Source organism: Castanea sativa, chromosome 9, assembly GCF_040712315.1.
Source record: "Castanea sativa cultivar Marrone di Chiusa Pesio chromosome 9, ASM4071231v1".
NCBI classification, from domain to species: domain Eukaryota; kingdom Viridiplantae; phylum Streptophyta; class Magnoliopsida; order Fagales; family Fagaceae; genus Castanea; species Castanea sativa.
This window is the reverse complement of record NC_134021.1, coordinates 2,742,229-2,886,407: the sequence shown is the minus strand read 5'-3', so window position 1 is coordinate 2,886,407 and position 144,179 is coordinate 2,742,229. Positions and strand designations below refer to the sequence as shown.

Here is a 144,179-nt window from a genome sequence, read left to right as displayed (position 1 = left end):
TACTAAGGAAAGTTTTGGGGCACGATGAAGAATCCCGCGTGGGGAAAATTGGGGCCCAACCGGGAAGGACCTTATCGTATTACTTCGGTAGCAGGGAATAGGGGCCTACAATCTGGAGGATTTGGACGAAAATGTTGTACAACGTCCACGGAATGTAAATAATCTACGAAGGTACTATTACTAAATAAAAGGCACTTCGGCCGTTCTTTGTTGTAAACTACATTATATTCGTTATCTTCATTCGTCGAAGTATCAAGCCGAAACTTGGTATGCTCCTCGGATCCTCGGACCACATACCTCGTCTAAATTGATATTCTTTACTAAGTGTTAAACAGAACCTAAGTTACGTCTGGTCCTCGGATCACCTACTTTGGGAAAATTAACACTTTAAATTTATTCGTCTAAGTATCAAGCTGAAACTTGGTATGCTTGGATCCTCGGACCACATACCTCGTCTAAATTGATATTCTTTACTAAGTGTTAAACAGAACATAAGTTACGTACGGTCCTCTCGGATCACCTACTTTGGGAAAATTAACACTTTAAATTTATTCGTCTAAGTATCAAGCTGAAACTTGGTATGCCTGGATCCTCGGACCACATATCTCGTCTAAATTGATATTCTTTACTAAGTGTTAAACAGAACCTAAGTTACGTCTGGTCCTCGGATCACCTACTTTGGGAAAATTAACACTTTAAATTTATTCGTCTAAGTATCAAGCTGAAACTTGGTATGCCTGGATCCTCGGACCACATACCTCGTCTAAATTGATACTCTTTACTAAGTGTTAAACAGAACCTAAGTTACGTCTGGTCCTCGGATCATCTACTTTGGGAAAATTAACATTTTATCAAGTTGAAACTTGGTATGCCTGGATCCTCGGACCACATACCTCGTCTAAATTGATACACTTTACTAAGTGTTAAACAGAACCTAAGTTACGACTGGTCATCGGATCATCTACTTTGGGAAAATTAACATTTCGAATTTATTTATCTAAGTACCAAGCTGAAGCTTGGTATGCCTCGATCCTCGGATCATTTACTTGGGAAAAATTAATACTTCTGTTCTTTTTTGACATAAACATCAGATATTTGCATAGACCATATGCCTTATCTTTACATAGTTCAAACTAGAGATCCAAAATGAAGAATCAAATACTCCAAATGCATCACTTAATGCAGTTCCCGGCATAATTAAAGCCCTCCTGGAGTATCAATTTCAATTCAAGTTGTTGTTAATAACTTTGGTAAAAGACAAAAAGATGATATTTATGGAATGATATGATCAACATAAAACAAAAAATATATATAAAAATCATCTAAAAAACAACATTCATTCTTATATTAAATTCCAAATAGTACTTTTGCACCTATACTTAGGTATTACACTTGGAGACAAAATAAAAATAAAGAAAGGAAAGACAACAAGCAAGTCACTGTCTCAGCTTAATCTTCAGAGGGCCTTTGGGGTCTTGAGGAGATGGAAGCTGAGCCGAGGACTCAACGGCAATTCCTTTGCCTTTGGGATCATCTATCAAGGTTATTGGGTTAGCTTTATCACCCAACTCATCCTTTGAAGATTCCCGAAGATCACTTGAAGGCTGTACGTCTTCAATTGCCTTTTCTTGTGCAGGGTCAAGTTGTTCAGGGGCATCTTCAGGAAGAATTGAGTCTTCAGCCAAAACACCCCCCTTATCCTCGGATGATCCGGGGCGCTTCTTGTGCAAAGGTCGGGAATGGAAGAAGCGCGAATTGCAGGAGGATAGTAGACACTCTCTCGCTTTCCAAAGAGTGGAAGAGGCATCAACCCCAGCTTGGGAAAGTGCCTCATTCCACACTTGGAGGCAGTAGTGCCTACATACCTCGGGAACCTGAGCCTTGAAGGTTTCAGTGACCTCCTTCACGCCTATATCATAACCGTTTTGTTCGGCTTGGTCCCTCGAGTTCTCGGCCTCTTCTTTTGCTTTCTCAGCCTTTTTCTTCTCCTCAATGGCTTCTTCTTTGCCCTTGATGGCTTCTTCCTTGGCCTTCTCAGACTCATTCAGATCTTTCTTAAGATCCTCTACGAGCCTTCGTGCTACTAAGAGGTTATCCTCAGCTTGGCGAAGCATTAGGCACTGATCCTCGCCTGTTTAGTCGTCGTTTTCAGATCAGCCTCTAAGCCCGCCTTAGCACTCTCAGCCTTAGCCAATTTTGCAGTGACCTCCTGCAGTTTCTTCTTATGAAGGTCCGAGATCTTTTGAGCAGTTTCACGCCTGGACTCCTCGGCCCTCAGAGACTTGTAGGAATTAATGGCAATCTCTTCTGCCCTGTGGGCAGATTGAACGGCCTACGAACAAAACATATAAAACTTAGACATATAGATATATATAGGAAATAAAAACGAAAGTCAAGGTTTTAGAGAAAACTCACCATTGCAAGCTCCTTCTTCAAAGTCATGAAGACGGTGTGGTCCCTTTTCTTTCTCAACTCAATCATATCCTCGGGGAGTAACAGTGCCTGCTCCAAAGCATCTGCGACGCATGCCGCTGTCCCTTCATCGAAATTTCTAATGGACGCATCCACGGTAATGACCTCGTCGTCCATAGAAAGGTCAGGAAGCCATACAGGGGCGCGTACGACCGCCTGTTGGTCGGTTCTTCTTTCCGACCTAGTCTGTATGATGCGGGCCTGCTTTGCACCCTTTTCCACCTCGGGCTCCTTGGAAACAGAACCCTTTCCTACCTCCACAATTTCCTTCCCTTTTGGCTGATCCCTTTTTCTTTTGAGATCAGCTATGTTGGCACGTTGAGTTTGGGAGGATGGAGGAGGAGGAGGAAGCCTAGCTTCAGGGCGTTTGTCGGCTGACCCTTTTCTTGAGTCCGAGGGCGCACCTCTTTTGGAGGTTCTTGGACTCTAGGGTCCTTGTCGGCGCCCTCAAGGACATCTTTCAGTGGGCTTAATCTTTCGTTGAATGCCCATAACGTCAAGTTCTTCAGAAGTAACCTTTGAGATTTGGGTAGAAGTGCCGAGGATGGAAGTTGAATCTTCAGGAGAGTAGAGTTGGTTAAAAACCTCAAACTCGTCCTCGGAATCTGGTACGTCAACTTCTTCTTCTTCTTCTTCTTCCTTTACAGTGAGGTAGGAAGATGCAGCTTCACCAGAGGTTAAATTTGTGGAGAAAGGAACTGTGGGAATCCCAACTGGAACAAATGGTGGCAGTTGGATTGGTTGGGTGACCAAAATACCTTGAGGAATGGTAGTCCCCCCCGGTAGCAAAAAACCCTCCACAGCAACGCTAATCCGAGGAAGACGAGGATCGCGGGCTTTAATCACGCATTTCGGCGCCTGAAAAGCTTTTGATATTGGAGTGTAGCCGAGGATCAGATGAGCCGCACGGAGTTGACCGCCGGTGTGCACGAAGATCTCGGCTTGTAGGATCCTATCCAATCGCCCGAAATCCACAAGGTTAGGATGACGATCATTTGCGTGTGGATGCAACGAGTTATCCAAGTAAAAGTGGGTAAGAGTAAGTAAAAAGACGAAAAATAATAGTATGTAAAAGAAACTTCACCTGGAGTCCCTTCCCTTGTCGGCCAGGGGAGGCCGTCGTGCCAATTTCCCGATATGATCGGGAAGTCATTTTTTAGGCCCTTATTTGATTCGAGTGAGACATTGAATTAGCCTGACTTCTGGGTGTCTAGACTTTAGGTAATATTCATCTTTTTTGCTTAGGTGATGGAGGTTATAAACCTAGTTCACGTCGTGGTGAGTGAGCCCTAGGTTCATCTTCTCATTTAAAGCATCTATGGAACCTAAGATCCTAAAGACATTTGGGGCACACTGGGTGGGAGCCAACCTAAAAGCCCTAAAATAATCCCTAGTCACTGTTCCCATGGGGATTTTCATTCCCCCTTCGATGAAAGCAATCATCGGGATTACAACTTCCCCCGTTTTTCTTTTTGTATAATATTCTTCCTCGTTACAGTACCTAATGGATACATCCGAGGGAATTTTGTACTTAACCTTAAACTGTTCTATTTTTTCATTTGAATCCACCAGGGACGCAAATCTACCCATTCTTTTTGAAAAAAAAAAAAGGGGGGTGTGGAGAAAAATAACTATGCCGAGGATGAAAGACACAGTGAAAAAGAGAAGATGGGAAAGAAAAGAAACAAAAGAAACAAAAAGCTGATAAGGAGGGGCAGAGTATTGAAGAACTTACTTTTAAAAAAAGGAAGAAAGCACGGTCACCTCGGACAGGGTACTTGATAGACAGAGAGAGAGTACGGGGAGATGAAAAGTATGGCAGGTACGTTATGAGGTTTCTGTAGTGTGAAGAATTTTGAAGAAAATTAGTATTTATATGTCAGAAGGTGTTTTAAAGCGGGCGAATTCCCGCCTCAACCCAGGAATCGCTCTCGACCGTTGGATATGTGTCATATTAATAAAACGTGGGGGGACATAGAAGCGCCAACAATCAATTCGGGGGCGTTTCGCATACCGAAGCATTGGGAACACGCGATGGGTGATTCGAAGTTATTTCGTCAACAATATTGCCAAAAATTCTGAGGTAAAAGGGTCTTTTTAAGTCGAGATTCTATTTTTCTCCCGAGGTGAAAAAAATAAAGAAACTCGAGGGGCTATTGTAGGGGTATTGGGCCCAATAGTATATGAAGGATGGCCCAACGAAGTATTTTGGGCTGGAAACCCAAAATCCGAAGACATCAAAATGGTCGTGGACTATTTAAATATCCAAATACGTCTGAGGAGTAGATTTGTCCTCGGATTACAAAGCCGAGGACATAGGAAGAGAAGTTTAGTATCCTTGGGTTATATTATAAAGAGTCCTACAATTATGGGGATGCACAGTATACGTGGAGGGCGATAGAAAGAACGGTGGAATGTCTAAAAATAAAGCTGCTACCACCGCCCATACATTAAAAGCTACGTAAATTGATACGCCGATTTGTATAGATGGAAGGATGGGACACGAACATCGAGCTTGGAACTTGGTCCCTAATCCCAGCGGGCTTTAGGGAAGAATGGATGGGACAAGTATCCAAAAATGAGGATTGCAACCAGGAAAGTGGAAGGTGATGAAGGGAAAGAAAAATATATAAATAGGAGGAAAGGCATACGAAGAAGGGAGGACTTTTGGAGTAGAAGAGATAGAGTCAATAGTAAATGATAATCAACACTTGTATCCAAACTTGAGAAATATTATTATAAACCATCCTCGGACACTATCCGAGGACGACTTCTCAGTCTTACTCTTTGCAAACGATTCTTTGTTTTGTTCCATTGGGCCCAAAGCCCGTTCTTTTTGTAATTGTCTAAACCATCCTTGAAATCTAAATTACAAACCCATCCTCTACAAATTCATTGTGAAGAAGGCCTTTCAAGCCCATTTTTCTCCCAGTCGTAGTTTGGGAACTTGAATTGTGTCCTTACAAGAATCATTAATAATTTATAATCGAAGATTTTTTGTAATAGTATTGTAGAAATATTGTAGACGTAACACTTAGTATTTTATACTATTACCACAACTAAAAATAAAGGTATTGCAAAAAAAAAAAAGGTACTACATTCACAACATTTTAATAACAAATCTTAGGTGATAAATTGTTATTTTAATTTAAACTTACTAATGAAATTACTTTTTTGCCCACTAATAACAACCCGTAACAGCCTACTACTTATGATTTGTAATGAAAATGTTATAGACATATCATTTCTCTTGTGAAAAATGTTTAAGACATCTTGTTGTCGTTACATTATTTTTACAACTGCTGAGATATCAATTCTTTATAAGTCAAAATAAAATATAACAAAATTATAAAGGTATTATGAAAATATTGTCATTTTTTGTGTTTCTATAAAAAAAAATTTATTAGTCAATTTTTGTAAGCCAAAATTCACTGTTTTATGTATAGTTTTCTTAGGTTGGCACCATTTTAAGTAAAAACACATTGTTTTACATACAAAAACAAAAACTTAGGATTAAAATACTTTTCATCCTTTATGTTTGGGGTAATTCACAATTCCTGCTTAAACTTTAAAATCAAGCAATTTCCCTCTTAATATTTTGGAAATGAACAAATATGTCATACTGTTATCCTTTCAATTAAACTCTAATGAAAAACTTATGCTTCTAAAATATTTAATTGTGTAATGTCTAAAATACTCCTACTAAATTTTAACATTCCAAAAATTTTCTTTATGTATTTTAGGTTTTAGATGGTAGCAATGCTTAGAAAGTTGGAATGGTAATATAAGGTATTTTATTTCTTGTCTTTTGTTATCTTTTTTCTTTCCCTTTTCTGGCCTAAAATGGGTGTTCATTCAAATCTAATTAAGCTAAAAGTTGCATCTAGTCACCTAGACTCATGTAGAATGATAAAAATGAAAATATAAATGAATGACAATTTTAATTGAGTATGATTAAAAGTATTTGATGAAGAGTTTAAATTGTACCGTATGACATTATTTATTGCAAAAATTTAAAAATTATGACAAAATTTTAACAAAATTCAATTACTTGTTGTTAGGGGATAATGATCATTATTAAAAAAAATTTAATGACTGAATATTAATATATTATCTTTAACAAATAGATACTAAAATTCTTATATAATGAGATTAATTTGTACCACATGTTTTCTTTTTTTAATTGATACTTTTTCAAATAAAAATTATATTGTGGTTTTTTCACTCAAGTAGCTCGTGCATGGCAGTGCCACCCGTAAGTTAACGTAAACATATAATTTTTTTTTGTCTTTTCAAAGATCTGTTCAAAGATTTGCTTCGTGTAACAAGTTTCCTTTTTAATGCTTCTTTGTCCTTTTACCCTGTTCAAAAGTGTAAGTTTGCTACGCCCTTTCAGTGTAATTTTCTTTCCTGTTCTCTTTCTTCCTTTCTTTCTTTGCCTTACTTTTTTTTCTTCCTCACTTCGGCAAACTTTTCTCTCCACAGCTTCTTCTTTTTATTTTTTTCCACTTTCTTTCTGTCTCTTCACACCGGTGCTTCAATCTTCTCTCTTCTCTGCCATTATTACTCTAACAACCTCCTTTACTCTTCTCACCTACCTCTCTTTAACCTAAAATAAATTTGCTACGTTTGATATTACCGTCGGCACACTTTTCTCTTTCTCATTTCATTTCTTTATTTCTTCTCCTCCATTTCCACTTCACTCTTCCCCACATCCTTCCCTCACGTTTGCTCTTTTTCATTTCAAAGTTCTGAACCGAAGCTCTTGGTCAGTCGAAGAGGTACTTGCCATGGTCGAAGTCGCTGACCGACGAGACCCAACCTCTTCACCGGCAAGGCCTGCTCTGTCACCGACGGGCTATCACTCCACTTTGTTTATTTTCTTATATCTTCCCAGGTGCAAACTATCTCTCTCTCCCTCTCCACCTTCCATATGTCATTGTCACATTATTTGTTATTTCATTTTATTTTTTGTATTCTACGTTTGCTGTTAAAATAAGTTTTAGCCCATGGACTGATGTTGATGAGCACAGGAGATTTTCTTTCGTGAATTCCTTTCGAAAGCATTATTTTAGAAGTTTTATGTGTTGAGTACTGAGAAACGTTTGATAATGTAAAGATTGCATTTTCTGCTTATTCACATACTTTGGGTGTTTGGAGATGGAGATGTGAAGCTGTGGTTTTGAATATATGTTAGTTTGTGTGCTTCATCAAATTTTTTAAAAAAAATTGTGTTTGTAGGATGTGTGGAGCAACTTATTTAAGTGAAGTTGAAAACTTTTGGTTGAGGGTGTTCTAGATAAAGTTAAGATAGCTTAAATAATACTGAAATTTATGAATGGTACTAAAAATGCAATGAATTTTGTGGATAGTAGTAAAAATAAATTAAATAGAAATTTTTTTTTTTACTTTTTAAGCCACCAAACGCTCACCTAGTTTGTATGCTTCATCACTTTTTTTTTTTTAATTGTGTGCTTTGTTTTGTAGGAATTATGGAACGGAAGGATTTCGAAAGATTACTTTTTTTGGTGATGGCACCCGTTTAATCGGTTGTCATCCTCTCTTGAGACGTTAATATCATTATTAGTTATATTGTAGGAAATGTTTTCATAAAACTCATACGTGTCATCCTTATCACAGTGGAAGTTAGTGTCATCCTCATCACAATGGAGGCTAATACCAACATTAAATACATCTCTAACTTTAGTTTTAACAACATACTAATCTTTGTGCTTTTTATTTTCAATATAAAAAACTTGTGTAGTTTGAGACGCCATGACATATAGTTCCTCGTCACAAGTTTTTTATGTTGAAGATAAAAGGCACAAAGATTGGTATGTTGTTAAAACTAAAGCCAGAGATATGTTTGATGCCGGTATTGGCCCCATTGTGACGAGGATGACATGTATGAGTTTTATGAGAACATTCTCTACAATATAACTAGTAATGATGTTGGTAAGGAAAACTTTCGTTGGGGTCGAGATGATGTAGAGGGAATGACAATTGATCATCTATCATTAGCGAAAGAGATCTTCATGAAATGGACAACTTAGATGATTGTGAGTTCATTGATAATGAGTCCAACGATAAAGATGACAACGAAGTCGAGTACAACAATAATGAGTAGTGTAATAGGGTACGGCTGTTGTATGCGTAATTATGTTATAGTTATTATTAAAATTATAAGTAGAATTTGTAAAGGTCTATTGCATGCAAAATTTGACAATCTTATATATATGTATATGTGTGTGTGAAAACTGTTATTTCTTCATGTTGTTAAGAAATAACAGTTTTAAGATATAAAATTATCTTTAAAACGGTTATTTCTTTATGTTGTTATTATAATATTATCTTCATGTTGTTAAAACTGTTATTTCTTCATGTGATTGATTGTTGGCTATAATTATCTTTATGTTTGTGTTGTAAAGGTGTTGGACGCTGGAATGGGAATGAGGAAACGTCAATTGCCTCTTGTGCATGTTGGCCAAGGATCGTCACATCCCGACAAAGGGTGGTGGCAGAAGATGAGGAAGCCCATATTTTTGAGGAGGCAAAACCGGTTGCAAGTGACGATGAGACACAACCCTCAGGCAGTTAACTTGTCTTTTGTCATGTAAAGTTTGATGTTTATTACTAGATGCATAATTCAGTTATAATAGCTGTAGGAATTCACCATGTTAATTAGCTAAGGAAGCATATATTTTGTATCAATATTGGGAAAGATACAAAATAAGCTAAAACAGAGGGACCTTTTTGCAATAGGATGGTCCACCCTGTGGTGGATGGGTTCTACCGAGGCTAGAGAGAGTTCTTAATGCTCTTATAATCAAAAGGACCATTAATCAAGAAATAAGCACTACTTTTGATCTATAGACGTACCAGTACTGGTAATTCAAGAATATAATTAGGAACATGATTCTCAACAAAAAAAAAAAAGGAACATTAATTAATTGGATATTTGCAGCTAATAATGGAAGAGAAGGGGGAGGATTTGTAAATTAAAACCAAATTTAACATGTTATAGGAAAAAGGGTGGCCAAAATAAATAAATAATTTGATATTTGCAGGTGCAAAAAAGAAGGCCAAACAGTTAGTGGACTAGGTAAATATTCCTCAAAATGAAAGAACACTTCAAAAATTTTACATCTTGTTTTAAATTAATTATAAAATATCATGCCTTGATGGATCAAATGGCGATATCAACTAGCTAGTTATCTAAAGGGCCAAACTGTTGAACTACGATATTTATTGCAAAATATCTTACCTCAATTGAATCAATTGCTGACTTAAAAAAAAAAAAAAAATCAATGGCAATATTAACTAATTAATTCCAAAAGTCGAAACAGGTAAACACATACAGAAGGGTCCAAAAATCTGAATCTCTATGGATGAGTTGCCAACTTACAGTTATTACGCTTTCTCCAAAAAAAAAAATATATATTACTTACAGTTATTACGTGACAATGATTCAATAAATAGCAAGAGGCCATGAGTGACATGGGTCCATCTCTATTATGATCCTAGTGTCTCGCATTGCTTAAGTGTAAGTTTAATCATGCATTTATAAACTCTTGGACATCCTCTCTTTGCAAGCTGGTTTTCAAGGGCGAGTTATACCGGGTTTGTAATATTTGGATTAAAATTATTAATAGTCGAGCAGCAAGAGGACATTCTCGAACAGTCACTTTATCATAATAAATGTAATTAATAAGACTCACTATTGTATGAAAGTTAGAAATGCCATATTGATATACTCTCAGAATATTGAATAATTACTCTTCATTGCATCCTTATTAACTCTCTTTAAGGGATGACAATGGGTTGGATTTGGTGAACTTTTTGACCTAATATAACCCTAATAATAAGTGGTTTGAGATTTTTAAATAGGTTTAGGGTTGAGTTTGGGTTCACATTTTTTAATATCCTAGGATTTATGTTTTTCAATTTGAATTATGATATGGACTTTTAAAAAACCTAATAATATATTTAAATTATCTAAATAATTCTATTTGACATCAATTTTGTAGCAAAAACAAGGGTTTTATTTAAAAGTAAATGTTCCTTTTCTTTATTTCTTCAAATTTTGTTATAATTTAGTCCAAAATTGCTTATATATTAATAGTTAAATGATGTCAAATAATTTTTTATATGTTCAATGTTAAATTAACTTAACATGATATCACATGTTTGGGGTCATGATAAGACAAATAAATAAGAATGAGAAAAATGGGAACAAGAGAATATGAGACAATACAAATGCACAACTATTTCTGCAGTAAATTACAAAACTCAGTATATACAATTTATGAACCTTTTTTAGAAGATTATTTTCCAGAACCCGCCCTATATATTTTACATTCAAGTAGAAGCACACATCAACACTTGACAACATGAAACACACCTGACTATTGGTACTGTTAGAACTTAGAAGTATAAATGCTTGTGGGGTGTGGGGGGCATGGTTTGGGATTCAAGTCTTCAAGAGGGAGTTTCACACACATATACACTTAGATTAGCCTAGATTAGAATTCTATCTTGTATAAATAAAAAAAATTAAAAAAACTTAGAAGCAAGCGAGATGGGGTCTGTGTTGGGCTAATTCTTTTAAAGCCCAAAACAATTGGTCCAACAACAAAAGTTTCTTGTGAGAAAGGCTTAATTACCTTCAGACTGTATGAAATGGGTCTTCCGAAAAAAGAGCCCAAAATTATTTCCATCATGGTCCAAACCCGCATGTAAACCCAAAGGGTTAAAGTGTGCAAGTTGGGGTTTTTGGAGGGCATAAAATAGCTTTTTTCTTCACCTATTTTGGGATTCATAGGAAGTCTTGCAAGTGAGCTTGGAGTGGTTGCAAAGCCCATGTGCATTATGGGTGTGTGTCCTAAGGAATAATGCTAGTTTTTTTTTTTGGATGAGTAAGGAATAATGCTAGTTACATGACTTACATCTCTACTATTTAATCGCAATTGAGGTGTTCAAGTTATTTATAAACCTCAAACCAACCTAGTATATGTCCGATGTGTGACTTAGCACACATCTATACAACACACATTTAATTAATCTAATTAAATATTCAATCGATCTAAGGTATCACACCTCTACAACATAAATGTTTCTCTTCTTACACTCAATAGGTTTGAAATTAAGTTTTTTGTTTGTTTAGCAACACTAATGAAATTCTTTTTTTCTTCTCTTCTCCTAAGGAAAAAGATTCTCTCAATTTCAAATCTTATCCATTTCCTCAATTCTATCGTTCAGATTTTATGTTACAAATTTAAAGATATATAAAATTTTTAATGACGTGACAGACTTTACATTGATAAATCCAAAAAAAAAAAAAGTTTAAATCATGAAATGGACAAGCAAATAAAATGAAGATGATCTTGTTCTTCACGTAATTTATTCCTTCACGCCCTCCACTCATTTATAGTCAATTAATGTACTCACTAGTTACATTCAACTTGCTCTCACCCTCTCAGTTTACTAAAATTTTATTATTTTTTATTTAAAAAAGAAAAAAAAAAAAAAAGGCACCATTAGCCATCATCGATTCCTTCGTTAATGTGAATAGCAAATTTGATCGTCAATACAAAGTCACATACAAGAACCTGCCAATTGGAATTTAACACATGACAAGGCAACAAAAAGAAACCCCACAATTTTGTTTTGTTTTTTTTTTTTAATTATAACCCAATGAGAGTGTTTAGAGCTTTTTAAGTACTTGACTATTCTTGGTGTAATCCCTCATCCCACACAAAAACGAGACCCTAACAATTTGAAATCTAGCCACCATGGTGACAATGGGCACATGCTAAAGACCACCAAAGTATTTGTTCACGTGCACCAAAAGTCCACCGTAGGGCCAGATATACATGTTCTCAACATTTTGGTTCTGACTAATCTTAGCCTATTTGGTTCATGTCCAGGAGCATGTACAACCTAAACAGAACGATCTTGATTATATGATATCGATTGTTGGATTCAGTACAATGTAGTTCTTATGAATGATTGTAAATACCACGTATTTTCAAAATTTTCAACAAAATAGCATTATTCGCAAACTATGTAGCAAAATATCACCCTTTTGGAATTCAATTTTGTGAAAATAGAGTTACTTAAGTCTCATAGAACTTGATTTCAATGATATCCAATTCTATGCCTTAAAAATTGTCACATGATGCGACTTTTATCAATAAAAAAATGCTACTTGGAACTTGATATTTATAAAATCAAGTTCTTTATAATTTCCTTTTGTAACTCGATATTTGTAAAATCAAGTTCTACATAGAAAATTGAGTTACAAAGGAGTAGTATTCTTCTACATAGTCTGCAAACAGTATTATTTTGCTGAAAAGTTAGGGCATATGTGGTATTGCCATTTTGGCCTATAAACTTAGTACAAATTCTATAATATAGTTCTTGCGCCAGTATCACGTTATAATATAGTTCATCTTTTAATCAAAGTAGCTTAGAATTGTCAACTTTTGTGGACTAAAAACTTTCCACGCCAATCTGAATCTGAAATGTTTGGGTGTGACTCCCTTCAGGGAAAAGGCTTCTCTTTGGTCCTTTTCTGTACCGACTGTGCAGTTTGAACTTTGAAATTCATAGTGCCCTTCCTTTTATTCCTTTGTGCAATGTGAAATTCACCTTTTGCAATAAATAAATAAAATAAAATAAGCAGAAAAAGCAAAATCAAAGGTTTGAGGCAACCCAGTGGGGTTGGCCAAGTGGTTGAAGATTTGCTCAAAGTTGTCTGGGGTTTGTTAGAGCTCAGCTCGAATAAAGATTTTGAAACAAACTCCCTGGGCCAGCGATTTACCCCGTTATGGGCTCACCCGTCGCGAACAGTGATTAGTCTCTGGTTGAAAGCTTTGAGGATACACTGTGGGCAACCAAAAAAAAAAAAAAAAAGGTTTGAGGCAAGAAAAAAGTTCTTAGTAGATCAACCGATGGATGAATAGAGAGAATTTGCACTACGTTTATTCGTGTACTTCAAGTCTTCAACATGTGAGGGGTTGCAAGTAATCCAAGCCCCAGACCAAACGGCAAACTGCAGAGCAGGCTAATGGAATATTTTAATGTGTCTTGGGTTCAGCGATCCTTGCTTTTGACATGTTCAGATTTCATGCAAAATCATATTTTGTGTGCATTAAGTATGTTTCACCTTTCGAAGTCACTTCTAGAAACTAGAGCTTAATCAATGATTTCAACTTGATTATCACTCAAGCCAAGGCTCAATTGCAATTCTTGAAAGTTAGCTATGTCCAGTCCTCACGGGCCACAGCAAGCTTACACAGTTTTACACCGATGCAAGCTTGCCTCTCCAGCAAGCAACACAACAATGCTATGTATATAATAAATGGCAGATGTTATTTTAAGAAACTTTTCATGTGAGAAAAAAAAAAATTTATAACTTTTTATAAAAGTGGCTTCAAAATTTTCCTTAAATAATTTAAAGACAATTGCCCTAACCCCCTAATTGCAGATTTTGATTAGTACGTATAACATCACTTTTGCATGTTTTTATTGTAAAATTGATATGATTTTTATTGTGCACCAATTACAACTTGTACATAGTGACTGTGAAAAATCTCATGCCGTTGGCTCAATACTTATTACTTTATTAGTGCTTTGTAGTCCCCTCCTACCCTTTTCTTTCATAAAAAATAAATTTTACCAAAAACATAAACATTGTATATCTAACACTAATCGAAAATAAATAAGAAGCCTTAGCCACTGTTTGGCCAGCCCCTATCACGAGGCAAAGAGCAAAACCGAGCTAATTGCTGTCCAAGGACAAAAGTCACGTTTACATCTCTTTGGGTTCGGACAATCATTCGAGACAATGGACCCAAATTCAATTGAAGCTTGATTATGTCGAGTGTTGGAACTTGGGGGTTGGGACCCAGGGCTCAGCTTAGAACTAATTAACCATATAAGCAACAAGCATTAGCCTAAATCGAAAAATCAAGTCCTGTAAATAAAAAGTCACTAGTTTGAAGTGACCAACATCCAACTCACATTCAACTACTTTCAAAGCTATACACTAACTTATAAGTACATAAGCACAAAAAAGAAAATGGCCCAGAGTTGAGAGTTGGGACCCAAAGCCAAAAGCATGAAATAAACAAGACAATCCCCACTTCACATGCTCTGTGTGAAGCGCACAATCAAATATAACTTTATTACCATCTTAATATAACGCTCAGATTAATGCAAATACCTAATATTCTGCTAAGATTGCTATGCTATCTCATCCTCTGTTTGCTTCAATGCAAAACCAACAGAAATGGCTTCATCTTTCTGAAATGTCTCTTTCAATAGTACTATTCAAAAGAAAATTGAGATAAAATGTTGTGCATACAGCATACTTAAATTGGACCAACACGAACCATGTGTCTTCTTTGCATTGAGCTCTGAATCTCTTTTCTGGCATTCCTTAGAGCATTAAGAACTTCACAAACACTTTCATTCAATGGCTTCACTTCAACAGTCTTTGAGGTCATTGGAAAACTCAACGGAACTAATGCCAATGAGTTATCAACATCATCCTCATGATCACTCTCATTTTCTACTATGGAAGATTTTAAGCTTGAACAGCTGAAACAAATTAGCAAATTGAACTTGATTAGCTTAATGACTAAAAAAATATAAATAAAAAATAAAAAAAACCTTTCTTTTGAAAAATTTTTAAAAATCAATGGCTTTGCAGGTTTGAATTGTGTACCTATGATTATCAGTCCTTGGATCTTCAGAGCTGGGGCTCAATTTATGGGAAGGGTCATCGTGATTAGAATTAGAATTGGAACTAGCACTAGCACTAGCACTAGCACTAGAAGTACCTTCAGGACTAAAATCATTTTCAGTGGAAGGACTTGAATGGCTTTGAGTGGGTGTAGAGGTTTCTGAGACATTGTGCTCAAGATTTTGTGAAATTTGTGGGCTTGAGAATTGGGATTTGGGTTCATCTTCTTCTGGGTGTCTGGAACCTGATGTACTTGTGGATGACATACAAGACATTTCACACTTTTCGGATGTACTAGACTGCTCTGATTCCACAGATATTGTAGAAATGTTCAAAGATTCAAGCTTCTTCATCAATAATTTAAGCTTCTTCTCAGCTTTGTTCCTGAATTTAGTCTCTTCTTTAAGTTGGTTCTCTAGCTCTATCAACTTAATTCCCAAACACATTTCAGACAAAGTCAGAGAAAGACAGCTGTGTCATATAAATGGTTTTCAAATCTTTTTGAAAATGTGAATCTAAATCTGACCAGTCCTAGGAAAGGAACAGTAAATCAGATTCAAAAAGAGCCATTACCTTGTTGCCTAGGATCTCTGCATTTTCTTTAGCAACCCTTGAAGCTTGTCTCTCTGCAAGCAATCTGCCTCTCAGGCACTCCACAGTTCTAACACCATCATCTCCTTCCACTTTCTTATCACTGAGAGAAAATCCATTTCAAAAAAAGTGAAAAAAAATGTGTGTTTGAATATTGAAAGAGAGAAGAAGAAGAACCCACCTCCATTTTCTATCAGCTATCATGTTCTTTTCTCTTTGGCCTATCACTGCAGCCATTTCTTGATCTGAATCTTCAGTACACAACTGTCCCTAGTCACACTCCCCCGGCTAAATCGTGCACTATTTCTATCTGTATATAAAAATTTGGGAACCAAGATATGTGATTTTTTTTCTCTCTTTATGTTTGGTGTAAGAATCTATGCTTATGCAAAAACAAAAATACTACTATCGATGTCAGAAAACTAAGGTCAGAGAGGTTTGGACTGTTCTTGCCTTACCCTATGAGGTGGGTTATATATCCCACCGCCCAAAAGGCACTCACTTTTACTATTTTGTGGGTAAATGGTAACTGTAATTTTATATTGTTACTACCATAATTGAACTTAAACCGTCCATTTATTAAACATTATAGCTCTCGTGCCTAGTTATGTCTAAACTGTGAGTCTTAATGGTCATCGACCTTCTCAATCCATGGCACATGATCACTAATGAAAAAGTTGTTCTCGCATGCCTTCCTCAATGTAATTGGTCATCTAATTTTCTCATTGATTTCAAGTTTTTTTGGATTCGGATAAAAATAAAAATTCTAAAATCACATAAAATGACATAATTTGTGATACAACTGTTCACATGACAGATTATGAGTTGTGGAGAAAAAATGACAAATTTATATAAAAGTGACAAATAAAAAATCATTATTATATAAGATAGTTGTTACTATTTATGTGGTAACTATGTCTATTAAACAAAAATTTAAAGTGCTTAATTAGATGCATCATGCTTAATTAGGCAGTCAAATGTTTAATACTTGCTTAATAGATGGTAAAATCAGACAATTACGGTAAGCAATTAAGTTGCCAAGCTGTGACATTACAGATACAAAGGAGGGGTCAATGTCAGTTTTTTTTTTTTTTTTTGACGAGGTCAGTTTAATTAGCACTAGCTGCAATACAGGCATTTATTGATTTTATTAATGTGCATGCATATTTAAATTTAAATACATATAGGAGACTGGAGAGAGAGAGAGAGAGAGCCCGGGCATTTGAATAAATTTAAAATTTAAAAAAAAATCACAGAACCAACCAAAAAAATACTGATGTCACTTCTGTCTCTATTCTTTTCACGTGATGTTCCTGAACTGTGTTCGTTCAATCGGTCTCCTTCATCTTGCTCGTGTTCTTTTTTTGTTTTTGTTTTTTTTGCACTCAGATCCTTATTATACATTTATTTATTAATGTATATATCTGGGTTTTTTATTTATTTAAATTTCCCCCCAAAATAGTGCACAAGTAAAACCAATTCAAATTTGTGCGCAGATATATACATAAATATATATTGTAGTGGTGGGTGAGCAAATGAGCATGGAAAACCAATTCAAATTTGAGCCCATATATATACATAAATATATTGTAGGTGGGTGAGGTTTGGTGGATATATATTTCATATTTGATGGAAGGTCTTACAAAAGGATGATCAACCTGTTCAGCACCCGCATAAAACGAGCATGGCAACCCCAATTGGGATGATAGTGAGCACTGCCATGATTAAATTTTGATGAGCTTAATTGTTATGAATCCAGAATTACTTACCTCAGGTTTGCGGAGGGGGTATTTATACCTTAAGGGCTGCCCATCATATCCCGCCCTATCTGCTTCCGATGGACGTGACCAATTTTTACTTGGTTTATTGATTTATGAGTTTTTCTTAGCAATGGTTGGGACTCTTGTTAAAGGGACATGTTACATCGAATTAAATACTATGTGAGATGGTTGAGTGCAATTAATGCGATTGTGACTTACAAGATTTTTTGATCTACTTTTAAAAAGCCATTCCTAAGTCGGCCACAATGCACGACATGTTGGTGGTGACTATGGAACGACTAGACCAAAATTCTTTTGGTCTCATGTATCGGTTACCACATTGATGTCATATTTATAAAGTGAAGTTACAATTTTATGCACACATGCATAAAATGTGAAGTTCCAATTTTATAAAATGTTAATAACCCTCTTTCACTAGAGTTTAAATTAAGGAGTGTGATTGTGGAAACTTGCGCCATTTTATTTGAAAGATAATATTGTAAATAATTTTTCCTTAAAAAGTTAGATTTTTTTCAAACAAGACAAACAATATAGGATTCAGTAGCTACTCTTTACCTTTTTATAATTAATTGAAGTTTAGAGGCTTGTTAGGAACCTTGGAGGCCATTGGAGACTATAAGTTATGTCCTTCAATATATATTGTGGTATTGATGTCAATTGGAATAAAACAATATTAATCTCATTTAAGAGTATTCTACTTTATACTTCTCCATTCACAATTTCTCACATATACTTCTTTTTTCCTACTTTATAAAATGACCAAATTTTAAATGGAAAAAAAAAAAACACACACACACACATGATATACTGCAATTTTTTTTTTAGTAAACAATAATATTTATTATAACACATACGAAAATAATAATCCTAGTGTTTTTAAATTGGATTTATAATACATTACAGAACCAGATCATACAACTACAAAGTGAAATTGATAAAATGTAAAGTGGAACATTAATGGTGACAATTAATAGTTAACATAGAAAGAGTTCTAGATAACTCAATGAGTAAACTCTCTTGTCATTAAGTAATAAATTTAGGATTCAAATCCCACTTATCTTAACCTAATGATAGAGAGTAGTAATCATGAAGCGAACATTATAAGTTAAAACTTTATCATATATGTAAGTGCACAATTTGTACCCAGACCCAAAAACAAGCGATGAGCTTAGGCCCAAAAAACTTTATACAATGAAATTTGTAGAGTATGGATTTGAAGCCTAGGTTTGGGATGTTGGAAGTTAATTAACAGGCTAGAGTGCCACAATCTACGCAAGTGATAAATAAATATGACAAAGAAATCTCCTCGGACGTAAGCCGAGGACAATTTGTATAGTATTTCTCTTTCTAGGCCAAAGTGTACAAGGTTTAGTTTTTTTAACCAATAAGAAGACCCCCCTCTTCTTTTCTCTTTCGTCTTTTTATATACTTCTTCTTCTTCCTTATTTCATCCACGTGTTACATAAATCTTCCTCTCAGATACTTGTCTCATCCACTACCTTCTTGAAGTCTTCAAATAATAGCAGGAAAGCTGAATTCTACTGTTCAGATGTCATTTCTCCATTAATGCGGCCAAAGAGGTAGATGCAAGGCCTTTAATGTGGTGGTAGCAGATTTTTTCTCAGATATTTCTCACACATTTTTGCTTCTAAAGGGTGTTTGAATCACACTTTTACCCACCAGTCTTTCCAGAATTCTGCCTCTAAGCCGTTTAGCAAATCCCAGGGCCCTCACTGAGCCTGTTTGAGGAGATACTCCTCCTCGGACAACTCCTCGGACCACTATAGTGCGGACTGACCTGTGGGCTTAGAGGCCCTGATCAAATAAACTTATACCAATCAATCAGGCCCAAAACTCAAATGTTTATTCAAGTGCTTTTACCCCCACAATATATATATTAAAAAAAAAAAAAAAAGTATCGAAAGCAGTATGGATTCGGATCTGTGCTAGATGGACTTTAGGTAGGCCACGCTGCAATTATCACCTCTAATTACGTATCCATTTGCTGTGAAATCCAAAATCATTATACTAGTTTCTTTCAATAAAAAAATAGAAAGGGAACATTATGGGTTTCAAAATCTTCTTGCACTGCACTCAAAGAAATGCATAGCAATCACTTGATTTGGTTTTGCTATCAATACATCTATGATCTACATACACCTAACTTCCACTGTAGATACAAATGCAGGAGCTTAAAGCACACTCATTATCATTTGACCGGTCCACTTCATCTTTTATCATTGGGAAGCATTTCTGAGTAGGGCCATAGTCTGGTGGTGTATTCAATTAAATTAGGTTTCTGCATGTTTGAGTAGATTGTAAAGTTTAAATAGAAATTAATAGATATCATCAATGTATTTGGTTAATTTCACCATGGAGTATCTTTTTACAGGAAAAAGTTCTTACCTCATTGGGTTATGTCTCAATTAAAATAGTTCATGCAAGCTTTGAAAGTTTGAATGTCTAAATAAACCAGAAAATCATGAGTTGAAGAGGGCCCAACAAATAAATCAATGAAGATGTATAATGAGAGATATGACATCATGTACATGCATTTCTTAACCTTCTAGTACATGCTTTTGTAATAGAGTATTATTATATAAATAGAATTAAAAATTCGTTTTGACATTTCAAGAGGTATTAATTATTGGTGTTTTGGTCTTGTGATAAAGGGCTATCATTAAAAGTAAACGTTATAAGTTAAAACTTTTTTAAAAAAAAATATTGATTTTGTTGTAAACAACTCCTTCGGTTTATTTTTGTATTAACAATTTAATTATTCAATTTCAATGTCCACATGTTGTCGTTTGGCCAAGTGATATACTTTCTTATTCTTTTATATTTTTTTCCACTATTTTTCTCCTGAATCCGGATATAATGTGGACGATCCTTTTGTTCTTGTATTTTACAAATATTAAAAAATTTCATTCATTTAACCCAAAAAAAAATCCTCATCGTACAATAAAATAAATTTATTAAGATAATTTAGCTCTAGATAAAACTCTTGTAAGCGCACAATTGCACCTGGCCCCAAGAACAGTTACGGGCTCAGGCCCAATGAGCCTTAAACAATATGAATTTGTAGAGTGTGGGCTTGAAACCCAGGTTAGAAGTGTGTGAGGATTAAATGACAAGCCAAAGATTGCAAAAACCTGGAAACAACAAGGAATATTGTAAATCAACCTCCTCGGACGTAAGCCGAGAATTGTTTTTATATTATCTCTTCCTCTTTTGTCTTTTCCTTTTGGATTACAAAAAAGTCAATCCCCCTTTTCTATTCTAGGTTACTCCTTAAATACTCTTCTTTTTGATACTTTGTACACGTGTTGCCCCAACTCCCCTTTAGCCTAGATATTTCTTTTCTCAGTGCCTTTGAATAGTAACCAGAAGTTTCCCTTCCACTGTTCAGGTGAATAGTAACCAGAAGTTTCCCTTCCACTGTTCAGGTGTCACTTCCCCATTAATGCGGCCAGGGTGGTAGGTGCAGGGTCTTTAATGTGGAGGTGGCAGCCTTTATCTTTGGTATTTCTCTGACATCGGTGCTTTTAGGACATTCAAGGGTTCCCCCTCTTTAACCATTGGTCTTGACCGTGTCATTCCCTAATCTTTACCATGAAGTCCCGGGTTCTCCGGTGTCCGTCCGAAGGGAAATTCACCCTCGGCTAGATCCTCGGATCCTCGGCGTATGGGCCGACCCGTAGTACTAACAAGTTCTAAACCCAAGAGCAGGTCGGCTTTCCTTAGCATGGCCCAAAGGCCCACATTCCCATCAGGGTCTTTTTACTCCCCACAACTCTGTTATCAAAATTTTTAAATATATATTATTATTTCAATTAAATTTCTATTATTAAAAGTTTGAAATTTTTTTTATCATTTACCATAATCAGCTACCAAGGTTTTATTTTTAACACAAATTTTTTTCAGTTATTTTTATTTTCTAATTTATTATTCAGATGATAATTGTAAATCATTTTCTTTACTTTACATATAAAATTAATTAATTTATAAATTTTATTGGTATACAGTATAGTATACTAATTATAAATATAATTACAAATGAAGCATGTCAAAAAAAAAAATTTCCTTTATGATGCTAATAATTTTCTTTTAGCCAAATTATAAAAGGTCGTGCTTGTTTAATTATGATCGAAAATCGATTAAATATCTTTCATTTTTCTTTTAGAATTCACTTTTGGGCTGGTTTTGATGGAAGATGATGGATTTTGGGCTGTATATGCTGAAATTTTGTGACACTAATTTGATGCTCGGATAAGATTAAATAATTCTTTTGTATCAATTAAGTTTGGGCTATCTCTCAAAAAATTAAGTTTGGGCCAGTTTCCAAAATAATTGTGTGGGCGAGAGAGGTATGAGCGTAGCTTAGGCCTCTTCTTTAATGAGCTTGGGCTTTGGGCTCGTCGGGCTGCTCTATCCACAATAAGTAACAAATGGTATGAACACTATTGGGCTCATTGACTAGCTCCACTTAGCAATTAGGCAATGGTCTTTAAGGCTTCACTACATTGGGCTTATTGCTATGCTATCCAAAGCCCAGATTTGTTCTTTCATTAGAACGTTAATTCTGTACTTGTTCATTTAAGTAGAAAATGTTCCATTTTGTCTTGAATAAGTTCTTTCAAAAGGGTTTCTGCTTCCTTGGTGAATATCTTTGTAGAAGCTATATGATTTATTGGAACTGCAGTTTATTTGCTTTTGAATATGCACATAACTTAACATGAAATTTCTTTATCGGTTCAATCTTTAATGGATCAAGATAACCTTTCGTTCTAGTATAAATAGTTAATATTAGGTTTTATGCGGGATTAGTTGAGATTTAAGATCTTGCCAATTGATTTTGAGTAGTGTTATCAAGATTAGATGAGAATTGTGCAAAGCCTTCAAATACTACGAGTTGTGTAACTTTTGATTTTGATTTGCTGGCAGCTTGTCTAATGGCTTTGATTTGAGCTGTAAATCCTACTCTAGAGACGGAATCCCCATGTAAGTAGCAAGTTTGATTATAGATCTACTACCTAAAACTCAATGTGGAATATTAGAGCATTAGCATAAGTTTTTGTAAAATTTTCAATCTATTTTAGTACTAGAACTTACTTTTTCACCACTGCACACCCTTGGTGCGATGGTCACTCTACAGATATAAATGCTTATGGAGTGTGGGGGTAAAGGTTGGGGTTCAAGTCTCCAGAACGGAGTTTCACACACATATACATTTAGATTAAGCTAGAGTAAAAATTTTATCTTGTATAAAAAAAAATATTAAAAAAAACTTACTTTTTCTAGTTTATACAATCACTTCTCAAAAACACGTACATCATAATATCTATTATACACACTATTAATTTAAATCATATATTTTTCTTTTTTCTTAATATTTTTTATTTAATATCTCTCTCTCCCCTCTCTCATATCTCAAAAGTTAAAAACCCTCGGACCTCTCATGCCTCCACAACCTCTCACCTCTCTCTTTGTAGCTATTGCTACTGCTGCTTATTCTTCTTTGCTTCTTTTGCTACCGCCTCGGCGCCTCTTCTTCTGCACTTCTTTGCAATTTTGTAATTTGGGTTTGATGATGGATGAGTTTGGGATCTAGATTTAGGATGGATTTGTCAAAGGAATAGAGTTAGGGAAAATGGTAGAGGAAGAGAGGGAATCTGATGGAGAGAGAATAGGGGAAGAGAGAGAAGATCTGAAGGGAGAAGTGAGACAAAAAATAATTAAAAATTAAAAAAGAAATTGCATGATTACTGTAGTAAAAGTGTATATGAACAATGATATAGATAAACTAATAAGGGTAGTATTTGAGCAAAATTGACCACTTTATGGTAGAGTCCACTCATTAAATTTATGGTGGGGTTTACTTGAATGTGAGAAGAAGGAACACCATTTTTCGGTACTCTTGGAGCACCTAAAAATTTTCCATTCTTAACTATTTATATATGCTGAAGGAATTAATGAAAATTAAAATGTCCAACTATAAACTCATACAAACCAGTCACTTTCTCTTAGGCAAAATAAATATGGTGCGTACTTGTTTGAGATAATTTTAGTTTTACCTAATCAGTGTGATTGTACATGGGTAGAAAATTAACCTAAAAAACATATTTTTTATTTAAGTTCAGAAGATTGATATTCATCTTAAGTTGACTACACCATATTGAATTAATCAAATATAAGGATTATGATAACATAGATTAATAAACAAAAGAAGCAATACTAAGAATAATTATTGAATTGTTGTCATCATTATCATAAATTATAATCACGTACTACAAATCAATGCATATTAATTTCCAAATTTTGCTATCGTACATGGCAAAAGGACTATAATGAACGATTATTTGCAATCAATCATTATATCCATTCAATTTCCTTTTTTGTTTCTTTGCAAAAATAAATAAAAACCTCAACCATAAATATCAAACTCACTTAAAAAAAGCCTCAAATCTCTGTTATTCTATAAATATCTGTTCATCTTTGTCATTTTATTTAGATACAAATCCACAATAAATGCCTCTAACCTTAACCACAGGTGTCTCTATCACAAAACAAGCAATTTATCTATACACTACAAAATCCATCCATCACAATTCACAACCATTCATCAGAACCGAACCATCTTGATCTTTCAGTCTTCAACTCTTCATGGCCAAAACACAATCTGATTTTGACACGTGTAGATCATCTAAATCATGATTGGTAAAGATCATACAATCTATGATCACCTACATTCATCATACATCGAAACTCCTATTACCCACCTTGATCAGGACGTCCCACAGCCGTTGGATCTCTCCAAAAACATCATCAGTTGGAAGCTCAAACCGACAGCAAGGACACGTGTTCCTCTTCCTTAACCATGGCAAAATGCAAATCCAATTAAACAAATACTCACACGGAAACTCACACACGTCTCTCCCTTCTCACATCTCCTCCTTACATATCACACACTCAACTCCACCGCCGCCGCCGATGCTGACACCTCTCTTCCCATCGCCATTATTATGATCACAGCAATAACCCATTTCACCCACAAACCTCCAACACCTTGTTACCATTGAATGGTGAGTCACTGTGGCCCTTTTAATGGATGGTGCACATTAAGCCCTATGAAGCACGGGTGCGGGTGCGGGACTCGGTAATTTTTGAAAAAGGTGGGTGCAGGTGCGGCGGGACTCGGCGATTAAAAAATTATTAAAAATATTTTTATTTATATTTTTAATATATTACTAAGCATATTTTTTCACATTATATAAACATATACCAAATTTAAGAGCAATAGTAGATAATAACTAAAACATGATGTTCATAAATTAAATACAACCCACAAGATTGAAACTAAAACATTCCATGATGTTCAGAAATTAGAATACAACTCATAAGTTTGAAACTAAAACTAAATAAAAGACAATCAACAAGACAATCAAACACCAACATCTTCATCATCAAGATCCATAGATTCACTTTGAACTTCACTTTCACTAGTAGTAGCATTAGTGCTAACATTCCCAATAACTATGGCCTCCAACTCTGGCTCACCAAGAGTAAGGGTTGCACTCTCAAGAATTCCAGCTCCTCCATGTATGTCGCTCTCGTTCCAAGAGTCTCCTCCAATATCCCACATCTTTGTTGCTGTATGTATGTTCTCCTCATTGCGCCTTGACAAGAGTCGAAGATTAGAATGCATATATACCAAATCATCAGCACGTGTAGGAGCCATTTTGTTTCTTTTTAAGGAATGAATGAATTTGTATGTGCTCCAATTACTCTCAGCACATGAGGATGAACAAGGTTGTCCAAGAAGTTTAAGGGCAAGGGTTTGAAGAATTGGAAATGCGGTACCATGGTATTGCCACCAAACCAAAGGTTGTAAGACCCACCTATCTGTCAAGGCAGCTGGTGAAGGAAACCTCCCTCCTGAAAATGCTGCAAACTCAAACTTCACCACACTTAATTCATTCCCATCTTCAAAGTATCGATCTAAACACTTGCTCATTTCCATAGAAATTTCATAATCTCGATGTGGAGCAATGCATTTTGGATTCTCCGAAAGCCATTCCATGGAGTAATACCTAGAGTTAAAGATTAAAAAACAAATATAAATGAAAGGTGTGTTTTACTAGAAGGGGGAACTAAAGAAAATAGAAAATAAATGTACTTACTTAGGATTTAAGGAATGAGCCAAGCAATGTAGTGGTGTACAGTTTTTAGTCCATCGATCAATGAGTATATCATACACCACACTCCAAAATGAGCAATGCTGATCATCTTCCAAGCCTTCGTGTCGATATATTACTCCTTTCACCTTCTCTATCATTGAATCCCACATCTCATACATAAGATGAAGACAAGGCTTATCTGTGTCGGCTATTCGTAGCATATCATAAATAGGTGCTGTGAATTCAAGGATATAATCAATATTATCCCACCAAAGATCACTTAGAATCAGATCTTTCACTTTTTGAGCTTTTCCAACATCATCCTCCCTATAAGAAGCCCATTGGTCACTAATAGCCATGGCTTGAAGGCATCTTTTTATCAACTTCAACCTTTTTAGCATTACAACAACCGAAGCAAATCTAGTATCAGCAACTTGGAGCAGTTTTAATGGACAAAATTCATTAAACATTGCCAACCTCATTGAATGGTTCATGATAAAAACACGTATGAAGGATGCATCATCACCAATACGTGTAATCCAACTACATTCCTCATATGTAACTTCATTCTTTTCAGTGTGTTTTACTGCACAAATATTCTTTAAAACTAGATTGAGAGTGTGGACAACGCAGGGTGTCCAAAATATTTTAGGATACTCACTTTCAATAAGAGATCCAGCAGCCTTCATCACACTAGCATTATCAGTGATGACTTGGACAACTTTTTCATGTCCAATCTCTTTTATAGCATCTTTCAACACCCCAGCAATATAATGTTTGTCTTTAAACTCACCTGACCCATCAATTGCCTTTATAAACACTGGACCCCCATCTGATATAGCCATAATATTAATAAGAGGCCTCCTTTGTGGATCAAACCATCCATCAGAAACTATACTTACACCATTTTCAAGCCAAAAGTCCTTAATTGGTTTCAAAAGTCCTTTAACATGAGCTCTTTCTTTTTGCAAAAGTGTTGTTCTCAAAGCATTGTATCCAGGAGAAACATAACCCGGAATGCTATGAGTAGTAGCATATGCATAGGAATTACGATAATATGGGTTCCTTGCAAAATTAAACGGAAGCCCAGCGGTGTAAAACATCCTAGCAATTGTACTATCCAACTCATGTCTAGCATTATTCTGGTATGCTTTCTCCAAAGTATTATTCACAGCCACCTTCCTCCTCTTACCATCAATCGGATTTGTACTATCACTCCTTTCATGTCTCCGAAATTGGGAAATAGGTATAAGCCCACGGCCTGGGGGAGGTGGGGGTAAGGGAATTTGACTTCTTTGTTCTCTCTCTAACTTATCATTCTCAACTTGATCATGCATTTACTGCATTTCCAGCCTATGACTCGATGTCACCTTAGGGCACGGTTTAATTCCTTTATTAGAAATTTTTAATAAATGAGCCTTAACCCTAGAATAACATCCCATATAAACTACACCACAATAATTGCACTTAAAGTATGTGTTTCCCCTTGATTTAACAGATGCACTAGCTGGTTTTTCTACTTTAGTCACATACTGCCAAAGAGAAGATTCATCATTTGGCACTTATTGATTAGACGAAGGTGAAGTTTCTGTGCTAGTAACTTCGTCCATTGCAAATTCAATAGATTCAATTTAACCTAGAAATAATAACTATTAACTAAATAAATTTAGAATAAATCAAACCAAGTTCAGAAATCACAGAATCACAAATAATAAGTTAATAACTATTAACTAAATAAATTAATAATAAATCAAACCAAGTTCACAAATTCACAAATAATAACTATTAACTAAATAAAACTAAGAATCTGAGTTGAGAATGCTTTGAGAAATTCACAAGTTCACAGATTCACAAACTAAGATTCACAAATCACATTCACAAATTCACAAATCACAAATCAAACTAAGATTGAAAGTGAAAGCTTTATTAATATCAATACCTGAGTTGAGAATGTGTGAGAGAGAGAGTTGAGACTGCGTGAGAGAGATTGAAAGAATGAAGACTTGGATTTTCGGCACTGCAACAGGGGAGACGGAGAGAGTGAAGGCAAAGAGTGAAGGGCTGAAGCTTGAAGGCAAAGACCAAAGAGTGAAGGCAGAGATGGAGGGCAGAGCACACCGCTGAGAGGCAGAGACAGCAGAGAGGCAGAGAGGAGAGAGCACGGCTGAAGTTTTTTTGCTTTGGTGAAGTGAGAATGAAGTGGGCTGATTTGGCTGAAGTAGGGTTAGATTTAAGTTCATACGATGCATTTCGCACCTTTTTTTTTTTTTTTTGAATTTCGGCTTGAATCGGCCGTTTTGGGATGAACCGAAAATTTCGGCGATTTCGCCAGTATCGCCTAATACGGCCGATACAGCCTGATTTGGCGCAATTCCGCCCGAGTCAATGCGAATTGCGTCGAGTCTACGCCGCGTCGGCGTGAGTCAGCTGGAAAAGGATGAGTACACGTGGCCGACGCGGTTGGATGCCGCACCGACGCACGAGCGGCGGCGTCCCTCGCGCATCGCCGCATCTCGCCGCGTCGGACGCGGGTGCGGCACCTCCAGTGCCGCGTCCGTGCATCCCAGATTAAGCCCCTCAGCCCAATGCTTTATTCCAAAGATTTCTTCAAAATTGATGATCTGGTTTCTCATTTCCTAAGAGTTTTCGTTACATCATTTTTAATTGGCACAGAAGATTTGGACTCCTTTTTAATTGGGGTAAATTTGTAACTGACCAAGTAACTAGAAACTATCAATGTTAACTAGCTTCGAGGACTTAAAATATATACTACGTTAAAATGTATAGTATAATTCTTATTTATATAATTTAAATATTATTGACAGTCATTCTTATATCTTTTTTAACTAATTAAAAAGTCTTTTAAGAATATTATTAGATAGAAAATGTAAATTGTTCATATTTTTAGATTTTTTTTTTGTATGTTCATTAATTTTAAGCTCTTTGATTTTTGTATAGTACTTTACTTTTAAGAAATCAAGTACTGGGTAAAACAAATTTTTTCACTTTTTTTTAAAATTTTATACTATTAAGTGGATTATAAATATTTAAGATAGTAATTAGTATTTAAATTGTGGACTGCCTTTAAAAAAAAAAGATTGTAGACTGTGGAGTGATTTATCTTTATCTTTTTTTTTTTTTCCTTTTTGTATGTTACGTTTCTTTCAAGAAATCAAGTACCTTGTAAATTTATTTTTCTTTTATAAATTTTTTTCATTTATTCATTTCTAGCAACTATATTTTTCAAATTCTCAACCACTATATTTTTTAAAATCTCCCAAGGTTATCATTTTTGGTAACATTTTATTTTGAAATTTATCAAATCTATATTATTTGGAATGAAATTATTCATTACTTTTTCCTTACAAAATTCATTAATTTTTTTGCCTAGTTTTTTTTTTAGGTTATAATTATTATTCATTAACTTATCATTGTCCCTCTCTAATTTTTATTTTAAAAAACCTATCAAATTGTAATTTAAGGGATTATTATTATTGTTATTATTATCATTATTATTATGATGGTAAGGGGGTGCTTTGGGTCCTAAGCCCAAGAGATAACAAGATTGAGGCTCAAAGAGCCCAACACAATGAATTTATAGAGAATTAGCTAGAAACTAGGTTTCAATGGATTGAACAATGTTCACAATGGACAAAAGATGATAAGAAAACAAAGAAAAATAAGCTTTATGCAAAGAAATCCTTCCTCGGCAAAGTCCAAAGAGAACAGTTCTTGTATATATTTCTTTTAGACTTGATTACAATTTCAGTTTTTGTTCCTACAATGTTTTTTCTATATTCTCAGATAGATCCCTTACCAAGGAGCCCTTTCCTCCTTATATTCTCTTGTCCTTCTTCATCTTCACCCTCCACGTGTAGGTCAAATTGCTGGTTTTGATTCTTGTCTCACAGCACCTTCTTGAAATCTTTGGGAGCAGCTGTAAGGTTGAATACCACTGTTTAGGTATCACCTCCACATCAATGTGGCCAGAGGGTTAGCTGCAGAGCTTTTAATGCGGTGGTAGTAGCTTTCTCCTAGATATTTCTTGGCTTTCCCTTGTCCTATTCTCTCCTAATGTTTATCCTTTTAAGTAGAATCGTCTGGAGTGTTGCTCTTGATGGCATATTAAACCTTCTGACCTCTGCTTTGCTTAGCAGAGGAGGCATTCCTCCTCGGACTATCTTCCCAAATCTTCACGGTCATAATTCGTCTGTGACACTTTGACTCATACTTTTTTCTTGGACTACTAAGGGGCTGTTTGGTTTTTTTTCATCACTCCTCACTCAATTTTCGTCACTCATCACTCATTACTCATTAGTCATTACTCATCACTTAAAATACCCCAATTTCCTGTACCCACCCGTTTGACACATGTATTTAGCTTCTCATCACTCAATTTTTTCTATTTTTTGTGGGACTCATACCTGAGCACCATGTCAGGCAATCCTGTTAGCCTACCCGCCTCACACCATTTTTTTTTTTCCTTCCTTCAACCCTCAATACCCACAACAACCACTTCGGTTCTGAGCTTGAAGCACAAATCCAAAAAATTCATTAGCATCCTTGAAGCACCCAAAAAATTCAGAAACCCACAACAACCAATTTGTTGCCCCAATCATTGATTTTTATTTTTATTTTTATGGGTCTGAGATGACAAAGGCGAAAAGGAAGGAAAAAAGAAAAGAACGAATTGATGCAGCGACGATCTCCACCTTCACCAGTGGTGGCACCAGGCATTCCTTTTTTTTTTTTTTTTTTCCTTCAACCCCCAATACCCATAACAACCACTTTGATTTTGAGCTTGAAGCACAAACCTAGAACTGATGCAGCGACGATTGGATCTGCGACGATCTCCAGTATCATCACTGGCGGCAAAGACCAAATGGGTTTTATGATGAAGAACAAAAAAAAAAAAAAAAAAAGAACTGCAGCGAAGACCAAATGGGTTTCGTGATTAAGAAAAAAAAGAGAGAGAGAAATAACTGAATGGAGTGCAGCGAAGACCAGAGACAGGAGATAAAAAAGAAAGAAAAATGGAGAAGAAAGCAGGGCTTGAGACCATCAAAAGCAGAACCTCACGTGTGTTGCTCTGACAGTGGGTCCCACCATGTGTGTTGAATTATGAAAATACCATTGGAAACTGAAAACACCTAAAATGTGTTTTTAGTTTCTATAACTCATCACTTAAAAATCAGAGAATTAAGTGATGGAAACAAAAACAGGAACACACAGCCAAACAAGCTTTCTTGGAGTGGGTCTCACTTATTTTGAGTTATGAGTAATGGAAACAGAGTTATTGGTGATGAAAACATAAAAACCAAGGGGTTGTTTGGTTTTTTTTTTTTTTTTTGATCACTCATCACTCATCACTCCTCACTTAATTTTTGTCACTTATCACTCATTACTCATCACTTAAAATACCACAATTTCCTATACCACACACGTTTGACTCCATCACTCAATTATGTTTTCAACCAAAAAAACTGGGACCCATACACTGACCCAATGTCAGTTGACTTTCTTTTTTTTTTTTTTCTCTCTCTTTTTCCCCTGCATCTCCCCTTCGTTTTTATCTGCTTTTCTCTTCGTTTTCCCTGCTTTTCTCTTCATCCATGTTAACAGATATTTTAATCAAGCCCACCATGATCCTTATTTTCATGCTTTTCCCAGTTCTACAATATAACCAAATGGCTATCCAATAATTTATTAGGCTATTCAGTATTTTTATTTTTCAAAAACCCAAAAAAAAAACCACCACCACAGCTATCGCTACAACCCACAGTGACAAACGACGACGTTCTGCTCCTTAAAAACTCTGAAACCCACCACAACCACAATATTAGCAACAACAACATTAACATCAACAGCAACGACAACCTCGACGAACTCGAGAAGAAAAAAAAGGAATGGAAACCCTATGAAAAGGAAAGAAAAAAAGAAAAAAGGAAAAAGAGAGAACCCAAGCCCAGAAACCCAGTGAAAATGAATGAAAAAAAAAAAAAAAAAAAAACCTCTGCAATCAAACCCAGAAACCAACGTGAAAAGGAAAGGAAAGAAAAGAAGAAGAAGAAGAAGAGAACCCAGAAACCCAGTGAAAAGGAATGGAAAAAAAAAAAAAAAGGAAGATGAAGAAGACCATACCAGCAGCGTGAAGGGGAAAAGAAAAATGGAAGAAGAAGAAGACAGTGTGAAAGGAAAATGAAACAAAAAAGAAGAAGAAGACCACCTCACCGAACCCAGTGAGGAAAAAAAAGGGGTCAAAAGTTGTGGCTAACCTCTGACTAGTGGGTCCCTTAGTGTATGTTTAATTACCAAAATGCCATCATAACTCTATTTCCATAACTTGAAAACACTTAAAATGTGTTTTCAGTTTCCATAACTCATTACTCAAAAATCAGAGAATTTAGTGATGGAAACAAAAACAGGAAACATAGCCAAACAAGCTTCCTTGGAGTGGGTCCCACTTATTTTGAGTTATGGGTGATGGAAACAGAGTTATAAGTTATGGAAATCATAAATCCAAACAACCCCTAAATGTCCTCGGACAAAACCCACGGCCCAATATACATTTCTGGGCCTTTCATCCCTACAATTATTATTATTATCTTAGATTCTAGGTATTTTATGATTAGAAAATGTAGTAATTCCAAATTATAATGGAATCAAATTATTAACATTTACAAAATAAAAAAGAAAAAAAAAAGAAAAAGAAGAGCCTCTGAGCACGCATATGAGTGTATACTTAAAGGCTAGTCCCATTTTATGCAAATAAAAAAACAAAACCTTATTCATCATTTTATTCATCATTTTCAGAAAAAATAACCACTTATTCTTATCTAAATCAACTTTGGAACCACTATCAAAATCAAACTTATCAACTACTGCAACCATTACAATAAGTAAAAACAAAACCCAAAATTTTAAACCTCCACCAATCCTTGGACACTTCATCTCCTTCCTCTGTTTCATCCCTCAGACATCTATGGACTCCACGTTCTCCTCCCAAACCGCAACTGCATATAAATACCCGGTTATGAGTTGTTTGTCCTTCTCTCCTTCTTATCATAGTGAGGAACTTGCAAGGTAAAGATCATTATTTTGCCTTTTGGACATTCATGAGTATTAGGCTAAAGGTAACATGATCTGCTTGGCAAAATAAGTGAAAAAGAAAAGGTATCTATTGTTCTCTCTTTTCTTCATCTCTTGAATTTTTTTATAGGATTCATGCAATTTCATAAGGTCATTATTTTTCCTTTTGTGTTTCCTAATTTTTATGACCATAAATGCTATTTGTGAGTTTTACATTCTCATTTTGATCTCCTTAGCAATTTTTTCTTGCTTAGATTTAATTATTTGGTTAGGCATATTAAACTTTTTATATAGTCTGCTTTGGATCTGGGAAAGAATAACTCAATTCTTATGCATTTTATGTACTTATTTCCAATCTTTTTGTAATTTGCCTCTTCAGAGAATGACAAATTAAATTTGTCATTTGAGGGGGGTTGTTTTGTGATGCAACTTAATATACACAACAAAATTTGGGTCTTTTTCCACATAAACAAAATTTTTGAAATAATTTTTAGTTTAATACATGTATATACCAAACCCCTTTTGCATATGGACAGTCAAAATAACAAATTTTAAATATTTTTTTTATGAGAATAAAAATATGTACCTACTTTATTATATACCTTCTATTTACTTCTTGAAACAATTTGTAGCACTTTGTGAAACAATTTGTAGCACTTTGTTGGATTTGTTGGAGATATTTAAGAAGGATTTGTTGGAGATATTTAAGAAACAACTTCTACATAATATGTTCCTTATCAATTGTTAAATTAATATTCCAAATGATTTTTTTTTGGAATAATTTTAATGTTACGTATGAGAAGAGATTCTTTTGGCAGCTAAGTCAAGAGATGTGATATAATTTTGTAATTATTTAATTAACGAATTTGTATTGAATACAAATCATAATGGATGTAAATTATTAATCTTTACAATAAAATAAAATAAAATAAAATAGAAGAGCCCTTGAATACGCGCATAAGCATTTACTTAGAGGATAGTGTAGCTAATTAGGGAATTATGATTATGTTTTATTTCAAGTTGTATTTACATTTAAATTAATATTCCAAATGGTTTTTTTTTTTTGGAAAATTTTTAATGTTATGTATGAGAAGAGATACTTTTGACAGCTAAGTCAAGAGATGTGATAGGATTTTGCAATTCTTCAATTAACGAATTTGTATTGAATACAAATTATAATGGATGTAAATTATTAATCTTTACAAAAAAAATAAAAAAAGAAGAGTTTTTGAGTACATGCGTAAGTGCTTGTTTAGAGGTTAGTGTAGCTAATTAGGGAATTATGATTGTGTTTCATTTCAAGTTGTATTTGAATTTAAATAAGTTTTAGTTCCTATTTGTTAGGATTAGATTATGATGAGATTATTTTATTTTTAACTATTTATGTATGTAGAAAGAATTAATGAGAATTAAGTAGAAAATTAATCTAAAAAACATTTTTTTTTCTTATGTTTTTCTTTAATTTAAGAAGATTGGTCATCTCACCTTATTGAATTAATCAAATCTAAAGATTATGATAACATAGATTAATAAACAAAAAGAAGCAATACTAAGAATATAATGATTGAATTGTTGTCATCATGATCATAAATCATAATCACGAACTACAAATCAATGCATATTAATTTTCAAGTTTTGCTATCGTACATAGAAAAGGACTATAATGAATAATTATCTGCAATCAATCTTTATATCCATTCAATTTCCTTCCTTTTTTTCTTTGCAAAAATAAATAAAAACCTCAACCATACACATCAAATTCACTTAAAAAAAGCCTCAAATCTCTGTTAATCTATAAATATCTGTTCATATATGTCATTTTATTTAGATACAAATCCACAATAAATGCATCTAACCTTAACCACAGGTGTCTCTATCACAAAAACAAGCAATTTATCTATTGAGTATAAATCCATCCATACCAAATTCACAACCATTCATCAGAAATTCAGAACCGAACCATCTTGATCTTTCAGTCTTCAACTCTTCATGGCCAAAACACAATCTGATTCTGACACGTGTAGATCATCTAAATCATGATTGGTGAAGATCATGCAATCTACGATCACCTACATTCATCATACATCAAAACTCTTATTACCCACCTTGATAAGGACGTCCCACAGCCGTTGGATCTCTCCAAAAACATCATCAGTTGGAAGCTCAAACCGACAGCAAGGACACGTGTTCCTCTTCCTTAACCATGGCAAAATGCAAATCCAATGAAACAAATGCTCGCATGGAAACTCACACACGTCTCTCCCTTCTCGCATCTCCTCCTTACATATCACACACTCAACACCTCCGCCTCTCACCTCCACAGACGGCAGCGCCACCACCGCCGCAGCCGACGCCGCCACCTCTCTCCCCATCTTCCCATCGCCACTATTATGATCACAGCAATAACCCATTTCACCCACAAACCTCAAACACCTGGTCGCCATTTCAATGTACGGAATCAACACCGACCCATTATAGAACCCAATACCAGAATTCCTCAACATGGTGTCAGAGACTTGTTTGCTTAGAATTCCGCGCCATTCGGCGGGAGACTTGGTTTCCAGAGACTCCGGGTTGTGTTGGCGGGTTTCACAGAGTAGTAGTAGGAGTAAAATTGCATCGAGGTCTTTTTGTTTGAGTGTGTTGGAGGGTGTCGGAGGCGGCGGTGAATATGGTTTGGGGTGGAGGTGAAGTGTGAGGTGGCGAAGGGAATAGAGGAGGTGGCGAGCAATGAGGTGGGTTTTTTGTGGGAGAGAAAGAGAGTGGAGGTGGTGGAGAGTGAGGGAGAAGAGGGTGGGAGAGGTGAGGAGAGCTGAGAGGCGGTGGTGGTGGTGGTGGATATCTGAGAAAATGGTGTGGGTGAGATCTGAGAGCTGGAGAGGAGTGAGAGTAGAGAGTGCAGCCATGATGGTGTTGGTGGTTGTTTCTTCTTTCATAATGGGATCGTGTGTGTTTGCACTTCTCTTTTAGGGTGTCCAAGGACAAAGTATGAGGAATGAGAGTGGGAATGTGTGGCTTTTTATGTGAGAGTTTGACTCACTTTGTGGGTTATTTTAAATGCCAATTGTGCCCCTAGTATTGGGTACAAAAATGAGAATCACATCTTTTGTTATAATTGTCCACGTGATTAATTATTCAAGTGATTAATTATAGGTGGTGAAAAAAAAAAGTAAGCATGTATAAAAATAATAGTAAGTTAATCACAGTAGGATATAACTGTGGTAAAAATTGTGGTGGTAAAAATTGTGATATTTTATATGATATTAGAATTGCTTTAGGTAAGCTATTATGGAGCTATTATGGTGGTGAGAGAATATAAAATCCAGCTTTAATAGTTTAATTAGTTGAAATCAATTCTTGTATTATTTAACTTTTAATACCAAATCCAATGTAATCTTTCTTGTTAATCATTTACTTGGGATGTATAATGCACTAATCATAATATGATATCCTTATTTGGGAAATCTTCATTAAGAGAATAAGAATTATGTTGGTCTTGATTCTTTCTAAGCATTCGAGTGACACAAAATGTGCAACTTTTAAAAGCATCACAATTTTAAGGGTATAAGTATAACAAAACTTTAACGCAATAAACAAAATAAACTAATAAAAAAAAAGTCCATCCAAGTAGACATTTACTAATAAAATATTATGTGACTCACATTCTTCTTATGCATCAAAATCGAAATGATGAAGAAACCCATTGTAGATATATGATTTTGCTTAACTTTTGAGAATCACAAATATCATTATGTTTGTATATATTTAATTATTCAGTTTCATTATGTTGGGAGGAGGGAGAATTTGAACTCTAGACATATTCGTTGAAATATCAGGAAAATCAAACTATTAATTGAGTTACAGTACTCTTGACGTTCATGATAAGAAATTGAAACTTGAAAGCCATTGGCTAAACATCAAATTTAATTGATAAACTTGAAAGCCGTTTCGAAAACATAATAAGTATTTTTTTTAGTAATTGGCAACACATCAGTTTGTAAGACATATATAATAAAATTGTATCTCTAACATCACTTAAAAAGAAAATAAGAAAATTGCTACTTGTAAGTGTCCTGTTCGTGCTTGTGTCTTTTGTCATAGTAATTTTTAATTAGAAGGGAACTTAAGTACTCTTAGGGATATAGGTGATATGACCCTCCAAACATTACAATAGAAAACAAGCCACCTTATACGAAAATTAACCTTTTCACATGACTTTTTACACTAATGTAGTATTTTTGTATTAAGGTGACTTGTGGAGTACTATTGGCTATCTGCTGAACTCACATGCAAATATCTGCCAAGCTTGGATACAATGGTCAATCTCCCGAGAAATGATCAATTTCACCAGAAAAGAGAACGAGTGCATTGTATTGGATTTTGGAGATCTGCATCAGATACTCGGAACCCTATATTGGATTGGATTAGAAATAGAATAGTGTGGCTGAAAAATGAGAATATGAATTTTTGTCCACAAGTGAGTGTCCAGTTCAAGCACATTTGTCACTCCTTATCTTTTCATTATCTCTGATAATTATTGCCTTAATTCTAACGGGGAACAAAACAAGCAGAAAGAATAATAAACATTTTGGCCCATCCATGGCTCGTTGCTCTTGTCCCCAACAAACTAATACATTAACAAACAAAGGCGCGAAGCTGGTGGAAACTAGTCATCACATTCACACTGTAAACCCTGCGCTTGTTACGCTTATTTGTCACCATTCATCTTTACATAAACCGCCTTCTTCTCCCATAATTTTTCTTTGGAGTTGGAGCAACTTGCTTGTGTTTACATTACATGCTAGATGAGAGAAAGGGTAGTCTAAAATTCCATGATGAACATTGTTATAATGCATAGTATAGGACTCAAAACTCCTAAAGGAAATAACAATATTGAAGCAACTAAACTACACTCAGGGACCTACTAAAGCAGGGACACAATATATACCATCGAGGTGTTAACAAGAAGTAAAGGTTTCCCATTAGAATCAAAGCATGAAAAAGCCAAAAACATTCTCAATTAAAAGAGATGAGTCAAGCAAAAAAGTGTAAAGATGAGCCATGAACATTCTTACCCTTTGCTATTGGTATAATTAACAGCAATCTCTGTCATAAGTAACACCATAGTTCATCCAAAAGTTTTACTGACAGCTGCTTCCCAAAAAAAAAAAAAGTCAAAAGTAACTGTCACTATCTTCAAAAGGCTTACATGTGGAACAGTACTTAACAGAAAGTGACCATTTTGTTCACTTTTCACAAAGCATATTAATTCAATACTTTCAAAAAAGAAAAACAAATCATAATGGCATCAACCTCGGTTCACTTAAGTTTGGGGATCCAATGTTCTTAGATATTTTAGCTCTGCATTGCCTTTTCATCACATTGCTATGACATAAACACAATCTAATTAACTGATACCAAGACTCTACTTCTAACCTGAAGGATGGCTGATGTAAGCAATGTAGAAGTCACCAAGCAGCAGCCACTTCCAAGGACATTTGAACTGCAGGAAGCTGAAATTATCTCTCATTGATATTGCCAAATTGACCACATTAGATACCATAATTGCCAGTCACGTACAGGCAATCCGTCTAATAAGTACCTCATTTGCAATTTCAAAGTAAACTGAGATCAGGCTTTCCAGAACCTTTAGGTTTACAACCTTGGATGGGGCTAAAAGTTTTAACTTTTAAGTCTCTCATCAACGATATTTTACAAACATGGCTCTTTAAGGAAGGATCAAGGAAATTGACTAACAACTGAAAAGAGTACCACCACTTAGCCTCGATTAGTGTTCTACCTTCTAAGATATGTTATCAGCAAAACTAATCCTCAGAATGAAATTATTCCATATTGTAGACAGAAAAAGACCACTTGTTCCAACTTTTAAGTACCTGTGCCAGGTCATAGAACTCATCCACAAAAATGATTTGTAGCTTCAATTTCTAGCTATAATACTCTGAATTCATAGGTATCTACTACTGAATATCCAGGTGCTATTTCACAATCAATTGGATATCCAAATTAGACGAAAACCACTGAATGTGAGTCACTGTGGCCCTATTAATGCATGGTGCATATTAAACCCCTCAGCCCAATCCTTTAATCCAAAGATTTCTTCAATATTGATGATCTGGTTTCAACTAAAAACGCTCTCCTCATCTAACTCATCCCTTGAAATATACCCTTCCTCTCTCATTAACCCAAGCAATCCTCCCAAAATTTCATAAATCTCTTCAGCTCTTCCATTTGATACATCCCTGGCTATGAAGCTTTGCAATCCTCCACTTGTTTCAATCCAACTACTGCCTGGGATCTTTTTCAACCCAATTTTTTTCATCCTTTCCCTTGTCTTATCAGCTTCCTCCCATCTCCCAGCTTGAGAATAAAGATTTGCCATAATAATGTAATTCCCAGTGTTTTCAGGCTCAATCTCAAACAAATGATCACAAACATACTTCCCCAGCTCAACATCACCAGAAACAGCAGCCCCGTTAAGCAATGCACCCCAAACTTTAGCACTTGGTTCAATTGGCATTTTGGAGACAAATTCTGCAGCTTCAGATAGTCTCCCAGCTCGGCTATGAACACCTACCATGCATGCATAATGCTCAACTGAAGGCTGTATGCCATATTTCATAAACATGGCATCAAAGATCTCCCAAGCTTCTTCTACCACTCCAGAATGAGCACAAGCTGACAATACAGCAGTGAATGTTACTGGGTCTGGCCTAATCCCATTATTTACCATCTCATTAAAAAGACAAAGAGTGGTATTAGCATCTCCATGGGCCGCATATGCTGAGATTATTGCTGTCCAAATTATCAAGCTCTTATGTTTTGATTGATCAAAAACTCGTTGTGCCCCATGAAGAAACCCTGACTTTGCATAAGTGTCTATTATGGCAGTGGCCACATATATATTGCTGTCATAATTGTTTTTAACAGAATAAGCATGTATTTCCTTTCCTCTTTTTAGGTTTGATAAGCACGAAATTGTAGGGAGAATGCTCGAAATTGTTACAGTATTTGGTTTAAAACCACATGCTTGCATTTCTATAACTAAATCTAAGACTCCTTCATGCCGGTTGTTCTGAACCAAACCTGAAATTACAGCATTCCATATACTTAATCCTGGGTTTTTCATGTTTTGGAAAAGATCCATTGCATTGTCGACAAAACCATGAAGCATGTACCCTGAAATTATCGATCCATAGGTGACTTCATCCTTGTCACTCATCTCATCAAATAATTCTCGAGCATAGTCCAAGCTACCACATTTTGCATACAACCCAATAATAGCATTATAAACTGAAACATCAATGTCAATTTGGCTCTCATTTATAAACCGATGAACTTCTATCCCAAAAATAAGGTCATTTGACTGCCCACATGCCTGCAAGACACTGACAATTGTCATCCCATTAGGCCGCAACCCAGATGAACCTAATATCTCTCTATACAATTCCTTACACTCCTCATAAAACCCAGCTTGAGAATACCCTGCTATCATTGAATTCCAAGACACAATATCTCTCTCAGGCATTCTATCAAACACAGTTCTTGCAAAGCCAATCTCATCACTTCTCGAGTACTGCGTAATCAAAGCATTAACAACAAAAATATCCAGGTCAAAACCACGTCGAAGAACAAAACAGTGAACCTCCTTGGCCAGCCTTGAATGAGAAAACAAGGACGATAATGCCTTTAAAACACACGAAATCGTATAACAATCGGGCTTTACATCCGTCAAATTAGAGGACACCAGGGACAGAAACAGTTTCAGCGTGTCGAGGTACCTGTTGTTGAGGGAGTACCCAATGAGCAAAGCGTTCCAAGAGAATATGTTTTTGTCGGGAATTTTATCGAACACGTTACGGGCATCGTGGAGGTGATTTGATTTTGAGTAGAAAGTGATGAGCTTTGAGGCGAGAAAGTTGTTGGGTGTGACGGAGAAGAGGACGAGGCGAGAATGGAGCTGCCTGCCCAGGCGGTAGAGGCCGTGGTCGGTGCAGTGCTGGATGAGGCAACCATAAGCTCCGTAGTCGAGACCATTGGCTGCTAAGAGGCTTTGTAGGGCTTGTTGGACGTAGCCGTTGGAAGCGGTCTGTATTCGAATGTTCAATGCCTTTGTTATCCTCATTCACTTTGTTTGATAATATTCCAATTCCATTGTTGCTCGAAAATAGTAAATACACTTCAATATGGCCTAGGCTCTAGCCGTCTAGCGTCTCAGAACTCAAATCATTTTATTTTTAATTTAATTTTTTTCAAAAAGTTTTCAAGTATTGCTTATTTTTTTCAATGATTCAAAGTTAGGGAAAAGTGAATGAATTGTTATGTGTATTGATTTAGGAAATATTTTTTTAAAAAAATGTAATTAATTATTTTTTGACAATTTTTAATATTTTTCAGTGTCAAGACTTTTTAAAAATGATTTATTATCAAGGGTGAATTATAACAACCAACTATGAGATTTGGGGTAATACCAAGTACATTCAAAGGTTTTAAAAAATGACCAATTTGGTCCTTAAACACTAATGTTCGTTTATTTAGTCTCTCAAAAAAAAAAAAAAAAAAAATTTTGTAGTAATACCAAGCGAATTCAAAGGTTTTAAAAAATGACCAATTTGGTCCTTAAACACTAACGTCCGTTTGTTTAGCCTCTAAAAAAAATTATTTCATTTATATTATCTATTTCTTGCACTCTATTCTTTGCCCATAACATAAACCCTTTCTCTCACTCACTCTCAAGCTCAAACCAGTATATCCAGAGGACATACATGACCATGTAGATGTAGTTAAGAACCATTCAAAAAGAATCTTACTAAACCAACGTATTAATTTTCCAAAACCATACACAGTCTCATTTGGGAAAAAAATTTACAAAACATTCAAAAACAAATATTTCACTACATCAAATGATTAAACCAAGATCAACCCAATAAGATCCAACATCACACAACACAATCAAACATATATCAACTCAACCAATCAACCACCCAACATCACACCTCAAAAAGACCCAAATCAAAAAAATTTCAAAACAAAACCCAGACCCACAACGGCGAACATTGAGTGATCCAACAACTACCATCTACAACAGCACCACCTATCACTACCCACTCATCCTCCTCAAACCCAAATAGTTCCAAACATCCAACATCACATGATTCACACCTCAAGCCCAAACAAAACCAAATCAAATTAAAATAATAATAATAATACCCACGACGGCAAGTTCCACCTGATTGTGACCTTGCAACTGCCGCCCACCATTTATCATGATCAAGCAACAGTCGTCCACCATCGTCCTAGATCGTGACCCACCCAGCCACCCAGCTTTCAATGGCGATATATGGCGTGGGTTTTGTAGGTAAATCAGTACTAAAACCGTGGTTGTGGAGTTTGTAGTCCTTGCTGAGTCTAAAACCTTATAGCTTTGATCTTAAGCTTGAGGGAGAGAGAGATATTTTTCTGGTGTGAAGGAAGAGAGATAGAAAAAAAGGGTATTTTAAAAAATGAAATAAAACAGTTTAATACACGGTGCACAAACGGTGTTAGTGTTTAAGGACAAAATTGGTCATTTTTTTTAAACCTTTGGGTATTACCTCAAATCTCAGGGTAGATTGTTGTAATTTACCCTATTATCAAACATAACCCTTTAAAGTATATAGAAGAAGCTAAGCTCATTTTTCACACACCTGTATACATAATATTCACCATTATGAAATGTGAAAAGATGATAGTCACATTTAAAACATAGAAAGTAAATGTGTATGAAAGATGTAAAATAAGTTGTGTTAGAGAATCATTATTCCATAGAAGAATATTTATATTATATTCCTAAAACTTAGAAAGAAAATTAGTATAGGAGAAGGGAAGTGAAAGAAGACAATCAAAGAGTACAAAGAAGATAAGAACTAACAAAGAAAATGGATGGGAATTGATGCATAAGTATATGAGAATTGGTACATAGATATTGTAACCGTTTAAGTGATACTAGAGTTTGTGCCTTTTTTGACCTATGTGATAAAAGTATTGTCATATGTGATGTTGGTATTGCTTAATACGACGATGGAACTGACAAATGTGAGAAAAAAAAGGGAACTACCGAATATGACAAAAGTATAGTCAGATGTGATGTTGGCACTGCCTAATATGACGATGGAACTATCAAATGTAAGAAAAAAATAAAAAATGGAACCACCATATGTGACAAAAGTTCATTATATGTGATGTTGTTACTTTCCAATGTGAAGATGGATCAAATGTGAGAAAAAAGAAAAGTGAACCGCCGAATGTGATAAAAGTATGGTTAGATGTGATGTTGGTATTGCCTAATGTAACGATAGAACTATCAAATTTGAGAAAAAAGAAAAAAGGAAACTACCAAATATGACAAAACTAGAGTCACACTTGGCAGGAGTTAAAAGGTTATGATACAAAGATGATTGTATTTATCTAAAAAAATATATGGTAAATGTTTACGTTTTTTTGTTATGATTTAAAAAAAAAAAAAACCAAATATACCCGTAACATACATGTACCTTTTCTTCTACGTTTCCGTATTTTTATGCCGAATTTTTAAAATTTACTTTTTTGAAGGATGCCAAACTATACCCGTCCGTATACTTGTCGTATTAAACTCGTACCGTATTTTACTAATTCATATCATATATAATTAAAACAACTAAAATTTCCCTACTATATATCTGAAATACCAAACATAGAATAATCTCAATCATACATAAAATTTTCTCCTTTAATTGATATTTTGTTCACATGTGACTTGACTTAAAACATGACCTAACCATCAAAATATTTATTCCAACTATCCATATACATGTCCAAAGAATTTTACTCACTTTTCTTTAACCTTCCTAACTTCCTTGCATAAAACCAATAATGACATCTAGTGTTTCAAACAAAAACCCTTTAGGATTTGAATCTCCACTTAAAATGTATTAAAAAACTTACCTTCAAAGAAGGGTACGTAATACTAACTATATACTATTTGACCCAACTATGGAAAAAAAAAAAAAACACACCCTAGTTTAACGTGAACAAATAACTGGCTCTTCTGCTATGGTCTCTAACAATGGTTTCCTTGACCTGCACATAGACAATCTATGCATAAACTCCGGCGACGAAAATTCCTCAATATCATCCAAATTCAACTTTGGCACCGCCACCGCTGTCTCATTTTCCTGCCAATCATCGGCTGTATTTCCCTCCACCAACTGGGGAACATCTCTAGGCTCCGGAAATGTGTTTATGTTGGCTTCGCCAGAACCACGCTTGGCTGCAGAATTGGCGGTGAGGAACAAGGCACCCATGTCAGCTGCTGTAACAATAGAGTTGAGTCTCTTCATGGGGAACATGACATAAACGTTGGCCATCTCTAGGTCTTCGTCGGCGTTGAGTGCAGAAAACCTTCGTCCAATTTGGAGAGACATTGAGTTTACAACGAAGAAGTTTGGTGTTTCAAGCATGAGTTCAGCTGCTTTAATGGGTGCATGGAATTCTTGAATTTGGCCGCTTGGGAAGATCACTTTTGTGGCTCTAGATTGCTTGCCTCCTGCGCTGGGTAGAGCACAAGAAACGTAGTTTCCCATATGATATGCCTTGTGAATATATATGTCAAGAAGAGAAATGTGAATTATAAGCAAAACGGTACTTAAAGAAAACTCGGAGTAGTAGCTAGCTAGATATATATGAGTATGTGGGCCTTGAGTTTGATGAACAAGTTAGAGGAAGAGATCGAAGTGGATTTGTGTTGGCGTTGGAGAGGTTTGAAGGAGAAGAGATGGTTTTGGAGAGGACTTTGTCTTGGGATTAATGAGTCAATTTTGAGAGTACTGGGGGGTAACGGAGAGCTAGGGAGTTGGGGAATAATAATGAGTCAATTTTAAAAGGCAGTATTAGCTAGCTAGAAAAAGTCTATAAAATATGTACTAGCTAGCTAGAAAAAGAGGCAGTATTAGCTAGCTAGAAAAAGTCTATAAAATATGTACTAGCTAGCTAGAAAAAGTCTATAATATTTTAAAATTGACTCATTATTATTCCCCAACCTAGCTCTCCGTTACCCCCCAGTACTCCCAAAATTGACTCATTAATCCCAAGACAAAGTCCTCTCCAAAACCATCTCTTCTCCTTCAAACCTCTCCAACCCCAACACAAATCCGCTTCGATCTCTTCCTCTAACTTGTTCATCAACTCAAGGCCCACATACTCATATATATCCAGGTAGGAAAGGCTTGGACAATATCATTATTGCTTAGGAAATTATCCACTCAATCAGCAGGAAGAGGGGGAATGCAGGTTATATGGTTATAAAAATCGATCTAGAAAAGGCCTATAATAGACTTGAGCAGTCTTTCATTAGGGAAGTCCTATACTTGGCAAACTTTCCTCTAGACATGATTCAGCTCATTATGAACTGTGTTTTGTCGGCATCAGCTTCAATTTTGTTTAATGGCGGAGCACTTGATCCTTTCTTTCTTTCTAGAGGCATTTGATAGGGTTACTCCCTCTCACCCTATTTATTTGTACTCTGTATGAAAGTGTTAGGCAGGATAGTTGAAAAGAAATGTGCTAGAAAAGTTTGGAATCCTGTAAAAGCTTCAAATAGTGACCCGCCTTCTCCCATTTATTCTTTGCCGGCGACCTCCTTCTTTTTGCCAAAGCCAACACTATGAACTGCAATAGCGTTCGAGAGGCTATTGAGGAATTTTGTTCTCAGTCTGGGCAGAAAATTAACTTCACCAAATCCAAAGTTTTCTTTTCTCCGAATATAGCTAGTGACGAAAGAGAGGAGCTTTGTGACATTCTTGGTTTTCACTCAACTTCCAACCTAGGCATTTATTTGGGCTTTCCCCTCCGTCATGTCGGGTCTTCTAATCAAGACCTGAATTTTTTGTTGTGAGCTGGGTTGAGCAAAAACTGGCTGGTTGGAAAGCCAACTTACTGTCCTTTGTTGGTCAGAATGTTCTAATCCAAGCCTTGCTCAGTTCTATCCCTTCTTATGTCATGCAATCTACTCTCCTGCCGACAAAAATTCTAGATAAGTTGGACAGGACCAGTAGGAACTTTCTCTGGGGCTCCAATGATACTAAAAGGAAAATGCATTGGGTTGGTTGGGAAAAGGTCACAAGACCAAAAACAGAAGGCGGACTTGGGATTTAATCGACAAAAGGGAGAAATATGACGTATGTTGCCAAGCTCAATTGGAGGTTCCATGAGGAGAAGGAGTCCCATTGGGCTCAAGTTTTGAGGAAAAAATACCTCTCCCAAAGAAGATTAGGTTCCAACAAAGCCAAAACTCTCCCCAGCACTCGCACTTGGAAAGCCATGAATAAATGGCTTAATATTTTTAAGGAAGGTACACGTTGGAGTCTTGGCCGAGATTGTTTATTCTTTTTTGGTGTGACAACTGGATCTCCAAGGGTCCCTTAAGAAGCCTGATTTATGATCCTTTACAGAGAGGTGAGGAAGACCTCAAAATTGGTGAAGTTGTGACGGATAGAAGCTGGAATTGGAGCAAACTTTCCATGGAGCTTCTTGCTGAGGTTTTAATGGAGATTAAAGCTATGCCATGCTCCTGTATCTCCAACGAGAAGGACAGGTTAATTTGGGCCGCTTCTTCAAATAGTGAATTCAATCTTTCTAGTGCTTACAACCTTGCCAACAAACTTCTTGACCCCTCCAACACTTTCAATGGGAAGTGGATTTGGAAGATGAAGGTGTTACCTAAAATCCAATCCTTTGTATGGATGTGCTATCATAATAGCATAGCAACACGTGACTGCCTTGCTAAGAGAGGAATTCAGGTTAATCCGACTTGCCCACACTGTTTCCAAGCTGATGAATCTGTCATACATTTGTTGCGAGACTGCCCTTTCTCTACTACTTGCTGGCAGAATCTTGGATCACAATTTCTTGGGTCTCAATTCTTCACTCAAGACCTTCAATCTTGGTTAGAAGATAACTGTAGAAAAAGGTCTTTCTCGAGTGTTTTATCTGTGCCGTGGAATACGATCTTTGCATTTGGTATTTGGACTATTTGGCTTTACAGAAACAAAGTGGTCTTTCAAAACTATGCCCCTGCTACTCCTATCCATTCTGAAATTACTCAGAGCAGTAGAGTATTTCTTTTGTGCTCAAAATGCTCCCCTTAAAATCCCTCACTTAGAAAGGCTGGTTAGATGGGAGAAACCTTATAAGATTTGGTTCAAGCTTAACACTGATGGATCTGCTATAGGAAATCCTGGCACAGCAGGTGGAGGAGGCATTTTAAGGGATGACTCGGGTATTTGGGTGAAAGGATTCGCCAGAAATATCAGAAGAACTACAAGCTTCTTAGCTGAGTTTTGGGCTCTTGGAGATGGTCTCATTATGTGCCTAGACCTGCAAATCACTACCTTAGAAATAGATTTGGATGCTAAAGTTGTGGCTGACTTGATGAATAATGCAAAAACTTTCAATCTTGCTAATGCCTCTCTTGTGGCTGATTGCAGGCACCTCATCTCACAAATCCCTCAAGTGAAGGTGAAACATTGCTACCGTGAAGCGAACTCCTGTGTTGATGCCCTTGCCAGAATGGGGATGAGGCTTTATTCTGATTTTATGTTTTTTTCTTCCCCTCCCCCAAATCTATTTAATGTTTATGTATTGGACTTGTATGGCCTTTATCATCCCAAGTTGTGCCCTGGGTCAATTGGTCTTCCTCTTTTTTAGTTTTTAATGAAGTTCCTTTCTTACCAAAAAAAAAAAAAGGTCTAAATAAGAAATATATATAGGAATATAGAAGATTCTTAAGGAATGAGCTAGTTGTGTAAAGAAGTTGGGGTTGACATTCTTGCGAGTCCGTGTAGGGAAATTTAAAGAAAGTATCAAAACCAGTGGCGGAGCCACACACAAGAGTGGAGGGCCAAGGCCCCGCCAAATTTTAAAAAATTATTTTATAGTATATATATTATTTACATTTTAAAAAATGTTGCATGTAAAAATTGAAGTTGGCCCCTCCAAATTTTGAGTCATTTTAATGGTGCTCTTAAAAGAAAGAGAAATTATATTAAAATCATATAATTTAAGAGATATAACAAATTAAACTATGTAGAAAATGATAGATTTTTGTACATGTCTAGTAGAAGAAATACATGACTTTTATATACTCATTAAAATTTTGAAGATGATAAATTCTCTTCGTAAATTAATTTATGTGTGTGTGTGTATATGTAGAGGATTGTCTTAACTAATATATTAGCATTACAACTTAGCCCCCAAACCAAAATTTCTGGCTCCGCGTCTGATCAAAACAATATTTATTATATATTGAAGAAACATATTGGAAGGTACATTTCCAGTTGGTAGTTGATTTTATCATGTATATATGGTTTATCATTTCCAACAATTATCCTATCTTAACGTGTGAGACCCGCTCCTTTGCCCTTCGTGGAGTTATCTTTCTTTCTTTCTTTCTTTTTCTATGTGTGTTTATTGGTCTTGGTCGTGTTTCGTATAGAAGTAATACAAACTTTTATGACTTTCATATATGTATACGTGCTAGTGTGGGTTACACGTGCAAGGCACGTGCTGACCCTTTAGTGAGAAAATTAATATAGATATTTTTTTTGTTGAAAAAGTATGAAGTCATGTACTTAAATTTAAAATAGCTATTTGAATATCTATGTACTATGACAATTTCTTAGAACTTATTTACTAAATGTAATATCTACTCACCAAAAAATGCTACAAAGAATGATAATAAATGTCATAATCTTTCTACGATATTTAAATTTTCACAATGAATGATAATATATGCTACAATTTTTTTGAAGATTTTCATTAAATTAAATATTTGCAATCATCTACAATAAAAATTTTGTTATTCATATTTCATTCTTTTTTATCTTATTTTATAAGTCTAACTACGATGTTTAGCTTACTTATTTTTAATGAATACCCTTTTAAGCAGGAAAATAAATTAAAAAAAAGAACAAAATAACAAAAGACATATGCCATCAAAGTTTCTATTAGATAAAATTATAAGTGTAAAATATTTAAAGCTAATAAATTAATGTTCTCTAGGTAACAAATAGAACACCATATATCATCATTCTAACTTTCCAAGCATGCTACTAGTCTACCACATAAAATTCAAAATACACAAAGAAATTTTTTGGGACATTAAAATTTAGTAGGAGTATATTAGACATTGCACAATGGAATATTTTAGGAATTATAAGATTTTGTTAGGGTGTAACTAAGAGAGAAACAATAGGGGTATATGCTCATTTACAAAATATAAATGATGAAATTATTCAATTTTAGTTTAAGGGGGGAATGCAACTACCCCGAACATAAAGGAGGAAAGTGTTACTTTGTCAATTTGTGTCTGTGTTATGTGTGTGTAAAACAATATGTGTGTGTGTTTTTATTTTTATTTTTTAAAAAAAAACTTGAAACAGTGTGTAAAAAAAAATCAACCTAAAAAAATTATGCATTATTAAACAATGAATTTTAGTTCAACAAATTGAATAAACCAAAAAAAAAGTCTAGAAACACAACAAAAAGTCATGATATTTTTACAATACCTTTATTTGTAGCTATAGTGGGTCCTAGTCTGATATTTTATTATTTTATTTTAGACTAATGTTACGTCCACAATATTTTCATAATAAATCTTAGGTGGTAAATTGCTACTGATTTTAAATTGGGCTAACCACTTTTAATCCTTGCATTTAAAAATAAAATAAAAAGCCAATTGAAGAAAATTGTGCCTAAAACAAAGAGTTTTGGCTACTAAATTTGACTAAACAAAAAAAGAAGCCTAAGAACACAACAAAATGTCACACAAAAAAGAATTTTAGGAATATAACAAAATGTCACAACATTTTCGTAATATTTTTTATTTCTAGCTATGGTAAGTCCCAATTTAATATTTTATTATTTAATTTTTACATCCACAGCATTTTCATAACAAATCTTAGGTAAAAAATTATTATTGGTTTTAAAATTATGCATTAAAAAAAAAAAACAAAAAGACAATACAAGAAAATTGTGCGTGAAAAGGATAGTGAATTTTGGCTCACCCAATTTGACTATATATAGTAAAAAAGAAGTTTAAGAATACAACAAAATATTAAAACATTTTCACAATACTTTTATTTTTAGGATCCGAATAGATATATTTTTTATTTTATTTGAAAGAAATGCTACATCCATAACATTTTTAGAACAAATTATAAATGACAAGTTGTTATTGGTTTTAAATTGAACCCACTACTGATATCACTTTTTTATCCTTCAAAAATACCTTGCCACATAAAATTTGTTACAAATTATTGTGAAAATGTTGTGGACATAACATTTTTTTTTTTATAATTTTGATCTATAAGGAACTGGGATCTTACGATTGTGAAAATATTGTGGCAAGAAGAAAATGTTATAATATTTTCATTATACATTTATTTTTAGTTGTGATTGGTTTCAGTCTCTTATTTTATTATTTTATTTTGACCTTTAAAAAATTGACATCTCAATAATGATGAAAATATTGTAAAAATTTGATGCGTTAGTGTAATTGTGTATGGACATATAATATTTAAAAGCACAAGCAAAACTAGTGTATTGTGAAAAAAAAGGGCCAATGAACAGTGCAAATTGTCAATAATTGTGAAAATATTGTAAGAATTTATTAAGTTAGTGTAACTGTACATACACATATAAATATTTAAAAGAAAAAGACAAAAATAGCACAACTAAAACTGGCATACTGTGGTTTGTGGGGGAAAAAAAAAAGCCTAATGAACAATGTTGTGAAAGTGTAGCGAAAAATGTTGTGGATGTAATACTTCTTTTTTCATAATACCTTTAGTTTTAGTTGTGGATGATTCTAGTATGATATTTTATTTTAACCTATAAGGAATTAACATATCAACAATTGTAAAAATATTGTGACAATTTATTGTGTTAACTAATATATATATATAAAAGAGTGGACGGGACGATATTACGCCAAAAAAAAAACAGTGAAAAAAAAAGAAAAGAAAAGAAAGCAGAAAAAAAAAAACAGCAACAGTGCGGAGGTTAAAACCAAAGCGTTGTAGCTCCCGTGCCAATGGAACAAACCAAATTGGCACGGTAGCAACTTTTCAAAACTTGAAAAAAAAAAAAAAAAGGAAAAAAGAAGAGATAAAGGGACTCAATAAACCAAATGTGTATTGTAGGGGCATTAGTGCTTTTTATATAGCTAATAGATATTGAAAGACTTTATATTATGTTCCCTATTCTTACAAAGAGAATTACACTCCTTAAGAAGTGAAGCGAAAGGAGACCATCAAGGAAGACAACTACTACAAGAAGGTAGAAAAGAACTATCAAAGAATATAGGAGCTGGCACATAAGTTCATAGGAAGTATCTTTAACTTCTTTAACGTGGCTTTTCTGCCCTTTGTTATATGTAAGTGCCTACCAAGTTTGTAGCATGGTCTATCTAATCCTTACATCTAATTGATAAGGTTGAGATATTTTCCCTGTTTAGTGGAGGCACACTGTCCTTAATATGAAGTAGGACTTCTATGTCATCTACAAATAAAAATAAGTCGTATGACACATCAAGATTTTTTTTCTTGTGGCTATGTCTTCTAACAAATCTTTAGCTTTAATTATTTGATTTGCAATTGGCGTGTAGTTGATTAATATTTAAGTAATAAAGAGCCTTCTAATAAATGTTACCATAAAATTTTTGAAGGTTGATTCATTGATTTCTTTTGCTTAATTGAACTAATTAAGCTTTGTGCCAAATAATTGTTCCATCAACATTGTGGGGGGTAAAAAGATCCTGATGGGAGTGTGGGCCTTTTGGGCCGCGTTAAGGAAGGCCGACCTGCTCCTGGGTTTAGAATCTGTTAGTACTATGGGTCGGCCCATACGCCGAGGGTCCGAGGATCCAGCCGAGGGTGAGCTTACCCTCGGATGAACATCGAAGAGCTCGGGACTTCATGGTAAAGATTATGGGATGACACGGTTAAGGCCAATGGTTAAGAGAGGTGAACCCTAGAACGCCCCAGAAGCACCGGTGTTGAAGAAATGTCAAAGATAAAGGCTGCTACCTCCACATTAAAGACCCTGCACCTACCACCCTGACCGCATTTATGGAGAAGTGACACCTGAACAGTGGAAGAGAAACGTCTGGTTACTATTCAAAGGTACTGAGAAGGGAAATATCTAGGCTAAGGGGGAGGTGGGGCAACACGTGTAAAAAGTGTTCAAAAGAGTAGTATTTAAAGGGCAATCTAAGACAGAAAGAAGAGAGGGACTTTTTGTAACCTAAAAAAGAAAAAAAGACAAGGAGAAAGATATAATATAAGAACAGCTCTTGGCTTACGTCCGAGAAGGCCGATTTACAATATCCCTTGTAGTTTCCAAGTATTTACAACTTTTAGTTTGTCATTTAATTCCCACACACTTCTAACCTGGGTTTCAAGCCCACACTCTACAAATTCATATCGTTTAAGGCTCATTGGGCCTGAGCCCATAACTGTTCTTGGGGCCAGGTGCATTTGTGCACTTACAAACATATACTAATTCAAATAACCATTTCATCTTCAGAGATATCTTTAGTTTTTCATAAGAAAATGAAAGATTTAACTCTTAAAGTTATGTTATAGAAATAATTTTGTTGACATGTTATTTTTAAAATTATACGTGATGTGGGATGAAGCAGGTTAAGGAATTGCAAGACACTGAAGAGGATATAGGTGAAGCATAAAAGGTTTCGTCTCACCCTATCTCATTGTCATCCCAAAATAAGTTGTGTCGGGGCAGTTTTTTTTTTTTTTTTTTTTTTGTGCGTAGCCACGTGTCTTTTATTGGAAGTGTGAACTTGCTAAGTCTGGATTTGTTTTAGGCAGTTCAACCCACAACTCGACATTGGGCCGCATAGACCAATCGCTTTCAGTATATTTTTAAGCCTATAAAATAGATGAAGCCCAAAGTCTAAGAATCATGATAATGGTTGAAATAAATAAATAATATGCTTAGCAATGATAGCTTTAATTAAATTCTTAGTTGAACATCATTATTATGTTTATTAAGTGACATCCAATATTAGAAAGTAATTAATTAGGTGTCATATGTCCAGTAATGAGATAAGTCCAATAGTTCATGTCTAGTTGCAGTTCATGGTTTATATTCAACATAATAAGGTGTGTCTAGCAATGGTCCGTGTCTAAGTAATACACATCCAACAATGATTTATGTCCAAGTAATATACGTCCAACAATGATTTATGTCCAAGTAATATATATTCAACGGTGGTAGATCAATTTATTAATATGTATGTTTATTAATGAAGCATTAGTGAATCCATGTTTATTAAACGGTGAGATAATATTAAAGTAATTTGCATCCAGTGGTAAAATGATAATGAATAAAATATACTTAACAATATAAATTTGAAGATAAAATATAATGACTTATCTTCATATTTTGCAGCTCCAGCCGTAACATCAGTGGACTTAGCATTTCAGCAACTTTCAGACTTTACTGCTCCAGCCGTACGACACCAGTGGGCTTAACATTTCAGCAACATGGTGAAGTGAATCCTTTCATGGTGACTTCATGTTTGAAAGGGAAAAATGGGTGCAACTGGAGGGAGAGAGATGGTAAGATACTTGGCATTAAATTCATGGTTTGGCTAAAGATGGTAAGATAATCTTTATGAGACCCTCTTGTTTCTTTAGGCATTGATGAGCAAGTGATGTCATTTTTAGGACATGGGTCAACCTGCTAGAGCTTTTGCAGTTTGGCTGGAGCTGTTACATCTTCTGCAAAAGCTGTTTGCAACTTCTGCTGGAGCTGTTATTGGTATTTTCGGCTAAGTTTCCTCAATTGGAAAAATGATATGTTTAGTCCATATAATTTTAGTAAGTAATAGACTAATTGGTTGATATTTGATGAAGTTTTAGAGATGTAATTATGGTTTTTTTTTTTTTTTTTGTATTTTAACCAAATCTTGTAGAGTAAAGAGAGCTTTTAATGCTAGATACAAGATATTAATATATATTTAGCCATGTGCTTGGAATTAATTTATATGAAAATAAAATAATATAATTAATATGGAATGATATAATTATATTTTAAAACTTATATTATATGATGGACATTAATTTTTATGTAAAGAGCATAAGGAGTTTTATCATTTTAAGTGTCATGTGATATGAGAGGCTTACCAAACGTTACCTATTGCACACTGATCCGTCAGAGTTCAGGGAATTGGGGAAGACATGTCAAGTAACATGCTTTTCTTTATCAACTTTGAACTATTAGAGTTTTACTGAACATACTTCTTGGCCCTCCAAACCACGACTCCCAAAATTCTCTCGATGAAATTCATGAGCTTGGATCATGAGCCAAAAATGGAATGATGTGCTATGAGCTTGAACCATGGATTTTGATGCCTTTTTGTGTAAATATGGGCTTTTTTGGGCTTTAGAAGAGATTTTTCCAAAATTCATGATAGTATTGACATGGTGCGGGTCGCCAATGAAATAAAGCCACGTGGTATGAAAAGTTTGTCCTCAACAAGATGGAAAAAAGAAATAGTGGATGCTATTTTTCAACTAGGTCATAGAATTCATCCTCCGGGGAGTGTAAAAGTGAAGAGAAAAATACGCAGCAGAAGAAGAATGTTTAAAAATATGATTTTACCTCTCTTTGATTATATTCTTTAATATTTTTGCATCCTTTTCTTAAATTGTTTTTAAAACTGTTGTTGACCCAGAATAAGACAAATTTATGTATGAAAAAAAAAAAAAAACGAAGAGTTTTATTGGGACGATTTCAAATGAATTTGTAACAACAGATAAATAATTGAGCTTAAGTAATATATATTTAATAAAAAAATTAATAGCTAAAATTTAATATATCAAATAAATAAAAAATAAAAAATATGTGAAACATATATATCAATATAATTTTTTTTCAATATAAAATATCAGTCATTATTAAATAAATTTCCTCTTCTTTTATCCTTCTATATTAAAATTTAAACAAAAAAAAAAAATTGATATTCATTATTATCTTTTTACTTTTTCTATTTTCTCTATAAAATATATACAATAAAAATAATAATAATCTCTTTATTTTTTCCCCCACTTACCTCTTATTTATATATGGTTCCTACCAAATGAAGCTTTAAAAATTTGTATTATGTATTATCTATACTACTATTTAAGGGGCTTCCCTGTTTGGATTCCACATTTTTATGATTCTAAAATACCCCTACAGTTTTATGTTTAAGTAGAGACAAAACTAAAGGACAATCCGGTAAAAATTCATTTTTTTTAGTTCAAAGATGCCCCTACAGTCTTATGTTTAAGTAGAGACAAAACTAAAGGACAATCCGGTAAAAATGCAACTCCAACTCTCATTAAAATATTGCCTAAAAAATAGGACCACTCTCCTATTAAGATTTAAATTGATTTATTCACTTATAAATTAGATTTTTAAAATAAAAATCATATATATATATAAAATAATTAAATACAGTTTTTTTTTAACAAGAACCACTAAAAAAGAAAAGTCTCATTGCACGCGCGAAGCGCGTGTGATGAGACTAGTTAAATTATAAATATATCATACTTGGGTTTTATTTTTTAAATGAATATTAATGCTATTAGATTTTTACTAGCATTTTTGGAAAATTACAACAACGTAACCCAGAAACTTTAAAAACTCGTCCGCTTCAAAATTGTTGCCTTTTCCATTTCAGTATCGTTAACAATTTCCACCTGAAACCAAATTAAGGTTTTGTTGCTTTCTACTTCTAGACTAAAAAAAAAAGCTTTCTAGGGTTTATTGGGTTTCTGGGTTTTCCAGAAAAGGAAAAAAGGGCAAAGCTTTCTAGGGTTTCAAAGTCGCCGGAGGCGGTTGAGAATAGCCGGAACTTCGACACGGTACTCACAGTAAGCACCTTATAGATAATGTTTTTTTGGTTTTTTCTACAATTTATTGTATTTTTGGGTTTTTTGTTTCTTTCATTTTGGAAATGTGAAAAATGTATTCTATGTTATTTGTTTTTGATGGGTTTTTGATAATTGTATAAACTGGAAAAACAAACATTATGGTAAAGGAATTAGTTACGATGTTGTGGTTTTGTTAGTATAAGATTGTACATTGAATGAGTAATTTGGTTGCTTATTATGAGAAAAAAAATTGAAAAATGTTTAGATTAATAGAATGTTGTGTGATTAAGTTTTCAGTTTAAGGATTTGATATCTGTTTATTTATCACCATTATTGTTTTGTGGGAATTTTTTGTGTAAGTTTGAGTACAATGTAATATGTATACACGATATCTTAAGTATCGTTCTTCTGTTCAAACTTGAATTAGCTGGAGATTATAGACTATGTTTGTGACAAATGAAGTCAATTGGCAATTGGGAAATATCTGGTGAACTTTTTAGAGAGTTAGAAATGGGATTAGGCCTCAGTTAAAGGCGTCTTGTGGTTATGAACCGGGTGTTGGTAAAGTGAGTACAGGGATGGACAAACTTAACGGCAAATATGTATGTTGCAACTTTTGTCATAAAAATAACTAAATTCATGTTTGGTCACTTAGGATTTCATTTGGTTTTTGTAAGATTTGGTAATCAGCTTTTCTATAATTACCCACCACTGCATGTGGTGAAGGAGCAAGAGGTTTTTTTTTTATATATATAAATGACAGCAGAAGAAGCAAGACTTTGTTTTTTAATGTGCTGGAACTGGGGTGAAATAATAATATGTCTTCACAACTTCTACATTTTATTCTAATGCATGTGAATTGTAATTTAGCTATAGATTTGCTCAGGACTGTGTTTATGCCTTCTGTTTTCCTGGTGCACCACACATGCTTTCCAATTGTTCATTCTTGGCTGAATTTTGTTAGTATTTAATTGTTATGATTTTTCACATTCTAGGCAATCTGATCTATGTATCTACAAAAATACCTGATAATCATACTTTATTCCTACATACTGTTTCTCTCTTTTCACAAGCTTTGTGAGAAAGAGTGCTTGAAATGGAAAACACAAGCACAGAGCAGGAACCAGAGTCTTCATCAACAAGGATTTTCAAGTTACCAGGAGAACCGGCTATTGTCATTAATGGGGTCCCAAATGTATCTGCAATGGACAGCACTCCTGTTCTTGGTAATACTGTGAATGATGCAGAAAGAAACAGAAATACAGCTTTTGGTGATTGGTTAGAAGGAAGGGTAGTTCAGAAGTTGTTTGGGAATCGATACTTTTCTGGTGTGGTTACCGAGTTTGACAAAGAAGCGGGCTGGTACAGGGTGGTGTATGAAGATGGTGACTTTGAAGATCTTGACTGGCATGAGTTGGAAGAGGTGCTGCAGCCTTTAGATATAACAGTTCCACTGAGATCATTAGCACTGAAGACTAACAAGAAAATCCAAAAACTTCTTCATAAATCTGGAAAAAATGTGGCTCAATCTCGGGCTCGCCGGGTAAAACATGTGGGAAGTAGGGGTAAGAATATTGTGGAGTATCGAGAGGCCTCATAGACGAAGTTCAACTGTTCATTGGGCTTAACTCGTGGCACAATTTCAAAGGTTGATGAAGAGAATTCAAAAGACAGATCCACTTGTTAAAACTGGTAATTTGAAATTTGGCCTTGTGAGATGGACAAACATAATGTGACTCATGAGGAGAGCACTAAATCTGAGTAGCCAATGTTTTGTGGTGATCTTAGAACTGAGAATCCGATGATTTTATCATTCGTAGTGTCTTAATTTTGTATGTTTGTGACTTGTCAAATGCAGTACATATGTAGTAGCCATTCATAGTATATTCTGTGTTTGTAACTTGTCAAATGCGGCACATATGTAGTAGTATCAACAAAACTCTCAGTACTTGTGTGGAACCTGTGTTGAAACTTGAAATGTTGAATGATGAGCAAGAAAAAAAAAATTGTTATATTCAGTTAGAGTACTGCAACTCCTTTTCTTAAGAATTAGTTCCTTAGAAAAAGGGGGCAAAATTGTCATATACTGCTGTGCCCAACTATTTTGTGGGCTTGATATTGAATTCATCAAGTAGATGACAAGGGGACTTTTAGATTTACAGGGGATTGTTTTTGTGGTTCTAGCAGTTGTCTTAGTAGAAGCCCACAGGCCCCACACCTTGGCTAAGTTAGCCTCCAACTGCTATAGTAGTACCATAAGAGTTATGTAAACTTTTAATTCTGACTTGTGGTTTGTAAACTTTGTATACTGCTTGTCTTTCTTCAATGATATAAAAAAGTTTTGCCATGAAATATAATACCGAACAGTTCCATTTGGTAGAAAATTACTCTTTTTTAATAACTATTTTAAAGAATACAACATTTTAAAACTATACTTTTTGAATACTTATTGAAAATGTGAGTTCAAATCAATATTTCAAGTTGAGTTCTTAACTGCCAACATACTCACTAGTGATGCTGCTCGATGATACCTTGGCTCAATAATATCACGCTTGTGGAGACTTCCTAATCCCTTAAAAGAAGATGATTTTTGAATCTGTATTTTGGTGTCCTTGTTTAAATTGTTGAAAATCATTGTTGTCCCATGTGGTCTTGATATCGTGGGTTCAACCCATTATTTTGCCTTAAAATGAAATTGTGGTTAGGATTAGACTCCACGCTTAAATCATGGATTCAATTCACGATTTCATATGTTGACAATTTTGCTTTGTTATTGCTGGTCACCTCAGCATAAAATTATGACTTGAAGATGAAATCAACATTTTTAAAAGTATTATATTTTGACAAGTCGCTTTAAAAATGCTATATAAACAGAAAATTGTTCTTACAAATTGCAACTATTTTGCCAATTACCTCCAAGAGGAGGTGTGTGGTTTTGATTTAGGTATATCCCTTCTGTTGAGATTCGTCATTGGAAGTTTTCTAAGAACAATAATTTAACACTTAAAAAAAATATTTTCCAATTCCGATCCAAATACTACTTTATAATATGAAGGAGTGACTATAATTTAGGATAAAAAGGGAAAAAAGAAAAGCATGTGACCAGGAGAATAAAGGGCATAAAACATTTAGAATTGATACAACAAAAAGATCAAAAAAGCCCCACAGATTTTGTAGCTCTTTTATGCACTTAGGAGTAACAAAGTAATTTCAAGAAAAAAAAAAAAAAAAAACTTGTGGTTAGGATAATAATAGGCATAAAACATTTAGAATTGATGACAAAAAGACGAAAATGACACCACAAATTTATAATTCACTTATGTACTTTAAGTAACAAAGTAATTTCAACTTTATAAATAGTTGTCGTTTAAGTCATTCTTAGGTCGTTTTGTCAAACACAAGCAACTCAACTCGGATAGAAATTTCATCATACTTGAGTAGAACAAACAAAAGAATTCTCTAGGAGAGAGAAAGAGAGAGAGAGAGAGAGAGAGAGAGAGATTCTATTGATACCTAAAACAATACACACACCACCCTTCATGCATACCATAAAATAGCTATATATAGAAAAACTACATAGACAACTAATAAGGAGACTTCCTAAAATGGCTCACCTCAAACTTGAAAAGCATGAATAGAAAGGTCAAGAAAAGCAATACATCTTGATGAGCTTTGGTTTGGAATGAATGGAATTGTTCGACAAAGCTGTTCCAGGAAGAAACTTTCTCATAGTTTTCAAACACTATCACAGCCTACACCTTTTTCTTCACACAAATGGAAACACACACCACAAAGCAAGAGGCGGCTAGACAAAGCACTGAGAGTTCTCGACCTTATCACACCCAAACCCAGTACTGTCACCTCAACTCGACAAACCCACCTTCGTCTCGTTCAAAACATATTACCAACGGAGGAATTTGCTGCTACAAATGCAAAGTTCGGAATCACAGATGTGTTTGATGAAATGCTTGAATCATATTCTAGGAAGAGTGGTGTTGACGCGAGTGTTTTGTCACATGCTGTGAGTTCGTGCGGGTCTACGCGTAATCTGCGTGGCGGTATTCAGTATCATTGCTCTGCAATAAGAACTGGCTTTGTTGAGAATGTTTACGTGGCGAGCTCTTTGATCAGTTTGTATGGTAAATGTGCGGAGTTAGAAAATGCTTATAGGGTGTTTGAAGAAATGCCTGTGAGAAATGTGGTGTCGTGGACAGCTATTATTGCTGCATTTGCACAAGAGTGGCAGGTTGATGTGTGTTTGGACCTTTTCCATCAGATGAGGAATTTGACGTGGAAACCGAATGAATTTACTTTCACAAGTCTTCTGAGTGCTTGTACCGGTAGTGGAGCTCTTGGGCATGGGAGAAGTGCTCATTGCCAAACAATTCAAATGGGTTTCAATTCATACATCCACATTGCTAATGCTCTCGTCTCAATGTATTGCAAATGTGGGGCTGTTGAAGATGCACTTTTCATTTTTGAAAAGATTGATGGTAAAGATATTGTATCATGGAACTCAATGATTGCGGGGTATGCCCAGCATGGGCTTGCACTGCAAGCAATTGATCTTTATGAAGAAATGAAGAAGCAAATCATTGAACCTGATGCCATTACCTTCCTTGGTGTCCTCTCTTCATGTCGTCATGCAGGTCTTGTTAAAGAAGGATGGTTCTACTTCAATTCAATGGTTGAACTGGGTGTGCAGCCGGATCTAGATCACTATTCGTGTGTCATTGATCTTCTTGGCCGGGCTGGGCTAATGGATGAGGCTAAAGATTTTATTGAAAAAATGCCTATCTATCCTAATGCTGTTATATGGGGCTCCCTGCTATCTTCTTCTAGGCTTCACGGGAGTGTTTGGATTGGCATCCGGGCAGCAGAGAACAGGCTGTTGCTGGAACCAAGTTGCTCTGCTACCCTTGTGCAATTGGCAAATTTGTATGCCAGCGTGGGGTACTGGGATCAGGCAGCTGGAGTGCGGAAATTGATGAAAGATAGAGGGCTAAAAACAAAACCAGGGTATAGTTGGGTTGAAATAAAAGATAGCGTGTACCAATTTAGGGCAGAAGACAGGTCAAACCCTAGAATGGCTGAAATTGTTTTTGTGTTGGACTTTTTGGTAGACCATATGAAACCTTTAGGTTATGAGGCTGAAATGCATGAGGAAGTTGACAATGCTTTATTTTCGATAGCATAAGTTAAGAAATGGCACTATGATGTTGTTGTCTACATCAGTCAAAGTCCAGTTCATAGGTATTTAGTACCTGCCTTTAAGCAGTGTGATGTTGCATTCATTGAATGGACTTTCAACAACAGAGTGCAAATGTCACAAAACACTGGAGTTCAGACCTGTCTGGTGCACTGCATTGAGATGGAACCACTTACACGATGAATTTATGTTCCAGAGATGTGTTCTAATTTGTTTATTTCCTCTAGAGATAGAGTTTTGACAGTCCTCAATCTCATGGGAACCATTTTGGAGAAAGTTGGTCATCATACTAGCAAGGGTCTGGAAGCAAGATTACCAAGGTGCCTGCCTTCTACTGCCTGATGAGTGATGATATAATGCTTAGAGACATAATACATTGCTGCCGTAGAATCAGTGGAGTACTAGACGAAAGAGAGGTTCCTTGGTTTTGTTAATAGTTGCAGCAAGGAAAGCCCAAGATCTGGGGGCACACCTGAATCTTAAGGTATTCTAATGGTGATTGCATGGGAATAGAATTTAGTATAAGAAGCTGAATTGGAATGAGAACTGCTATTCATCTATGTGGTGATAACAATGGGATAGAATCCCAAAATAGTATTCCACTCTACATAATAAGATGGTGAAATGAAATCATATTTAAGTCAAATTTTCCAAAATGGCTTTATTAATAAATGCAGTGAAGGGAAGCTTAAGATCTTTATTATGTATAAATTGAAAATTCTTAAATTAATATTACTTCCTTTGTTCAAAATTAATTTCTCTATGAAATTCAAAAGGGGAAAAGATTGATACTGTCTTTTTATGAACATTAAAGTCAAAATTCAATCTTATAAAACAAGTTTGGATTTTTTATATATTTTTATGCAAATTACATTATCCAACTTTCTTCAACTACTCAAAAGTCGCCAATTGACCAAAGCCCTTTCACCCATTCCTCCCTATCATCAAGAGATTCATGAAAACGTGATCCTGTGGTTGATTGGGGAATGAGATTCATTAGCACCTGACTTGCACATAAATTCCCACCTCTAGACATTTTGCTTGAAAAATGAAAAGAGGTCAAAGTAGTAAAGAACTAAAGATAATATGGTGAGAGCAATGAAAGAAGTTGCAAACATGCTTGGTTTTCAATTAAATGATGCATTAAGCAATCTTAACAAGGCAGTCAATGGAGCAGTAGCATTTGAATGTAGGTTAAGAATCAATGGGAGCTGTTGAAACTTGAAGGTATTTGGCCTACCACAAAGGAGCATCACTAGAAACAAAATTGATTGCTTGTTAACATGAAATGATATATTTTTGTTTCAACATGCCATATAAGAGGAATATTGCACAAAGGGACTTATTAACATACACTTTTTAGGTCAATAGCTTAATCCACATCATCTAATGTTTCTAATGGATATATTTAAGGTTAAAATCTCTCATCTCCATCAAATTATTTTGGAGGAAGGGGAGAGAAATAAGAGCATCCACATCAGTGGATGTAAAAGTTTCTAAAATAAACATAACTACCAATTTTACACATTTTGAGCAAAAAAACACCACATCAGTGGGTTTAAAAATGTTTAAAATTTTGTAAATTCATCTTCAAGCTACAGTAACCGTGTATATTAACACGGTTATTGTAGCTCGTTTATACCATTATTTTATCATTTTCGTTCGCTCCTTTTTTTCTCTCTCCTTTCCGTGCTCAACCAACCCAGCTAAAACTCAACTCCTCATTCTCTTCTTTTTCCTCAGATGCACACAAACACACCCACACACAAACACATCCACACAGAAAATCAATACAGACACACTTGCTCAAAAAAAAAAAAAAACATAGATACACAAACACAGATCGGCGCTTGATCGGAGCTTGATCGGTGCTTGACTGGATCGGAGCTAGGGAGAGTAGATCGGAGCGTATCGGAGTGGATCGGAGCTCGGAGCTAGCGGATTGGAGCTCAAAGCAAGTGGATCGGAGCGGATCAGGGCAAATCAGAGAGTTGATCGAGAGGGAGAGTGGAGCGTGTCAGAGTGGATCGGAGCTCAGAGCGAGTGCATCGGAGCGGATCGGGGCAGATCGGAGAGTTGATCGAGGGAGAGTTGATCTGGGTAGAGAGAGAGAGAGCGAATCAGAAATGAAGAGAAGTAGAGAGAGCGAATCAGAAATGAAGAGAAGGAGAGAGAGAGAAATGAACAGAAATGAGAGAAATGAATCAGAGGCGCGCGTATATGTGTGGTAGTTGAGAGAAATAATAAAAAAGTGAGGAAATTGATTATTTAATTAATAGAGGTGGTAGGATAGATGAACTGATGTGGGTGTTTTGTAAAAGTGAATGTGTAAAATTTTAAAAGTAGGTTTTTTGTGTAAAATAGACGGAATCTTTTAAACGAGCTGATGTGGTTGCTCTAAGACTTTTGAGTAGTTGATAAAAGTTGGATAATCTAAACTTTTTTTTTTTTTTACATGATAGAAATTCTACTCTAGTTTAATCTAATAAGTGAATATATGTATGATGCTCCTTCTTAGAAACTTGAACCTCAACCTTTATTCTCCACACTCCATAAACACTTATACTTGTAGAGAGACAATCGCACCAAGGGTGCGTAGTATTAATCTAAATCTTATAAATGATGGTTACTTCACAGTTATACTTGTGGAGTGATCATCACGCCAACGGTGCATGGTAGTAACTTAAATCTTATAGATGACTATGATGTTTTCTAGCCTTCTATATATTTGGAAGTTTTAAACTTACATCAATTATATGGGTTGTAAGATTAACTTTTATATATATATATATATTAATTCCAAACTTATTTCATATGACATCATGCTATTCAAATAGTCGAATTAAGACTTTATCGTTTATAGAAGTTGTTATCATCTGTTTTTTCTTTTTAAAAATATATGAAGTCATTAATTTTAACAAAAGACAAGTAGATTAATATAAAATTGTTTCAATTTATACATAAACAGGTGTTAAGCTAAACCCATAAAAATTGTAAACTTAATTTTATTGATAAAGGTATTTTAGGAAATTTAACTTCACATGATTTTATTCCACCATCTTATCTTTTCTTTTCTTTTTCTTTTTTTCTTTTTTTTGAGAAGCATTTCCACCGTCTTATCAAATAATGCCAAATTGTAGATTTATGGTTCTTCTCCTGTATTGTTACCAAACATAAATGGGAATAGTGATTCTATTACAAATGATATTTATTATAATACTTAAATTGCACAAGGCATGACATGGACAGCTTATTATTAGGATTGTGCAAAATTTTCTGAATTCTTATAAAGAGATTCTAATGGGATCATTCAAAATCCCAGTTGCATCAACCTGATTAAACGATAGGAATCAGTTAGGCTCAACATCAAAATTCTGTCACCTCCATTATCACCAATCATATAGAAAAATTCATTCCCAGTAGCTACAGGATCAATTAGATCAAACATTAACTTAAAAGCTCGATTAAGAAGCATCCACCATTGGAGATTATCCAATCATTGAAAACTGTAACGTCTAAATGGCTTCATGTAGACCAAGTAATATTCGATCATTGCAGATTATCAAAATGGAATTTGAAAAAAAAAAAAAACATACATATTGATTTCAGATGCTTCGCTTCAATGAGTTCAAAAGTCCGTTTCAACTGATAAACAAAGAGAGCATGTAGGAAGAAGGAACAATTTTGCTCATCTCCTTAATAGCTTTTCAAGGCTCATTTCTTATCCTCAAATATTAGTTTAGGACAAAAATGAAATGCACTCACTTGATAAAACTAACCAAATTGTGAACAAGAAGCTAAAAAGGTTGCCTACACTTACCAATTTGCATTTAGCGATTGACTTCTTTAAGTTGTACAAAAACAACAGTCTTTCATTTCTCTAATGAACGAAAACATAAATAAGACTGTAAGAGATAACATGCTTCCAGAACATTTAAATTGATTTCAAAATGCCCAAGAAAAATGCCTCTCATAAAATAGGAAATTTCCTATCTATGTTAAGGCACAAAATCAAAGCAAGTGCAATTAGAATAACAATTCCTACCCTTGCTTTAAATCACCGACCAATACCACCAGATATAGGAGACAAAAGGGACCAAACTATTACTGGAGGACGCGCACGGAGATTTGATTATTAAGACAGATGCCTCTGTTCTTTTTGATGAATGCATTCATTGCTTCATTCTTTGAAGGAAAGTTTACTGTTGCCATTCTAATTGCATCAGGGTATGCACCTCTGCAATGGTACAGAAAAGGATTCAGTTTGAGAAAATTATTAGAAGAAATGTATACAATATTTAACATTTTTAAAAACTAATTGACATAAACCTCATAAACATCTCAATTGAGGATGCTTCATATACACAACCGGTCAGGAAGCGTTCCACATCTTCTGGAAGAGCATTTCGAGGAAGCCCTTGCAGTAAAACCTGACAGAAATAGGCAAGGGAAAATTACATCATTAGATGTACAGTAAGAAAAAAAAAATTCATGTAAATACTAGAAAAAGTCACAATGCTTCAGCCAGCAGTCTCCAAGTTCAAAAAGATCTACCATAAAATGCAGATAACATATGTACTGCAAAGAGTTTTGGATATTATTGCAACAATTAAGGTTCCACAAATTTGTGGCATATTTTTAACACACAAAACCCAATATGCAAAGTCAAAACATCTTTGCAGAGAATGCCTCAATTTCAGACATAAGCAGCTATACCAACTAACAATGTTGACACGGCAGCAGGGATAATCATGAAATTGTGCAGATAAGATAAAATAAATAAAATAGTCCATATGCTCTTCAGCATGGATATATATGCCATATGTATGAACAATTTATGAAATAATTAAGAGAATCTGCATAACTAATAAAATAGTTCTTCAAGAGAGTAGTAGTTTTGACATGGTAATCCAAGATTCAAGTTCATGGGAACTTTGTCAATAATTGGAATATACTCAATTAGAGACAGAAGGAGGCGTAGCATGGTGATAAAATCATTGTGCTCTCAAGTTACAGAGGGATTAGGTGCTTACAACTTCATCACATAACCCAGTCAAACTATTCATCTAAAACATGGCTCAGTATCAGAACCCACACTTTAGATATCATGAATCAATGTACCATTTCTTGATCCACTCTCAAAATGTCAATCAACATTCTACAAATTAGGAGAACATTTAGCCCCTATGTGGACGAAGTAGCATCCTAGGTTCTAACAACCTATATTTCTTAAGTTCTACAACAAGTGAATTCTGTTGCATAAAACAAGATAGAGCTTTGGAACAACTGCTACATCAACTAAAGAATAAAAAAAAAACACACATAATTGAGAACTTTGACTTACAGTTTTTCCATTATAGGGCATAAGAAGGTCCCACTGCGAACGATCACCCTGACATCCAAGAAAACAAACATAATCATCCCTAGACATATTTGCATAATAACACAACCTAATCAATTATATCTTAGCAAATGTGTTTATAGTGACATTACCCTCTCCAATCTGTACAATCGACCCTTCCTTCCAATCACCCTAAAAGCTTGATCATAGGCATTACGAAAAGGAAATTGCACCATCCTGATAATAGCAATAGATCCCATTTGAAAAAGAAAAAAGAAAAACTTCCAGGTATCAAAACAATACTATGTAAAATCCACTAAGTGCAAACAAAGAAAAAAAAGGTCAAAGAATAGAAGCAACAAATGCACAATGTGTTGCAAGCAGAAAGCATAAATCAGAATTCTCTACCGGCTTCTAGAAAGATATAATACAAACACATTTCTTATTTAATCAATAAAATGTAACAGAAAACAGGCAATATGCATGCTTGAATACTGAACTACATGCATAAAATTCTAAAAAGCAAAGTGAAATCAAGGGAAGATTACACTCCAATTGGCATAAAGCTCCAGTTGTAGTTAACTTTCACATCATCTATGGTCAAATTGCACCCTTTAAGCATGTTGATAATGTCTGTCTTCAGTGTATGCCTTGTAATTCCAAATATCTTCCCATAGACCGGACCTGATATCATTCAAGAGAGAGAGTACAAAATATATGCCCATTTCAGTGACATGTTTTGTGTTTTTAAAGGTTATTTTTTTAAAATTATCATTACTTTAAATTATGCTCAATTCCAACATTTTCTCAGCAACCATACATAGCCAAAAATATATGCCTTGTAATTCCAAGTAACCTCCCATAGACCAGACCTGATATCATTCAAGAGAGAGAGTACAAACTATATGCCTATTTCAATGATATATTTTGTGTACTAAAAAAGGTTTTTTTATTATTATTATTATTATTATTATTATTATAAATTATGCTCATTTCATACATTTTCTCAGCAACCAAACAGAGCCAAAAATATTAAAAACTTAAAACATTTTTTTCAGTGAAACGCTACGTGAATCATTTTTATAATTATTATTATTTTCTTTATAACAGTTCCAACAGTTTCTCAGCAACCAAACAGAGTCAAAAGGACAACATAACCTAAAACCTCTCTCATAAACCCTACTGTTCGATAACCCCAAAAAAAACCCAGACTGGATAACTAATAAAACCTAAGCCTAAGCCTATGATTATGACTGAAAATTACGAAAATGGCGAAATCAAAGCTCGAAATGTCCGAACCTGTGTCCGTGGCGTTTTGAAGAAATGGATCGATCGGTGAATTCTGAGGCGGTTGCTCTGCCTCGGTCGAAAACCTTCTCGGCGATTCGCGAAGAAGCCACGAGGCTGGGATGCCATGACTCGCCTTAACCGAAAAGTTGGATCTCAATGCGGTTCCGAGATAACCCAGCTTTGACATTTTTCTCGGCTGAGCTTTTGGGACTCACTGTGACTATTAAACTCACTGTACTAATCTACTATTAGAGCTAGCTTCCTCTAATATTTATCCATATATCGATATAGGCTCCTTAACTTTTGGAAAATTGTACTTTGCCACAATATTTGCATTATAATTTTATAACAAATTCTACATGACATGTGGCAAGCTATTGGGCAAAAACATAATTTCAATTGTAGACTTGTATTAGAATTAGCAAATGCTTGTCACATAGGATTTTTTTGTGAAAATATTGTGAACTTAATAATAGTCTTTTTTCTTTTGAATCTTTTGACTAAATTATAAATTATATTGTCTAACTTAATTCAAAATTCTATTCAATTATGTAATTTTTAATATATTTATTTCAGTTTTATAACTTTCATTCATCTTGAATATAATTTTTTATGAGTTTTGCCGAGGGCGGTTGTTCATTATCTTCAAGGGTTCAAATGAACTCTCTAACTTGGAAAAATACTATATATATAATTTGTTTTATTAGTTTAATTTACACTTAAAAGTATTTTTGACTCTCTATTCACATATTAGCCCAATCCAAAACCAAATAATAACACAAATCACAGATCACTCTTACTTCCTCTCTCTAATCTCATTCTTATGAATCTAATCTCATCTTTCCTCTGTATTTGACTATCTCGATATCTTTGACTCTAAGAATAAAAAGTGAATGTTTATGAGTTGTGGTACATCTCTCTTTATTATAAATTTAGATTATATGTGTATTTGTTTGAATGTGTGTGTGTATAATATAAATATAACATAATTTTATATAATTTATTTTAAGAAATACAAAAGGTTTATTACATGTGTGCATATTGTTATCATATTATTGTAAAGTTATTGTATTATTTATGTTAAGCATTTGATTTTTTTTTTTTTAAATTTTATGAGAAGCATTTGATTGGTTAAGTATGAATGAATATGAGTGTGTAGGTCAATAATTAACAAAGTACCAATGAGTTGAGTTTTGGCATATAATTTAAAATATTTTTATAAAAACAAGAACAAAGATAACTGTATAAAAAAAATTATACAAACGTAATAAAATAAAATGGTCACATTTACTCACATTAACAATAGATAATGAAAACTTATAATGAACTATCATCATATAACTATTTTAAAATATGAAATCTCATAAAGGAAAATTGTAAAATTTCATATATTAATTTTTTATTTGGTTGATAACTTGATATATTCAAGTTCTTTTTTTATTACCTTCTATTTAATTGAAGTTTCTTAATGCCCCTGAAAAAAAAAAAAAATCTGGAGCTAAGCAAATAAAAAATAGTGTATAATATATAATTTAGGTGTTTTTATTTTTATTGGTGCGTACATACAAACATTACAACTCCGCTTGATTAAGTTTATGGCCCGCATAAGGCCCAGTTAGATTGTTTAGCCCATATCTACAAAATAAAAAACCTGGGTTTAAGTGGGCCCTTTCAATCTCTCTCTCTCCGTTAGGTAGTTCTTCGTTGGCCCAAACCAGATCCATCCCCGTTAGGCAATTTCTTGTTTCAACATTTTCGTTTTCGACCTTTTAAAAACAAAAATTTATTTAGTAGTGCTACAAGTAATACAAAAAATTTGCTACATTGATGTTATTAACCAACATGTGACATATTAGAAAGAAGTAATTCAAATATTTATTTATGAAGTGATTGAAACACACTAATCATATTTATTATCATATCAGTTTATAAGTTTCATGTAATAAAACTTATAATACCTTTAGTATTTTTCCTTTAATTTGGGGGGGGGGGGGTTGTAAGGGTTGCTGGGTTAGATCATTCTTTTCTATTATCTATTTTTCTACTATTTTTTTTTTTTCTATTTATGCTTCTCCATCACCCAAAATATATACCCACACATAATTTTGGTGCTCCCTGGAAAAAATTATCTTATAGGGCCACTATATCTAGCTACTTCTTTAAATACATTCTCTCACATATTGTGAGTAGTTGCATGAAGTACTCTCTCACACACTTTTTTTTTTTTCTTCTTAATAAAAAAAGAGTTCACAGGTATGGTCATTGCTTCTCATTTAAAATCTACTCATAAAAGTCATGGGACCACCCATACAATAGTGGAGCTTCCTACTACTAGAACCTACAATCTCAAACTCGTGGGCCATGAGTGCTTCCTATCAATAAACCACCCCCCGTGGCCACTCACTCACTCTTCAAACAACTTAATTAGGAGGGATTTCAACTAGCTAAAGCCTTCCTTTGTTAGTCTATTCCTTTTATATAGTATTTTTTTAGTAAGTAACACACGTATGCAATGGATTGTGATCCTACTATCTCAACCTATAAGAATTATTTGAGTTAGTGTAACATTTTATATCTTACTATTATTGTTGTTGTCAATAATCTTTACGAGTATAGTTGTGATTGTTGCATACATGTGTATTGGTTTTTCTTTTCACCTTTCCTAAAATGGTATTGGATCATAAGATTTGACGCACATTGTTTCTTGATTTAAGTTTTACACTAGCTAATGAAGCTTGTAATTTGTAATAAATAAAAGAAAAAAGAAAAAGAGAAGTGGTTTTTAGTCCAACAAAATCATCTACCTTAGGAACTGGAAATAACACCTTCGATTTAGTTAGCATTTCTTTACAGTAAGGTTTCAAATCATCTATAAATTTAATACTTAAAAATTATGGATTTTTTTTTTTTTTGGTATTCCATTTAAGCAATTAAAACTTAAATTAGAAATTTACTACTGTTCTCTCCCTCTCTAGCTATTTCACTCGGTTTCAAATAAAATCCAAATGCAACCTTGAGCAGTTGAGCTTTTGGGCACGTGTTCCTGGATACAGTGGGTCACAAATCACAACCCACAACCACTACACAAATTTGGAGTAGGACCATGAATATATATAAACATAAGCTTTACCGGGGCATTATTTTGCAATCTTGAAGGAATAGTAGTTGTCCAATTATCAATTGATAAGTTTTCTTCTTTATCATTTTTTGATGAATAGTTGTTTTCTTTATCATTTTGCACTTGTGCACATGCAAGAGGCCTCAAGTGGAAATATATCGTTTTTTTTATATCTATGCAGACAATAATGTATAGTAGACAGAGCTTTCCTCGTCATGTAATTGTAAATGCAACAGTCATATCATGTGCCCTTACGTCCTTTACTGATGAGATGAGAGAACCAGCCCAATGATCTGAAAAAACAGGAGAACTGAATTGTTTGACGCCAAAAAATAACTAGAACTAATTTTGGCTCAGTCCTCATAAACTTTAGCTTTTGATACAGAGCTTTCCTCGTCATTTAAATGTAAATGCAACAGTCATATCATGTGCACTTACGTCACACCTCTTTCTCTTGTTACAAGTTCTGGCTATGAGCACAGATCAAGCTCATTTTTGAACATCACATATGGAATCAAATGAAGAACAAGCCAGGGAAGCTCTGACCTCTTGCAATTATGGAGCACAAGTTCACATCTTAAGCATTCATATCATTACATACTTATCTATTTGGGAATAACTTATTTAGTTTTTTGTTGAAAGTGTACTAGAAGTATATTTGTATTTTGAAAAAGTGAGAATAAAAAAAAAAAAGTTGAACTTATAAGCTCCAGCCAAATAAACATCTTGTGATCAAAACAGAATCCCTAACGTATTTCAGCACCCCATATACCTCAATTATGGTAATCTCTACAAAATAACAGTACCAACATTTGTTCTTCTCTCGTGATTCCAAAATCTCTTCCAAAGGCGGTCGGCTTGGACAAAAACAGATTATAAGCTTCCATCACATATTTATAACTAATAATTATATCGAGCAGTAGAAGTATATTAGTCATTAACGTGGTTAGTTTTGAAAGCAAGTCTCATGAGCTTCCTGTAAAAATTTTGTAGGCTAGAAGTTTGATTATGAAAATGTGCATAAAGAGAAGTTAAAAAAAAAAAAAATTTATAAAAAGCAAAGAGAATTGTTCATGGTGCAACTAAATCCAAATGATAAGGTTTTCTGTTAATGAAAAATTTAAAGCTTTATAAATAAAAAAATTTCTTGTCACAACAATTAAAATTTCATACCCATAAACCCAGAAAATCATAGCAACTCAAAAAATTCATACCCATAAACATGCAACCCAACAAGCAAAGAGAAACCCACATTGTCGAACCCATCCCCACCGCTATGAAGTGACAACACAAAATTAGCCATCCTACCACCTATCAACCCCAACTAGAAAATCAATTAGCCACCGTCACAAAATCCAACCATCAATGGATCTCAACGAAGCCTGCAAAACCCATCAAAAGAAAACCATCTCCGACCTAACTCGAAACAAATCTGCACTAATCCTTACTCGACAACCAACTTGCCACCACCAAATAATCCAAGTGAGCCCAAGCCCTCCTAGACCTTGGTATTGCGGCATTTTACAAAGTGCTAGTATATAGCGATGTTTCTAGAGCACTAGGATATAGCATGTACACATCTACAAATAAATATACATAGTTACTATAGTAAACTTGTAAATTTACACAAATATACACTTATTAATGTAGAGAAATACTATATTATCAATACTTTTACAACAAATCCTAAGTGGCAGGTTGTTATAAATTATTTTTGGTGGAAGAAATAATAATTTTAGTAATATGTTTAAATTAAAACCAATAACAACTATCATTTATGATTTGTAGCGAAAATGCTTTGGAGGTAACACTTATTCATTTTGTAAATGATATGTCCACAATATTTTCACAAATAATCCCAAGCAGGTTATTCTTGGTTGTTATTGTTGAGGGAAAAAGTAATTTTCGTGTTCAAATTTAAACTAATAACAACTAATCATTGTGATTTCAGTTGTTGTAAAAATATTAAACGTAGCCATCTCTCGTTTATTTTAGGCAAATTTACACATTTTTCGGCTAAATGGATTAAAGAAAGTGACGTGAGATACCATAACCCGGACACATGTCTAATTAGGAGAATGCCACCTAGTAGTTGGTACAGGGGCACCAAAGTAAAACAAAAAATTCTTCAGCATTTTCATTTTCAATCTCTCTGTCTCTCTCTCTCTGAGCTTTGAAGCTTCAGCGCAAAAATGGCGTTCTTGCTTAACAAAACCTCCATCGCTTCGCATTTCAGATCTCACTCCCAGGTACTACGCACTTCCTCTCTTCTCGATTCCCTTTCGTCGTCGTTTCGATCCTCTAATTTCTCTCTCTCTCTCTCTCTCTCTCTCTAGAACACAGTGGACGCGCTTACCACATCGAACTCGGGGCTCGCGAGAAAGCCGTAAGTCTCTCTCTCTTTTCTCTGTTTCTCTATCACTGTATCTCTATATGCATATCAAATTCATCTAGATTTGGTCAAGTTAGTAGCTGAAACACTGAATCAAACACCTAAAGAATACTAAATTTGATGTATTTCTGAATTTTAAATTTAAGTATGCTTGTCTTTATGAATGAATTGGGTCATTTTATATGGAACCCAGTAATGGGTTTTCCTATTTTTTGTGTGTTGTGTTGGTACTAAGTTGCTTAAACTTTGCAGCTCTTGGCAGAGGCCAGGGGACCCGGCTTTGAAGCGATTCAAATCCCATAAGAAGACTCTTGTTGTCGTCGCAGGTAAGCGATTCAAAATTTTAAGTATTTTTGAAGAGTATATGGTAGACATGAAGAGTAATGCAAAATGGACATATTGGAACAAAAGTAATTTGTTCAAGTATCTAAAAAGCTTTCATGTTTTAAGAATTTTAAACATGCAAATGCCAATGGCCTGTTCCTAACATAATAGGGTAGAGGGTGAAGTGATCTAGATCAACCGTATGCATGTGCAACTCACCAATAAAAATAAAAATAAAAAGTTCAAACTATCTTAGTCCTAGGAAGCATGGACACGTTATTTGGGATGCCGTAATAGTTTCCCATAGGCTGCATCATATTATAATTTTTTAAAAATTGCTTGTGTCTGTGCATCCTAGTCCAAGTCTATTTTAGTTGCCCAAAATTTTCTAATTTGTCAAACACTAGAAGCATAAAGTGGTAGTGGGGGAAGGTAACATTTTCTCCTAAGAACTCCAAATATTTGAAGGATGTAGGAAGTGTACCAGCTGTTTCTAGCTTCTCTATGATATGATTGTTTCTATTCAATAATTGTTCTGTCCATGGTACGAGAAGGAACTGAACATCCCCTTTCTCCTCCTCTGTATATTCCCTTATATTGTTTGCCAATATGCCCAAGTAATCTGGTAAGATCCAAGTTTGAACTTATTTTTGCATTTGCAATCCTATTCTTTTTCTGTAAGAGCTTACTACATTTGTATAATTACATAGGCAGTTGCACATTACAAGTTATATAAGCTCCGTAGCAAGAAACAGAAAATAGCATTCTCTAGGTAGCACCCTCTAGCATGCTAGATTCCTGCACCTAAGCTAAAAATTTGTGATATTTTGGCCAATTCCAAATTTAATCCAGTATGAAGTACAAGAGTTAATTACCAATGTGCTTTAACTCAAATGGTATCTCCTGCTCTTATAAGAGCAAGGGGGAGAGGGAGGTCTTGGGTTCTAGACCCATTTGGTGCGTGTCAATTAGCAGTTAAAAAATAAAAATAAAAAAAAGGAACGAGAGTTCTAGTATGCGATTGATAAAACCTAAATTTGAGACATTATATTATGAGAATTGTTTTTGTTCAGAAAGTCTAGGGACATCTTTCTACAGCTTTTTTCACAACTGTTGATATGACCCAGTGTGATTGGTGGATAATAAAAGTGGTACCGGTGGTATACCCAATTGAAAGTGATATTGCTTTAATCACAGCCGGCCATTTGTACTTTACAAAAATTAATACTCTTATTTGTTTGACTTTAAACCTTTTGCTAATGAGTTGATGGTTTCATGTTTGTTACTTGTTTGCATTTTTGCCATGATGTGTGTGTGTGTGATGTTTAGAACCTTTAGATTTGACAAACTTTTTTGGCATGCTTCCTGAAGAATGGATTAAACTGCTAATAAACCCATATGAATCAACTTTTGTAAACTTGATTTATTATCTTGGGTGGGGAAGCTTGAGAGTTTTTTGGATTATATTTATCTTATTGAACAGTAGAGTTAGAGCAAGCAGCTCGAAATTTAAATTCAAGACAATAGGAAATGTTCTATTCCTTTCATATCAAATTTTCAGCAGAAAATTTTATGTTATGGTCTGAGTGACCTTCACTCAAGAAAAAAAAAGGGCCTGAATGACTTTACAAATTATTGTGTGAAGTGGCCAATCTTAAGTGAGAAGGCCCTGTTGACTTGCATCATTTTAAAGAAAAACAAAAAATGGTAAAAGAAACTTTTAGCATCTTTTGCATTGGGGAATTTGCTTCTATCATAATATTATTGGTGACTAGACTGATGGATTTAAGCATCTTTTGGATTGGGGAATTTGCTTCTATTACAATGTCCAGTGTTGCCTTTCTTAAATTATTCCAGCCTCTGCCTTTTTCTTAACTCTTATACTCCTTTTTTTTGGGGGGCGTACCAACAGGTATCATCCCCGTAGAACAATGTTATTTTTCAGAACTTTTAACCAATCCATATGGCCCTGAGAGCGGCTTTTGCTAAAACTCAAGCAGTTTTTTCTTTGAAGCGTGCCCTAATTAAGGTGGTCGATACCGTACCGGCACCGGCCGTATCGGCCGGTACATACCGTACCGGCCGGTGCACGTCGGTACACTTTTATATTGTGCCGAAAAAATACCGGCCATACCGGCCAATTTCGGGCAATACTGGCCGGTACAGAAAAAGATTTTTTATTTATTTATTTAAAGTTTTGTAATTTTTGAATTTTTGTAAAGGCATAATGGTAACTTATTTACATTAACTTATTAGTATTATTTGTTTTCTTAGTATGCAATGAACAACTACGCTTTCTATTTTTTATATTGTGTTTTTTTTTTTCTTTTAATTGATACTAAAGTCTAAAACTACGAATAATTTGTTCTGAATTGAGGTAATGTTTTATGATAAACTTTTATATTTACTATAATATAAGTGAAATATTATATGTTTATAAACATGTTTCTAAAGATTTTGGTGTGTGTGTGTATAAAATAGCGGTAAACCCGAAACGGTACACCGGTATTGACCGGTATCCGAAATATATCGTACCGGTGACCAAACCGGTACAGCCTCCAGTACGGTATTGACTTCCTTGGCCCTAATTGATGGAATGGAATGAAAGAGATTTTTTTAAGAGTTCCCCAGTTTGAGAATTTAGTAGAAAGAAACATACCAATTTTATCACCCCTTTTATAAAGTCCCAAACACACTAGAGAAAATTCACTATGTTCCATGCCATTCTCTTAAGATCTACTATCCTTTCTATTTCACTCCATTGTTTCAAAGACTCCCAAACAGTGTCATCGACAATATAAAACTGCAATAGATCAAATAATGATATAATTTTTAAAGTGTAGAACAATAGAACCTAATTTATCAGAGCATTATTTTACCTTCACTTTACATTAGAATAACAATAATCTTAACCTTCGCAAGTAAAGATGGATTAACATAAAATGGATTAACTTAAAATTTAATAAATATTACAAATTTACACATCAAATAAAGAATAAAATAAATTTATTTACCTCAAATAGGACCTTTTGATAATAAGTTTAGGGGTAAAAAGGAAGGGCGGGGGGGGGGGGAGGGGGAGTGGTGTTTGATGGCACAGTTGCTCAATTTCATTTTTTTAGGATTGAAGAGAAAACAATTGCTAATTCCATTAATTTGAGTAATTCAGGCTTCATTTACACCATGACATACATTAAACTACATCTTATGCATAAGACACTTTCTTCATTTCTTCCTTTTCTTTTTCACTAGTTTTGCCTTACCCGTTTTCCAATATTTTACCCATTTTCAAGTACTATGTTTTTATCCCTTGTATAATTTTTTTCCATGTTACCTCGGTATGAATACATTTTAAATAACACTCAAAAATTTTGCTTCACAAATATTACCTCCAGGAATGTTTGACATAAAATATGCGCTATTGAACCCAAAATTTGTCCTCCCATTTGTATAAATGAAACTAAAATTTCTATCGATTTTAAATACAATTTAGATTTGTTTATATTTAATATTTAGGTGCTTGTAATTTCAAACTTTAGAGTAATCAAGATTTATTTATGCATTAATTGCACTACATTTGCCACGACACAATGACACGCAAAATAAGTAAATAAATAAAGAAATAAAGAAGAAACCATTTTATTTGAAAAAAAATTATTTTTATGACATTACAGTAAGGGAAACTAGGCAAACTTTATTCAAACTATCTAGTGGTTCGCCTTCCCTGTTACATATGTATTTTCGATTGTAGAATGATTACATATGTATTTTCAATTGTAGAATGACTAGAATTGTTTTTGAAGATAATCAACTACACTCTTGTCCAATTGGAAGGCCTTGATGAGAACGTCAGGATTGATGGGAGGACTTGATCCAAAGACTGCATTTGCTATGGTGATTAGCCCAGGATTTTGACTGCTGAGACCGGAAAAGGCCAGAGCATTAGTCTCCCCTATGTTGAATTGGAAGTGAATCAGACCAATTGGAAATACAAAGACGTCTCCCTTGTTTAGAACTTTGGTGAAGAGTTTGTTTGGATTGGATGTGACAAATCCAACTAAGAGAGTACCCTCTATGACTACCAAAAGCTCAGTGCCGCGAGGGTGAGTGTGAGGAGGATTTAGGCCATATGGTGCAAAGTCAATGCGAGCCAAAGATATGCCAAGAGTGTTGAGACCTGGAAATTTGTCGACGTTCACAAGATTGACACTTGATCCAAGTTTATTTGCAGCTGTGTTTCCAGGAATATTGAGTCCGGAGAAGAAAAAATCGTTGGCTACGACAGTTGCTGGGTCCTTGCAAAATTGTCCATTCACAAACACTGCACAAAGAAAAGTTTGTTATTATCACAAATAAGACAGTTTTGTAACAATGGACAATAGCATGTCAAGTAGGAAAAAATAAAATCTAATGCAGATCATATAACCGTAAGGCATAATCTCATTAATGTGTAAAACTTCATTATAATGATCTCGAAAGAACGTAGATGATGATAATACTACTAAGTACTGCTAATAATAAGGAGAGTGCATGCATCTACATACCAGCAGAATCAGTGTTGTTAATTGCGACACAAAAGTCTTGCAAAGGACTAGGGTCATAAGCTGAAACAAGGGTGGTTGCCAAAGCCAGAATGGCCACAATTACAACTTTCATCATATTTGAGGTTCTCTCTTGTTGTGTAGTATTTTGCGTATTCTTGCTTTGGTGAGGGATGGGAAACATTGCATATGGGAATGCCTATTTATTGAGAGTAGTCACTGAAGCGGTCCATGTTTTTGCACAAACGAAGCATATAACTTGGTAGTTCTGCAACTGTTATAAATATTTTTTAATTTAATGGATGAACCATTCTTTAACCACTACTTGTCGTGTACTACATATTTCGAAAACCAATCAAATGGGACCTCTTCAATGCCATTGTGCAATTTTAATGTTGTCCAATCCGATTCTATCAAAAATAATGTTTCTTTAGCCCACCCACAAATAAACCTAATGTTGATTGTATATTAAAAAATTAAAAGGAGTTAGAGAAGTATTATATATTTGGTAACCATTACTTCAAGTTGGACCTCTTCAATGTCAATGTGAAACGTTGCATTGGCAAGCCCACAAATAAAGTTTATGTTGACTGTATCTTTGAAATTAAAATGACTGAAGCTCCCATATGTTGACTCTATCATGATTAGTGAAATGTTCCACCATATTAGGCAGCTGATGGGGATGTGCAATCCAACTTTGCTTCCCGTAAGTTCTCTAATTAGAATGGTTTGAATTTATCGTATTCTGACCTTATATTAATTGGTGGGTACTAAATACTTTTTATTGATTAGTTTGCTTTCGCTTGAACCGATTCCGCTACTGCTCCTAAGGATTTGCCTGCCCCCCTGAATAAGTAAGGCCCCGTTAGCCAGGGCACACAACCCCGCCTTGTTATGTTATGAAAGAATTTCACTAATTCCTTGTCTAGTATCTTTTATTTCTGGCAGCGGTGGAAGGTTAATGGTTTAATTTCTAGAATCAACAGCTACCAAGGCATCTTGTATATTCTTGTCATTTTCCCTTAATGTAGACAGGGTTTGAACTTTAAATCTCTTATTCGATAACAAGAGATTTTATCGAGCTAAGTGGAACCTACCTTTCATTCACAAATTTAATTAATAAAAAGTATGAAGAGAAAAGATTCAATTGCATGATTATACATGGAGTGAACCACAAAATCCTAATTAAATTCAAATGCATGCACAAAATGCAACTAATCCTAGGAATGGGTGGGCATTGTTAGAATGCATGCATTGACATGTGAAAATATTGAAATGCAAATTCCAGATGATGTTCCTCTATGATACATGAGATTATTTCAAGAATGATTCTTCTAAAAAGGATTTTTTTTTATAAATATTTTATGTTATGTTGTTAGTGAGAGAGCAAAAAAGAATAGATGAGCTTATTCCATTTTTTAGTTAGATATTGACCACAAGAAAGAAAAAAATAGGAGGTGATAATTGATTTTTAAGTTGCTAATATAAAAGTATGATATTGTGACTATCATTATGGGATCTTTCTACACTAGGGGGCCTAAAACATTTCCCTTAATGGTCTATATGGTGGACCTAACCTTGAAAGAGTTTACTAGAATGAAAATATTAAGATGGATGAGTAAAAGTACAATGTTAAGATTCGAAATGAAGAAATTCGCTTAACTATAGGAGTATCTTATTGATGAAAAGATGGGTAAGAGTTGCTTGAGACAATTGGATCACGTGTAGAAGAGATCGATTAATCCACCAATGAGGAACATGAGTTGGTTCAAGTTGAGGGAACGGAGAAAGGGAAAGGAACATCTACAATAACTTCTAAAAAAGGACATCAATTAAGGAGATGACCAACTCTGATTATAGTTTGTTGAGGATCCCCAACAATTCCAATGTGTTGTTGTTGTGGTACGATAAGTGTTATATCAATTATAATGAGTGAATTTCTAGAGTCCTTGATAAGACAAATCGTTAGAGATTATTTCTTATAGTAAGGGTGAATAAAATAACATTGTTAGTGGCTTGTTCATCTCTTCGCAATGAATTAAACTCATTGTGGTAGGCTATAGAGCTGAAGGGATTTCCTTATTATTATTATTATTATTATTATTATTATTATTATTATTAAGTTGAGTGGATTTTGCGGGATTATAAAGTTTTTTTTTTGAAACCAGATTTTGATATTCTTATGTTTGGAAGAAAAGGTAATATTAAAGCTTAAGAATTTCTTGTTTGTGTATCTGCCAGTGATGAAGCCCATGGTGTCTTTGAAGCATTTCATAGGCTTCTTGCCTTCCTTGTCTCGTATTTGGCTGGCTTAATTGGCGTCCACTTTCAAGTTTTGGTCGTTTCTCCACTTGAAATACATTTTACTTTAGTCTTGCTTTTCATCATGGCTACAGTCGTTTATAGCATCGCATATGTGGAGATAAAACTGCAACCTCAAGACACTGACCTTCCCATATTCAGGTCCATTTGTCTGGTTTCTGGAATTATTGCCATTGAGCTACTTGTTGCCATAATCATTTCTCCCTTTTGGCTATTCATGGTTAATTTTTGTCCAATCTTTCTCGTCGGGGTACTGAGTCATTCATACCGACATATTTCTGAGTGTCTTTACAACACAGTTCATAAGATTTATGAATTAGGTGGTAAGACATATGATTGGCTCCTACAGAAATTCCAATATGTAGCTTCTCAAGCATTTTCTTTAAGGGAACAGGAAGACAATGGTATACAGAGGGAAGAGATTGTTTAAGTGACCTGTTATTGTTAATTAGACCTGAAGTAGGTAAAAATTTTCAATAATGCGATTTTCTGTTTGTGGAAGTTTGAACTTTTTTACATTTAATTCAGCATTTTTTTTAAAAACTTTACTAAACATCCTACATCCAACTGCATAGATAATATAATTTGCAATGCAATCTGCAAATTTTCAGCAATTAGATTTATAAGGTTGAAAGGTTTAATAGAAAGTGAGACATCTATTTTATGTTATTTTTGTGACAACACCAAAAATTTATTAGTAGGGGAAACAAAACCAGACAGAAGCCAGGATATTAGGACACCATTTTTGCCCCAACTACGACAGCCATATGACAACACTACAAAGTGACAAAACAATTGCCAAAGCTTAGACCGAAAAACATGCATATACAGTCATTGTGCCACTATAGCCAAATTGATTGTCTCTCAAGATCTGGGAATGGACTCTACTAACTCATGTTTGCACACCTTGTAGTTCCTTGATAAGATCAATGCTTGTGATTACTTTCCTTGGCAATAGAGTCAGCTGGTGTAAGAGTTAAACTGATTGCAGTATCCTTTTGTGTGAATTCCCTATAGTGGCATCCTGGCAATACTTAAATGCCTTCATCTGTCTTTGCACACATAAGCTGTTGCCCTCCATTTGTTTCTTCTAGATCCTGCTCTTTCTCGCATCAAAATGACTTGCCACTATGACACTTGCAGCTTGCCAATTTTGGATGCTTTTTCAGCTAACACCAGCATTGCATTGTGACTGCATACCCTCACCATATTTTGTCTTGATTCTCCAGTTTTTCTGATAAAACAATGTTTCGAATCCATTTGGACCAAGGGTCTTTAAAACACCCATTTGAGAGGGCATACAGTACTTCTGCTATTGATTAGTGCCTAGGCATTGCATGTCTATTGCTAGAAGTTGACTCAAATATGTTCTACAGAGAATTGATATAGAATACACTAAAATGATCAACTATTCCTTGTTCTGTCTTGTACTGAGTCGATCCATTGATCATCTGCCATTTGAACCTTAAGATTTTATTATCTAGTTCTCCTTTGTTCACCACCAACATATGAAGATTCTTGGTATTTCTCTCGCATCAACCACCAATCTGGTCAAGCTTTTTGAGTCCAAATAATTTGCTCCCTTTCTAGTATTTCGGAGATTTCCAAATGGAATGCTGCAGAATTCTTCATTTTGCAGATCTTTCCTTTTGGATGAATAAGATATTTATCCTATGTAGAAAACACCAAGGTGAAAGAATTACATCAAGACATTGACCCCTAGGTGGAGCTGCCTCTTCTAATTTTTGCATGCTCTGTATCACTGCAACAATGAGGTGTGCCAAAAAATTCCTTTGATGGCCACTGTTTTTGTTCTTCCTTCCTTCCCAAAATTTCTTGAGAAAAATGTCTAATAGGAATTTGAAGTTTCTATTGATTTGAAGAAAATCCTAATGGCTTGGGACAAAGTGCACCATATTTATAGGGAAGTGCAAACTAACCCTAATAATTTGTCAAATGTGAGAATGGTTGTTTCCTAGACGACAAATATCTCTTAGATTAGAGCTATTGAGTCTGCAAAATTACGGGCAAAGTTCTCCCGTCTTTTTATAATCTCTCTCAATACTGACTTTCCACATATGGGTTAGTATATCATGTTGTTTGTGTTGTTAGAACTGAACTCAATCACAGTCGCACTCACATCCAAAATAATTAGCTTGCATTTTTCGTTTGGAAAGCAAACAAATATCCTGTACATCTGTCCAAGTGCTACAATAACACCAGTACACCACTGGGAAGATGACTGGAAATAATAATGAACATTTTAGACATTTCTAGGATTTGGAATCATAGCCTTTTTATAAGCTTTAACAAAATCTCCCTCTATAATCTTCTTCTTATAGCAATTGGTTTTACACTTTTACGTGTGAAGCATCCTTTAAAATTCCTTTCTCACAAACGATAAAGTAGCAAAAGACAAAAGGAACAAAAATGTTTATGTTATAGAAAACTTCCAAGAGCCTTGTAACTCAATTGGCACCTCCTAATAATTTCAACGGAGGCATCCATAATTCAATAATCCCCTGATTATCAAAAAGAAAATAAATGGGTTTCCCCAGGCATTTTATTTGGCTGAATTTCTAGAACCAATATAGTTTCTTCATATAGTTGCACATTTATCATTATCTTCAAAGAGACTCTAGAAATTAAATTTTCTACTAATATCTTATTTTATGAAACACTGTAATATAACCCCCATTGGGTACCTGGGTGGTGGACTCACTAGTTTGGGGTGTGACATAAACCTGGAAGTCCCACATTCGATCCACCACACCACCAGTCTACAGGGTGTTAGTTTGGCAAAAAGTTGGAATATCATTTTCTTATATCAGGAGGAAGGAAAAATAAATAAATAAAAGAACGTGGTATAACTGTGTAGTAACTACATAATGTAGGATTAAAGGCCTAGGACCAATGTCCAACCATAATTCCAAAAAGAAAAAAGTTGACCATAATGTTCTTTGGAGATACTGAGATACAGTATTAGTAATTACATGAGGCTAGCAGTTACATGAGGTATCCAAAAAAGCCTTCAGGACTATAGGACCAAAGAAAAGGAATTAAGAAAGAAGAATCGCAAAAGAGTTATTCATCCAGAAAAAGAATACAATATATAGTGGTTATATGAAGTCAAATTTTGGTGCTAATTTTTATCAAAGCAAAACTGATAAAAAACTAAAATTAAGACATACATCTTTGAGAAACTCTTATGAAGTTTGAGAATCAATCAAATTGTCAAACCTTATATAGAAACAGAAACTAATTCCCATGAACGTCTACACCTCTCTGGACTCATCTCTTCAATCCTTATCAATCGTTGGACTTCAAAGTGGATATTCTAAAGTGAGCTTGCTTGGTTATCTCCATTTTCCCATCCAACAAAAGTCAATTATCACATCATTATGCATTATAAGAGCATCAACTTGCTAGACTATTAGATGATTAAAATTAATTGAAAAATGTATGTGAACTGCCATTCCTATTCATCTTGTTACGAGTTTTAGCTATGAGCTCAAATCCAGGTCAGTTTTGAAGATCATATATGTAAGCAAATGAAGAGCGAGCCTGGAAAACTAGGACTTCTTGCAATTATTGAGAAAGTCCACATCTTACATGAATTTCTGTCATTACATACTTCATCCTGCTATGAAAACAGAACGTCCAACATGAATCAGCACCATATACCTCAAATATGGTAATTCGTGTTCTTCTAAAGGTTGTCGGCCTGGACAAAAACAAATAATTTTGCATCAATTTTTATAATTTAATAATTTCATTGATTGAGCAGAATCACATTAGTCATTAACGAAATTTGTTTTCAAAGCAAGTCTCATGATCTTCCTGTTAAGTATGTTGTGGGCTAGGTTTGATATTGAAAATTTGCATAGAGACAAGTTAAAAAAGCACAAAGAGAGTTTTTCATGGTGCAACTAAATCCAAATGATGGGTTTTTTCTGTTAATGGACAATTTAAAGGTCATCAAAACAAATAATTTCTTATCACAACAATTTAAATTCACTAGTTTGGGTGTGTAGATCATACGGCTGGTGCCACTCTGTTATTATGTAAATCCAAGAAAACAATTCAGCTATAGCATTACTTTTTGGTCATTGAAGCTAAGAAGGCATGACTGCAACAAAATTTTGAAGGAGTTGTAACACAAAATTGTTTAAGCAGTATGAATTTACCTGTGATTGAAGATGGTATTTAGCCCAAACACCATATATGACATCTGTTATTGTTGCAATCTATTAAATGCATATTGTTATATTAAGTACAAAGAATGAGAAAAGGACAAGGGAGCATTATCCAAAACACTATTCGTCTGCAAGATGGTAGCATTTTGATTGAACTATGGGTAAAATTTGGAAGAACAAAGAAACTTTCAGGTTCACATTTGGTAATGGCATAAACCCATCCAAGACCAACTTGTTCATATAGTCTTCTAACTGCCTGCAAAAGTTGTCATTTAAATTCTTTTTTCTTGGTTAAAATGAATCTCAGATAATACAGCTGAAAGTAAAGTCTTATCAGAGTTCTTTAGCCAGCTTCTTCAAATAGATTCTACATCTAAAGAATCCCAAATGTGTCCTATGCCATTGTATTTACTATTGACAAAGCTGTTTAATCATTGGAAAGGGGACGGATAAGGAAATTGGCTTAGTGAGAAATATCATTCCCCATGTGCCTATAAGAGGACCTTAATAAGCTTCCTATGGAAGCATTAATAGAATGATAGAATCATGGTGGTGATCATTGGCACTTCACAGTTCCACATCCTTATGCTGCACTTAGGCCTCCTTGAGAGTTTAGATGTTCGAACAATTAGTGATTGTCTAGAACACATTAAAGTTCAAGGTTTACAATCTCGAACTTGCACTAATTGATTCCAGTCATGGAATAGCCACAATTCTATTAGTGGGGTTTTCTTTCCCCCATTTATCCTATAACTTCCACGGGTTGGACCACCAAAACACAAATTAGTACACATTCACATAGCATAGGTGACATGCACACGTGATGGAAATTAGACTTGATAATCATCTCAACACAAAGAAATTAGACTTGATTAATTCAAGATAGTGAACTCAGACTTGGTGGAAATTTGGAAAGAAAAGTAAAATAAGAAGTGCTAGCACAGTTAATGTACAATTACAGGGGGGAAAAAGGGTAGGGAATGGGGCAAACTTCAACACCAGTGACAACAGTTCCATTAGAAGATTGAGCGAATCCTTCCCATAACCTAAACAACAAACAGACTTCATCACTGTATTGTAATAAATCTGACAAAAGAGGTGCTCTAAAATTGATGTATACATACCACAAAGTTAATATGCTCTACTTTGTATACTACAAAGTTATCATATACTTTCCTATGGCCAAACCATGCAGCTACAAGGTTTCATGCTGGATTTTTCAGAAAATTTCTTATGATCCATAAAAGCCACCAAAAAAAGTAATATTAGTCATTGAAGTCATATTGGATGCGACCAACAGGTAGTGTTACAGCTCCTACCAAACCCTCTTAACTAAACCAGCAAATTGTGACAGTAACATATTAGTCTCTGAAATCATATTGAAATGACTACCAGGTAGTGTTACTTTCACACATACTTCATTTTCTACTTCTTATCTTACAGCCCTAACCAAACCCTCTTAAACCAGCAAATTGTGTCTACTGAAAATTTCAGCACTGTTTAGAACATACAGATTTGTAGTTTAGGCCTCGATTCTCCTCCAGAGAATAATCATCAGAACTTATATCAACAAACTTGATCATACCATAGCACTTATTCCTCTCCCTGAGCATGTAAACCTGACATAGTGACATTATAATGAACTTAAACGCATCAAATATTTAAAATCACCAACTTAAAAAATAACAAATTTACATATAAATCAACCAACATGATACATATACGCTGAAAAGAAATGCATTATTGCAAAATGAATGCTTATTAAAGAAAAAGTTTTTGCATTATTCTGTTTCTGATTCAGTGCAAAGAAGACATAAGGAATTTGGCTTAATGGAAATCAAGGCGTTCACATGTTGATCAGTTCAGCTCTCTCTATTTCTGATGGTGCACTGCCTAGGTGCCTAAGAGGACCTTAGGAAACTTCCTAAACACTCCTTGGTATAATCATGGTGGTGACCAATGGAGTTTAGCAACTCCACATCTTTAGCTACGCTTAGGCCTCCTTTAGAGTTGAGATATTCAAACATGTAATAGGGATTACCTAGGAAAGCTTTAGAATCTTGAACTTATCAAAAGGCGTATGTTGTGAGTTTCTCTAAAACCACCAGCAATTTTGTTGGTGGATTTCTGTCACAAAAAACAAAACATTAACATAAAAACAGGACATTAACTTTGAAATTTATTGTTTCATGAGTTAAAATAATTATTTCAAGATATGCCATGAAATATTTACTCTTAGATAAAGGAACATATACAGTGTATGCGTTTCTCTTTTTCAGCAATTGAAATTACAGTATTTCTTTTTTTTGGTTGCCCACAGTGTTTTCTCAAAGCTTTCAACTAGAGGCTAATCACTGTTTGTGACGGGTAGGCCCATAATGGGATAAATGGCTGACCCAAGGAGTTTTTTTCAAAGTGCTAGTGCCCGGACTTGAACTAGGAAGCTCTTAATCAAATCCAAGACAGCCACTTTGAGACCGAGTGTCCAACCACTTGGCCAACCCCACTGGGTTAAATTACAGTATTTCTTTAGATTGTCAAAAGTTCATCAAATATCTCAAAAAAGAATGCAAAGAAAAATTTCTTCTATCCTTAAGCATAATGCGATTGCCCAATGTCAGTCCCCCTAATAAAGTACGTCGTTGTGAGGTACGATTACTGTCTCAAGTCCTAACCTTGTTTCTTTGCATCAACATATATATTAAGCACCAATGCAACACCATAGTATAAATTAAACAATACATAGTATTGGATAAAAAACTATAAAGCAATTTATAAGCTCTAAAAAGCAGTTAAAAATTGTCACACAAGCGCAACAAATTTATAATGTTCTAACAAGAAAGATTCAAAAACCAAAATTATCATAACATCAACTTGTATCTACATTCTAGATCCAGCTGCGTGAATTTTTATAACCTCCTGAAAAGAGAGACTCAAAATTCTCACCAACCAAACTGCACATTGTGAATCTGTGATAGAGAGACCAAAGATGAATATATATATATAGGATAGTTGGGGCAACGGATTGTGAGAATTGGTGATTTTGGGTGAAAATCACTGATGAAATAGGTGAGAAATGCCCGATTTGAGTTTGGAAACCCTAATCCCCAAATTCATGAAGATAGAAACGAAGAGGTAGAGAGAGTCGAGAGGCTCAGAGAGACTGGGCTTATTATTTTTGGGTTAATTGGGTTTATTAGGTTTTTAGTTAAAAGCCCAGTTATTATATAAGTTTAGTGGGTCTAATTGGGTCTAAGAAATAATTGGGTGAGTTCGGCTTCTATTAGAGCGGATGGGTCTAGAGAATAGGAAGCCTGTAGAGTAGAAGATTTATATTAAAGCAAAAGGAAGTATGTAGAAGTTTCTACTTCTTGTTCTAATAAAGCTTCCACTCTTACATGCTTCCTATTCCTCTAATAAATACAAATGCTCATTTTAAAGTTTTTTTTTTTTTCCTAATATTCACTTTTTTTTGTCATTTATAACTCATTCATTTTAAGATTTTTTTTTTTTTAAAACAACTTTACGAATATTTAAAGTATATGTTCATATAATATAAGTAAATCTCCTTGTAATTATTATTTTTTTTAAAAAAAAAAGAACCTCTTTTCCATTTGCATTTTTTGGATCAGGGATATAGGAATAATAGCAAAAAATTTACCTAAAACAAATATTTTATGATTGTTATGATTAAAGTCATAAAAATGGATTTATTTTTTTTAGATAAAAAAATAGTTTCTCATTTAGTTTTTGTTATCACTATTTATTGTTTATCTTATATTGTAGTATATGTTAAGGTATGTGAATATAATGTTTTTAAAGGATGTTAACTATGAATATGGAGCATTTATATATACAATATATTTTTTATGTGTTAAATTTTTCTTTATTTTTGAAAAAAAAAATTCTATTACTACTTACAATACTTAACAAAATTGTGAAATATACTGCTTCCTGCCATATACAACAATCTTTTGATCCACATATAACAATACAATACTCCAATTAGTAATCATTTTAAGAAACTATTATTTTGATAAACCTTTAAAAACTTGGATTTCTTTTCAATTGAAATCTAATGTGATTTTGCACTCATTTATTTCTTAAAGATAAAAAAATATATATATATATATATTAAAAAAAATATTTTTTAAAAATGTATCTGAGTATCACATAAAATTATAAAATCTAAGTTACATTGGAGTTTTGAACATATATAAAAGTCTCAAAAGTGTATTGTTAGAACTTGGTTGAATGGTAAGAACTTGTTGGCTTTTGGGGTAATAGGGTCATTGGACTTTAAGATATTTTTTTTGGATGAACTGCACTTTAAGATTTACATTGAAGTTTTTGAGCATATATAAGTCTTTAAAGTGTATTGTTAGAACTTAGTTGAGTGGTAAAAACTTGTCGGCACTTGTGGTTAAAGAACCCGAAGAAAATTTTTTTTCTCTACCCTAACCGCTGCCGCTTAGTGCAGAGCCTGGACAGTGGAATTTTCTTATCTTCCTTTGGAATGATATTTTCTTCCCTCTGGTAGCACGATTACTAGTAGGGCTAGTGGTTTTCTTTTTCAAGGGGTGGGGAAACAATTTTCTTTTCTTTTTTCTCTTCGTGCTTTGTCTTTCTTTCTCTTTGTGTGGTTCTAAATAGTTTACAATGGAGCATATCCTAGAAGGCTAGAGCAAATTCTCCCTATTAGAGAAGGAAGGGGACCAGGTTAGGCTGGATAAGAAACAACCTTCTGGCAGTAACAAGGTGGTGTTAGCGGGGAAGTTCCTAAACCAAAGGGTACTCAATGTGGATGCAATTGGTCGAACAAGTTTCGATATTCAACAAGTTGGAGACCACTTGTTCCTTTTTATTTTTGAACTGGCGAATGATGCAGAGAGGGTGCTCTCCAACGAACCGTGGAGCTTTGACAAACACTTGGTGTTATTTTGTCGTCTGGAAGGGTCATGTTTTGTGCGGAGCTTGAATTTCACCACGATCAAATTTTGGGTGCAGTTGCATGGGTTGCCAGTGAACAAATTAAACATTCCCACGGCCATTCAAATTGGTAAGACTATTGGGGCAATCTCATGCCACGATCGTGAGGCAGAGATGATAGCAGAGGATTTTTTAAGGGTTAGGGTGGAGGTCGATGTTTCAAAGCCGCTCTGTAGAGGAAGACAAGTGGTATTGGACGATGATGAGGAAGTTTGGGTGTCATTTAGCTATGAGAAATTGCCAAATTTTTGTTACTGGTGTGGTATGGTTTGCCATGACGACAAGGACTGTGACATTTGGTTATCAAGCAAAGGGTCGCTCTCGTTTGAGTCACAGGAGTTTGGGGCTTGGCTGCGAGCAAGTCCATTTAATTTAGGCAGGAAAACTTTTTGTTCAGTCCCAGGATTGGAAGTCTTTCCAATAAAGCGTCCATACCAGGAGCACCGTGAAGAAGCACCTAGTGCCACACCACCTCCGCCACCACCCTCCTCCATTACTCACGAGGAAAAAACTCCAAGGGATATGATCCTAAATTTGGAAAGTACGAATTTGGTGGAAAATCCTTTGCCTAGCTAGCCTTCCTCAAATCTCAGCCCCAAACCAAGAAAACATAATGAGGCCATACCTCCCACTCCCCTTACGGAAAACACATCTTTTGAATTTCAAATTCATGAGATTGATATGGCAATAAATATGGAGTGATAGGAGCAAATCAGGACACCACAAATCAAGAGGTTAATTCCCATCCCAAAACTGCCCCTAAAAGTCTAACATTAGGCGAAAATTATGGAGAGATTGATCAGGGTCCTTCAGGAATCTTGGTCGTGGCTGACCCTACCTTAACTTCTCTCACAACAACTCAAAATAACCTTACTTCAAGGAAGTGGAAACAGCTTGCACATCAAGTCCATTTGGGAGACTCTTCCATGCAAAACACAGTAGCTAGAAAATGGACTGATGATGAGTGTGGTTGGGGGCAATCCGAAGAACCATGCGAGAAAATACAACTTCTGACAGAGACGTACTTTTTTGATTCAATGGCGGAGGCTGCAAGATAGCCCCGCCAAGACCAATGAGTTGCTTAGTGTGGACCTGTCGTGGGCTTGGGAACCTATGTATAGAAAAGGAGCTTGGTGTTTTAGTCTGGGCAAAAGATCCCTCTGTCATATTTTTAGCCGAGACGTGGACAAATGAAGCAAGACTAAAAGATATTAAGCGAAATCTGGAATTTGATAATGTGTTTGTGGTGCCCCGTGTCAATCAAGGAGGAGGACTAGCTTTGTTTTGGAAAAATTATATTGTGGAGACGTTCTCTTAAAATCACATTGACTCAATTATAAACAAAGGAAAGGAGGATGCATGGAGATTCACAGGTTTTTATAGGGAGTCTGTCACACATTTGAGGCATGAATCTTGGTCGATGCTAAGACAATTAAATTCTCGTTTTAACCTACCTTGGCTTTGTGCAGGAGATTTTAATGAGATTTTTGAGGAGCAATGAAAAGCATGGGGGAAATACGCGATCACAATCCCAAATGCAACTTTTCCGAGATGTTATTGATGAATGTGGCTTTCTTGATCTTGGTTTTGTAGGACCTCAATTTACTTGGAGCAAGCATTATGCAGCGGGACATTCGGCGTGGGAAAGACGTGACCGGGGACTAGCCAATTATGAGTGATTTGCAAGGTTTTCAGGGGCACAAGTTCATCATCTCCACTCGAATTCCTCTGATCATCGTCCAATCTTGATCATTCCCACAGGTTTAGAGGTGGACAGAAAGAAGAAAATTTTCAGATTTGAGGAGATGTGGCTCTCCGATAAAGGCTGCTCTAATACAGCAGAAGACGTGTGGCTGTCTCATGATTTTGATCACAAAAACAATCGAGTTCTCAAAAAAATAGAGAAGTATGGAACTAAACTTACTAAGTGGAGTTGTGAGAATTTTGGAAGTGTGAGGAATGAGTTGGAGAAAAAGAGGACACAACTAGCTGAAGCCAAAAAGGATGCTATGAATTTTGGGCTGAATAATCGGGTGAGGGAGTTGAAAAATGAGATTGAAAATCTTTTGGATAAGGAGAACCGGATGTGGTTGCAACGCTCTAAAACTCTATGGGCAGCGCAAGGGTATCGCAATACGCGGTTTTTTCATTGTAAAGAAACCAACAGGTACCGAAAAAATTTCATCCACGAGCTTAGAAAATTGGATGAGCAGTGGAGCGCAAATAATGAGGAAGTGGCAGACATCCTTATCCAATATCATAAGGAACTCTTTACCTTAGCAAATCCCACGTTTCCTGAAGAAGTTTTGCTATCCATTCATACTCGGGTTAGTGCACAAATGAACAATAAGCTCTCAGCAGACGTAAGGCATGGGAAGTCCACGAAGCAGTGAAACAAATGGCCCCTCTCAAGGCACCCAGCCCGAATGGAATGCCACCAATATTTTCAAAACTTTTGGCCGCTGGTTGGTGCTGAGGTAACAACTTCTGTCTTACAATTCCTTAATACAGCCACTTTCCCATCTCATTTGAACCATACATTCATCTCCCTAATCCCCAAAGTAAAAAATCCGGAGTTAGTTTCTGAATTTAGACCTATAAGCCTTTGTAACGTCTTGTATAAGATTTTTTTTAAAAGTATTGGCTAATAGGTTGAAGAAAGTTTTACTTGCACTAATTACGAAATAACAAAGTGCCTTCACAAAAAGTCACCTTATTTCTAATAACATTTTGGTTGCTTTTGAAAGTCTCTATAGCATGCAGAATCATAGATCTAATAAAGAGGGCTATATGGCAGTGAAGTTAGATGTGAGCAAAGCATATGACAGGGTGGAATGACCTTTCATGGAAGCAGTTATGAGACGGATGGGTTTTACAGAAAGGTGGATCCAATTGATGATGGTGGGTGTCAAAACGGTTTCCTATTCCATATTGGTGAATGGCGAGCCCAAAGGCATGATCAAGCCAACCCGAGGAATTAGATCTCCTCTCGCTCCTTTCCTATTTTGTTATGCACTGAAGGTCTGCATGGTCTTATCACACAAGCAGCAAGCAAGGAGAATTACATGGCTATTCACTATGCAAAAATGGTCCCAAACTAACCCATCTTTTCTTTGCAGATGATAGCTTGTTATTTTGTAGGTCTACTCCACGGGAATGTGAGAAAGTTTTGGAAATTCTGGATTCTTATAGCAAGTACTCGGGGCAACACATCAATAGAAACAAAACCACCATTTTCTTTAGCAAGTCCACCACACCAGCAAGACGCAATACATCAATTATGCCATAGGAGTTCCTGAAATTCGAAGCTATGAAAAGTATTTGGGGCTGCCCTCTTTGATTGGTAGAAGGAAGAAAGCTAGTTTCGAATATATCTAAGAAAGAGTGTGGAGGAAGCTTCATGGTTGGGAGGAGAAGTTGCTGTCACAGGCTAGGAGAGAAGTCCTCATTAAAGCCGTTGTCCAAGTCATCCCTACCTACACAATGAGTTGCTTTAAACTTCCGGTGGGATTATGCAACGAGATTGTGATAGGCCAAAAACGTATTGACCCTTTGTGATAGATTAAGTTGATTAATTAGCCAAGTTATTAATTAATCAAATTAACATGCAAAGCGCGTGGTAGCACAAACAAATTACCAATTAAACTAAGTATGCAGCGGAAATTAAATGACATGGTGATTTGTTTACGAATGGGGAAAACCTACAAGGCAAAAACCCCACCAGGTGATTTTAAGGTCACCACTCCTGAAATTCCACTATTATCACAACAAGTGGTTACAAGTAAAGGAATCTCAAGTACCTTACCAACCTACAGTTGAACCCTTATCCCAATACCCAATTGGACTTGTTCTGTAGTGAAAATTTCTCCTTTCAATACACGGCTTCCAAGTACGTGACTAACCAATTGTGCGGATTCCAGTACGCGACTTCAATCACCAACTAGAGAAGGTTGTTGGTTACAAAGTTCTTCAATTCATCCACACGATGAAGATCAAGAAGATGCTTGGTTACAAAACCCTACGGTGCACATTACACAACAACTTCTTCACAAGAGAGATGAACTAGGGCAAGAACTTTGTCTCCGATCACAACTTGCTTGAACAAGGATTTCTCAATGCTTGTGCAACTTGTGTACACTTTGACGGCCCTTAAAATAATCCTTTTATATGTCTAGGGTTAGGAGAAAAGAAGGTCCAAAGACACATCCACGGATTCCAAGAAAATTATATCAGGATTCTAAAATTCTTAATTCTCGACAGATAGAAGCTGTCGAGCACCTGTCGAGAAGCTGTCGAGCCACGAGGCTGGAACAGTTCTTTAAACCTCAATACATGCTAGCTGTCGAGCTTTAATGAACATGCACTTTTCGGCTTGTTTCTTGGACAAACTTGATGACTTCAATACTTGATCTTGAAACACAATTTCTTGAAGCATTAAACACATCCTAAATCTACCCAATTACAAGTAAAGTACGTTTTGTCAGAGGATTAGCCAATTACATAAAATAATTACATATGTTCTAAACAAGTGAAACACATATGTCCTAACAGATTGAAAGCCTCATTCGAAAATTTTGGTGGGGACAAAGAGGAGATAGGCGAAAGATCCATTGGGTCAAGTGGAGTACCATGTGTAAACCAAAAGGGGAAGGAGGCATGGGATTCAAAGACTTGGCTATGTTTGATGATGCTCTCCTAGCTAAACAAGCTTGGTGGCTTCTTCACAATGAAAACTCACTTTTCTATCGGGTTTTCAAAGCAAAGTTCTTCCCGGATTGCTCTATTTTGGAGGCTCTAGATTCTGCCAAAGGTTCATATGCTTGGCGTCGCATATTGAAGGGTAGGGAGGTCTTGAAAAAAGGAGCACGATGGCGGGTGGGTAATGGGGAGGATATTAGCATTTGGAGCGATGCTTGGCTGCCCTCTATTTCTGCTCCACGGGTCAGTAACTTGATGGGAATTGACTTTCCAGAAGTGAAGTTTAATTCTTTAATCAATCCTCACACACAAAACTAGGATGTGGACTTGTTGCAAGCCCGTGATGCTTCAGCCCATGACAAAGTGGTCTGGCCTCACACTCAATCAAGTTCCTATACAGTAAAATCCGAGTATTATTTTCTGTCTAAAGAGAAAGAGCAATCAAGCTGTGATATCAATACTCCTGCCCCATCACAGAAGCTTTGGAAGACCATTTGGAATCTTTCGGTCCCTCTAAAAGTCTGAAACTTTATGTGGAGGGTTGCCAAGAATGCTATTCCAGTTAAAATCAATTTAGTCAAACGGCATGTGCTTTTTGAAGTAACATGTGACCACTGCCAGTCACATCCAGAAGATGTGTTGCATGCGTTGTGGATTTGTCATTGCTTGACTGAGGTATGGGAGTCTGATATTGCTTGGAGGTTCAGAAGTACAAAGAGCTTGACTGATTTTCAAAAGCTAGTCCTAAATATAGAGGAAGCGGGCCTCGATTTGCAATTGTTTTCCATGATAGTTTGGCTCCTATAGCAGCGAAGAAACTAGGTTAGAGTAGGCACCCTAACCATTCCTCTCGGTCAGATTGTTACCCGAGCTCAGTAACAATTGCAAGATTTCTATCGAGTGCAACCAATGAAGACAGCATATGTGAATCCCAATCACCACTCAGCAGCAACTTGGAATTCTCCACATGCTCCTTCTCTGAAGGTTAATTACGATGGGGCTGTTTTTCGAGATTCTAATGAAGCAGGCATAGGGGTTGTTGTCCGAGATAGTGAGGGCAGAGTGCTCGCCTCCCTAGCAGAGAAGATCCCTCTCCCTTAGACTGTGGTAGATGTGAAGGCAGCAGCAGCAAGACGAGCTATTATATTTGCTAAAGAACTCAACCTCAACTCCATTATACTAGAGGGAGATTCGGAGATCATCACTCGAGCCTTACAAGCTGAGGATCGGTCCCTAGCCTCTTATGGCAATCTCATTGAGGAGATCAGATTTCTTGCAGACTTTTTTCTCAATTTTAGAGTTTCTTATGTTAAAAGAAAAGAGAATTTTGTAGCTCATAACCCAGCTAGGCATGCTAGACATGTTAGCGATTTAGTGGTTTGGATGGAAGAGGTTCCTCCCCACATTATCTTTGTACTTTTAGCTGATTATGGCTAATTTTTTCATTCAATGATAGTTGATTCAGTGTGATTCTCAACAACAACAACAACAACAACAACAAAAAAACTTGTCGGCTTTTGGGGGTAATAAGGTCATTGCACTTTAAGATGTATGCCTGGACAGTACAAAGTCTTAGCTTTATGTTATTACTATTATTTTCCTTTGTTTTTGATAAATATATTATTATTGTTTTGGAATCAAAGTCTTTGCTCTTGCTATAAAGTGTGCAACCTTGCAATTGGTACATCTCAAAAAAATACAGTACTAGATTCTATAGATATGTGGGTTCCAATTAGCTCAATTAGTAAAGTTTCTGATGGTTGTATAAGAGATCTGTGGTTCAATCCCCGCCTACACCAAAAAACTGATGATGTCTTGGTCTGATAATAAAGAGCTGTCATCAAGAGCGGACGTCATAGACTGACAGGTCGAAACTCTCTTAAAAAAAAAGGATTCTATAGATATGTAACTATGTAAATGGTTTATAAATAAAAAATAAAAAGAAGAAGAAAATTTTTAGGGTCTGTTTGGGATCCGCTTATTTTGCTGAAGCTGAAAACTTTTTGCTAAAAGTACTGTAAATAAAGGTAAAAGTTAGCTAAAATAGTACAGTGGGACCTATGAATAGTACCAAAAAGTGTAGTGGGACCCATGAATAGTAGCAAAAATAAGCTAAATAGTAAAATAAGTTGGCAAAAATAATCTTGCCAAACAGACACATAGCCTAATTTGTCTATGGTGCTACTCATTTTAGTGATTTTAGGCATTCTTTGTTAGAAATGTTGTTTTAGATAAAGGAAAATCAAGCAGAGTTTGATAGAATTCATAAATGTGTCCATATGGCATGATTTGTTTTTCCAGTGTTCCACATAAATTAGTTCCTAAATCCATACTAGAGCTTTCTATCTCCAGTCCCCTAAACTTTTAAATTTTAAGCTTGGAAAGATTCTCCCCCTTGCTAATTTTTACAGGTTATTTATAATGTACAATGCCAGATTAATTATTAACCTGGTTTTACATTTCAAATGTCTTATAGACATGTGATTTCAAATCAATATCTAATACTATATATAAAAGCAGAAGCTAAGAAAAGTAAGGCTCTACAATTAAGGATGTTGCTACATGTAGGAAAAAACCCCACTTAAAAATTTGTCATGTTTCCAAAAAAGAACATGAAGATTTGTGACTTTAAAACATCAAGCCTTTCAATTTCATTCTCTAAATTCTATTTTATTTTTCTTTTCTTCTCTTCCTTCTTTCTTTTTTCTTCAATCCTTATATGATGGTTGCAATTGAAACGTAGAGATAGAGTTATGTTATGTTTTTTATTTTTGAAATTTTGGTGTTAATTATGTTTTACATTTGGGTATTTGGTTCAATTGGTTATGATTTAGGTTTATTTGGTTGATTTTTTTTTTTTTTTGGGAGAAAAATTTAATGAAGCAGTGAGCCATATCACCAACACAAGATTGTGATAAGTGAAAATCAGAACAACTACGAATAGTTCAAAGGTTAAAATTCAAATGTTTTACTCAAAGAATAATATGTTTGTTTTAATATAATCATAATTCAAATTTATTGATATTTTTTTTTTGTTTATTTACAATTGATAATTATGTAACGTATTTCACACAAATAAAGGTGGATGTTATTCTAGGGAAAAAAGGTTATAGTATTGCATTTCATTTGCCCTTTTTTTGAGACATTGTTTGCCAATTTTAAAAAGTACAAGCTCTTATAGTATATTACTATATGTTGAAACATGCTACTTATATTATAGTTGTCTTTTTCTAATTTTTACGTAAAATAGGCCAAGGTTATACAATGGTTGATTGCAAAACGGAATTTATTGCTTCATATAATAGAAACTGGGTTATTTATTTGTGCAGAAACAAAGGACGAGCCGTTTCTTCTAGAGCTTATCAGGCACGTGTATATCTGTCAGTTTTTTCTAAGATTGGTGGATGAATGATATTTGTCTAGATGTATTTTTCCAGATTATTTTGATACTTGGCTATTGTGGTTTAAGTCCAAATAGTGCAACTGGTAGAACAAGGGCCAGGCATTATTAAAAATTGTCAACATCATCTCTTAGACTCATAATGTCTCACACATAATAAACATTGGTGGCCAAATGGAGTCTAGGTTGGAAGTTTATTTTCAACTCCAAAATTGATTTTTTTGGCTTTGGTTTCCAAGTGTGAAATATTTTGTGTAGTGAAGTATGATTGTGATTATGCAAAAACTGCTTGGGTTTAAAAGGGTTGGTGCTTATGGTTATCCCCTAGCGTTGAACGTTTTCATAAATTGAGGGGGATAAAATCAATAATCTAGAATGTTAAAGTTCATTTTGAGGTAGATGATTTTGATTATTCCAAAATGTGGTTTATTATGTCACAGCAATGCCTTTAGATAAGCTGTCGTTCCTCAATGTTGATGAGCATGAGCTTTTACAAGAGTATGTTGATCTTGATATTCATATTAAAGCTAATAAGGACAATGTAATTGTTACTATCATGTAAGCTTCTTGAGGATCAATAACTGTATTCTCTCAAACCCACAACCTTTAGAAAAACCTTGAACCAAATCTGAATTAGTTATAACTTATAAGATTTCAATTATCATTTTTTCTAAATCATGTGTTGATGCCAGGTTGGTCATTTTCAGAACAAGAGTGTGTGTGTCTTTTCTTTTCTTTCTTTTTTTCCCTTTCATTCATGCCCTAGGTTTAATCCCAAAATCAGAGAAATGTATAAATGGAATTTTGAGTTCTTTGAATTGTGTCTGTGTCCTAATTAAGAGATAATTTAGTTCACAAGTATTTTCCTTGAGATTATTTATATACATATTTATTTTTGAGTTTAAAATGTTTACATACTAGGTTCAATTCTTTAGTGCATGTATGAATTTAGTTAGTTTGAAAGTAACTGACTAATATTAGCTGATTAGTGGCAATGCTAAAAATAATTTCAAAGAATTCCAGATTGGGTTCCCCTTTGAAACTGTTGTTGTTGGTGGCAAATTAGTTGATGATGTCTGTCATCTCCTTATATTAGATTCAGCACAAACAAAGAGTAGGGAAGTGAGGGAATGTCTATTTCTTTTTTATTTATTATTGTTTTAATTTTTTGGTTTCCTCCTTTCTATTTGCTCTGTGTGTGTGTGTGTGTGAGTGTGTGTGTGTTTATATATATATATATTTATATATATATATATATATATATATATATATATATAAAAGTACCGTTGGAACTGTGCAATTATTGTTGCATGAAAATATGTGATTTTATTTAGGTTGTATTTTTATTTGCAGGTATATAGAGTTGAATGCAAGAAAATTCCCAACAAATTGCTTTGTAATATATACCCACCACAAAATTAAGTTTAGTCCCTTGCAAACAATGGTTTCTTGCATCTTTTTTATTTTTTGTGTATGTTTGCCGGAATTTTTTTTTATTTTTATAATTTTATTTTAAGGACATTGTAATATATTACTCTAGATTTTGTGAGAATTGTTTCATATTTTTCATCTGAAATCTTATTAGTGGCTTTATTTATTGATTGATTAATTGATTGATTGATTCTAACTCTGTCCATTGTAATTAACAATTTGAAGTTGTCTTACTTAAATGAGCTTGAATCACACAAGTATTGGTGTGATAAGCTTGACATATTAACATGGAAACCAAAAGAGCAATTGTCATTGGAGACCGAAGAGTAAAAAAACAGAATGTTTTCAAAGTATGTGTTGTGAATTAAGGTTATGTTTTGTCTCTATAAACCCAAGGCTTATTAAAAGAAAAAAAACCAACATAAAAGGCTTTTAGTTTGTGGTTAGTTTGCTTGATATATATTGTAGGGATAATGGGCCCAGGAGTACATATCTATGTATCTGTTGGCTAGAGGCCCAATCCGAGGACATTATGAAGTCCTAGGATGAGAAAACATCTTCTCAAAGGTCCAGGTTGGAAAGTAAAAAGACAAAGTCTGACCAAGACCGTCCAAGAAGGTGGTCCGAGAAGGAATACTTCCTCGGCGAGGCAAAGCCGAGGTTGGGAGGACTAGTTTGTCATCCAAAAGTAACTTTCTAGGAGATCCTATTTGTAAGGATATACATGGTGAGAGTATAGGACAAGGAAAGACTATGAAATATCTCAAGGGAAAGCTGCTGTCACCGCATTAAATGCTCTGCAACTAACTCTCTGGCCGCATTAATGAGGAAGTGATACCTGAATAGCAATGTTCAGCCTTATAGCTATCTTCAAAGGCTTCAGGAAGGTACTGATGGGACAAGTATCCAGCCCGACAATCTGGTCCATACGTGGAGGGTAGAGAGAGGAGAAAGGGGAGTATAAAAGGGAGAGAGAAGCCCCATGAGAGGGGGTTCGAGAGAGGAAGAAAGAAAATACTGTAGACATAAGAACAATATCTGTAACCTGCCTTTTGGAAAGAGAAATATAAGATCTAGTCTCCTCGGCTTGAGTCTGAGGACAATTTTCGTTTTACAAATTATTCCATCTGTATCATATTGTGATCTAGCCCATTGTTTTTGTGATCTAAACTCACCAGAACCTAGATTTCTAATCCACTCTCTACAAATTCATTGTATTGGGTTTTTTGGGCCTATACCTTCTTATTTTTGGGCTTAAGTGCAAATTGTGACCTTACATATAAATAAATAAATATACATACATATATATATATATATATATATATATATATATATATATATATATCATGTGCTTGATGTTTTGTTTCTAGATTAAAACTATTGTAACAAATGAAGGGAGTGATATTTTGTATTGTATTTTATAAATAGAATTTTTGCAAGTATAGGAAAAATGAGGGGCTATACAACATGCACTTGACGAATTTTAATGTATTGTTATGTTAAGTTGATTGTTTTCTATAACATAAAATGATCCCGCGCATTGCACAGGTTAAACGCTAGTATATATAAAAGCAGAGACCTCATGTTGGAGAGTATGAGGTTGTGTCATGTGGTGCATTCCTTAAAATTCTTTTTATTTAGTTTTCTATTTCAACAAAGTTTGCATTTATATTAAATTATTAGTTCATTGAATTAACCAATAGAGTAAATGTTTATATTAATTATCTATTGTTGTGCATTAATTATTTATATTAAATGAATCTATATGATTATTTTTATAACTCAATATAGAAAATAATTTTTAGTTGGAATAATAATAATAAATAAGAATATAACATTCTTACTTATGTTTAGTTGCTTTGACAACAATTGTCACAAAAACCATAAAAAAATTAAATATTTGTGAATTCACTAAAATTAATCTTAATCCTTTAAATTTCCTAACTCCTTTGTGTGTGTGTTGAACTAACACTGTAGTATGTATTCTATGTAATTAGAAAGATTACTAATATAAAAAATATGTTTATTTTGTTTTATTAATTATTTTAAGCATAATGAAATTTTAATATCATTTTTCTAATATTTATATGAGAAACAATTGGTTTTTTTATGTGAGAAATACCTGATTTGAAATATAGCATTTTTACTCAAATTTAGTTGTTTTTGCAACAAATTGAAACCATGTCCAACAAAAAGGGGAAAATTTTTTTAGTAACACACAATCAAGAATGTTAAAAAAAAGAAAAAAAATCTCTCTCAAAACGAAAAAGAGTGTAAAAAAAAAAATTGAAGGATATATGCTTTTTTTTTTTTTTTTTGATGGGGGAATATATGCATTTTTTAGTAGGCATAAAACATATTTATCTATATTAGCTACTATATCATGCAATTTTCAATTTGTAAACACATATATATAGTATGATCAAATCACTGTACTACTCTTAGTGTATTTCTATTTTATCTATATATAAAATAACTGAAGGTTACAATTTTTTATACATCAATAGTTAGGGGTGGAGATCTGAATCTTGAATATTTCTATTGAAAATTGAGGTATTAATCAGTTAAATTACAAGATTTTTGGCAAAACTTATCGAAATATTGAAGAAACTAATAATAAGTTGTACCGCACATTGTACGAAAACCCAACTAGTTATAAACAATAGTAGTTTCAAACAGAGTGCAAATAAGTAGACACCTTAAGGATTTCACAAGAAGTTACAGTAAATATGATACTAGAAATAAGTATGATACAAAATTTTGTTCAAAAACATCAATTTTTTTAGGAGTTAGGTTATGTTGCTCCAATTTCTAGGCCCCACGGACTGGATCAAATAAGGTGTATAATTGCTGCAATATTATAAATCCGATCAAGGGTTCTGTAAATGAAAATTTTAAGCAACGAGGCCTTAGAAAAATGACAATAGCATCATATCCTCAAACTACAGAAGAAATATATAAAAAAACATTTTATTCCCTTTCCTTTCCCTAATCTAGATCAAGAATTGTGCAAAATTAAAACGAAATGAAACAATTTAACAATCTATTCAAGATCAAGGAATTGTTATCATTATTAATAAAGCATTGTGTAAAGGACCAAATGGAGAAGCAATTCTAGAGTCCCACATCGCCTGGGAAGGACCAAAGGGATAAGCAGTTCTAGAGTCCCACATCGCCTAGGAAAGCACATATAGATGTGTTTATAAGGAGCAATCTTTCTTCAAGGTGCAGAAGAGTAGAATGTTCACAGAGATGAATAAAAATCTGAAAGATGCATCGAAATCCAAATTTACAATTACACGGAATCAAGAGTTGCCTTCAAGAGTACAATTACACGAAATCAAGAGTTGCCTTCAAGAGTTACACAGTTACACGTGTTACTCTAAAAATCCTTCCAAGTTGCTAAGTTGCTCACGTGGCACTAAAGTGTTATATTCTCATGTTAAAAAAGTGTTATACAGTTACTTTCTCATGTTATATATTACAATTCTGCAGCATTTCAAAAAAGTGTTATACAGTTACTTTGCCAGAGTTGCCTTCAAGAGTACAATTACACGCTGCAGCATTTCAAAAAAGTGTTATACAGTTACTTTGCCAGAGTTGCCTTCAAGAGTACAATTACACGCTGCAGCATTTCAAAAAAGTGTTATACAGTTACTTTGCCAGAGTTGCCTTCAAGAGTACAATTACACGCTGCATATTACAATTCTGCAGCATTTCAAAAAAGTGTTATACAGTTACTTTGCCAGAGTTGCCTTCAAGAGTACAATTACACGCTGCAGCATTTCAAAAAAGTGTTATACAGTTACTTTGCCAGAGTTGCCTTCAAGAGTACAATTACACGAAATCAAGAGTTGCCTTCAAGAGTTACACAGTTACACGTGTTACTCTAAAAATCCTTCCAAGTTGCTAAGTTGCTCACGTGGCACTAAAACAGTGTTATACAGTTACTTTATTACAATTCTGCCAGAAAGCATTTCAAAAAAGTGTTATATTCTCATGTTAAAAAAGTGTTATAGAGTTACTTTCTCATGTTATATATTACAATTCTGCAGCATTTCAAAAAAGTGTTATACAGTTACTTTGCCAGAAAGCATTTCAAAAAAGTGTTATACAGTTACTTTCTCATGTTATATATTACAATTCTGCCAATAAAAAAACATTCCAGCTCATGTTATATATTACCTGCCTGAAAGAAAGCATTTCAACATTTACAACTCCACAATGTCAGAAACATTCAGGTAGTGTTTTCATTTGCTTCTTCAATATCATAGTTTTTTTTTTTTTTAAACACTCCGGTGCCATCGTAGAAGGTACCAGAGTGTTAAAAAATCGCCGTTTGGGCATAAATATTAGATAGCTCGCATTCACATTGATTTTTTTTTTTTTCCAATTTACAAATTTGATTGTTACTTGGATTTTTTTATTATTATTATTTAATAATTGATATTCTTTTTTCATTCTTAACCAGCTTCGTCACAACGATCGGATTGATAGCTGCTTTTTATGGCCTATTGGGCAGGTTGGGTTCTTGGTTTTATCTCTCTATTCCTTTGTTTATCATTTTTTCAATATAATTGGATCAATTTTTATTGGCAAAAATACAATTTTGATTCTTATATTTTGAGTCAATTTTTATTTTAATCCTAAAATTAATTTCGTTACTAATGTTTTCCTTAAAAAAAGAAAATCAATTCTATTTTACGTAAGATCATTGACAAAAACCTCTTTCTACTGACTGATGTTACACTGTCATTACTATTAAAATATTATTTAAAAAAATTATTTTACATTTTTTAAATACAACATCAGCATTTAAATATAAAAAAAAGCTACATCAGACAATTTATAAAAAAAAGAAATTGGATTAAAAAAACCTTAAATCTAATTAATTAAAATTATTTCTTTAAAAAACAAAAATAATTATCCTTTTAATTCTTTTTCTTTTTCTTTAACTTCATCAGTGATCAGCTTAAGTTTATCTGTATGTTCTTTCTCTTCTACCAAAACTTAGCTGAGACGGCGATTCCGAACACAGTATTTCATATCTGGGTTGTCTGGCGGCGAACCTTGACTACTTGATCTTGCTCTAGAATCGACTGTGGCGGTTGTGATGAGGCGGCGGAGGCATAGGAGGTAGAAACAGTGGCTTTAGAGGTGGAGGAGATTTGACGGTGGGGATTAGAGAAAGGCTCGTGGTCGCAGGCACGTGAGGTAGAAACAAGCCTGAGCGTAGACGACGTAGGTGACGGTCACGAAAAGGATGAGCCAGAGCAAAAGCCTAGGCAAGACTCTGGATTGTGGACCCGACCCAGCATTAGGTGTACCCAGATTCATCATCATTATCTTCTCTGTATCTTTCTCTCTTCATCCTCGACGGAATCACTCTCAGACCCAAACTCTCATTAATCTCAAAATCTCATCTCCGCCGATCTGCCAAACTCTGATCTGTGGTGGTGCTTTACTGGATGTTGGATTCCTATTCTTTTGCTTGGATTTGATATTCATGTTCTTTGATTCGGTGGTGGTGATTTGGGGGTTTTTGTTTGTTTTTACTGTGGGTTTTTCTGTGTTTGTTTGCCAAGAAAATTTATGGGTTTGAAGAATAAGGTTTGCTTTGCTGGGTTTGGCGTTTGGTTGAGATCTGGGTTTGGGATTTGGTTCTTTGCTGGAGATTCATCGTGGGGAAGAAAGTGCAATTTAGGCGAAAACATGCACGTTTAGTAAAGTTTAGGCGAAAGCACAGATCTGGAGATATGGGTTTGGCGTTTGGTTGAGATCTGGGTTTGGGATTTGGTTCTTTGCTGGAGATTGATCATGGGGAAAAAAGTGCAATTTAGGCGAAAACATGCACGTTTAGTAAAGTTTAGGCGAAAGCACAGATCTGGGTTTGGGATTTGGTTCTTTGTTGGGGATTTGGTTCTTTGCTAAGAATATGAGAGATTCGAATAAAAAAAATCATTTTAATTAAAAGAAAGTTAAATTTTTGTTCAAAAAAAAGTAAAATAAATAAATAAATAAATAATTGTTTTTTATTTTATTTTATTTTTTAATTAAAATTGAGGAATTAAAATTTTTATAATTTAAATGCTTATGTGTGATTTAAAAATGTCAAATAATTTTTTAAAATAATATTTTAATAGCAACATCAATGCCACATCAGCAAGCAAAGCATTCCGTCTGCCACGTAGGAAGTTTATGCTAGTGGGTTGACGGTAAGGACCAAAATAAAATCGATTTTCTTTTGTTAGGGATGATATTAGTAACGAAATCAATTTTGAGGCCAAAATGAAAATCGACCCAAAATGAAAAGACCAAAAGTGCATTTTCGCCATTTTTGTTTAATAATTAATTTTTTAACTTTTGTTTTCTATGATTTTCAGCTTAAAAACTGCTGCAATGGAAGTGGTGGAACTAATTTATGAAGCACTTGTTTACGTACTAAACAGGTTTGGTTTATCCTTCATTTTTCAATTTTTCAAATTTGATTGTTATTTGCCTTTTAGTTTTCCACAAGTTTCAACTTAAATTTGGCAGTTAATTTATTGAAAGGATTTACCTTTTTTTTTTTCTTTTTTGTGAAAGTTAAGTGGATTTCAATTTTCTTACGTTTGGAAGAAAAATTAATATTAAAGCTGAAGGGTTTCTTGTTTGTGTATGTGCCAGAAATGAAGCACTCTCTTTCATTGAAGCATTTCGCACACTTCTTGATGACCTTGCCTTGTTTCCAACTGCCTTAATTGGTATACACTTTCAAGCCTTGGGCGTCTCGCCACTTCATACACATTTTGCTATCATCTTGCTTTTCTTCATGGCTACAATCGTCCATCGCATTGCATATATGGAGATTAAACTACAACCTCAAAATGCACTACAACCTCAAAATGCTGGGTTCCTTCCCGTATTGAGGTTCATTTGTTTGGTTTCTGGAATTATTGCTATTGAGCTACTCTTCGCAATAATCATCTCTCCCTTCTGGCTCTTCATGGTTAATTTATGCCCAATCCTGATCTTAGGGGTATTGCGTCATTTGTACCAACAAATTTATCAATGTGTTTACGACACACCTAATTTAGTATGTCGCTTGTTTAAAAAGATTTGTCAATTACCTGGTCAGATATGGGACTGGGTCCTACATAAATTTTAGTAAGCAGATTCTCAAGAATTTTCTTCAAAGGAGGCGAAAGACAATTGATGAAAACAAGAAACAGCTCAAGGAAAAAGAAGATTAAATATACAACGATTCAAGAATTGTGGCCTAGTCTTGATATCAGGTCTTCTTTGCACCTTTGGCAGGTTATTTTAGCTATTATTGAGTCTTACTATTGAGTCTTTTAGGTTGGGAAGTTGTTGGATTAGTTTTAAATAAGCTTACTAGAAAAAGGGCAATTTGGTCATTTTGAAAAATTCTGGAATAGACCGTCCTTGGCAACACCAAAGACCTATGAGTCTTATTTAATATTTTGAGTCCTCCTTTTATATGATTTAGGAGTTATTGAGTCTTTTATTTACTTAACTGTGTGTATAATGAATACGAACTCCCCAAAAAATACCTTTTTTTTTTTTCTTTATTCAAATTTGTTTTTCTTCTATTTTGATGGGTGCAGCGGCGCCGCGTTATGCTCAGGGTGTTCCCAATAAACACCCTGGCCTAAAAAAAAAAAATTTATTTATAATAATTAAAAAAAAATTATTTGTTTACCCTTAAAAAAAATTAGGAACAACCTCAATCAAAATTAGGAACTCCCTCAAATTAAAAAAAAAAAAAAATTTGTTATACTTTCAAAAAAAAAAATCCCAAAAAAATTTGAACTAAAATCTGAAAAAAAAAAAAAAAAATTATTGTAACAGAGCAAGCGTAAGCCCACTGATTTACAGGAATAATCCACTAGCAGGGGAAAATAAAGAACCTGAGAATAGTTTTTTTTTTTTAATTTTTTATTGGGCTAAAGTATGTATGAATCAATTGGTGAACTTGTGGAAATTGTACAAAGAGCAAAAACAAAACAGAACAACCAAAAAAAAATAATTTGAGCTGTCCATATTCCGACAAAAACTTGGCAAAATTTCAGTAGATTTGGCTGAAAAAACCAAGGCTATGAACTTATTTATAGAAAAACCATTGAAAGAAACAAATTTTGATTTGAACCAATCGCCCCTGCTAAAAATAAACTATAAGATGATTTCAGAATTACAGAAAACCTCTTTCTAGTTCTTCGAAATAAACAAAAAATTCTCATTTATAGATAGAAAGCAATCAATCATTCATATATATATATAGTGGAGATCCTTTCTCTAGAAAATAACAGCTAAAGAAAGCATCAGCCAAACAGAGTCTGTTCTCTTCCAAAGAGATGGAAAATAAAAATGAAGGAAAACAATGGATAACCAAGTATTTCATAATATTCAATCACAAAACAGCTGAGCCTAATGCAACTCTTTTAGCCAAATTAAACCAATATATATCTTTTTTCTATTTTTATGAAAACAAAACAGCCATAAAGTGCGATTCTTAAAACATGATTCAATTCCTGTTCCTCAAATTTTCTCAAAAACCAAACACAGTTTATTAGAATGAAAAACGTGGGGAGAAGAAAGAGACGAACCATGAAGAGGTAAGCCAGAACGATCCACAAACTATTTTCCCGACTGAAAATGAATTGCAGAACAAACCCAATGATAGAAAGCTGAAGAAATGCCCTGGTAATTGAATAAATCATCTCTCTTTCCAAACCCAACTTTTGCAAATAAGACAACAGCACCGCCATGACCACCACCATGGTCGCAGCCAAAGGTTTCAACATGCCCTCAAGAAAGTCCTTCATCCATTCAAAATCCATTGTCAAAACCAAAAACAAAAGCAAAAGCTTCCCAGAAGAATGTGAGTTGGCTAGGCTAGTATCATGCGAATGGAAATAAAAAAGCTGTGCCCACCCCCCAACCATCAATTGCTCTCCCCTATATATGACATCTATAAAGAATCTCATTCTACCGTATGTGTAAGTACATCTAATATTGTTTTTTCTCAAAATTAAAAAAAAAAAAAATTATAATAGTGCTATTTTTTTTTTTTTTTTTTGAGAAGCAATATTGCTAATTAAGTTGCAGAGAATAGGGGGGCCATTCACGTGGTCCAATGTTGAAGGGATGTAGCATATATATTAGTGCGGTGCATATGCACCACGTCAGGGATGATTACATTTATTAATTGATACACCTCATAACATTGTCAATCACCTTTGATTCTAATTACTGTAATACTTTTCTATTCTCAACCCATAAATTTTTTTTAATATTTTTCTTTTCCAGTAAGTTGGATATTAGGATCTAAGCTTTTTTTTCAAAAAAACAAAAAAATCAATAATCACTCTTGTAAGGACTAGAAAAGACTAGGGTTGTAAGCCCTCTTAGAACAGTGGTTAGATCAACTCATCCAAGGCCCAAAAATAAGAATTTGTAGAAAATGAACAACACAATAAAGAATTGTCATATTCTGAAGATTGAACAAGGAAGAAAAAGAAGATTTCCATTCAATTCAAGTCTTCCCTAGGAGGCATAAGTTACATTCAAGTAGTACTATTCATCACCCTATTCTTAACATGTTCTTCCTTTATTGCCTCCTCCCCTCTCTTTCTTTTCTCCTCATATATATACTCCTTCCTTCCTAGCATCTCAACCACTCATCTCCTACCTAACAAGTTTCCTCCTTTGACACTTGTCCCTTCCCATAGTTTGTAGAAGATGGTGGAAATAAACTATCTAGCTATGATCTGCACTGTTCAAGTCACCTCCACATCAATGCAGCTAATAAAACTGTTGTTCTCCATTTAATGTGGCTAGGAAGCTAGGTGCAGGATAATCAATGCGAAGTCCATAGGCTGGCTGAAATCAAAAACTTCCTCCCACGTCATTTGGCTCCCCCTTGATAGACCACAGAATGCCTTAGGACTTACCCTTGCATTTCTCGAGCGACCATCTTCCTCGGGCCCATGGGCCGTGGCCATATCCCCCTAGACTGCAACCCTTGAGCTTCATCCTCGGTCCTCGAACTCCCACAACTCTAATATTTTAAGGTGGCAAAAAAAAAAAAAAAACTCTTTAACTTTTTTTTTTTTTTTTTACGAATATATATATAAACTCAACTTGCCAATGAAAGTTTAGTCCAACGCGGCAACTTAGCTTTATTATTGACTGTGTAGCTAAATATTCAATTCCAATTGTGTTGTAGGTGAGTAAATTATTTTAGCTGTGGAATTATTCAAAATAATTTGTCACTTCACATTGACACATCTTCTCTTCAAACGTTTCCTCTCTTTTTTTTCTTTTTTTTTTAAGTAGTTTTAATGATCACTGTAAAGCATCCGCTAATAAATTGTTTTATATCAAATCTTTTTGCTTCATGCCAATTTTTTTACCAATTTTATAAGCATTAGAGCCAATAAATTTTGCCTTTTGAGTTCTACATAATACTTTAGTACTAATATTTTTAGTCTTTTTATCAATTCATACTATTTTTTTTATGAGTTGAACCTCACAATAATTTATACTTTAACACATTTTCTTATTTCTTTTTCTTTTTTTACATCCCAAACAAATTTAATAATTGATGCCCCTCGAGTCAAAGTCAAATGAAACAAGCAAGATTTTACATTAAACTAGTAAATGAAAATTTCCCAATGCAAAATGTGCTGCTCTAAAAAAGAGGCCATCATGATATCAGTTTTATTTCCCCAACATATATTCGAATTAGTGAAAACACAAAAATCACTCAAAAAATAAAAAATTAACTAGTATTATTATTTATTTTATCCTGATCGACAATATTGATAAAATTAACCGAGATTAGCAGCTGAATTAATGATTAGTTAGTTTTAGCAAAGGTGAAAATAATAATAATAATAATAGGCATTTGGGAAACGAAAGTAACGGGACGTACGTACGAACGATACGAGTTGGGGAGTGCGGACTGGCCCAACTGCCAACTGGGAAAGGCTTCATTACCTAAAAAGAGGGACCGAGTAGAAACCGTGTCCTTTCATTTGTGTTATTATTTTTATTCAAAGGAATATCACGGAACTGATCCTAATCCCTACGCGTTTATTTATATATTTATATTTATATGTGTCTGTGACTTTATCTTTTGATATGATAAAGAGCTATGGACAAAACAAAACCTTGGTTTGCGTTTTGATTCCAGATTTAACAAACGAGGTCAAAAGCTGAACCCTTAATCATGACCCTGGACCTAGAGGGCATGTGGTTACAGTGCTTTGGGTAGGGAAGGCCCAGTAAATAAAATTAGTCTCATTTCTTAACTGATCAGCCAAAATTCATTATATTTATTGAAATGCAGAACACAAGAGTGACAAAGGCTCAGTGTTGTTAGTCCTATTGCTTCCATTTCTTCAATAGCCATACACTCTTTGGCAAAAGCAGGGATAGCAAAATTAAAATCAGAATTAAAAAAATAATAATAATAATAATTACAGAACAAAGAGAGCTGGCCTTTTTGTATTGCCTTGACCTGGTTGCAACGCAAACTTCCTATTCTTGATCATCTGTCTAATCGTTACCGACAACAACTAGCTTCTCCACAACCCTAGTTTGAAATCATATAGAACTATACTTTAGGGTAAATGATGTTTTTATATTTTATTTATCTCGTAGTTTTTTTTTTCCGGGCTTAACGAAGAAAAAAAACAGAAAAAAAAACAGTGCATATATTAAGCTTGAATTTGAATCCAAGAAATTGCAGTTTACACTGCACACCAGCAAAATAAAGACCAAAGGAGACTTGCAAACCCAAATACAAAAAGGTTTGATTCTTTGTTATTAAAACTTAAAAAGGCAAGAGTAGAGAAACTGCTTGTAATGTTAAGGCAAAAATGGTTGTAATAAAGAGTTTATAAATGTTAAAGTCAAAAGAAGAAGTACGGAAGTAGTCAAGTAGGGGAGGAAACTTCCAGGAAATTCGTAGCCAATATAAAAAGAAAAGTACTAGATGCTTTTCTAATAAAGTAATCCATGAATGCCGCAATGGACTTTTTAAAAAAAAATTATTCAGCACTTGACCTTATAATAAAGTAATAAGCTACTTGATTACTTTCACGTGCATTTCTCTCACATTTAGCTTAATAATAATAATCTTCTAAAAAAAAGCTTAATAATAATAATACAATAATAACATTAATAATATATATAGCAAGAATCCTAAAACAATACACATATATACTGATATCGAAATATTCCGCTCGAATAACCAGTCCAAAAATAAGCTCAAACAATAACACAAAATCAATCTCAAATTTTTTTTTTTTTAAAGATCTATTTTATCATGTTATAATCTCAATCTCATCTGTAATTCCCACAAAAAAAAAAAAAAAAAAAAACTCAACTACACATTTGAGTCAAAGAGAGTGTATGAGTTAAAAAGAGACGACATAGCACCATTGTTGCTCTAGAGTTTGGAAGCGATGGTAACAACAACAACAAATCCCAGAGTACATTGTTTGAAGAAATTACAAAATCCTAATGAGATCGATCCTCCTAGTACGTACTACTACAATGTAATTGGTATTCCTTCTTCAGCTATTTCTTTGCAATTTGAGATTTTGAAGGTTCTCTCGTGCACTCATCCATACATCCATTGTTGTTCAATAATTTCATTCTTTTACTGAAAATACACTTCTTATTTCAATATTATAATTAAAGTTTGGTTCTTTTTGTGGGGTTTCTGTCTCTGTTCTTGATGGGTTATCGAAATTTGTCTCAAAGTAGTAGCACATGATAAGTGCAGCTTAATTGTTTGATAAAGTTCCCTAAAGAAGTATGGGGTATGCTCAAACAATTAATTTTCACAGCAACCAAACAAAGACAAAAATATTTATAACTTAAAACCCAAAACCCATTTGCCCATTTCAGTGAAACGCTATGTGTATTCATTATTATTATTTTCTTTATAACATTTCCAATAGTTTCTCGGCAAGCAAACAGAATCAAAATGACAACATAACCTAAAACCTCTCTCCTAAACCCTACTATTCGATAACCCCAAAAAAACCTAGACTGGATAACTAACAAAACCTAAGCCTAAGCCTATGATTATGACTGAAAATTACGAAAATTGTGAAATCAAAGCTCGAAATGTCCGAACCTGTGTCCGTGGGGTTTTGAAGAAATGGATCAATCGGTGAATTTTGAGGCGGCTGCTCTGCCTTGGTAAAGAACCTTCTAGGCGATTCTCGAAGAAGCTACGAGGCTGGGATGCTATGGCTCGCCTTAACTGTAAAGTTGGATCTCAATGCGGTTCCGAGATAACCCAGCTTTGACATTTTTCTCGGCTAAGCTTTTGGGACTCACCGAGACACAATACTATATACTCTACTAATTTACTATTAGAGCTAGCTTCCTCTAATGTTTATCCATATATCGATATAGGCTCCTTAACTTTTGGAGAATTGTACTTTGCCACAATTTTGCATAATAATTTCATATCAAATTCTACGTGCCCCGTGCCAAGCTATTGGGCAAAAACATAATTTCAATTGTAGACTCGTATTAGAATTAGCAACTACTTGTGACATAGGATTTTTTTTTTGTGAAAATATTGTGGCCTTAAAGTTACTCATTTTTATTTTGAGTTTTTCGACTAAATTATAAATTATATTCTCTAACTTAATTCAAAATTTAATTCAATTGTGTAATTCTTATATATATATATATATATATATATATATATATATATATATATATTTCAGGTTTAAGACTTTTTTAACTTTCATTTGTCTTGAATGTGATTCTTTCGTGAGTTTGGTCAAGGGCAGTTGTACATTATCTTCAAGGGTTCAAATGAACCTGAAAAAAAAAACTATATATATAATTATTAGTTTAATTTACACTTAAAACTATTTTTGACTCTCTATTCACATATCAGCCCAATCCAAAACCAAACAATAACACAAATCACAGATCACTCTTACTTTCTCTCTCTAATCTCATTCTTATGAATATAATCTCATCTATCCTCTGTATTTGACTATCTCAATATCTTTGACTTTAAAAATAAAAAGTGAGTGTTTATGAGTTGTGGTGCCTCTTTCTTTATTATAAATTTAGATTATATGTGTATTTGTTGTAATGTGTGTGTGTATAATATAAATATAACACAATTTTATATAATTTAATTTAAGAAATACAAAAGGTTTATTACATGTGTGTATATTGTTATCATATTATAAAGTTAGTGTATTATTTATGTTAAGCATTTGATTTTTTTATTTTAATTTTTATGACAAGCATTTGATTGGTTAAGTATGAATGAATATAAGTGTGTAAATCAATAATTAATAAAGTACCAATGAGTTGAGTTTCTTCATTTAGTTTAAAACATTTTTATAAAAACAAGAACAGAGACAACTGCATAAAAATAAAAATATTCTACAAACTTAACAAAATAAAAGGGTCACATTTACTTTAACAATGGATAATGAAAACTTATAATAAACTATCATATAACTATTTCAAAATATGAAAACTTGTAGAAGGAAATTGTAAAATTTTATATATTTGTATGTTTTTTTTTCTAATTTTTAATTTGGTCGATAACTTGATATATTCAAGTTCTCTTTTTATTACCTTCTATTTAATTGAAGTTTCTTAATGCCCCTGAAAAAAATTATGGAGCCGAATAAATAAAAAATAGTGTATAATTTATAATTTAGGTTTTTTATTTTTATTGGTGTGTACATACAAACAACTCTGCTTGATTAAGTTTATGGCCCACATAAGGCCCAGCTAGGTTGTTTAGCCCATATCTACAAAATAAAAAACCTGGGTTTAACTGGGCCCTTTCAATTTCTCTTCCTGTTAGGTAGTTTTTCATTGGCCCAAACCAGATCCATCTCGGTTAGGCGGTTTCTTGTTTCAACATTTTTTTTTTCTACCTTTTAAAAATAAAAATTTTATTTAGTAGTGCAACAAGTTATTCAAATTTTGCTACATTGATCTTATTAACCAACATGTGACGAATCAGAAAGAAGTAATTCAAATATTTATATATGAGGTGGTTGAAACTCACTAATCATATTCATTATCATATCAGTTTATAAGTTTCATGAAGTAATTTTATAATCCCTTTAGCATTTTTTCTTTAATTTTTTTTTGGGTGGGGGGGGGTAAGGGTTGCCAGGTTAGATCATTCTTTTCTATTATCTATTTTTCTACTAAACTTTTTTTTACTTTCTATTTATGCTTCTCCATCACCCAAAAAATATACCCACTCATAATTTTGGTGCTGCATGGAAAAAATTATCTTATAGGGCCACTATATCTAGTTGCTTGTTTAAATACATTCTCTCACATGTTGTGAGTAGTTGCATGAAATACTTTCTCACACACTTTTTTTTTTTTTTTTCTTTTCTTTTTAATAGAAAGAGAGTTCACAAGTGTGGTCATTGCTCCTCACTTAAACTTTATTCATAAAAGTCATGGGACCACCCATGCGATAGTGGGGCTTTCTGCTATTAAAACCCAAAATCTCAAACTCACAAAATGATGGGCCTTAAGTGCTTCCTATTAATAAATCACCCCGTGAGTGGTGGACACTCCCTCACTCATCAAACAACTTAATTAGGAGGGATTTCAACTATTTAAAGCGTTCCTTTGTTAGTCTATTCCTTTTATATAGTATTTTTTTTAGGAAGTAACACACATTTGCAATGGATTTGTATCCTATTATCTCAATCTATAAGTATTAATTTTCCGTATTATTTGAGTTAGTGTAACGTTATATATCTTACTATTATTGTTGTTGTCAATAATCTTTATGTGTATAGTTGTGATTGTTGCATGCGTACATGGTTTTTCTTTTCACCTTTCCTAAAATGGTATTGGATCATAATATTTGACGCACATTGTTTCTTGGTTTAAGTTTTACACTAGCTAATGAAGCTTGTAATTTGTAAAAAAAAAAAAAAAAAATAGAGAAGTGGTTTTTAGTCCAACAAAATCATCTACCTTAGGAACTGGAAACAACACCTTCGATTTAGTTAGCATTTCTTTACAGTAAGGTTTCAAATCATCTATAAACTTAATACTTAAAAATTATGGGTATTCTTTTTTTGGCATTCCATTTAAGCAATTAAAACTTAAATTAGAAATCTACTACTGTTCTCTCCCACTCTAGCTATTTCCCTCGGTTTTTTCAAATAAAATCCAAATGCAACCTTGAGCAGTTGAGCTTTTGGGCACGTGTTCCTTGATACAGTGGGTCACAAATCACAACCCACAAGCACTACACAAATTTGGAGTAGGACCATGAATATATATAATCATAAGCTTTACTGGGGCATTATTTTGCAATCTTGAAGGAATAGTAGTTGTCCTATTATCGATTGATAAGTTTTCTTCTTTATCATTTTTTGATGAATAGTTGTTTTCCTTATCATTTTGCACTTGTGCACATGCAAGAGGCCTCAAGTGGAAATATATCGATTTTTATATCTATGCAGGCAATAATGAATCATAGACAGAGCTTCCCTCGTCATGTTATTGTAAATGCAAAAGTCATATCATATGCCCTTACGTCCTTTACTCATGAGATGAAAGAACCAACCCAATGATCTAAAAAAACAGGAGAACTGAATTGTTTGACGCCAAAAAATAACTAGAACTAATTTTGGCTCAGTCCTCATAAACTTTAGCTTTTGATACAGAGCTTTCCTCGTCATTTAATTGTAAATGTAACAGTCATATCATGTGCCCTTACGTCACATCTCTTTCTCTTGTTACAAGTTTTGGCTATGAGCACAGATCCAGCTCATTTTTGAACATCACATATGGAATCAAATGAAGAACAAGCCAGGGAAGCTCTGACCTCTTGCAATTATGGAGCACAAGTTCACATCTTAAGCATTCATATCATTACATACTTATCCATTTGGGAATAACTTATTTAGTTTTTTGTTGAAAACATTTTGTTGAAAGTGTACTAGAAGTATATTTGTATTTTGAAAAAGTGAGAATAAAAAAAAAAAAGTTGAACTTATAAGCTCCAGCCAAATAAACATCTTGTGATCAAAACAGAATCCCTAATGTATTTCAGCACCCCATATACCTCAATTATGGTAATCTCTACAAAATAACAGTACCAACATTTGTTCTTCTCTCGTGATTCCAAAATCTCTTCCAAAGGCGGTCGGCTTGGACAAAAACAGATTATAAGCTTCCATCACATAATTATAACTAATAATTATATCGAGCAGTAGAAGTATATTAGTCATTAACGTGGTTAGTTTTGAAAGCAAGTCTCATGAGCTTCCTGTAAAAATTCTGTAGGCTAGAAGTTTGATTATGAAAATGTGCATAAAGAGAAGTTAAAAAAAAAAAATTTATAAAAAGCAAAGAGAATTGTTCATGGTGCAACTAAATCCAAATGATAAGGTTTTCTGTTAATGAAAAATTTAAAGTTTTATAAATAAAAAAATTTCTTGTCACAACAATTAAAATTTCATACCCATAAACCCAGAAAATCATAGCAACTCAAAAAATTCATACCCATAAACATGCAACCCAACAAGCAAAGAGAAACCCACATTGTCGAACCCATCCCCACCGCTATGAAGTGACAACACAAAATTAGCCATCCTACCACCTATCAACCCCAACCAGAAAATCAATTCGCCACCGTCACAAAATCCAACCATCAATGGATCTCAACGAAGCCTCCAAAACCCATCAAAAGAAAACCATCTCCAACCTAACTCGAAACAAATCTGCACTAATCCTTACTCGACAACCAACTTGCCACCACCAAATAATCCAAGTGAGCCCAAGCCCTCCTAGACCTTGGTATTGCGGCATTTTACAAAGTGCTAGTATATAGCGATGTTTCTAGAGCACTAGGATATAGCATGTACACATCTACAAATAAATATACATAGTTACTATAGTAAACTTGTAAATTTACACAAATATACACTTATTAATGTAGAGAAATACTATATTATCAATACTTTTACAACAAATCCTAAGTAGCAAGTTGTTATAAATTATTTTTGGTGGAAGAAATAATAATTTTAGTAATATGTTTAAATTAAAACCAATAACAACTATCATTTATGATTTGTAGCGAAAATGCTTTGGAGGTAACACTTATTCATTTTGTAAATGATATGTCTACAATATTTTCACAACAAATCCTAAATGGCAGGTTGTTACTGGTTGTTATTGTTGGGGCAAAAAAGTAATTTTCGTGTTAGGTTCAAATTTGAACTAATAACAACTAATCACCTGTGATTTGTTGTGAAAATATTGTAAACGTAGCATCTCTCGTTTATTTTAGGCAAATTTACACATTTTTCGGCTAAATGGATTAAAGAAAGTGACGTGAGATACCATAACCCGGACACATGTCTAATTAGGAGAATGCCACCTAGTAGTTGGTACAGGGGCACCAAAGTAAAACAAAAAATTCTTCAGCATTTTCATTTTCAATCTCTCTGTCTCTCTCTCTCTGAGCTTTGAAGCTTCAGCGCAAAAATGGCGTTCTTGCTTAACAAAACCTCCATCGCTTCGCATTTCAGATCTCACTCCCAGGTACTACGCACTTCCTCTCTTCTCGATTCCCTTTCGTCGTCGTTTCGATCCTCTAATTTCTCTCTCTCTCTCTCTCTCTCTCTCTCTAGAACACAGTGGACGCGCTTACCACATCGAACTCGGGGCTCGCGAGAAAGCCGTAAGTCTCTCTCTCTTTTCTCTGTTTCTCTATCACTGTATCTCTATATGCATATCAAATTCATCTAGATTTGGTCAAGTTAGTAGCTGAAACACTGAATCAAACACCTAAAGAATACTAAATTTGATGTATTTCTGAATTTTAAATTTAAGTATGCTTGTCTTTATGAATGAATTGGGTCATTTTATATGGAACCCAGTAATGGGTTTTCCTATTTTTTGTGTGTTGTGTTGGTACTAAGTTGCTTAAACTTTGCAGCTCTTGGCAGAGGCCAGGGGACCCGGCTTTGAAGCGATTCAAATCCCATAAGAAGACTCTTGTTGTCGTCGCAGGTAAGCGATTCAAAATTTTAAGTATTTTTGAAGAGTATATGGTAGACATGAAGAGTAATGCAAAATGGACATATTGGAACAAAAGTAATTTGTTCAAGTATCTAAAAAGCTTTCATGTTTTAAGAATTTTAAACATGCAAATGCCAATGGCCTGTTCCTAACACAACAGTGAGCCATGGCGGCTGCAAGATGCCGTGGAGTCTAAATTCAGCAGACAAGAGGGTGAAGTGATCTAGATCAACCGAATGCATGTGCAACTCACCAATAAAAATAAAAATAAAAAGTTCAAATTATCTTAGTCCTAGGAAGCATGGACACGTTATTTGGGATGCCGTAATAATTTCCCATATGCTGCATCATATTATAATTTTTTTTAAATTGCTTGCGTCTGTGCATCCTTGTCTTGGTCTATTTTAGTTGCCCAAAATTTTCTAATTTGTCAAACACTAGAAGCATAAAGTGGTAGTGGGGGAAGGTAACATTTTCTCCTAAGAACTCCAAATATTTGAAGGATGTAGGAAGTGTACCAGCTGTTTCTAGCTTCTCTATGATATGATTGTTTCTATTCAATAATTGTTCTGTCCATGGTACGAGAAGGAACTGAACATCCCCTTTCTCCTCCTCTGTATATTCCCTTATATTGATTGCCAATATGCCCAAGTAATCTGGTAAGATCCAAGTTTGAACTTATTTTTGCATTTGCAATCCTATTCTTTTTCTGTAAGAGCTTACTACATTTGTATAATTACATAGGCAGTTGCACATTACAAGTTATATAAGTTCCGTAGCAAGAAACAGAAAATAGCATTCTCTAGGTAGCACCCTCTAGCATGCTAGATTCCTGCACCTAAGCTAAAAATTTGTGATATTTTGGCCAATTCCAAATTTAATCCAGTATGAAGTACAAGAGTTAATTACCAATGTGCTTTAACTCAAATGGTATCTCCTGCTCTTATAAGAGCAAGGGGGAGGGGGAGGTCTTGGGTTCTAGACCCATTTGGTGCGTGTCAGTTAGCAGTTAAAAAAAAAAAAAAAAGGAACGAGAGTTCTAGTATGCAATTGATAAAACCTAAATCTAAGACATTGTATTATGAGAATTGTTTTTGTTCAGAAAGTCTAGGGCCATCTTTCTACCACTTTTTTCACAACTGTTGATATGGCCTAGTGTGATTGGTGGATAATAAAAGTGGCACGGGTGGTATACCCAATTGAAAGTGATATTGCTTTAATCACAGCCGGCCATTTGTACTTTACAAAAATTAATACTCTTATTTGTTTGACTTTAAACCTTTTGCTAATGAGTTGATTGTTTCATGGTTGTTACTTGTTTGCATTTTTGCCATGATGTGTGTGCGTGTGATGTTTAGAACCTTTAGATTTAACAAACTTTTTTGGCATGCTTCCTGAAGAATGGATTAAACTGCTAATAAACCCATATGAATCAACTTTTGTAAACTTGATTTATTATCTTGGGTGGGGAAGCTTGAGAGTTTTTTAGATTATATTTATCTTATTGAACAGTAGAGTTAGAGCAAGCAGCTCGAATTTAAATTCAAGACAATAGGAAATGTTCTATTCCTTTCATATCAAATTTTCAGCAGAAAATTTTATGTTATGGTCTGAGTGACCTTCACTCAAGAAAAAAAAAGGGCCTGAATGACTTTACAAATTATTGTGTGAAGTGGCCAATCTTAAGTGAGAAGGCCCTGTTGACTTGCATCATTTTAAAGAAAAACAAAAAATGGTAAAAGAAACTTTTAGCATCTTTTGCATTGGGGAATTCGCTTCTATGACAATGTCCAGTGTTGCCTTTCTTAAATTATTCCAGCCTCCGCCTTTTTCTTAACCCTTATACTCCTTTTTTTTGGGGGGCGTACCAACAGGTATCATCCCCGTAGAACAATGTTCTTTTTCAGAACTTTTAACCAATCCATATGGCCCTGAGAGCGGCTTTTGCTAAAACTCAAGCAGTTTTTTCTTTGAAGCGTGCCCTAATTAAGGTGGTCGATACCGTACCGGCACCGGCCGTATCGGCCGGTACATACCGTACCGGCCAGTGCACCGGTACTGGTACACTTTTATATTGTGCCGAAAAAAATACCGGCCATACCGGCCAATTTCGGGCAATACTGGCCGGTACAGAAAAAGATTTTTTATTTATTTATTTAAAGTTTTGTAATTTTTGAATTTTTGTAAAGGCATAATGGTAACTTATTTACATTAACTTATTAGTATTATTTGTTTTCTTAGTATGCAATGAACAACTACGCTTTCTATTTTTTATATTGTGTTTTTTTTTTTCTTTTAATTGATACTAAAGTCTAAAACTACGAATAATTTGTTCTGAATTGAGGTAATGTTTTATGATAAACTTTTATATTTACTATAATATAAGTGAAATATTATATGTTTATAAACATGTTTCTAAAGATTTTGGTGTGTGTGTGTATAAAATAGCGGTAAACCCGAAACGGTACACCGGTATTGACCGGTATCCGAAATATATCGTACGGTGACCAAACCGGCCTCCGATACGGTATTGACTTCCTTGAAGCGTGCCCTAATTGATGGAATGGAATGAAAGAGATTTTTTTAAGAGTTCCCCATTTTGAGAATTTAGTAGAAAGAAACATACCAATTTTATCACCCCTTTTATAAAGTCCCAAACACACTAGAGAAAATTCACTATGTTCCATGCCATTCTTTTAAGATCTACTATCCTTTCTATTTCACTCCATTGTTTCAAAGACTCCCAAACAGTGTCATCGACAATATAAAATTACAATAGATCAAATAGTGATATAATTTTGAAAGTGTAGAACAATAGAACCTAATTTATCAAAGCATTATTCTACCTTCACTTTACATTAGAATAACAATAATCTTAACCTTCGCAAGTAAAGATGGATTAACTTAAAATTTAATAAATAAATTATATCATCAAATAAAGAATAAAATAAATTTATTTACCTCAAATAGGACTTTTGATAATAAGTTTACGGGTAAAAAGGAAGGGGGGGCGGGGGTGGGGGAGAGTGGTGATTGATGGCAACCAGTTTACCAAAAGATACTTCTAGAGAGAGAGCAAAAAAGAATAGATGAGCTTATTTCATTTTTTTAGGATTGAAGAGAAAACAATTGCTAATTCCATTAATTTGAGTAATTCAGGCTTCATTTACACCATGACATACATTAAACTACATCTTATGCATAAGACACTTTCTTCATTTCTTCCTTTTCTTTTTCACTAGTTTTGCCTTACCCGTTTTCCAATATTTTACCCATTTTCAAGTACTATGTTTTTATCCCTTGTATAATTTTTTTCCATGTTACCTCGGTATGAATACATTTTAAATAACACTCAAAAATTTTGCTTCACAAATATTACCTCCAGGAATGTTTGACATAAAATATGTGCTATTGAACCCAAAATTTGTCCTCCCATTTGTATAAATGAAACTAAAATTTCTATCGATTTTAAATACAATTTAGATTTGTTTATATTTAATATTTAGGTGCTTGTAATTTCAAACTTTAGAGTAATCAAGATTTATTTATGCATTAATTGCACTACATTTGCCACGACACAATGACACGCAAAATAAGTAAATAAATAAAGAAATAAAGAAGAAACCATTTTATTTGAAAAAAAAATTATTTTTATGACATTACAGTAAGGGAAACTAGGCAAACTTTATTCAAACTATCTAGTGGTTCGCCTTCCTGTTACATATGTATTTTCGATTGTAGAATGATTACATATGTATTTTCAATTGTAGAATGACTAGAATTGTTTTTGAAGATAATCAACTACACTCTTGTCCAATTGGAAGGCCTTGATGAGAACGTCAGGATTGATGGGAGGACTTGATCCAAAGACTGCATTTGCTATGGTGATTAGCCCAGGATTTTGACTGCTGAGACCGGAAAAGGCCAGAGCATTAGTCTCCCCTATGTTGAATTGGAAGTGAATCAGACCAATTGGAAATACAAAGACGTCTCCCTTGTTTAGAACTTTGGTGAAGAGTTTGTTTGGATTGGATGTGACAAATCCAACTAAGAGAGTACCCTCTATGACTACCAAAAGCTCAGTGCCGCGAGGGTGAGTGTGAGGAGGATTTAGGCCATATGGTGCAAAGTCAATGCGAGCCAAAGATATGCCAAGAGTGTTGAGACCTGGAAATTTGTCGACGTTCACAAGATTGACACTTGATCCAAGTTTATTTGCAGCTGTGTTTCCAGGAATATTGAGTCCGGAGAAGAAAAAAATCGTTGGCTACGACAGTTGCTGGGTCCTTGCAAAATTGTCCATTCACAAACACTGCACAAAGAAAAGTTTGTTATTATCACAAATAAGACAGTTTTGTAACAATGGACAATAGCATGTCAAGTAGGAAAAAATAAAATCTAATGCAGATCATATAACCGTAAGGCATAATCTCATTAATGTGTAAAACTTCATTATAATGATCTCGAAAGAACGTAGATGATGATAATACTACTAAGTACTGCTAATAATAAGGAGAGTGCATGCATCTACATACCAGCAGAATCAGTGTTGTTAATTGCGACACAAAAGTCTTGCAAAGGACTAGGGTCATAAGCTGAAACAAGGGTGGTTGCCAAAGCCAGAATGGCCACAATTACAACTTTCATCATATTTGAGGTTCTCTCTTGTTGTGTAGTATTTTGCGTATTCTTGCTTTGGTGAGGGATGGGAAACATTGCATATGGGAATGCCTATTTATTGAGAGTAGTCACTGAAGCGGTCCATGTTTTTGCACAAACGAAGCATATAACTTGGTAGTTCTGCAACTGTTATAAATATTTTTTAATTTAATGGATGAACCATTCTTTAACCACTACTTGTCGTGTACTACATATTTCGAAAACCAATCAAATGGGACCTCTTCAATGCCATTGTGCAATTTTAATGTTGTCCAATCCGATTCTATCAAAAATAATGTTTCTTTAGCCCACCCACAAATAAACCTAATGTTGATTGTATATTAAAAAATTAAAAGGAGTTAGAGAAGTATTATATATTTGGTAACCATTACTTCAAGTTGGACCTCTTCAATGTCAATGTGAAACGTTGCATTGGCAAGCCCACAAATAAAGTTTATGTTGACTGTATCTTTGAAATTAAAATGACTGAAGCTCCCATATGTTGACTCTATCATGATTAGTGAAATGTTCCACCATATTAGGCAGCTGATGGGGATGTGCAATCCAACTTTGCTTCCCGTAAGTTCTCTAATTAGAATGGTTTGAATTTATCGTATTCTGACCTTATATTAATTGGTGGGTACTAAATACTTTTTATTGATTAGTTTGCTTTCGCTTGAACCGATTCCGCTCAACTTGCTCCTAAGGATTTGCCTCGCCCCCTGAATAAGTAAGGCCCCGTTAGCCAGGGGCACACAACCCCGCCTTGTTATGTTATGAAAGAATTTCACTAATTCCTTGTCTAGTATCTTTTATTTGGCAGCGGTGGAAGGTTAATGGTTTAATTTCTAGAATCAACAGACTACCAAGGCATCTTGTATATTCTTGTCATTTTCCCTTAATGTAGAACGGGGTTTGAAGCTTTAAATCTCTTATTCGAGAACAAGAGATTTTATCGAGCTAAGTGGAACCTACCTTTCATTCACAAATTTAATTAATAAAAAGTATGAAGAGAAAAGATTCAATTGCATGATTATACATGGAGTGAACCACAAAATCCTAATTAAATTCAAATGCATGCACAAAATGCAACTAATCCTAGGAATGGGTGGGCATTGTTAGAATGCATGCATTGACATGTGAAAATATTGAAATGCAAATTCCAGATGATGTTCCTCTATGATACATGAGATTATTTCAAGAATGATTCTTCTAAAAAGGATTTTTTTTTATAAATATTTTATGTTATGTTGTTAGTGAGAGAGCAAAAAAGAATAGATGAGCTTATTTCATTTTTCAGTTAGATATTGACCACAAGAAAGAAAAAAGTAGGAGGGGATAATTGATTTTTAAGTTGCTAATATAAAAGTATGATATTGTGACCATCGTTATGGGATCTTTCTACACTAGGGGGCCTAAAACATTTCCCTTAATGGTCTATATGGTGGACCTAACCTTGAAAGAGTTTACTAGAATGAAAATATTAAGATGCAATGTTAAGATTCGAAATGAAGAAATTCGCTTAACTATAGGAGTATCTTATTGATGAAAAGATGGGTAAGAGTTGCTTGAGACAATTTGATCACGTGTAGAGGAGATCGATTAATCCACCAATGAGGAACATGAGTTGGTTCAAGTTGAGTGAACGGAGAAAGGGAAAGGAACATCTACAATAACTTCTAAAAAAGGACATCAATTAAGGAGATGACCAACTCTGATTATAGTTTGTTGAGGATCCCCAACAATTCCAATGTGTTGTTGTTGTGGTACGATAAGTGTTATATCAATTATAATGAGTGAATTTCTAGAGTCCTTGATAAGACAAATCGTTAGAGATTATTTCTTATAGTAAGGGTGAATAAAATAACATTGTTAGTGGCTTGTTCATCTCTTCGCAATGAATTAAACTCATTGTGGTAGGCTATAGAGCTGAAGGGATTTCCTTATTATTATTATTATTATTATTATTATTATTATTATTAAGTTGAGTGGATTTTGCGGGATTATAAAGTTTTTTTTTTGAAACCAGATTTTGATATTCTTATGTTTGGAAGAAAAGGTAATATTAAAGCTTAAGAATTTCTTGTTTGTGTATCTGCCAGTGATGAAGCCCATGGTGTCTTTGAAGCATTTCATAGGCTTCTTGCCTTCCTTGTCTCGTATTTGGCTGGCTTAATTGGCGTCCACTTTCAAGTTTTGGTCGTTTCTCCACTTGAAATACATTTTACTTTAGTCTTGCTTTTCATCATGGCTACAGTCGTTTATAGCATCGCATATGTGGAGATAAAACTGCAACCTCAAGACACTGACCTTCCCATATTCAGGTCCATTTGTCTGGTTTCTGGAATTATTGCCATTGAGCTACTTGTTGCCATAATCATTTCTCCCTTTTGGCTATTCATGGTTAATTTTTGTCCAATCTTTCTCGTCGGGGTACTGAGTCATTCATACCGACATATTTCTGAGTGTCTTTACAACACAGTTCATAAGATTTATGAATTAGGTTGTAAGACATATGACTGGCTCCTACAGAAATTCCAATATGCAGCTTCTCAAGCATTTTCTTTAAGGGAACAGGAAGACAATGGTATACAGAGGGCAGAGATTGTTTAAGTGACCTGTTATTGTTAATTAGACCTGAAGTAGGTAAAAATTTTCAATAATTCAATTTTCTGTTTGTGGAAGTTGGAACTTTTTTACATTTAATTCAGCATTTTTTTTTTAAAACTTTACTAAACATCTTACATCCAACTGCTTAGATAATATAATTTGCAATGCAATTTGCAAATTTTCAGCAATTAGATTTATAAGGTTAAAAGGTTTAATGGAAAGTGAGACATCTATTTTATTTTATTTTTGTGACAACACCAAAAATTTATTAGTAGGGGAATAAAAACTAGACAGAAGCCAGGATATTAGGACACCATTTTGCCCCAACTACGACAGCCATATGACAATACTACAAAGTGTCAAAACAATTGCCAAAGCTTAGACCCAAAAACATGCATATACAGTCATTGTGCCACTTTAGCCAAATTGATTATCTCTCAAGATCTAGGAATGGACTCTACTAACTCATGTTTGCACACCTTGTAGTTCCTTGATAAGATCAATGCTTGTGATTACTTTCCTTGGCAATAGAGTCAGCTGGTGTAAGAGTTAAACTGATTGCAGTATCCTTTTGTGTGAATTCCCTATAGTGGCATCCTGGCAATACTTAAATGCCTTCATCTGTCTTTGCACACATAAGCTGTTGCCCTCCATTTGTTTCTTCTAGATCCTGCTCTTTCTCGCATCAAAATGACTTGCCACTATGACACTTGCAGCTTGCCAATTTTGGATGCTTTTTCAGCTAACACCAGCATTGCATTGTGACTGCATACCCTCACCATATTTTGTCTTGATTCTCCAGTTTTTCTAATAAAACAATGTTTCGAATCCATTTGGACCAAGGGTCTTTAAAACACCCATTTGAGAGGGCATACAGTACTTCTGCTATTGATTAGTGCCTAGGAATTGCATGTCTATTGCTTGAAGTTGACTCAAATATGTTGTACAGAGAATTGATATAGAATACACTAAAATGATCCACTATTCCTTGTTCTGTCTTGTACTGAGTCGATCCATTGATCATCTGCCATTTGAGCCCTAAGATTTTATTATCCAGTTTTCCTTTGTTCACCACCAACATATGAAGATTGTTGGTACTTCTCTCGCATCAACCACCAATCTGGTCAAGCTTTTTGAGTCCAAATAATTTGCTCCCTTTCTAGTATTTCGGAGATTTCCAAATGGAACGTTGCAGAATTCTTCATTTTGCAGATCTTTCCTTTTGGATGAATAAGATATTTATCCTATGTAGAAAACACCCAGGTGAAAGAATTACATCAAGACATTGACCCCTAGGTGGAGCTGCCTCTTCTAATCTTTGCATGCTCTGTATCACTGCAACAATGAGATGTGTGCCAAAAAATTCCTTTGATGGCCATTGTTTTTGTTCTTCCTTCCTTCCCAAAATTTCTTGAGAAAAATGTCTAATAGGAATTTGAAGTTTCTATTGATTTGAAGAAAATCCTAATGGCTTGGGACAAAGTGCACCATATTTATAGGGAAGTGCAAACTAACCCTAATAATTTGCCAAATGTGAGAATGGTTGTTTCCTAGACGACAAATATCTCTTAGATTAGAGCTATTGAGTCTGCAAAATTACGGGCAAAGTTCTCCCGTCTTTTTATAATCTCTCTCAATACTGACTTTCCACATATGGGTTAGTATATCATGTTGTTTGTGTTGTTAGAACTGAACTCAATCACAGTCACACTCACATCCAAAATAATTAGCTTGCATTTTTCGTTTGGAAAGCAAACAAATATCCTGTACATCTGTCCAAGTGCTACAATAACACCAGTACACCACTAAGAAGATGACTGAAAATAATAATGAACATTTAAGACATTTCTAGGATTTGGAATCATAGCCTTTTTATAAGCTTTAACAAAATCTCCCTCTATAATCTTCTTCTTATAGCAATTGATTTTACACTTTTACGTGTGAAGCATCCTTCAAAATTCCTTTCTCACAAACGATAAAGTAGCAAAAGACAAAAGGAACAAAAATTTTTATGTTATAGAAAACTTCCAAGAGCCTTGTAACTCAATTGGCACCTCCTAATAATTTCAATGAAGGCATCCATAATTCAATAATCCCCTGATTATCAAAAAGAAAATAAATGGGTTTCCCCAGGCATTTTATTTGGCTGAATTTCTAGAACCAATATAGTTTCTTCATATAGTCGCACATTTATCATTATCTTCAAAGAGATTCTAGAAATTAAAGGTTCTACTAATATCTAATGATATGAAAGACTGTAGTATAACCCCCATTGGGTACCCGGGTGGTGGACTCACTAGTTTGGGGTGTGACGTAAACCTGAAAGTCTCACATTCGATCCACCACACCACCAGTCTACAGGGTTTTAGTTTGGCTAAAAGTTGGAACATCAATTTCTTATATCAGGAGGAAGAAAAAATAAATAAATAAAAGAACGTGGTATTATTGTGCAATAACTACATAATGTAGGATTAAAGGCCTAGGACCATTGTCCAACCATAATTCCAAAAAGAAAAAAGTTGACCATAATTACAAAAAGAAAAAAGTTGACCATAATGTTCTTTGGAGATACTGAGATATAGTATTAGCAATGACATGAGGCTAGCAGTTACATGAGGTATCCAAAAAAACCTTCAAGACTATAGGACCAAAGAAAATGAATTAAGAAAGAAGAATCGCAAAAGAGTTATTCATCCAGAAAAAAAAAAAAAAAAATACAACTTATAGTGGTTATATGAAGTCAAATTTTGGTGCTAATTTTTATCAAAGCAAAATTGATAAAAAACTAAAATTAAGACATACCTCTTTGAGAAACTTTTATGAAGTTTGAGAATCAATCAAATTGTCAAACCTTATATACAAACAAAATCTAATTCCCATGAACGTCTAGACCTCTCTAGACTCATCTCTTCAATCCTTATCAATCGTTGGACTTCAAAGTGGATATTGGCTTGGAATGATAAGCAAAAGCTTTGATAAACTAATTCTAAAGTGAGCTTTGCTTGGTTATCTCCATTTTCCCATCCAACAAAAGTCAATTATCACATCATTATGCATTATAAGAGCATCAACTTGCTAGACTATTAGATGATTAAAATTAATTGAAAAATGTATGTGAACTGCCATACCTCTTCATCTTGTTACGAGTTCTAGCTATGAGCTCAGATCCAGGTCAGTTTTGAAGATCATATATGTAAGCAAATGAAGAGCGAGCCTGGAAAGCTAGGACTTCTGGCAATTATTGAGAAAGTTCACATCTTACATGAATTTCTGTCATTACATACTTCATCCTGCAATGAAAACAGAACGTCCAACATGAATCAGCACCATATACCTCAAATATGGTAATTCGTGTTCTTCTAAAGGTTGTCGGCCTGGACAAAAACAGATAATTTTGCATCAAAATTTTATAATTTAATAATTAGATTGATTGGCAGAATCACATTAGTTATTAACGAAATTTGTTTTCAAAGCAAGTCTCATGATCTTCCTGTTAAGTATGTTGTGGGCTAGGTTTGATATTGAAAATTTGCACAGAGACAAGTTAAAAAGGCACAAAGAGAGTTTTTCATGGTGCAACTAAATCCAAATGATGGGTTTTTTCTATTAATGGACAATTTAAAGGTCATCAAAACAAATAATTTCTTATCACAACAATTTAAAGTCACTAGTTTGGGTGTGTGGATCATAAGGCTGGTGCCACTCTGTTATTATGTAAATCCAAGAAAACAATTCAGCTATCGCATTACTTTTTGGTCACTAAAGCAAAGAAGGCATGACTGCAACAGAACTTTGAAGGAGTTGTAACACAAAATTGTTTAAGCAATATGAATTTACCTGTGATTGAAGATGGTATTCAGCCCAAACACCATATATGACATCTATTATTGTTGCAATCTGTTAAATGCATATTGTTTTATTAAGTACAAATAATGAGAAAAGGACAAGGGAGCATTATCCAAAACACTATTCGTCTGCAAGATGGTAGCATTTTAATTGAACTACGGGTAAAATTTGGAAGAACAAAGAAACTTTTAGGTTCATATTTGGTAATGGCATAAACCCATCCAAGACCAACTTGTTCATATAGTCTTCTAACTGCTTGCACAAGTTGTCATTTAAATTCTTTTTACTTGGTTAAAATGAATCTCAGATAATACAGCTGGAAGTAAAGTCTTATCAGAGTTCTTTAGCCAGCTTCTTCAAACAGATTCTACATCTAAAGAATCCCAAATGTGTCCCACAACATTGTATTTACTATTGACAAAGCTGTTTAATCATTGGAAAGGAGACGGATAAGGAAATTGGCTTAGTGAGAAATATCATTCCCCATGTGCCTATAAGAGGACCTCAATAAGCTTCCTATGCAAGCATTAATAGAATGATAGAATCATGGTGGTGATCATTGGGACTTCACAGTTCCATATCCTTATGCTGCACTTAGGCCTCCTTGAGAGTTTAGATATTCGAACAATTAGTGATTGTCTAGAACACATTAAAGTTCAAGGTTTACAATCTTGAACTTGTACTAATTGATTCCAGTCATGGAATAGCCACATTGGTGGGGTTTTCTTTCCCCCATTTATCCTATAACTTCCATGGGTTGGACCACCGAAACACAAATTAGTACATATTCACATAGCATAGGTGACATGCACACGTGATGGAAATTAGACTTGATAATCCTCTCAACACAAAGAAATTAGACCTGATTAATTCATGATAGTGAACTCAGACTTGGTGGAAATTTGGAAAGAAAAGTAAAATAAGAAGCGCTAGCACAGTTAATGTACAATTACAGGGGGGAAAAGGGTAGGAAATGGGGCGAACTTCAACACCAGTGACAACAGTTCCATAAGAGGATTGAGCGAATCCTTCCCATAACCTAAACATAAAACAGAATTCATCACTCTATTGTAATAAATTTGACAAAAGAGGTGCTCTAAAATCTATGTATACATACCACAAAGTTAATATGCTCTACTTTGTATTCTACAAAGTTATCATTTACTTTCCTATGGCCAAACCATGCAACTACAAGGTTTCATGCTGGATTTTTCAGAAAATTTCTTATGATCCATAAAAGCCACCAAAAAAAGTAATATTAGTCAGTGAAGTCGTATTGGATGCGACCAACAGGTAGTGTTACAGCTCCTACCAAACCCTCTTAAACCAGCAAATTTTGACAGTAACATATTAGTCTCTTAAATCATATTGAAATGACTACCAGGTAGTGTTACTTTCACACACACTTCATTTTCTACTTCTTATCTTACAGCCCTAACCAAACCCTCTTAAACCAGCAAATTGTGTCTACCGAAAATTTCAGCACTATTTAGAACATACAAATTTGTAGTTTAGGCCTCGATTCTCCTCCAGAGAATAATCATCAGAACTTATATCAACAAACTTGAACATACCATAGCACTTATTCCTCTCCTTAAGCATGTAAACCTGACATAGTGACATTATAACGAACTTAAACGCATCAAATATTTAAAATCACCAACTTCAAAAATAACAAATTTACATATAAATCAGCCAACATGATACATATACGCTGAAAAGAAATGCATTATTGCAAAATGAATGCTTATTAAAGAAAAAGGTTTTGCATTATTCTGTTTCTGATTCAGTGCAAAGAAGACATAAGGAATTTGGCTTAATGGAAATCAAGGCGTTCACATTTTGATTAGTTCAGCTCTCTCTATTTCTGATGGTGCACTGCCTAGGTGCCTAAGAAGGCCTTAGGAAACTTCCTAAACACTCCTTGGTATAATCATGGTGGTGACCAATGGAGTTTAACAACTCCACATTTTTATGCTACGCTTAGGCCTCCTTTAGAGTTGAGATATTCAAACATGTAATAGGGATTACCTAGGAAAGCTTTAGAATCTTGAACTTATCAAAAGGAGTATGTTGTGAGTTTCTCTAAAACTACAAGCAATTTTGTTGGTGGATTTCTGTCACAAAAAACAAAACATTAACATAAAAACAGGACTTTAACTTCGAAATTTATTGTTTCATGAGTTAAAATAATTATTTCAAGATATGCCATGAAATATTTACTGTTAGATAAAGGAACATATACAGTGTATGCGTTTCTCTTTTTCAGCAATTGAAATTACAGTATTTCTTTTTATTGGTTGCCTACAGTGTTTCCTCAAAGCTTTCAACCAGAAGCTAATCACTATTTGTGATGGGTAGGCCCATAGCGGGGTAAATCGCTGATCCAGGGAGTTTTTTTCAAAGTCTTAGTCAAGGACTTGAAAAAGCTCTTAATCAAATCCAAGGCAATGCTTTGAGGCAAGAGTGTCCAACCACTCGGCCAACCCCACTGGGTTAAATTACAGTATTTCTTTAGATTGTCAAAAGTTCATCTAATATCTCAAAAAAGAATGCAAAGAAAAATTTCTTCTATCCTTAAGCATAATGCGATTGCCCAATGTCAGTCCCACTAATAAAGTACGTCGTTGTGAGGTACGATTACTGTCTCAAGTCCTAACCTTGTTTCTTTGCATCAACATATATATTAAGCACCAATACAACACCATAGTATAAATTAAACAATACATAGTATTGGATAAAAAACTACAAAGCAATTTATAAGCTCTTAAAAGTAGTTAAAAATTGTCACACAAGCGCAACAAATTTATAATGTTCTAACAAGAAAGGTTCAAAAACCAAAATTATCATAACATCAACTTGTATCTACATACTAGATCCAACTGCATGAATCTTTATAACCTCCTGAAAAGAGAGACTAAAAATTCTCACCAACCAAACAGCACATTGTGATAGAGAGACCAAAGATGAATAGTAAAGGAAGATAGAAACGAAGAGGTAGAGAGAGTCAAGAGGCTCAGAGAGACTGGGCTTATTATTTTTGGGCTAATTGGGTTTATTAGGTTTTTAGTTAAAAGCCCAGTTATTATATAAGTTTACTGGGTCTAATTGGGTCAGTGCTTTGACCCAAGAAATAATTGGGTGAGTTCGGCTTCTATTAGAGTGGATGGGTCTAGAGAATAGGAAGCCTGTAGAGTAAAAGATTTATATTAAAGCAAAAGGAAGTATGTAGAAGTTTCTACTTCTTGTTCTAATAAAGCTTCCACTCTTACATGCTTCCTATTCCTCTAATAAATACAAATGCTCATTTTAAAGTTTTTTTTTATATTTTAATATTCACTTTTTTTTTGTCATTTATAACTCATTCATTTTAAGAAATTTTTTTTTTTTGAAAACAACTTTACGAATATTTAAAGTATATGTTCATATAATATAAGTAAATCTCCTTGTAATTATTATTTTTTTTTTTTAAAAAGAACCTCTTTTCCATTTGCATTTTTTGGATCAGGGATATAGGAATAATAGCAAAAAATTTACCTAAAACAAATATTTTATGATTGTTATGATTAAAGTCATAAAAATGGATTTATTTTTTTTAGATAAAAAAATAGTTTCTCATTTAGTTTTTGTTATCACTATTTATTGTTTATCTTATATTGTAGTATATGTTAAGGTATGTGAATATAATGTTTTTAAAGGATGTTAACTATGAATATGGAGCATTTATATATACAATATATTTTTTATGTGTTAAATTTTTCTTTATTTTTGAAAAAAAAAAATTCCATTACTACTTACAATACTTAAGAAAATTGTGAAATATACTGCTTCCTGCCATATACAACAATCTTTTGATCCACATATAACAATACAATACTCCAATTAGTAATCATTTTAAGAAACTATTATTTTGATAAACCTTTAAAAACTTGAATTTCTTTTCAATTGAAATCTAATGTGATTTTGCACTCATTTATTTCTTAAAGATAAAAAAAATATTATAAAATTTTTTATAAAAATGTATCTGAGTATCACATAAAATTATAAAATCTAAGTTACATTGGAGTTTTGAACATATATAAAAGTCTGAAAAGTGTATTATTAGAACTCGGTTGAATGGTAAGAACTTGTCGGCTTTTGGGGTAATAGGGTCATTGGACTTTAAGATATTTTTTTGAATGAACTGCACTTTAAGATGTACATTGATGTTTTTGAGCATATATGAGTCTTTAAAGTGTATTGTTAGAACTTAGTTGAGTGGTAAAAACTTGTCGGCACTTGTGGTTAAAGAACCCGAAGAAATTTTTTTTTCTCTACCCTAGCCGCTGCCGCTTAGTGCAGAGCCTGGACAGTGGAATTTTCTTATCTTCCTTTGGAATGATATTTTCTTCCCTCTGGTAGCACGATTACTAGTAAGGCTAGTGGTTTTCTTTTTCAGGGGGTGGGGAAACAATTTTCTTTTCTTTTTTCTCTTCGTGCTTTGTTTTTCTTTCTCTTTGTGTGGTTCTAAATAGTTTACAATGGAGCGTATCCTAGAAGGCTAGAGCAAATTCTCCCTATTAGAGAAGGAAGGGGACCGGGTTAGGCTGGATAAGAAACAACCTTCTGGCAGTAACAAGGTGGTGTTAGCGGCGAAGTTCCTAAACCAAAGGGTACTCAATGTGGATGCGATTGGTCGAACAAGTTTCGATATTCAACAAGTTGGAGACCACTTGTTCCTTTTTATTTTTGAACTGGCAAATGATGCAGAGAGCGTGCTCTCCAACGAACCGTGGAGCTTTGACAAACACTTGGTGTTATTTTGTTGTCTGGAAGGGTCATGTTTTGTGCGGAGCATGAATTTCACCACGATCAAATTTTGGGTGCAGTTGCATGGGTTGCCAGTGAACAAATTAAACATTCCCACGGCCATTCAAATTGGTAAGACTATTGGGGCAATCTCATGCCACGATCGTGAGGCAGAGATGATAGCAGAGGATTTTTTAAGGGTTAGGGTGGAGGTCGATGTTTCAAAGCCGCTCTGTAGAGGAAGACAAGTGGTATTGGACGATGATGAGGAAGTTTGGGTGTCATTTAGCTATGAGAAATTGCCAAATTTTTGTTACTGGTGTGGTATGGTTTGCCACGACGACAAGGACTGTGACATTTGGTTATCAAGCAAAGGGTCGCTCTCGTTTGAGTCACAGGAGTTTGGGGCTTGGCTGCGAGCAAGTCCATTTAATTTAGGCAGGAAAACTTTTTGTTCAGTCCCAGGATTGGAAGTCTTTCCAGTAAAGGGTCCATACCAGGAGCACCATGAAGAAGCACCTAGTGCCACACCACCTCCGCCACCACCCTCCTCCATTACTCACGAGGAAAACACTCCAATGGATATGATCCTAAATTTGGAAAGTACGAATTTGGTGGAAAATCCTTTGCCTAGCTAGCCTTCCTCAAATCTCAGCCCCAAACCAAGAAAACATAATGAGGCCGTACCTCCCACTCCCCTTACGGAAAACACATCTTTTGAATTTCAAATTCATGAGATTGATATGGCAATAAATATGGAGTGATAGGAGCAAATTAGGACACCACAAATCAAGAGGTTAATTCCCATCCCAAAACTGCCCCTAAAAGTCTAACATTAGGCGAAAATTACGGAGAGATTGATCAGGAAACTTCAGGACTCTTGGTCGTGGCTGACCCTACCTTAACTTCTCCCACAACAGCTCAAAATAACCTTACTTCGAGGAAGTGGAAATAGCTTGCACATCAAGTCCATTTGGGAGACTCTTCCATGCAAAACACAGTATCTAGAAAATGGATTGGTGATGAGTGTGGTTGGGGGCAATCCAAAGAACCATGCAAGAAAATACAACCTCTGACAGAGACGTACTTTTTTGATTCAATAGCGGAGGCTGCAAGATAGCCCCGCCAAGACCAATGAGTTGCTTAGTATGGACCTGTCGTGGGCTTGGGAACCTACGTACAGAAAAGGAGCTTGGTGTTTTAGTCTGGGCAAAAGATCCCTCTGTCATATTTTTAGCCTAGACGTGGATAGATGAAGCAAGACTAAAAGATATTAAGCGAAATCTGGAATTTGATAATGTGTTTGTGGTGCCCCATGTCAATCAGGGAGGAGGACTAGCTTTGTTTTGGAAAAATTATATTGTGGAGACGTTCTCTTATCATCACATTGACTCAATTATAAACAAAGGAAAGGAGGATGCATGGAGATTCACAGGTTTTTATAGGGAGTCTGTCACACATTTGAGGCATGAATCTTGGTCGATGCTAAGACAATTAAATTCTCGTTTTAACCTACCTTGGCTTTGTGTAGGAGATTTTAATGAGATTTTTGAGGAGCAATGAAAAGCATGGGGGAAATACGCGATCACAATCCCAAATGCAACTTTTTCTGAGATGTTATTGACGAATGTGGCTTTCTTGATCTTGGTTTTGTAGGACCTCAATTTACTTGGAGCAAGCATGATGCAGCGGGACATTCGGCGTGGGAAAGACTTGACTGGGGACTAGCCAATTATGAGTGATTTGCAAGGTTTTCAGGGGCACAAGTTCATCATCTCCACTCGAATTCCTCTGATCATCGTCCAATCTTGATCATTCCCACAGGTTTAGAGGTGGACAGAAAGAAGAAAATTTTCAGATTTGAGGAGATGTGGCTCTCCGATAAAGGCTGCTCTAATACAGTAGAAGACGTGTGGCTGTCTCATGATTTTGATCACAAACAATCGAGTTCTCAAAAAAATAGAGAAGTATGGAACTGAACTTACTAAGTGGAGTTGTGAGAATTTTGGAAGTGTGAGGAATGAGTTGGAAAAAAAGAGGACACAACTAGCTGAGGCCAAAAAGGATGCTATGAATTTTGGGCTGAATAATCGAGTGAGGGAGTTGAAAAATGAGATTGAAATTCTTTTGGATAAGGAGAACCGGATGTGGTTGCAACGCTCTAAAACTCTATGGGCAGCGCAAGGGGATCGCAATACGCAGTTTTTTCATTGTAAAGAAACCAACAGGTACCGAGAAAATTTCATCCACAAGCTTAGAAAATCGGATGGGAAGTAGAGCACAAATAATGAGGAAGTGGTAGACATCTTTATCCAAATTTATAAGGAACTCTTTACCTCAGCAAATCCCACGTTTCCTGAAGAAGTTTTGCTGTCCGTTCATACTCAGGTCAGTGCACAAATGAACAATAAGCTCTCAGCAGACTTTAAGGCATGGGAAGTCCACGAAGCAGTGAAACAAATGGCCCCTCTCAAGGCAGCCGGCCCTGATGGAATGCCACCAATCTTTTTTCATAACTTTTGGTCGCTGGTTGGTGCTGAGGTAACAACTTCTAATCCCCATACATTCGTCTCCCTAATCCCCAAAGTAAAAAATCCGGAGTTAGTTTCTGAATTTAGACCTATAAGCCTTTGTACCGTCTTGTATAAGATTTTTTCTAAAGTATTGGCTAATAGGTTGAAGAAAGTTTTACCTGCACTAATTATGGAACACCAAAGTGCCTTCACAAAAAGTCGCCTTATTTCTGATAACATTTTGGTTGCTTTTGAGAGTCTTCATAGCATGCAAAATCACAGATCTAATAAAGAGGGCTATATGGCAGTAAAGTTAAATATGAGCAAAGCATATGACAAGGTGGAATGGTCTTTCATGGAAGCAGTTATGAGACGGATGGGTTTTACAGAAAGGTGGATCCAATTGATGATGGTGGGTGTCAGAATGGTATCCTATTCCATATTGGTGAATGGCAAGCCCAAAGGCATGATCAAGCCAACCCATGGAATTAGACAAGGAGATCCTCTCTCTCATTTCCTATTTTTGTTATGCACTGAAGGTCTGCATGGTCTTATCACACAAGTAGCAAGCAAGGAGAATTACATAGCTATTCACTATGGAAAAATGGTCCCAAACTAACCCATCTTTTCTTTGCAGATGATAGCTTGTTATTTTGCAGGTCTACTCCACAGGAATGTGAGAAAGTTTTGGAAATTCTGGATTCTTATAGCAAGTACTCGGGGCAACACATCAATAGAAACAAAACCACCATTTTCTTTAGCAAGTCCACCACACCGACAAGAAAGCAATACATCAATTATGCCATAGGAGTTCCTGAAATTTGAAGCTATGAAAAGTATTTGGGGCTGCCCTCTTTGATTGGTAGAAGGAAGAAAGCTAGTTTCGAATATATCTAAGAAAGAGTGTAGAGGAAGCTTCATGGTTGGGAGGAGAAGTTGCTCTCACAGGCTAGGAGAGAAGTCCTCATTAAAGCCGTTGTTCAAGTCATCCCTACCTACACAATGAGTTGCTTTAAACTTCCGGTGGGATTATGCAACGAGATTGTGATAGGCCAAAAACGTATTGACCCTTTGTGATAGATTAAGTTGATTAATTAGCCAAGTTATTAATTAATCAAATTAACATGCAAAGCGCGTGGTAGCACAAACAAATCACCAATTAAACTAAGTATGCAGCGGAAATTAAATGACACGGTGATTTGTTTACGAATGGGGAAAACCTACAAGGCAAAAACCCCACAAGGTGATTTTAAGGTCACCACTCCTGAAATTCCACTATTATCACAACAAGCAGTTACAAGTAAAGGAATCCTAAGTACCTTACCAACCTACCTGTTGAACCCTTACCTCAATACCCAATCGGACTTGTTCTGTAGTGAAAATTTCTCCTTTCAATACAGGGCTTCCAAGTACGTGACTAACCAATTGTGCGGATTCCAGTACGCGACTTCAATCACCAACTAGAGAAGGTTGTTGGCTGCAAAGTTCTTCAATTCATCCACACGATGAAGATCAAGAAGATGCTTGGTTACAAAACCTTACGGTGCACATTACACAGCAACTTCTTCACAAGAGAGATGAACTAGGGCAAGAACTTTGTCTCCGATCACAACTTGCTTGAACAAGGATTTCTCAATGCTTGTGCAACTTGTGTAAACTTTGACGGCCCTTAAAATAATCCTTTTATATGTCTAGGGTTAGGAGAAAAGAAGGCTCAAAGACACATCCACGGATTCTAAGAAAATTATATCAGGATTCTAAAATTCTTAATTCTCGAAACAAAAAAGAGTGTAAAAAAAAAAAAATTGAAGGATATATGCATTTTTTTTTTTTTTTTATGGGGGATATATGCATTTTTTTAGTAGGCATAAAACATATTTATCTATATTAGCTACTATATCATGCAGTTTTCAATTTGTAAACACATATATATATAGTATCATCAAATCACTGTACTACTCTTAGTGTATTTCTATTTTATCTATATATAAAATAACTGAAGGTTACAATTTTTTACAATGATATATATTGAAATATCTTTTTTATACATCAATAGTTAGGGGTGGAAATCTGAATCTTGAATATTTCTATTGAAAATTGAGGTATTAATCAGTTAAATTACAAGATTTTTGGCAAAACTTATCGAAATATTGAAGAAAACTAATAGTAAGTTGTACCGCACATTGTACGAAAACTCAACTATTTATAAACAATAGTAGTTTCAAACAGAGTGCAAATAAGTAGACACCTTAAGGATTTCACAAGAAGTTACAGTAAATATGATACTAGAAATAAGTATGATACAAAATTTTGTTCAAAAACATCAATTTTTTGAGGAGTTAGGTTATGTTGCTCCAATTTCTAGGCCCCATGGACTGGATCAAATAAGGTGTATAATTGCTGCAATATTATAAATCCGATCAAGGGTTCTGTAAATGAAAATTTTAAGCAACGAGGCCTTAGAAAAATGACAATAGCATCATATCCTCAAACTACAGAAGAAATATATAAAAAAAAACATTTTATTCCCTTTCCTTTCCCTAATCTAGATCAAGAATTGTGCAAAATTAAAACGAAATGAAACAATTTAACAATCTATTCAAGATCAAGGAATTGTTATCATTATTAATAAAGCATTGTGTAAAGGACCAAATGGAGAAGCAATTCTAGAGTCTCACATCGCCTGGGAAGGACCAAAGGGAGAAGCAGTTCTGGAGTCCCATATCGCCTAGGAAAGCACATATAAATGTGTTTATAAGGAGCAATCTTTCTTCAAGGTGTAGAAGAGTAGAATGTTCACGGAGATGAATAAAAATCTGAAAGATGCATCGAAATCCAAATTTACAATTACACGAAATCAAGAGTTGCCTTCAAGAGTTACACGTGTATATACTCCCTTCCAAGTTGCTGCCTTTACACGTGTATATACCCTAAAGTTCTCTCCCTTGGAAAATATCCTGTATATACTCCTTCCAAGTTGCCGCTTTACACGTGTTCTCATGTTATATATTACAATTCCATCTCTGCCTGAAAGAAAGCATTTCAACATTTACAACTCCACAATGTCTGAAACATTCAGGTAGTGTTTTCATTTGCTTCTTCAATATCATAGTTTTTTTTTTTTATATACTCTAAAGTTCTCTCCCTTGGAAAATATCCTGTATATACTCCCTTCCAAGTTGCCGCCTTTACACGTGTTCTCATGTTATATATTACAATTCCATCTCTGCCTGAAAGAAAGCATTTCAACATTTACAACTCCACAATGTCTGAAACATTCAGGTAGTGTTTTCATTTGCTTCTTCAATATCATAGTGTTTTTTTTTTAAACACATCGTAGAAGGTACCAGAGTGTTAAAAAATCGCCGTTTGGGCATAAATATTAAATAGCTCGCATTCACATTGATTTTTTTTTTTTTTCCAATTTACAAATTTGATTGTTACTTGGATTTTTTTTATTTATTTAATAATTGATATTCTTTTTTCATTCTTAACCAGCTTCATCACAACGATCGGATTGAAAACTGCTTTTTATGGCCTATTGAGCAGGTTGGGTTCTTGGTTTTATCTCTCTATTCTTTTGTTTATCATTTTTTCAAGATAATTGGATCAATTTTTGTTGGCAAAAATACAATTTTGGTCCTTATATTTTGAGTCAATTTTCATTTTAGTCCTAAAATTGATTTCGTTACTAATGTTTTTCTTAAAAAAAGAAAATCAATTCTATTTTGGCTCTTACCGTCAGCTCATTGACAAAAACCTCTTTCTACTAACTGATGTTACACTGTCATTACTATTAAAATATTATTTAAAAAAATTATTTTACATTTTTTAAATACAACATCAGCATTTAATTTTTTTTTTTTTAAAAAGCTACATCAGACAATTTATTAAAAAAAAAAAGAAATTGGATTAAAAAAACCTTAAATCTAATTAATTAAAATTATTTCGTTAAAAAAACAAAAATAATTATCCTTTTAATTCTTTTTCTTTTTCTTTTTCTTTAACCTCATCAGTGATCAGCTTAAGTTTATCTGTATGTTCTTTCTCTTCTACCAAAACTTAGTTGAGACGCCGATTCCGAACACAATATTTCATATCTGGGTTGTCTGGCGGTGAACCTTGACTACTTGATCTTGATCTAGAATCGACTGTGGCGGTTGTGATGAGGCGGCGGAGGCATAGGAGGTAGAAACAGTGGCTTTAGAGGTGGAGGAGATTTGACGGTGGGGATTAGAGAAAGGCTCGTGGTTGAATCACGTGAGGTAGAAACAAGCCTGAGCGTGTAGACGACGTAGGTGACGGTCACGAAAAGGATGAGCCAAAGCAAAAGCCTAGGCAAGACTCTGGATTGTGGGCCCAACCCAGCATTAGGTGTACCCAAATTCATCATCATTATCTTCTCTGTATCTTTCTCTCTTCATCCTCAACGGAATCACTCTCAAACCCAAACTCTCATTAATCTCAAAATCTCATCTCCGCCGATCTGCCAAACTCTGATCTGTGGTGGTGCTTTACTGGATGTTGGGTTCCTATTCTTTTGCTTGGATTTGATATTCATGTTCTTTGATTCGGTGGTGGTGATTTGGGGGTTTTTGTTTGTTTTTACTGTGGGTTTTTCTGTGTTTGTTTGCCAAGAAAATTTATGGGTTTGAAGAATAAGGTTTGCTTTGCTGGAGATATGGGTTTGGCGTTTGGTTGAGATCTGGGTTTGGGATTTGGTTCTTTGCTGGAGATTGATCGTGGGGAAGAAAGTGCAATTTAGGCGAAAACATGCACGTTTAGTAAAGTTTAGGCGAAAGCACAAATCTGGAGATATGGGTTTGGCGTTTGGTTGAGATCTGGGTTTGGGATTTGGTTCTTTGCTGGAGATTGATCATGGGGAAGAAAGTGCAATTTAGGCGAAAACATGCACGTTTAGTAAAGTTTAGGCAAAAGCACAGATTTGGGTTTAGGATTTGGTTCTTTGTTGGGGATTTGGTTCTTTGCTAAGAATATGAGAGGTTCGAATAAAAAAAAATCATTTTAATTAAAAGGAAGTTAAATTTTTGTTCAAAAAAAGTATTAAAAAAAATTTGTTTTTTATTTTATTTTATTTTTTAATTAAAATTTTTATAATTTAAATGTTGATGTGTGATTTAAAAATGTCAAATAATTTTTTAAAATAATATTTTAATAGCAACGTCAATGCCACATTAGCAAGCAAAACATTCCGTCTGCCACGTAGGAAGTTTTCGCTAGTGAGTTGACGGTAAGGACCAAAATAAAATCGATTTTCTTTTGTTAGGAATGATATTAGTAACGAAATCAATTTTGAGGCCAAAATGGAAATCGACCCAAAATGAAATGACGAAAAGTGCATTTTCACCATTTTTGTTTAATAATTGATTTTTTAACTTTTGTTTTCTATGATTTTCAGCTTAAAAACTGCTGCAATCGAAGTGGTGAAACTAATTTATGAAGCACTTGTTTACGTACTAAACAGGTTTGGTTTATCCTTCGTTTTTCAATTTTTCAAATTTGATTGTTATTTGCCTTTTAGTTTTCCACAAGTTTCAACTTAAATTCGGCAGTTAATTTATTGAAAGGATTTACCTTTTTTTTTTTTTTGTGAAAGTTAAGTGGATTTTGATTTTCTTATGTTTGGAAGAAAAATTAATATTAAAGCTGAAGGGTTTCTTGTTTGTGTATGTGCCAGTAATGAAGCACTCTCTTTCATTGAAGCATTTCGCACACTTCTTGATGACCTTGCCTTGTTTCTGATTGCCTTAATTGGTATACACTTTCAAGCCTTGGGCGTCTCGCCACTTCATACACATTTTGCTATCATCTTGCTTTTCTTCATGGCTACAATCGTCCATCGCATTGCATATATGGAGATTAAACTACAACCTCAAGATGCTGGGTTCCTTCCCATATTGAGGTTCATTTGTTTGGTTTCTGGAATTATTGCTATTGAGCTACTCTTCGCAATAATCATTTCTCCCTTCTGGCTCTTCATGGTTAATTTATGCCCAATCTTGATCTTAGGGGTATTGCGTCACTTGTACCAACAAATTTATCAATGTGTTTACTACACAACTAATTTAGTATGTAGCTTGTTTAAAAAGATTTGTCAATTACTTGATCAGATATGGGACTGGGTCCTACAGAAATTTTAGTAAGCAGATTCTCAAGAATTTTCTTCAAAGGAGACGAAAGACATTTGATGAAAACAATAAACAGCTCAAGGAAAAAGAAGATTAAATATACAAAGATTCAAGAATTATGGCCTAGTTTTGATATCAGGTCTTCTTAGCACCTTTGGCAGGTTATTTTAGCTATTATTGAGTCTTACTATTGAGTCTTTTAGGTTGGGAAGTTGTTGGATTAGTTTTAAATAAGCTTACTAGAAAAAGGGCAATTTGGTCATTTTGAAAAATTATGGAATAGACCGTCCTTGGGTACACCAAAGACCTATGAATCTTATTTAATATTTTGAGTCCTCCTTCTATATGATTTAGGAGTTATTGAGTCTTTTATTTATTTAACTGTGTGTATAATGAATACGAACTCCCCAAAAAAGACCTTTTTTTTTTCTTTATTCAAATTTGTTTTTCTTCTATTTTGATGGGTGCAACGGCACTGCGTTATGCTCAGGGTGTTCCCAAGAAACACCCTGACCTGAAAAAAAAAATTTATTTATAATAATTAAAAAAAATTTATTTGTTTACCCTTAAAAAAAATTAGGAACAACCTCAATCAAAATTAGGAACTCCCTCAAATTTAAAAAAAAAAAAAATTATTTGTTCTACTTTTAAGAAAAAAAAATCCCAAAAAAATTTGAACTAAAATCTGAAAAAAAAAAAAAAAAAAAAAATTGTAACAGAGCAAGCGTTAAGCACACTGATTACAGGAATAATCCACTAGCAGGGGAAAATAAAGAACCTGAGAATAGTTTTTTTTTTTTTTATTGGGCTAAAGTATGTATGAATCAATTGGTGAACTTGTGGAAATTGTACAAAGAGCAAAAACAAAACAGAACAACCAAAAAAAAAAATTTCTGAGCTGTCCATATTCCGACAAAAACTTGGCAAAATTTCAGTAGATTTGGCTGAAAAAACCAAGGCTATGAGCTTATTTATAGAAAAACCATTGAAAGAAACAAATTTTGATTTGAACCAATCGCCCTGCTAAAAATAAATAAACTATAAGATGATTTCAGAATTAACAGAAAACCTCTTTCTAGTTATTCGAAATAAACAAAAAATTCTCATTTATAGATAGAAAGCAATCAATCATTCATATATACATAGCGGAGATCCTTTCTCTAGAAAATCACACCCAAAATAACAGCTAAAGAAAGCATCAGCCAAACAGAGTCTGTTCTCTTCCAAAGAGATGGAAAATAAAAATGAAGAAAAACAATGGATAACCAAGTATTTCATAATATTCAATCACAAAACAGCTGAGCCTAATGCAACTCTTTTAGCCAAATTAAACCAATATATATCTTTTTTTCTATTTTTATGAAAACAAAACAGCCATAAAGTGCGATTCTTAAAACATGATTCAATTCCTGTTCCTCAAATTTTCTCAAAAACCAAACACAGTTTATTAGAATGAAA

At 34.5% G+C, this 144,179-nt stretch overlaps 11 protein-coding genes, 4 long non-coding RNA genes and 1 pseudogene across 21 annotated transcripts; 7 read left to right on the top strand and 9 right to left on the bottom strand.

Moving 5' to 3' along the window:
* The first annotated feature begins 8,166 nt into the window (after positions 1–8,166).
* On the top strand, positions 8,167–9,262 carry LOC142611213 (uncharacterized). Its single transcript, XR_012839981.1, has 2 exons — positions 8,167–8,608; positions 8,901–9,262. It is a non-coding gene; the product is annotated as an uncharacterized LOC142611213 (long non-coding RNA).
* Positions 9,263–14,447: 5,185 nt separating this feature from the next.
* LOC142610043 (uncharacterized) lies at positions 14,448–16,251 on the bottom strand. Its single transcript, XM_075781759.1, has 4 exons — positions 15,993–16,251; positions 15,794–15,914; positions 15,203–15,648; positions 14,448–15,075 (listed from the first exon to the last, which is right to left on the bottom strand). The coding sequence occupies exons 1-4, from the start codon at positions 16,046–16,048 to the stop codon at positions 14,847–14,849; spliced, it is 852 nt and encodes a 283-aa protein (XP_075637874.1). The 5' UTR covers positions 16,049–16,251; the 3' UTR covers positions 14,448–14,846.
* Positions 16,252–22,569: 6,318 nt separating this feature from the next.
* On the bottom strand, positions 22,570–27,106 carry LOC142610479 (uncharacterized). The gene is made up of 5 exons (XM_075782291.1): positions 26,431–27,106; positions 25,773–26,202; positions 25,491–25,682; positions 25,042–25,337; positions 22,570–22,625 (listed from the first exon to the last, which is right to left on the bottom strand). The coding sequence occupies exons 1-5, from the start codon at positions 27,104–27,106 to the stop codon at positions 22,570–22,572; spliced, it is 1,650 nt and encodes a 549-aa protein (XP_075638406.1).
* A 7,423-nt stretch (positions 27,107–34,529) lies between these two features.
* Positions 34,530–35,833, bottom strand: LOC142610062 (E3 ubiquitin-protein ligase SGR9, amyloplastic). The gene has a single exon (XM_075781773.1). It carries the CDS (start codon positions 35,792–35,794, stop codon positions 34,937–34,939), a length of 858 nt encoding a protein of 285 aa, XP_075637888.1. The 5' UTR covers positions 35,795–35,833; the 3' UTR covers positions 34,530–34,936.
* A 1,743-nt stretch (positions 35,834–37,576) lies between these two features.
* Positions 37,577–41,067, bottom strand: LOC142609959 (pentatricopeptide repeat-containing protein At2g37310). 2 transcript variants are annotated; one of them, XR_012839728.1, is made up of 2 exons: positions 38,295–41,067; positions 37,577–38,009 (listed from the first exon to the last, which is right to left on the bottom strand). XR_012839728.1 is itself a non-coding variant. In XM_075781684.1 (1 exon), exon 1 carries the CDS (start codon positions 40,999–41,001, stop codon positions 38,998–39,000), a length of 2,004 nt encoding a protein of 667 aa, XP_075637799.1. In that variant the 5' UTR covers positions 41,002–41,067; the 3' UTR covers positions 38,024–38,997. The 2 variants fall into 2 exon arrangements, 1 of the variants encoding a protein (XP_075637799.1); XM_075781684.1 differs by lacking the exon at positions 37,577–38,009 and having other exon boundaries at positions 38,024–41,067.
* Positions 41,068–43,915: 2,848 nt separating this feature from the next.
* On the bottom strand, positions 43,916–44,476 carry LOC142610478 (uncharacterized). Its single transcript, XM_075782290.1, has one exon. The coding sequence runs from the start codon at positions 44,474–44,476 to the stop codon at positions 43,916–43,918; it is 561 nt and encodes a 186-aa protein (XP_075638405.1).
* Positions 44,477–55,554: 11,078 nt separating this feature from the next.
* On the top strand, positions 55,555–57,849 carry LOC142609742 (dirigent protein 17-like). 3 transcript variants are annotated; one of them, XM_075781448.1, is made up of 2 exons: positions 55,555–55,831; positions 56,905–57,849. In XM_075781448.1, the coding sequence occupies exon 2, from the start codon at positions 56,928–56,930 to the stop codon at positions 57,429–57,431; it is 504 nt and encodes a 167-aa protein (XP_075637563.1). In that variant the 5' UTR covers positions 55,555–55,831; positions 56,905–56,927; the 3' UTR covers positions 57,432–57,849. The 3 variants fall into 3 exon arrangements, with proteins under 3 accessions (XP_075637563.1, XP_075637564.1, XP_075637561.1); XM_075781449.1 differs by having other exon boundaries at positions 56,827–57,849; XM_075781446.1 differs by having other exon boundaries at positions 55,556–55,822.
* Positions 57,850–59,382: 1,533 nt separating this feature from the next.
* On the top strand, positions 59,383–61,830 carry LOC142610006 (pentatricopeptide repeat-containing protein At2g37320). The gene has a single exon (XM_075781723.1). The coding sequence runs from the start codon at positions 59,514–59,516 to the stop codon at positions 61,026–61,028; it is 1,515 nt and encodes a 504-aa protein (XP_075637838.1). The 5' UTR covers positions 59,383–59,513; the 3' UTR covers positions 61,029–61,830.
* Positions 61,831–64,823: 2,993 nt separating this feature from the next.
* LOC142608609 (uncharacterized) lies at positions 64,824–67,926 on the bottom strand. Its single transcript, XM_075780303.1, has 6 exons — positions 67,681–67,926; positions 66,930–67,065; positions 66,534–66,618; positions 66,385–66,432; positions 65,370–65,470; positions 64,824–65,277 (listed from the first exon to the last, which is right to left on the bottom strand). The coding sequence occupies exons 1-6, from the start codon at positions 67,856–67,858 to the stop codon at positions 65,145–65,147; spliced, it is 681 nt and encodes a 226-aa protein (XP_075636418.1). The 5' UTR covers positions 67,859–67,926; the 3' UTR covers positions 64,824–65,144.
* Positions 67,927–72,914: 4,988 nt separating this feature from the next.
* Positions 72,915–77,972, top strand: LOC142611191 (uncharacterized). The gene is made up of 4 exons (XR_012839973.1): positions 72,915–73,038; positions 73,126–73,175; positions 73,434–73,507; positions 77,309–77,972. It is a non-coding gene; the product is annotated as an uncharacterized LOC142611191 (long non-coding RNA).
* On the bottom strand, positions 77,129–78,249 carry LOC142611190 (germin-like protein subfamily 1 member 20). Its single transcript, XM_075783235.1, has 2 exons — positions 78,050–78,249; positions 77,129–77,826 (listed from the first exon to the last, which is right to left on the bottom strand). The coding sequence occupies exons 1-2, from the start codon at positions 78,228–78,230 to the stop codon at positions 77,291–77,293; spliced, it is 717 nt and encodes a 238-aa protein (XP_075639350.1). The 5' UTR covers positions 78,231–78,249; the 3' UTR covers positions 77,129–77,290.
* A 5,559-nt stretch (positions 78,250–83,808) lies between these two features.
* LOC142611192 (uncharacterized) lies at positions 83,809–87,846 on the bottom strand. 4 transcript variants are annotated; one of them, XR_012839976.1, is made up of 3 exons: positions 87,511–87,846; positions 86,076–86,183; positions 83,809–85,610 (listed from the first exon to the last, which is right to left on the bottom strand). It is a non-coding gene; the product is annotated as an uncharacterized LOC142611192 (long non-coding RNA). The 4 variants fall into 4 exon arrangements; XR_012839975.1 differs by having other exon boundaries at positions 83,809–86,183; positions 87,449–87,846; XR_012839977.1 differs by having other exon boundaries at positions 83,809–86,183; positions 87,481–87,846.
* A 2,779-nt stretch (positions 87,847–90,625) lies between these two features.
* On the top strand, positions 90,626–91,946 carry LOC142610477 (uncharacterized). The gene is made up of 3 exons (XM_075782288.1): positions 90,626–90,799; positions 91,023–91,203; positions 91,315–91,946. Exons 1-3 carry the CDS (start codon positions 90,626–90,628, stop codon positions 91,944–91,946), a joined length of 987 nt encoding a protein of 328 aa, XP_075638403.1.
* An 11,360-nt stretch (positions 91,947–103,306) lies between these two features.
* Positions 103,307–106,705, top strand: LOC142610850 (uncharacterized). The gene is made up of 4 exons (XM_075782804.1): positions 103,307–103,323; positions 103,554–103,604; positions 105,466–105,531; positions 105,749–106,705. Exons 1-4 carry the CDS (start codon positions 103,307–103,309, stop codon positions 106,227–106,229), a joined length of 615 nt encoding a protein of 204 aa, XP_075638919.1. The 3' UTR covers positions 106,230–106,705.
* Positions 106,706–117,561: 10,856 nt separating this feature from the next.
* On the top strand, positions 117,562–122,614 carry LOC142610815 (uncharacterized). Its single transcript, XR_012839889.1, has 4 exons — positions 117,562–117,676; positions 117,766–117,815; positions 118,074–118,147; positions 121,950–122,614. It is a non-coding gene; the product is annotated as an uncharacterized LOC142610815 (long non-coding RNA).
* LOC142610814 (germin-like protein subfamily 1 member 20) lies at positions 121,928–122,894 on the bottom strand (annotated as a pseudogene).
* Positions 122,895–144,179: the final 21,285 nt, after the last annotated feature.

Bases quoted from the DNA above. Each gene is read 5' to 3' on its own strand.
- LOC142610006 (XM_075781723.1), top strand. From the start codon at position 59,514: ATGAATGGAATTGTTCGACAAAGCTGTTCCAGGAAGAAACTTTCTCAT.
- LOC142610062 (XM_075781773.1), bottom strand. From the start codon at position 35,794: ATGAAAGAAGAAACAACCACCAACACCATCATGGCTGCACTCTCTACT.
- LOC142610478 (XM_075782290.1), bottom strand. From the start codon at position 44,476: ATGGGAAACTACGTTTCTTGTGCTCTACCCAGCGCAGGAGGCAAGCAA.
- LOC142608609 (XM_075780303.1), bottom strand. From the start codon at position 67,858: ATGTCAAAGCTGGGTTATCTCGGAACCGCATTGAGATCCAACTTTTCG. The intron at 66,619-66,929 runs GTAATCTTCCCT...TGCTATTATCAG, and splicing joins AGCTTTATGCCAATTGGAGT to GATGGTGCAATTTCCTTTTC. The intron at 65,471-66,384 runs GTAAGTCAAAGT...TATTTCTGTCAG, and splicing joins TGCCCTATAATGGAAAAACT to GTTTTACTGCAAGGGCTTCC.
- LOC142609742 (XM_075781448.1), top strand. From the start codon at position 56,928: ATGGAAAACACAAGCACAGAGCAGGAACCAGAGTCTTCATCAACAAGG.
- LOC142611190 (XM_075783235.1), bottom strand. From the start codon at position 78,230: ATGTTTCCCATCCCTCACCAAAGCAAGAATACGCAAAATACTACACAA. The intron at 77,827-78,049 runs GTATGTAGATGC...TTCTTTGTGCAG, and splicing joins TAACAACACTGATTCTGCTG to TGTTTGTGAATGGACAATTT.
- LOC142609959 (XM_075781684.1), bottom strand. From the start codon at position 41,001: ATGAGGATAACAAAGGCATTGAACATTCGAATACAGACCGCTTCCAAC.
- LOC142610477 (XM_075782288.1), top strand. From the start codon at position 90,626: ATGAGTTGCTTAGTGTGGACCTGTCGTGGGCTTGGGAACCTATGTATA. The intron at 90,800-91,022 runs GTGCCCCGTGTC...GGCTTTGTGCAG, and splicing joins AATTTGATAATGTGTTTGTG to GAGATTTTAATGAGATTTTT. The intron at 91,204-91,314 runs GTGACCGGGGAC...TCATTCCCACAG, and splicing joins ACATTCGGCGTGGGAAAGAC to GTTTAGAGGTGGACAGAAAG.
- LOC142610850 (XM_075782804.1), top strand. The intron at 103,605-105,465 runs GTTGGGTTCTTG...TATGATTTTCAG, and splicing joins TTTTATGGCCTATTGGGCAG to CTTAAAAACTGCTGCAATGG. The intron at 105,532-105,748 runs GTTTGGTTTATC...TGTATGTGCCAG, and splicing joins CTTGTTTACGTACTAAACAG to AAATGAAGCACTCTCTTTCA.
- LOC142610043 (XM_075781759.1), bottom strand. From the start codon at position 16,048: ATGGCTGCAGTGATAGGCCAAAGAGAAAAGAACATGATAGCTGATAGA. The intron at 15,649-15,793 runs GTAATGGCTCTT...TTGGGAATTAAG, and splicing joins CAGAGATCCTAGGCAACAAG to TTGATAGAGCTAGAGAACCA. The intron at 15,076-15,202 runs GTACACAATTCA...AATTTGTTTCAG, and splicing joins CCAAGGACTGATAATCATAG to CTGTTCAAGCTTAAAATCTT.
- LOC142610479 (XM_075782291.1), bottom strand. From the start codon at position 27,106: ATGCATGATCAAGTTGAGAATGATAAGTTAGAGAGAGAACAAAGAAGT. The intron at 25,338-25,490 runs GTGGGTCTTACA...TTCCTTAAAAAG, and splicing joins CCAGCTGCCTTGACAGATAG to AAACAAAATGGCTCCTACAC. The intron at 22,626-25,041 runs GTGTTTGATTGT...ATTGAGTTTTAG, and splicing joins TCTTGATGATGAAGATGTTG to GTAGTAGATCTATAATCAAA.